We start from the raw sequence: 122,527 nt of genomic DNA on the forward strand, positions 1-122,527 counted from the left end.
ACACATACACACACACACACTCACACACACACACACACACACACACACACACACACACACACACACATACACACACACACACACACTGGATTGAGAGAGGACTTGGCTCATGTCAATGTGTGAGAAAGCTAGACGTGGTCAGGCGTGTAAGAGAGCTGGGCTGATATAAGATGGTGTGTGTGTGTGTGTGTGTGTGTGTGTGTGTGTGTGTGTGTGTGTGTGTGTGTATGTGTGTGTGTGTGTGTGTGTGTGTGTGTTGTAGATGACGATGTACTGCTGTCTTCTCACTTCCCAAGTTCCTATACCCATAATGTCACAGCAAAACACCTGCCATATGACACAAGGGAAAACCACTGTGCAGTGGTAGAGAGGTGAAGGCAGCTCCATCTGTTGCCTTCATCTATAGCAGTCGCTCTGTGTGTTCACGAGCATGTGTGTGTCTGTGTGTGTGTGTCTGTGAAATATAGATGTACACAAACACTATCATCCACCATTCAATTGTAATTTATATTTAAATTTCAATATTTACCTTTTCAGGCAGAAGGCAGCCCACCAGAAGATAGAGGAGAGTGAGGAGGACAAGAACTAAGAGATGCTATCGTCACTCTTCACTGTGCTCAGAAACTTCACCGAGAGGTAAGGGAAACACTCTAGGCCATCTTTGTGATCTGCTCAACTGTGTGGGGGTGGATGACAGTCTGCACTGTGGGATTCACTGGATTTGAAATGTTCCAAAGTATCCAGAACACAACCTTTAAGGTAAACAGCTTAGAAAGTTGTGGGTGGTGTTCAGTAGGCCAACTTCCCCACCACACCACATGGTGGAGTACTTTCTAGGTCCACCAATGGCAACAACATCGCTCTCCGGGCTAGATTCAGTCAGATCAAGCGTTATACTGCCATAGTTGAGACCTGCATAGCTGATGTTTTGGCGGTGTCGGAGGTGGAACTGTGTTGGAGCTGTCAAATCAGCAGCTGCTCTTGTGATCATTGTCCTATAAGCCACACCCGTCCCAGTCACGTTATAAGTTCAGAACAAGAAAGTGCAGGCTATATGGAAATAATGACGGTCAAATTGAAAATCAAGGCTTCAGACGATTTATCTCAGTGCCACTCCGTGCAGCCAATGGCAATGTCAGCTTAAGTATCATGCCGGGAGCCATTGTGGATTTGACCATTTTAACGCAGTTCTACCATCAAAACATCAGCTGTGCGAATTTCTGCTAAAGCAGATCTGATTGAACCGGGCCCTAAATTGCCTCCATTCATCATGGACTAGGCAAGGCTACTTCAGGGAGGGAGGGAGAGAGGGAGGGAGGAAGCGAATGAGGGAGGAAGGGAGGGAGGGAGGTAGAGAGGGAGAGAGTGAGAGAGAGACAGAGAGAGAGAGAGATGAAAATGATAAGGCCAGTACTTCTCTGTGCTGAGGCAGAGGTCATAAAATGCTAATGGCTGCTGTACCTGCTGACTGAGCACACAACTCCCTAGACCCAGACCCAGACCCAGACCTAGACCAAGACAAAGACAGGACTAAGGCTGTTGAGGAGGAGGAAGGAAGAATGTAGTTGTTGTGGGCAGGTGTAAGCGGCACTGACGATGGCACTGATGCCAGTCTGTTCTGGATCATTGGGTGATGGGATGTGAGTATATCTCACCACCTTAGGGAAACAGGAGAAGCACACCAGACAGATGTGGTGATGATACTGTTGGCTAACCCACCACAGGGAAAGGGTCATATCCAGAGATATCCTGATTTGACTCGAAAATATACAGATATCACATGGTCATTTCCTTTGTTCCAATATCGACTCATTCAATATCCGATTTTGGAGGTCAAACACAGGTTACTGAGTTATTTTAGATTATTTGTGTTAATGACAAACCCCTGCTATTTGATGAGTATCTGATGTCTGGTCATTTCTGCTGTCATTAGGTGCCCTATGAGCTTAACCAATGATGGTGTAAAGGTCCCTTTCTCCCTGATTGTGATATGTGTGATATATGAGCCGCTTCATGTCTGACAGGAAACATTATCATCAATGTTTGTAGCGTGAGATCCAAGGGAACTGGTACCAACTGCAGCGCCCTGTCCCTGCACCCCCAGCCGTGTGGAGGGGGGGGATTGTGGATGAGAGGAGCCAGGGGAGAGGGCTGCCTGATGGGATAGGCACGTGGGGTGTTTGGGGGGAGAGGGGCCTAGTTAGAAGGGGACAGGGGGGGTTGTGTTTTAATTTTCAACACTACATAAAGAGAGACCTAAGACAACAACATAGCAAGGCAGCAACACATGACAACACAGCATGGTGGCAACACAACATGGTAGCAGCACAAAACATGGTACAAACATTATTGGGCACAGACACAATGGGCAAGAAGGTAGAGACAATAATACATCACACAAAGCAGCCACAACTGTCAGTAAGAGAGTCCATGATTGAGTCTTTGAATGAAGAGATTGAGATAAAACTGTCCAGTTTGAGTGCAGGTGTGTAATCAGTGTGCTGGGGGTGTGATGGGGGATGGTTGCAGTAATTAGGAGGAAATGTGACTGGCTGCACTGGGCTCCCGCTCAGCACCAGCTGTAAGTCAGAGATTGTCCTCTCTATCTCTATTTCTTATCTCTCTTTTACTCTCTCCTCTCTTTCTTTCCTTCTCTATCTCTCTCTCTCGATTTCGCCTTCTCTCTCTCCTTCTGCGTCTTTCGGTCTCACTCCTTTGTCCTCTGCCTTTCATCCTCTACTCACCAGGGAACTGAAACCGTAAGGTTTTATTTTTATATCTGTCTAGACTGTCATTGATTGAGGTAGTAATGTCTTGTAAAGTTATGTTGGGTTTACATGTCGGGTAATGGGATGAGTGTGTCTGTGTATAGGTACTAACACTGGCGCTTCGCTTTGGTCCGCCTCTGGTTTAGTGTTCCTCTGAACTAGGCTCATATCGCAGTTGATGCTTAGATGCTTGGACACACACACACACACACACACACACACACACACACACACACACACACACACACACACACACACACACACACACACACACACACGTCCTGCCCCATCCCTCCACATACACACTCTCCCTAGCAGATGCTTAACAGTTTTGATCTGATAAAGGACAGTCCATATCTCTATTGAAGGAGACAGTTTACGTTGACTGACTTGCACAGACAACAGGACGCCTGGGGAGCCCTGGCTCTGGCCATCTGCTCCTGGCACACAGCACACTGTCACACTGTTTACAGTTTTTTTCAATTGCTAACATGCATTGGTCAAAACTGAAGTCACATTATCAGTCAGCAAAACAGAAGTGTATTGTGGAGCAAACTGTGAATAATTTTTCATTGCTTTCACACAAAATACATTCAATGACCACATTCTCCCAAATCCATTAACTCTTTTCTCATTCATACTCCACCACCTGCAAAACTATATATTTGCAGCACATGTTTTCAAATGCTAACACACTGTTTCCAAAACTGTTAAAACACATTCAAAACAGAATGATGGCAAATGTTGTGCATTTCTGCAGTAACCAGATTGAAACATATAGAAAATACAGTACAGTACAGTATGTTCACATTTTTACATGTACTGACATTTTGAAATATATTGATTTTTTGTGTGTTTTTCAGTAGGATCCAAAGGTTGCCTCCCACAGGAGGGAGAGGCAGAATATTGTCAGATGTGCAGGAAATTGTCATTGTTGACATGGTAATTGGCAACAATGCAATAAAACTGCTGGAAATTTTGAACAGAGTGCGGGCAGACAATATCACTATTGGGAATGTGAATTCGGTCAGCACAATGACAATTGCCAGAGAAACATAAAATAAGAGTCCTAGAGAAACATAAAATAAGGATGAAGCAGTTGTACACTGCACGCTTTGAGAGAAACTGTGAACATATGAAAGAACTCTGGTATCAATATGTCCAGGTAAGTTGTCTGTTCAATGACCAAACAGGGTACATACACAGCTATGCATAATGTAAAGTAGTGTAAAACTGTGGATTTACTGTATTTTAGAGAGTAATGGAGATGGAAGCCAGGCAAACTGCACATACCGTGCATTCATCTTTGTGGATGAAGCTGGATTCAACCTAGCAAAAACACGCCGCAGGGGAAGAAATGTGATTGGATAGAGAGCAACCGTAGATGTCCCAGGCCAGAGAGGAGCTAACATCCCAATGTGTGCAGCACTGTCCAATGATGGTTTGCTGTTACACAAACCGCTCATTGGCCCCTACAATACAGAGAGGTTCATTTATTTTCTGCATGACCTGCATAATCGACTTGTGCCAGCGGAGGAGAGAGGGGCCAGAAACTCCCCTACCTTCGTTGTTGTGTGGGATAATGTGGCATTCCACCACGCTGCTGCAGTCACAGACTGGTTTACTGCTCATCCCAGGATGTCAGTACTATTCCTGCCTCCATACACCCCCTTCCTAAACCCCATAGAGGAGTTTTTCTCTGCGTGAAGGTTAATGACCACCATCCACATGACCAGATGTCCTTACTGGATGCCATGAACGCGGGGTGTGGAGACACTTCTCCTGAAGACTGCCAGGGTGTGGAGACACTTCTCCTGAAGACTGCCAGGGTTGGATTAGACATTCCAGGAGATACTTTCCAAGATGCATCGCCAGAGAAGACATAATATGTGATGTTGATGAGAACTTGTGGCCAAATGCAGGAGAGAGGGAGAACTAGAACCCTCACAGTACTCTACAGTATGAATGTTTATACTCCACATGTTGATGAGAACTAGAACCCTCCCAGTACTCTACAGTATGAGTGATTATACTATACATGTTGATGAGAATGAGAACCCTCACAGTACTGTACAGTATGAGTGATTATATTACACATGTTGATGAGAACTAGAACCCTCACAGTACTGTACAGTACGAGTGTTATACTATACATGTTGATGAGAACTAGAACCCTCACAGTACTGCACAGTATGAATGATTATTACTATACATGTTGATGAGAATTAGAACCCTCACAGTACTGTACAGTATGGGTGATTATACTATACACGTTGATGTTAAGGGAATTTTTATCAATGATGACTAATTATGTATACATTTCAATCAGGACTGACTAATCCGAATACTGTTATGTTACTATACATGTACTAATCAGAATACTAAATGTTACTGTATATGTATGAGTTTTCATTCTTGATCCCAGTACTGAAAATAATGTGTGTGTGTGAACGTGGGCAAAAGTTGGAACAATGACGGTCTGTTCCTTGGTACAAATGAATGAACTATCCCCAGACTGTCTAGAATGCTTATCTACACTGACTGACCTTGGCTCTAGGCGAAAGAGGGAAGGCTTGAGAACTATAGGGCCTTTCTACCAGTGTCAAGAAGAGACGGAACATTTAGAAAACGCTGACGTCATTTTCAGTTTATAATCTGTGGTAAAATGTGTATGAACTGAGTACTCTCTTGAATAAAGGCTGTTACTTGACTTTTAAGATCGGGCTCTGTCCATTCCTATAAAATAAGGGTCATACAAATTCTTATGAATTGACAGAGTGTTTAATTTTGATTGGGAATTAAAACAGAGGAATTAAATTCCTTCAACAGTTGATGAGAACTAGAACCCTCACAGTACTGTACAGTATGAGTGTTATACTATACATGTTGATGAGAACTAGAACCCTCACAGTACTGCACAGTATGAGTGTTATACTATACATGTTGATGAGAACTAGAACCCTCACAGTACTGTACAGTATGAGTGATTATACTATACATGTTGATGAGAACTAGAACCCTCACAGTACTGCAGAGTGTGAATGATTATACTACACATGTTGATGAGAACTAGAACTCTTACAGTACTGTACAGTATGAGTGTTATACTATACATGTTGATGAGAACTAGAACCCTCACAGTACTGTACAGTATGAGTGATTATACTATACGTGCTGATGAGAACTAGAACTCTTACAGTACTGTACAGTATGAGTGTTATACTATACATGTTGATGAGAACTAGAACCCTCACAGTACTGTACAGTATGAGTGATTATACTACACATGTTGATGAGAACTAGAACCCTCACAGTACTGTACAGTATGAATGTTTATACACCACATGTTGGTGAGAACTAGAACCCTCACAGTACTGTACAGTATGAGTGTTATACTATACATGTAATGAGAACTAGAACCCTCACAGTACTGTACAGTATGAGTGATTATACTATACATGTTGATGAGAACTAGAACCCTCCCAGTACTGTACAGTATGAGTGATTATACTATACATGTTGATGAGAACTAGAACCCTCACAGTACTGCACAGTATGAGTGATTATATTATACATGTTGATGAGAACTAGAACCCTCACAGTACTGTACAGTATGAGTGATTATACTATACATGTTGATGAGAACTAGAACCCTCACAGTACTGTACAGTATGAGTGTTATACTATACATGTTGATGAGAACTAGAACCCTCACAGTACTGTACAGTATGAGTGTTATACTATACATGTAATGAGAACTAGAACCCTCACAGTACTGTACAGTATGAGTGATTATACTATACGTGTTGATGAGAACTAGAACTCTTACAGTACTGTACAGTATGAGTGTTATACTATACATGTTGATGAGAACTAGAACCCTCACAGTACTGTACAGTATGAGTGATTATACTATACGTGTTGATGAGAACTAGAACTCTTACAGTACTGTACAGTATGAGTGTTATACTATACATGTTGATGAGAACTAGAACCCTCACAGTACTGTACACTATGAGTGATTATACTACACATGTTGATGAGAACTAGAACCCTCACAGTACTGTACAGTATGAATGTTTATACACCACATGTTGGTGAGAACTAGAACCCTCACAGTACTGTACAGTATGAGTGTTATACTATACATGTTGATGAGAACTAGAACCCTCACAGTACTGTACAGTATGAGTGTTATACTACACATGTTGTTGATGTTTTTTGTTGTTGTAATTATTATTGCAGCCCTGGAATTTCAGGAATTAAATTTTTGTTTCAACTTTTTATTTTTGACAAGTAAATTACTAAATGCAAAGATATAGAAAAAATAAAGGCTATTGAAGCAAATTGCTGCAGTTCTGATTCATTCTTGTTACATATACTTCAGTACAGTCAATAAAGTGAAAAGGTGTTATTCTTAATCTATAATGAAATACTGATTTATGTGAAAAATCATTCAAACTTCAAAGAGAAAAGTTAATAATTTATGTAACGCTCCCTGTTGTTAGTGTTTTTTAGGTCAGTGTGTTATGAGTGACACTGTAAGCTTGTGAGTGAGAATTGTTGCCAGTGTTATGGTCGAACAAGCTTATTTTGAGACATGCATGAAGTGTTTTGGTGGTTTGAGTGAGTTTTGGAGGTGAGAATAACTGTTTGGCCAATATGCATGTTAGTAATGCAGACTGTGTGAAGAGTTTTGAAAAAGTGGCTTCAGTAATTGTCCGATACTTGTTAGCAATTGAAAAAAAACTGTTACACACTGTTACGCTGGAGCCCAGAGGCAGCAGCCGACGTGGATGGGTTGAGATGGACTCTGGTCCTTTTACCTAATGGGGGAGGAGGGGAGGGGAGAGAAGAGAAGAGCAGTTAATTGATGTTAGGGAGAGAGCTCACCCTTCTGTCCCACTAGAGCAGGGATCATCAACTACATTCAGCCGCGGGACGGTTTTTCTTCAGCTGATATTCAGGGGGCCGGAACATAATCACAAATCATTTGTAGACTGCAAATTGACCACAAGAAGCCAAAACAGATACAATATTTGACTACATTATAATTTCAAAACTTGTTTACATTTGTATACCTTCACATGTTTCTATTATGTGTGGGAATACTTTGGAACAGATTTCCCCCCCAAAAATAACTCTGCTGTTGCTGGTGTTTTTACAGTCTTTTATGTCCAACAGTTATTGAAGTTTTTTTTTTGCCACAAAAACTGCCAAATAAAATCACCAAACTGATGAGTTGGGGAACCCTGCAATAGAGCATCAGTCATATGCTGCTGGACAGGTTAAACATCCTTTCATTGTAGTTTGACAAGGTTTTGGAGGTGTTTGTGGAGAAGACAGTAAATCAAAGCAAATCAAATCCAATTTTATTTGTCACATACACATGGTTAGCAGATGTTAATGCGAGTGTAGCGAAATGCTTGTGCTTCTAGTTCCGACAATGCAGTAATAACCAACAAGTTATCTAACTAACAATTCCAAAACTACTGTCTTGTACACAGTGTAAGGGGATAAAGAATATGTACATAAAGATATATGGATGAGTGATGGTACAGAGCAGCATAGGCAAGATACAGTAGATGGTATCGAGTACAGTATATACATATGAGATGAGTATGTAAACAAAGTGGCATAGTTAAAGTGGCTAGTGATACATGTATTACATAAGGATGCAGTAGATGATATAGAGTACAGTATATACGTATGCATATGAGATTAATAATGTAGGGTAAGTAACATTATATAAGGTAGCATTGTTTAAAGTGGCTAATGATATATTTACATCATTTTCCATCAATTCCCATTATTAAAGTGGCTGGAGTTGAGTCAGTGTGTTGGCAGCAGCCACTCAATGTTAGTGGTGGCTGTTTAACAGTCTGATGGCCTTGAGATAGAAGCTGTTTTTCAGTCTCTCGGTCCCAGCTTTGATGCACCTGTACTGACCTCGCCTTCTGGATGATAGCGGGGTGAACAGGCAGTGGCTCGGGTGGCTGTTGTCCTTGATGATCTTTATGGCCTTCCTGTAACATCGGGTGGTGTAGGTGTCCTAGAGGGCAGGTAGTTTGCCCCCGGTGATGCGTTGTGCAGACCTCACTACCCTCTGGAGAGCCTTACGGTTGTGGGCGGAGCAGTTGCCGTACCAGGCGGTGATACAGCCCGCCAGGATGCTCTCGATTGTGCATCTGTAGAAGTTTGTGAGTGCTTTTGGTGACAAGCCGAATTTCTTCAGCCTCCTGAGGTTGAAGAGGCGCTGCTGCGCCTTCTTCACGATGCTGTCTGTGTGAGTGGACCAATTCAGTTTGTCTGTGATGTGTATGCCGAGGAACTTAAAACTTACTACCCTCTCCACTACTGTTCCACCGATGTGGATAGGGGGGTGTTCCCTCTGCTGTTTCCTGAAGTCCACAATCATCTCCTTAGTTTTGTTGACGTTGAGTGTGAGGTTATTTTCCTGACACCACACTCCGAGGGCCCTCACCTCCTCCCTGTAGGCCGTCTCGTCGTTGTTGGTAATCAAGCCTACCACTGTTGTGTCGTCCGCAAACTTGACGATTGAGTTGGAGGCGTGCGTGGCCACGCAGTCGTGGGTGAACAGGGAGTACAGGAGAGGGCTCAGAACGCACCCTTGTGGGGCCCCAGTGTTGAGGATCAGCGGGGAGGAGATGTTGTTGCCTACCCTCACCACCTGGGGGCGGCCCGTCAGGAAGTCCAGTACCCAGTTGCACAGGGCGGGGTCGAGACCCAGGGTCTCGAGCTTGATGACGAGCTTGGAGGGTACTATGGTGTTGAATGCCGAGCTGTAGTCGATGAACAGCATTCTCACATAGGTATTCCTCTTGTCCAGATGGGTTAGGGCAGTGTGCAGTGTGGTTGAGATTGCATCGTCTGTGGACCTATTTGGGCGGTAAGCAAATTGGAGTGGGTCTAGGGTGTCAGGTAGGGTGGAGGTGATATGGTCCTTGACTAGTCTCTCAAAGCACTTCATGATGACGGATGTGAGTGCTACGGGGCGGTAGTCGTTTAGCTCAGTTACCTTAGCTTTCTTGGGAACAGGAACAATGGTGGCCCTCTTGAAGCATGTGGGAACAGCAGACTGGTATAGGGATTGATTGAATATGTCCGTAAACACACCGGCCAGCTGGTCTGCGCATGCTCTGAGGGCGCGGCTGGGGATGCCGTCTGGGCCTGCAGCCTTGCGAGGGTTAACACGTTTAAATGTCTTACTCACCTCGGCTGCAGTGAAGGAGAGACCGCATGTTTTCGTTGCAGGCCGTGTCAGTGGCACTGTATTGTCCTCAAAGCGGGCAAAAAAGTTATTTAGTCTGCCTGGGAGCAAGACATCCTGGTCCGTGACTGGGCTGGATTTCTTCCTGTAGTCCGTGATTGACTGTAGACCCTGCCACATGCCTCTTGTGTCTGAGCCGTTGAATTGAGATTCTACTTTGTCTCTGTACTGGCGCTTAGCTTGTTTGATAGCCTTGCGGAGGGAATAGCTGCACTGTTTGTATTCGGTCATGTTACCAGTCACCTTGCGCTGATTAGCAGTGGTTCGCGCTTTCAGTTTCACGCGAATGCTGCCATCAATCCACGGTTTCTGGTTAGGGAATGTTTTAATCGTTGCTATGGGAACGACATCTTCAACGCACGTTCTAATGAACTCGCACACCGAATCAGCGTATTCGTCAATGTTGTTATCTGACGCAATACGAAATATATCCCAGTCCACATGATGGAAGCAGTCTTGGAGTGTGGAATCAGCTTGGTCGGACCAGCGTTGGACAGACCTCAGCGTGGGAGCTTCTTGTTTTAGTTTCTGTCTGTAGGCAGGGATCAGCAAAATGGAGTCGTGGTCAGCTTTTCCGAAAGGAGGGCGGGGCAGGGCCTTATATGCGTCGCGGAAGTTAGAATAACAATGATCCAAGGTTTTTCCAGCCCTGGTTGCGCAATCGATATGTTGATACAATTTAGGGAGTATTGTTTTCAGATTAGCCTTGTTAAAATCCCCAGCTACAATGAATGCAGCCTCAGGATGTGTGGATTCCAGTTTGCAAAGAGTCAAATAAAGTTAGTTCAGAGCCATTGATGTGTCTGCTTGGGGGGGAATATATACGGCTGTGATTATAATCGAAGAGAATTCTCTTGGTAGATAATGCGGTCGACATTTGATTGTGAGGAATTCTAAATCAGGTGAACAGAAGGATTTGAGTTCCTGTATGTTTCTGTGATCACACCACGTCTCGTTAGCCATAAGGCATACGCCCCCGCCCCTCTTCTTACCAGAAAGATGTTTGTTTCTGTCGGTGCGATGCGTGGAGAAACCCGCTGGCTGCACCGCCTCCGATAGCGTCTCTCCAGTGAGAGTGAGCCATGTTTCCGTGAAGCAAAGAACGTTACAGTCTCTGATGTCCCTCTGGAATGCTACCCTTGCTCGGATTTCATCAACCTTGTTGTCAAGAGACTGGACATTGGCGAGAAGAATGCTAGGGAGTGGTGCACGATGTGCCCGTCTCCGGAGTCTGACCAGAAGACCGCCTCGTTTCCCTCTTTTACGGAGTCGTTTTTTGGGGTCGCCGGCTGGGATCCATTCCGTTGTCCTGGTTGAAAGGCAGAACACAGGATCCGCTTCGCGAAAATCATATTCTTGGTTGTACTGATGGTGAGTTGACGTTGCTCTTATGTTCAGTAGTTCTTCTCGACTGTATGTAATGAAACCTAAGATGATCTGGGGTACTAATGTAAGAAATAACAAGTAAAAAAACAAAAAACTGCATAGTTTCCTAGGAACACGAAGCGAGGCGGCCATCGCTGTCGGCGCCATGGCAACAACCGTATTGTGTGTGTGTGTGAGTGTGAGTGTGTGTGTGTGTGTGTGTGTGTGTGTGTGTGTGTGTGTGTGTGTGTGTGTGTGTGTGTGTGTGTGTGTGCTTGCATGTAGAGAATGTGTCTACATGTGTATTTTATGAATGTTGTCCCATGATCTACACACACATATTGTGGTCTGACATAATGGTTTTGATTCATCATAGATGCTCATTCAGTCATGTCGTCAGTCATGTCGTACATGTCAGATCCCCCTTCAAACAACAAATAGTTGAAGACTTGCTACCTGGATAGAGAAGGACTCAACTTCAGTCCCAGAATAGGGTAGACCTGTGTGTTAGTTTAAAGGATTTAGCATATGTTACGCTAATCCAATGCATTATAACCACCAGAATGCCAATTCATTGGTTTTACTGTATGGCTAGTATTTTTACAGAAGGATCTCTCTCTCTCTCTCTCAGATAAACACTCATTCCCAAGAACATTATTAGAATTGTAATCCATAATAACAAATGGTGTCTCTGCGGGTTAGCATTTAGCCAACCCACTCCCTTGCCAAGAGAATCACATAAAATCCAATAAGTATTTGCACTGAGGCACTGAGACGTGGACAATACACATTACTGGACCCGCATCAGATGTCAACACAAACACAGACAAGGAAGAGAACGCAAACAAAGCAAACAAAAGGAGAGTGGATGGAAAATTAAACTCTTTAGAGGACAGAACAGAGAGTGAGTCAGCAGCACGTCGGACAGATGTTCCCCTCAGATTAATATTCTCACTCCCAGTGTGTGTGTGTGTTTTCCTACCACGGACTCGCTATGCTGTCTGATTTCATGCCTCCTGAGCAACGAGAATGGAAAGACCCCTCTCCTGCAGTCATGGCACTGTCACAAGATTTTAATAAATGATACTAACAAACGGGAATATCAGTCTCTCACCGGATGACGCGATGCATGCGGCAGCAACTGGGGCTAAATTTAGCTCCACTCCCTCCCTCTTGCACGGCGAACAACAGCGATCACACTGTTTACGACCGGCGCCAATTTTTTAACTACGGAAGTCTTTAGTTCTATAATGTCTCTTCCGGGCTTCAATTCACCCCTCCTGGCTTTGCTGTTGTTATGTACCCTAATCAGCACGTGTCCAATGGAAAACAGCATTGAGACAGAACTTTTTTTCAGACATCCACCAACCGCCCATTCACTGTGGTCTTAATTGATCACAAATTTGATAGCAGACAATTAATAATTGAGCAGTGTTTGCTAATTAAGTCTTGGAGTGGGCTAGTGGAATACTCTATCCTGTTTCCTAAGGCACATGTAAATTGACACACCTGAGAAATAAGTGATGGGCGTGCTTGATTTCGATCTGCCTCAGATAGAGTAATTTCCTCTCCTGAAAAATGCTTGATCAGATTTCAGGCTGGCGTGTGTGTACTTGCAAGCCTGTGTGTGTGTGTGTGCGTGTGCGTGTGCGTGCGTGCGTGCGCGTGTGTGAATACAAAAATACAAACACACAAATAGACTGTGACCTCCAACTTCATACTCTAGCTCAGACTGATCTCTCACTATTGTCTTGTGAGTGACTCTTCAGGCCTTTCAGAGTGTTACGGTCTACTGGATGAGAACTTCTATTATCTGTAAAAGGAAACTCATTAATGTAACACATCCCAGGACTCTAAAATAAAGCCTTATCATATCCAGACCCATTTTCAAAGCCTAATCCCTGGTCCCTTGCCTTATTCTTACCCCTTTTCAGAACCCATATTCTGGATAGTTCTCATGCTAGTGGTCTGCATCTCAAATGGCACCCTATTCCATATACAGCAGTGCACTACTTTTGACCAGAGACGTAATAGGGAATATGACCCTTTGGGACACAGCCAAATCTATTTTGTCGATTGCTTTCTTGCTCTGTTTAATTCTGTTTTGTCTCACTATGGGTCTCCCATCCTCCCATCCGACTGCACTCGACACCTCTAAGCTTTTTCTTCCTGGGCAGTATTCATGTGGAACGCCTACTTTAGTCAGGGCAGACCAACCACCACACACACAACATGCACACAGAGACACATGCACTTGCTTGCAAGCACGCCCACACACACACACACACACACCGGCATGGTACACACCTCCCTATTTCTCTCAGCGGGAGATTTTCGACAAAAACACAACCTGTCTGTCCCACTAATCAGAGTAGAGGTGTGATTGATGGACAGTGAGCAGAGTGCCTCTTGTAGTGCTTTGGGCCTGCAGGTAGGCTGGCTGGCTGCTCATCGCTCTGCCTCCCTTGGCTCCATGCCAGCCCCCCTGGCACTGCTTGTATGCTGCAGGCTGCAGAGACACTGACCACTGGGAGACATACAGGGGAAGGGGGCGGGGCGGGCAGGTGATCATGCAAGGGAGCGTTTAGGTAGTTGGACGGTAGGAATGTGACAATTGTCCTACTGGAGGAGAAGGAGGTGGAGGGGGGGGGGGGTATGCTCATGTTTGATAGCCATTTCTACAAGGGCATTTGGAAGAGGATGTGGATAACTTACAACTGTTTTTGTCACAGTAAAACAGAGGGAGGACAGAGGAAGAGGGATGGAAATCCTCATGTCGTGCCATGTGGAATAAATAGACAGGACACCAGTGATACAACGTCCATCCATGCCTGGGCATAAGGATCTGTCTCTGGTTCCAAAGGTTGCTTGTTCAAAGTTGTTTCTGATATTTTTGTTTTAAGCCTAAACCTTAACCCATACCTTAACCATTTGGAGTTAATGCCTAAACGTGACCTTGGAATGATACAGAGAACTCACCAAACACTTAGAAATTGGACATTTGGTACAACTTTGAATTTTGACGTTTGAGAAACATGGGAGAACGTCTAATTCTGACGTGAGACTGCTTGTTGATGCAACCTGCTAACATTGTAATAAATATATGACTCAACTCTCTCAGAAACCTCTGTAAATGGGTCAACATTCAAGGTTTCTTAAGCAAGCCCAGTGAATCACTCTATATCCTATCAGCAAAAGATACCAGGTACACGTGTACCTGCACGCACACACACACACACACACACATGACACACGCACACGCATAAGCACACAAATCACATACATACATACACATAGTCACACACACACACCACCCGGGTATACTGGATATTACATTCATCTCCAAGGATGGGGCAGCAGCAGAGCAAACATGTACTGATGAAGAAATAGCATATTCATTCCTGATTGGTTGAATCATAATAACTGGAGATCGGCTCTACTCCATCCTAGCTGCGTTTCCTCACCTATGTAACCGATAGCTATTTTATTCTTTCCAGAATGTTAACCTCCGATATGCCATAGCAATTATGCACGTTCATGTCAAATTTCAGACATGTTTATTACCATGTGTTTTTGCAGTGCATTCAAAGACTACAGCCTAATTTGCTGTGTCTCAAATGCCACCCTATTCCCATAGAGCACTATGCACCCTGGTAAAAGTAGGGCACTATTACTATATAGGGAATAGGGTGCCATTTGGGACATACCCCATGACTGCCTACAATATTTTAGTGAGCTTGGTTAACATTTAATGGGAGCATTCCGTTTTCTCTTCATAATCCTTATTGCTACATGGTCGGCAGCATAATGAAACCACGGGCTGCTCTTGGAAATTAGGTGGTTAGAAAGATAATAATTGATATGGGGAGTCAAAGCAACCTGGTATTCCATTTGGTTTCCATGTTGATTCTAAACCTTAATTAAGTTTTCCGTGGCTGTCTAGCATACTTTCTCCTCTGCTTGGAAACTGATCGCTGAATGATTAGTTGATGAGATTCTGAACTGCAGACTGAGCCCTGTTATGAACATAAGGCTTAAATGCCTCAAAGGACTTCTCATATATAACATCCACGCACATGTTTAAAGTCAAAGAAGTGAGAAATTGACAGAAAATGCTTGTGTTGGTGTTTTATACCTCTGAATCATGGTAGCACACCATTGTGGGTTTGTGTTGTTGTAAAGAAAGGAGAGGGGGAAACTGTGCAGTGAAGATGAACACACTACTTGTGTATGTATGTATGTATGTATGTATGTATGTGTGTTTGTGTGTGTCCATGCATGCATGTACAGTGCTTTCAGAAAGTATTTATACCCCTTGACTTATTCCACAGTCATCTTGGGTATGTCTGTATCAGTTTTACACATCTGGATTTGGGGATTTCCTCCGATTCTTCCTTGCAGATCTCCTGAAGCTCTGTTAAATTAGATGGGGAGCGGCTCTGTTAAATTAGATGGGGAGTCTTTCCACATACTTTCTATGGGATTCAAGTCTAGACTTTGGTTGGGCCACTCAAGGTCTTTCACATTTTTGTTCTGAAGCCATTCCAGCATTACTTTGGTTGTATGCTTGAGTCATTTCCACTCTAAGGTTGTTTGCACTCTGAAGCAGATTCTCATCAAGGATTTTCCTGAATTTGGCTCCATTCATTGCTCCCTCTATTCTCACCCGCCTCCCAGTCCCTGCCACTGAAAAGCATCCCCATAGCATGATGCTGCCACCACCATGCTTCACGCTAGGGATGGTGTTCGACAGGTGATGATCGTGCCTGGTTTTCTCCAGACATAGCACTTTGCATTCAGGCCAAAGAGTTATGATCTCAGAGTCTTTCACATGCCTTTTTGCAAACTCCAGGCATGCTGTCATGTGCCTTTTTCTCAGGATTTCTGTAGTCTGGTAACTCTCCCATAAAGCCCAGATAGGTCAAGTTCTGTAGATGTTCTCCCATCACAACCAAGGAACTCTGTAGTTATGTCAGAGTGGTCGTTGTGTTCTTGGTCACCTCCCTGATCGAAGGTCCTTCTTGCCCGGGTGCTCAGTTTGGTCGGGCAGCCAGCTCCAGGCAGAGTCTGGGTAGTTCCATATTTTTTACATTTCCCAATGATGAGAACCACTATGCTCTTGGAAACTTACAACACTCCAGCAACAGCTTTATACCATTCCCCAGATATACAGTGGTTTGCGAAAGTATTCACACCTTGGTATTTTTCCTATTTTGTTGCCTTACAACCTAGAATTAAAATATTTTCGTGAGGGTTTGTATCATTTGATTTACACAACATTCCTACCACTTTGAAGTTGCAAAATAAAAAAGTCAATACTTTCTAGAGTCACGTTTTGCAGCAATTACAGCTGCAAGTCTCTTGGGGTATGTCTCCATAAGCTTGGCACATCTAGCCATTGGGATTGTTGCCCATTATTCAAGGCAAAACTGCTCCAGCTCCTTCAAGTTGGATAGGTTCCGCTGGTGTACAGCAATCTTTAAGTCATACCACAGAATCTCAATTGGATTGAGGTCTGGGCTTTGACTAGGCCATACCAAGACACTTAAATGTTTCCCCTTAAAACGTGTTGCTCAAGTGTTGCTTTAGCAGTATGCTTAGGATCCTTGTCCTGCTGGAAGGTGAACCTCCGTCTTAGTCTCAAATCTCTGGAAGACTGAATCAGGTTTCCCTCAAGAATTTCCCTGTATTTAGCGCCATCTATCATTCCTTCAATTCTGACCAGTTTCCCAGTCCCTGCCGATGAAAAACATCCCCACAGCATGATGCTGCCACCACCATGCTTCACTGTGGGGTTGGTGTTCTCGGGCTGATGAGAGGTGTTGGGTTTGCGCCAGACATAGCGTTTTCCTCGATGGCAAAAAAGCTCAGTTTTAGTGTCATCTGACCTTTGTACCTTTTTCCATGTGTTTTGGTAGTCTCCCACATGCCTTTTGGCGAACACCAAACGTGTTTGCTTATTTGTTTCTTTAAGCAATGTCTTTTTTTCTGGCCACCCTTATGTAAAGCCCAGCTCTGTGGAGTATACAGCTTAATGTGGTCCTATGGACAGATTCTCCAATCTCCGCTGTGGAGCTTTTTAGCTCCTTCAAGGTTATCTTTGGTCTCTTTGTTGCCTCTCTGATTAATGCCCTCCTTGCCTGGTCTGTGAATTTTGGTGCGCGGCCCTCTCTTGGCAGGTTTGTTGTGTTGCCATATTTTTTATAGCCCAACCCTGATCTGTACTTCTTCACAACTTTGTCCCTGACCTGTTTAGAGAGCTCCTTGGTCTTCATAGTGCCGCTTGCTTAGTGGTGTCGCAGACTCTGGGGCCTTTCAGAACAGGTGTATATATTGAGATCATGTGACAGATCATGTGACACTTAGATTGCACACAGGTGGGCTTTATTTAACTAATTCTGTGACTTCTGAAGGTAATTGGTTGCACCAGATCTTATTTAGGGGCTTCATAGCAAAGGGGGTGAATACATATGCACGCACCACTTTTCCATTTTCGATTTTTTCGATTTAAAAAAAAACAGGTTATTTTTTTCATTTCACTTCACCAACTTGGACTATTTTGTGTGTGTCCATTACATGAAATTAAAATTAAAATCCATTTAAATTACATGTTGTAATGCAACAAAATAGGAAAAACGCCAAAGGGAATACTTTTGCAAGGCACGGTATGCCTCATCACAATTCACAAATCTCGAAGGTCTACGGATAGTTCCTTGGACTTCATGGTATAGTTTTTGATTTTCCATACACTATCCACTGTGGGACCTTATATAGACAGGTGGGTTTCTTTCTAAATCATGTCCAGATCATTGAATGGACTCCAATCAAGTTGTAGTGACGTTTCAAGGATGATCAATTGAAAATGGATGCACCTGAGCTAAATTTGGAGTGTCATGGCAAACGGGTGTCAATACTTATGTAGATGTATTTTATTTTAATTGAACCTTTATTTAACTAGGCAAGTCAATTAAGAACAAAATCTTATTTACAATGACGGCCTACCAAGAGGTGGAAGGCCTTCTGTCCGGACAGGAGCTGGGATTAAAAATGAAATATAGGACAAAACACACGTCACAACAAGAGAGACACCACAACACTACATAAAGAGAGACAAAAAGATAGAGACAACAATACATCACGCGAATCAGCTACAAGTATCAGTAAGTGTCCATGGTCGTTTTTGAATGTAGAGATGGAGATTAAACTGTCCAGTTTGACTGGTTTTTGCTTGTTCCCATCGCTAGCTGCAGCAAACTGAAAAGAGGAGTGACACATGGATGTGTGTTTTTTTTGGGGGGGGGGGGTCTTTAACAGATTGTAACTGGCAGAATTAGAGAATGAGGGTTGCAGTAGGTATCTCAGATAGGGGGAAGTGAGGCCTAAGAGGATTTTATAAATAAGCATCAACCAGTGGGTCTTGCGCCAGGTGTACATAGACGGCCGGTTTACAGAGGAGAATAGAGTGCAGTGATGTGTCCTATAAGGAGTATTGGTGGCAAATCTGATGGCCGAATGGTAAAGAACATCTAGCCGCTCGAGAGCACCCTTACCTGCCGATCTATAAATTACGTCTCCATAATTTAGCACGGGTAGGATGGTCATCTGAATCAGGGTTAGTTTGGCAGCTGGGGTGAAAGAGGAGCGATTACGACAGAGGAAACCGCTTCTAGATTTAACCTTAGCCTGCAGCTTTGATATGTGCTGAGAGAAGGACAGCGTACTGTATGAGTACTTGTATGAAGTACTTGTATGAGGTGACAACTTCAAGCTCTAAACCCTCAGAGGTACTAACCACACCGGTGGGGCAGGAGGGGGGCATTTAACTCGAAATCCAAGGAGGGGTCAGCTGAGTATAAGACTGTATCACCTGCATATAAATGAATGAGAGAGCATCCTACTGCCTGAGCTATGTTGTTGATGTAAATTGAGAAGACAGGTGACAGGCAGTGGCTGAGACAGCAGATGTTCTGACTTTACATTGCGCTCTTTGAGAGAGGTAGTTAGCAAACCAGGGCAAAAACCCCTCAGAGACACCAATACTCCTTAGCCGACCCAAAAGAATGGAATGGTCTACCGTATCAAAAGCTTTCGCCAAGTCAATAAAAATAGCAGCACAACATTGCTTAGAGTCAAGGGCAGTGGTGATATAATTTAGGACCTTTTAAGGTTGTTGCAGTGACACATCCACATCTGATGAGATATTTCTGAATTTCAATTTCAATAAATTTGCAAAAATGTTTAAAAATGTTTTCACTTTGTCATTATGGGCTATTGTGTGTAGATGGGTGAGAAAAAAATATTGAATCCATTTTGAATTCAGATTGCGACACAAGAAAATGTGGAATAAGGGGTATGAATACTTTCTGAAGATACTGTATGTCCGCATCAGTGTGCATACAGTGATGTCTAGGATTAAGTAGACTTAAAGTTTCCTCCTTCCGTTTCAATGGCATCCTAGGAGGATTAAAGGGGACAGGCGATAATCAGTGTCGAACAGAGAGAGTCTCAAATGAGCGTGGTAGCCTAGTGTTCTGTTGTACTAGTCCTGACTTGGCTTGACTCTGGGCTCAGACTGAGCTTGGTCTCAGCATGAACAGCCACCAGCCGGAAGCACAAGCTGTCACCAGCCACTACCGTAATGAAACCTCCTTCCTTTACCATCCCCTATACCAGCTACCAAAACCCCAACCCCCCACCCCTCTGACAGTCACTGTACGGTACATACTGTACCTCTCATTCACTTTACTACTATTTACCCACCAACACTCCACAGTTCCTAATGTAACGCCACCATTGACAGTATCACCCCCTGCCACCTACTGTATACCCACCGCCAACACTCCCCGCCTTCCAACCTCCTGTCCCACTGCCTCTCCAGACAGGCCATTGGATGAATGTCAAATATTGACCTGAGCTTGTGAAATCAAGTTGATCCTCCCACTCATCCCAAACCTTTATGTACAATAGTGACAACAGTGTCAGCAAAGGCCTCTCACCCAGACCCTCACTAACCTCTCCATTTGATTATAATAATAATAATTATCATCTCTGCTAATCACATCCTCTGCTCATTATTCTACGTAAACAGGTGACTAGATGCAGAGGACCAATCATGTGAATGTGCAGGTATAGCTGCAGAAAGAGGGGAGCGTGATTAGACTGATTAATGATGTCATTAGCCATAATTGCGGCCGGAATCAATGAGCTCCCATGTGCCGTTTATGTAATGCTGAAATGCACTGTTCCCTGCCACCGTGCGTAAATTTGGGCGTGCATGATAGGTGTGAAATCGATAGAATGGCCATAAAATGCTAAAGTCCATCTTTCGGTGAAGCTCCGATTTCGTGCGTCATTGAACTCTGCGTAGAATCGTTTTTCTCTCCCCCATTTGCATATTTCTCAGAGAAAGGTGGCAGTCATTGGAATGTCAGTAATATCCATAACGGTCTTGTCTGCCGTGTAATCTTCCATCCAGGGTGCGTACACACACACACACACACACACACACACACACACACACACACACACCATTGTGAAACTCCTATTAGTAAAGTATTCTTCTTGTCCTTTGATGAGGGGATAAAAGCCAGATCACATCAACTGGAGAGATGTGATGGAAATAGTCAACTTAATACACTCCTGTTAGTCCAAGCAGTCGCAAATCCTTTTTTAACAAGCACGGCCACACACATACACACAAATAGGCGCACAAGCACTCATGCGCACACACAAATACGAGTGTAAACCCACACACACATACGCAGACAGACACACACACACTTTTACAATTGTCTATTTATTGCTGTTTTCCTATCCTTCAATTACTCTCTTTTTCCACAAACAACCATCTTCTGCCTACAAAACAGTAACCAAATCAAACCATGTGAAACCATCGACATATTGCATCTCTTCTAACTGAGGAAAGCTAAATATCATTTAAAAGACCCAGTACAGTCAAAAACATGATTTACCTGGGTTTTATATCTATTTTCACACTATGAGGTTGGAATAATACTGTGAAGTTGTGAAAAGTATAACGATGCCATTTTAGTGTAAGAGCAGTTTGAAAAGACCGTCTGAAATTTCAGCTTGTTTTGTTGGGATGGAGTTTTGGCCAGACAGGCAGTAAATTATTTAGTAGACCAGTAAGAAAGAGAGTTCCACCCTCTCTGCCAACAACAGCTAGTTTTCACTCAGACCAAACCCAAACAGCCCTAGCTATTCTTGCTTGAGAAATTGCTCTTCGCTAAGAAGCCATTTTTGTTTTATTTTTGACCAATTGAATTGAAATCAATCACACTAAATTACTTGTTACCCAGAAATGATTTGATTTTGAGATACAAATCTCTGCATTGGATCATTTAAATGTATAGTATTACTGTAGATGCCATTGCCATGAGCAACCACTCACCACCCAGTAAGAAATGTTCTTAGCTGTGGGTGACGTAACCTTCCCTTTACAGTAGCATGTGTTGTGTGTGTCCTCTGGTCCCAGGGGTGAAGGGTCAAACCCCCAGTACTCCTAATGTCCCATAAATATTTCTGTCTGTGTCACAACCACTCAGACTCATTTTGAAACCACTGTAGTCTGTCTCTCCTTTGATTATTCTCTCTCACACCCTGCCTTTAGCATCTTTCTCTCTCTAGATATATACATGTCTGCCTGCCTCTTCTCTCTCTGCCTCTTCCCTCCCTCTTTCTCTCACTCTACCTCTCTCTCTCCTTTTTGCATGTACACATATTTTTCCAACCGCTACTCCAATCGTGCGTTACTGTTATGTACCCAGCCAGATTTGAAAATAGCTCATCTGTGACAGGGCTTTGACAGTGAGAGCACTCTCTGGCTGGTTTGTTCTCATTTCCACACTGAAAGGCTTTGCTCCTACTGGCACACTCTGATGTGGTTCTGTGTTGATGATGGCGATGAGATGATTTGAGTGGTTGCTTTAATCTTTGCCGTTCCTTCTATATTTAAAAAAAAGAAAAGACCTGATGGAATTGTTCCCTTTAAATGGCTTTGGGATTAGGAGGGAGGGAGGGAGGGAGGGAGGGAGGGAGGGAGGGAGGGAGGGAGGGAGGGAGGGAGGGAGGAAGGGAGGGAGGGAGGGAGGAAGGGAGGGAGGGAGGGAGGGAGGGAGGGAGGGAGGGAGGGAGGGAGGGAGGGAGGGAGGGAGGGAGGGAGGGAGGGAGGGAGGGAGGGAGGGAGGGACTCTTAGAAAAGAGAGTGCTATCTAGAACTTAAAAGGGTTCTTAGGCTGTCCCCATGTGTAATTTTGAGTTCCATGTAGAACCCTTTCTACAGAGGGAAAGGGTATATACACACACACACACACAACCCTTTCTACAGAGGGTTCTACATGGAACCCAAAAGTGTTCTACCTGGAACTTAAAAGGGTTCTTATACGGGGAAAGAACCCTTTTGGAATGCTTTTTTCTAAGAGTGTAGTGTCAGTTGTGTTGGGTATGTATGAGTGGCCAGTGGGCAAAATTCTAAAAGGCCTATGTGAACAGCTCAATGTTCACACACACCCTGACTGTCTGTCTGACTGATTGTCAGCCTCTGGGTGACCACTGTCACTCACAGTCTAACACACAGATAAACATACATACATACATACACACACACACACACACACACACACACACACACACACACACACACACACACACACACACACACACACACACACACACACACACACACACACTCACAGCTGTCACTCACAACACTCGCTGACTGATTCGAATGCGAGGGACAGCGCTAACCGCTAGCCAATGCAGTCTAACGATCTGACCACTCTACCACTCTGTCTGTCTGTGAAGAGGACAACACGTCTGGTCTGACTGACAGACACCCACGGCTAATGGCAGAGGGGAAACAAAGCCTGTGAACAACAGGAAGTAGCTGTATTTGAATACAAACAGCTATACTTACGAACAGGTAAGGCCTGTGTCATGAATACTAACACCTGTCTGACTGAGAGAAAGGTGTTTGAGAGACGTGTTTGTTTGGAGAGAAACATGACTGGAGAGAGCAGTAGGGATTGTGATCGAGTGGTAGTAGTCATAGGGACTGACAGGGCATTTATAGCCCTAAATCACAAATGTTTATTTGGCATGGTGGAAGCGGTGTAGCAGTGTTGAACAGTGTGCGTGTGTGTATGTGTCTGTGTTTGTGTGCTTGCGTGCATGCCTGACTGTGTGTGTGTGTGTTCGGCCACACTGGTGCAGGTGAAATAGAAGGGAGATGGAGGGCTACGTTAACTTGTAGAATACAATAACGTCTCTGTCTACTGCTGTTTGGACCAATTGTCTTTGGTAATAAAGGTTGAAGGAAAATTACTATTCCTGCAGAGTAGATGGGATGGGAGTGTGTGTGGGTTGAGGTGTGTGCTTGAGTGGAAGGCGAGACGAGGTGACTAGGGAGCCTTTTGTGTAGGTGTGTGTGTGAGAGAGAGAGAGAGAGAGAGAGAGAGAGAGAGAGAGAGAGAGAGAGAGAGAGAGAGAGAGACTTCCAGTATGACTTACCCAGAGGGGAACAGCAAGGTCACTTCACACTGCTTGTCCTCTATGCAGCATGGGGACTAGGGAGATTGCCCCTCAGGCTACAGTACAGTTGAACATACGGCTGTGATGGTGATGAATTTGGGGACTCACAATTAATCTTACTAGATTTACCTTGGTTTGACTGTGGCTTAGATTTATGACTATGGTGACACTGTGATGAACTGTAGCAGCCTATGTAGAACATCCATTTACAATACAACATTTGGCAATATAATTTATGTCACAACTTACAAGTATTTTTATGTGGAGAATGTGACTCATTTACAGTACACCCACTACTCTAACACATACACAACAAAACAAGCTACAGCCTGGCAGGACCCTGGGCCCTGCTCTCTACATGACATTCAACCCTCCAACACTCTCACACGCAAACATATACACACACAGGCACACACATCCACACCTCCCTCTGCAGACTAATGGTCCTATTACCCTGAAAGGTCGGTTAAATCTCCTAGCACAAGGAGGAGAGGGGGGGCGTGTTGCAGTGGCCATCGGGTAAAGAGAGCAACATTCCATATCACTCTGAGTGACTGAGGCACCAATTGGTATTCATGAAGAATCCTTAAGATGTTGTTTTCTCAGAATTCCCCCACTGATCATTTCAGCACGGTAATGTGTGTGTGTGTGTGTGTGTGTGTGTGTGTGTGTGTGTGTGTGTGTGTGTGTGTGTGTGTGTGTGTGTGTGTGTGTGTGTGTGTGTGTGTGTGTGTGTGTTGGGGGTAAAAATAGGGCAGAGGCTTTTTTATACATCAAAACAGGGGTAAAATTGCAGTCATTGTGACAAATTGACACCATAGCTCCACAGGGCTATTATTGGTCTTTATAAAGTGAATGATATAAGAACAGTAGGCAAAGACAGGAGGGAAGGTTCGCTTGTTATTAGGATTCATACATGTATGAAAAATCAAGTTGCTACGTGACCACAAATGACATAGGCCGCGTTCCTCAGTTAAGGCCGAGGCGACGCAAAAACAAACGGTGGCTTGCCACGTCATCGACCGTGTCATCGACTGACAAAAAGCTATAACAGCTGATACTTAAAATACCTATCCAGGCGTTGTTAGATCTTTCAGGTGTCAGCAACATCTAAGCCATGGAAGGCAGACTTAGCTTCCTCTGCTATCTACATTGAGTGAGATCAAGCAGTGAGATATTGAATGACATGGATAGGCTACTCTGATATTCTAGGCTTCTCTGAGCTCTGTCACAGAGCAGTTTCCATCAGAGCTATTAAAGTAGATGTGTCCTGTTGCCTTGGCATCAGGTCTAGATCAAACCCTGTTGTGATATAGGGCATATCCTGGTCAACAAACAGATACATTGGTCTGTCTGACCTTGTGCTGCCTGCTGTGGTTCAGGAGCTGACAACTGTACTGACACCAGTGGATTACTTAAACCATCCTTTGTTCAACCTTTTTTAAAAGGGGAAAACACCCTTGAGGTTAAACACCTCTTTTGAGAGTGTGACCTTGTCTTAACAATGTTGCATGTGAAATAAGATTAGAACTGTAAAGCAATCTAATATTGTTAGTTTATGGTAAGTAAGGAGCAAGACATAATTCAGCCTCCTACCAATAGCCTAATAAAATACAGAGGCTTTATTTTGTGCCCATGATGAAAATGTAGAGAAGGGTTATTTGTCTCTTATCTTCAGCAGCTCTTTTCCTTTTGTTAAGGGGAATCTATTGTGTGTGTATGTTTGTGTGTGCCTGCGTGTCTTTGCTTGTGTGTTTTATTTATATATATAGATATATATAGATATGCTGGGAGAGGCTATGCTCCCGCTCCTCTTCAAGCGGACTTTCATTTTGCTGCTGGCTGCGCGCTGTTAATGACCGTAGTATACACACTCGCCCTATGAAGTCACGGTAGCGTCACGGTAGCGCTGGAATTTCTCCTCTCCTCGGTCCGGGGATGTGCATCTGGACAGGACTGTGTCCTCGCGACGGCGACGCGCCGCATTCCTCCGCTCCTCTCCTACGGAGGACATAAAACCCCAGACTCCGGTAGCTTATCTTGGACGGGATGGCCGGTGCTAAGTGCCTTCTGAAGACGCCGAGGTATGTGTACGGAGCGTGTTAATTAATACCGCGACTGTTGCGAGAGTTTAAACCAATTGCAGATTATCCTTCAATTGAATGGTCCCGTATTGACTGTAAATACATTTTAGCCTATCTAACCTTTTTTTCGTTGCAATGCAATTGGTTGTTTATGTGTAAATTGCAAAACTGCAATAATGTAGCCTAAATACGGTAACAATGTTTTGAATTGTATTTTTTGGTACAGTAGCTTGTATCAGCACACCCTGCACAGAGTAGTAGCCTGTATCAGCACAGCCTGCACAGAGCAGTAGCCTGTATCAGCACAGCCTGCACAGAGCAGTAGCCTGTATCAGCACAGCCTGCACAGAGCAGTAGTTTAAACAAGTGCTGTGCTCCAGCTCTCGAGCTGTCGACTCAGAGGACATTAGGAAAAATATACAACTGAAGCAGGAAAACACAAGATCGATAATAATCTAGCCAATAAATGGAATTACATTTTTCCAAAGATTATGCATTTCATCTGTCTACGTATTTTAAGTATCAATGGATTTTAATAGCCTAGACTACTAAATATGTGTTATGATTAATTGAATTATGAAAAAATTGTGCAAACACTGTGTCGTGCAGCTAACCAAAAATGCCCACTTTGCCACGCATATGGAGACATAGCCTAACCATCTTGGTTCACTTCAATGGGCAATACAGAGTAGCCTAAAGACAAACAAATGTCAATCAATGCATAACCTAATACTTCATGCATTAATTTGATTGGTTTGCCAGGGGCAGACTTGGACAAGAATTCAGCCTTGGCATTTTATCCACACCAGCCCACATCACTGAGCATGGAGCCAACTCACCCCCCTTCTCTGGTGTCACTCTGCTTCTTCTTGTTCTCTGTCTGTCGGTCTGTCTGTCAGCTTAAGCCACAATGCCTATAGGCTTTCATTATAAAAGCCAAGCTAACGACTTGGCAATGTTGTAAATTAGTGCCTGTCATATGCACTGGCGATTTTAGCATGTAAATCGTGGTGGGGCAAAAAAAATAATGTGGGATGCATGCCAGCAAAGCCACTACACAACACTAAACAATACATTCATTGCGCTATACCACTGCTACACCTGGCTATCAGCGGAGCCTTGTCTGGCAGCGAAACAGTTCATTCAGCCTCATTTACTACCTTTAAAAAAACATAGCTGATATGGCTGACTTGCTTAAACAAATGTGGTTTCTACTGACAATTGAGATGTACAAACTATGGCATAAGGGGACGACAAGCGGATAAGAGGCAATCCGTAATTTTGATTAAGACAATAATGAGCGAGCTAGGACGGACTAGTCAATATAACTATTTGTTCAGCACTTTTGAAATGTACAGTGACAGAATTCAGAACATGGGCAGTTCTTACAGTGTTCTCCCTGTACACCAAGTCAGGATAAATAAAGGGGGCATATAAGCAGACAATGAGAGCTCTTACAATAATCGATGATTACATTTCTCAAAAACAGGTTATAGGCCACATGTGCACCACCAAGTCAGAACAGTTGGCGAAATTAAGAGGTGAAAATAGACCAAATTATTAGGGTGAGGCACATGGGCTACTAACAGCTTACTGCACAACATACACTTAGTATTACTTTCTTAGCTACAGTATACATATCACATCATTTATGCAGCAGCATACAAGACATGTTTGGACTCACCTTGTTGTGCTGTGCTCACTTGAACAGGAAGGTGGCGCGGCGTTCCTTCGTGGGCAAATTTTGTCATCAAACTTTTGACATCAAAGTCTGGCATTCTCTGGATTTATGGTGCTTTCAAGACAACTGGGAACTCGAAAATAAAAGCTTGAATCATGATGACATCAGTGATCTTCAGGTCGTAGCTCTAGAAAGAGACCCGAGTTCCCATATTTACATTCTGATTTACATTCTGAACATATTTTTCCAGTCGGAGCTTGTTTTTCCAGAGTTTCCAGTTGTCTTGAACTCACTAAAGTCAGATTCGGCAGTTCGGAGTTAACAGTTGTTTTGCGTGCAGCACAAGTCATTCTTCATTGACAGCATGGCCAATTTTAAATGTTTATCATTTTAAGCTTGGAAAAGAGACCCTTAAATCTTAGACTTGGGACACCCACAGCCACTCCACTGAATAGCAGGCTAATGATTGCTTTGCAATGCTTGCAGTTAGCCAATGATTCCTTCCAAACCACTCATTGTTGAATTTGCTATTTCCAACTTGTTGTGTAATGTTTATATCCAATGGTCGATGAGCACCAATATGTTTTAGCTATAATTTCTCTTCATTATTTCTCTTCATATGACAAGGATTAAAAATGATTTGCCAGTAGATTGTCGACTTGATTCATGATGATGACTGCTAGCTAAGATAGAAAGTATGATGTTGACATGATCAGTCCAATCAATGCTACTGTAGATGTAACGTGATTTGACGTCATTTTATCTGTGGACAATGACCTTGAGCCTTCTTGGATGGGCACTTCTAATTGAACTCTATGGCAGCACCCAAGGGGATAGAATTTTAGAGATCTAACCTTAGACTTGGTGATGATGTGGTGTCCCCATGAGTGACAGAACACTGAGCCAATCATGGCACAACGCTCCGTATTTTCTGCTGGCTTGCCCCACCACCATAGAAAGCACTGAGCTAGGCTGAAACTCCTGCATTTTGGAGCTGCCTTACTCAAGAAAACAAAAAAGAGACCATGTTTGTATGAAGCTTTATTAATTAATTGATACATATATATATATTGTCATTATTTGCAAACTGATATATGACAGGTATTAATGATAAAATAACATGCAAAACAGGCAAGCCTATTTTTTTATTTTATTTTTGCAAAAAATGCTGGGCTCAAAACAGGTGGCCCAAACCTGAATGACGGGTCGCCACTGGTCATATGTGTTCCCCTGAATCAACACCTACCCTAATTGTTAATTACTTTTACAGTGCTCCAGACTAACGTCATTCATTGTCAGGGATCGGCCCCTTCAATTTTCGCCTAAAATGACATACCCAAATCGAACTGCCTGTAGCTCAGGCCCTGAAGCTAGGATATGCATATTCTTGTTACCATTTGAAAGGAAACACTTTGAAGTTTGTGGAAATGTGAAAGGAATGTAGGAGAACATAACACAATAGATCTGGTAAAAGATAATACAAAAAACCAACCATTTTTTTGTATTTTTTTTGGTACCTTCATCTTTGAAAAAAAGGCCATAATGTATTATTCCAGCCCAAGTGCAATTTAGATTTTGGCCACTAGTTGGCAGCAGTGTATGTGCAAAGTTTCAGACTGATCCAATGAACCATTGCATTTCTGTTCAAGATGTTGTATAAAGACTGTCCAAATGTGCCTAATTTGTTTATATATAACTTTTCATGTTCAAAACTGTGCACTCTCCTCAAGCAATAGCATGGTATTCTTTCACTGTAATAGCTAATGTAAATTGGACAGTGCAGTTAGATTAACAATAATTTAAGCTTTCTGACAATATCAGATATGTCTATGTCCTGGGAAATGTTCTTGTTGCTTACAACCTCATGCTAATCAGATTAGCCTACATTAGTTTAACCATCCCGCAAGGGACCCACCAATCCTGAAGAAGTTGAATAAAATAAAATACAATTGTTAGCACAGGTGCTCCCAACTTAAAAAATATTAGGAGTGCAACATACCCATGAGACCTATAGGCCTATACCCTCACAATGGCAGGTGCGCAGTTAGTGCGCACCCCGCTAAATATCTCAAAGCCATATCAGATATCTTGGTTGTAAAATAATTGCTATTGAGCTGAATATTGAGAGTTAAGAAATAAAACATTTAACAATAGCTACAGAAAGCTTAGAGTCTTCTCTCTTCGACAGGGAGGGGACAAAGCTTCCAAAGCTGTTTTTCCCGCAATTGCATTTTTAAAAGTTTTATGATCAGAACACTTTTTTCTCTCGAGCGCATTTGTGTGCATGGGGGAGAGGAAAGTGTCTCGCTCATCACAGCAACATGCCCCAGCGAGGGCACGGGGCAGGACAGACACTCATTACAGGAATCATGAAGATAATGCACATTACTGTTGGTAGGGTTGTGGAGTAACAGATTAACTATAATCCATTATGTGACCAGCAAAAATATTGTAATCAGATTACAGATACTTTAGAAAAACTAGACGATTACTTTCAAATAAAGATGTTTATGGAAGAAAATCTACTCTGTTCTCAATGACATTCAAATCAGCATTGAAAAAAGGCGCAAGTTTAAGTTTGTTCCACCTGAGCGAGTCTGACCACAAGTCAGAGACCACTATGATGACACACATTGATTTATCCTGCAATAGATGTCGTTCAATTGGTAACATACATTTTTGTCTTCTTCTAATCCCTCTCAAGGGGAAGGTAATCTAAAAGTAACTGAATATAATCAGATTACTTTACTGAGTTTGAGTAATCCAAAAGTTATATTATTGATTACAATTTTGTATAGGTAACTAGTAACTATAACGGATTACATTTAGAAAGTAACCTAACCTACCCTACGCTGACTGTTGGACCAAATCATGGTTTTAGCCGCCAAACAAATAGATTGTTTTCAGTAAGGTGACAATGTAGAATGTGCTCTCTGTTTTTTAACCATCCATGATCTTGGCTGTCTAACTGATGACAGAGTCGTAGCAGATCTCTTTGCTAATAACGCGTTTGACTTTGAAGTTTGCGTGAGTTTGAGTTTGCGTGACCTCATCTCAGCCTATCAGAAAAAAAAGCCTTTGGAAAGTATTCAGTCAGACCCCTTGACTTTTTCCACCTTTTGTTTACAGCCTTATTCTAAAACGGATTAAATCAAATCAATTTCCTCAGCAATCTACACACAATACCCCAAAATAACAAAGCGAAAACAGGTTTTTAGACATTTTTGCAAATGTATACCCTATTTACACAAGTATTCAACCATTTGCTATGAGACTAAATTGAGCTCAGGTGCATCCTGTTTCCATTGATCATCCTTGAGATGTTTCTACAACTTGATTGGAGTCCAACTGTGGTACATTCAATTGATTGTACATGATTTGGAAAGGCACACACCATTGTATATAAGGTCCCACAGTTGACAGTGCATGTCAGAGCAAAAACTAAGCCATGAGGTTGAAGGAATTGTCCGAAGAGCTCCGAGACAGAATTCTGTCGAGGCACAGATCTGGGGAAGGGTACCAAACCATTTCTGCAGCATTGAAGGTCCCTAATAACTCAGTGGCCTCCATTGTTCTTAAATGTAAGACGTTTGGAACCACCAAGAATTTTCCAAGAGCGGGGGAGAAGGGCCTTGGTCAGGGAGGTGAGCAAGAACCAGATGGTCACTCTGACAGAGTTCCTCTGTGGAGATAGGAGAACCTTCCAGAAGGACAACCATCTCGGTAGCAATCCACCAATTAGGGGTTTATGGTAGAGTTGTGAGACGGTAGCCAGTCATCAGTAAAAGGCACATGATAGCCCGCTTGGAGTTTGCCAAAAGGCACCTAAAGAATCTCAAATCAAGATTGAACTCTGTTCTGAATTAACCTTTATTTTTAACTAGGCAAGTCAGTTAAGAACAAATTCTTTGGCTGGCCTACACCAGCCAAATCCGGACGACACTGGGCCAATTGTGCGCTTCCCTATGGAACTTCCGATTAGAACCAGGGTGTCTATAGTGATGCCTCAAGCACTGAGATGCAGTGCCTTAGACCGCTGCGCCACTCAGGAGCCCCTGAATGCCAAGCGTCACGTCTGGAGGAGACCTGGCACCATCCCTATGATGAAGCATGGTGGTGGCAGCATCATGTTGTGGGGATGTTTTCAGCGTTAGGGACTGGGAGACGAATCAGGATTGAGGCAAAGATGAACGGAGCAAAGTCCAGAGAGATCCTTGATGAAAAACTGCTTCAGAGCGCTCAGGACCTTAGACTGGGGTGAAGGTTCACCTTCCAACAGGACAACGACTCTAAGCACACAGCCAAGACAACGCAGGAGTGGCTTCGGAACAAGTCTCTGAATGTCCTTGAGTGGCCCAACCAGAGCCCGGATTTCCATCTCTAGAGAGACCTGAAAATAGCTGTCCACAACATACCCCATCCAACCTGACAGAGCTTGAGAAGATCTGCTGAGAAGAATGCTTGTAGTGTCATACCCAAGAAGACTCGAGGCTATAATCAATGCCAAAGGTACTTCAACAAAGTACTGAGTAAAGGGTCTGAATACTTGTCTAAATGTGATATTTCAGGTTTTTATTTTTAATACATTTGCAAAAATGTCTAAAAACCTGGTTTTGCTTTGTCATCATGTTGTATTGTGTGTAGATTGATGAGGGGGGAAAAAACAATTTTATCAATTTTAGAAAAAGGCTGTAACGTAACAAAATGTGGAAATGGTCAAGGGGTCTGAATACTTTCTGAAGGCACTGTACTACAACTTCATATAACGTGTAAAGTAGTCTCAGCGTTGTGTATCAGGTCCTGAAGCTCGGTTGTTGGTGAGTCGAGGGCTCTGCAGGATGGCCTACTGTTTGAAGACAGTAGGTCACTTGGGTCTCTACAGACTCTACAGTCACTACAGACTCTGGTTCAATTCCAGGCTGAATCACAACCAGCTGTGATTGGGAGTCCCATAGGGAAGCTCACAATTGGCCCAGCGTTGTCTGAGTTAGGGTTTGAAAATAAGAATTTGTGCTTAATTGACTTGCCTAGTTACATAAATAAATTCAGGAATTTGCGTCACCAAACATCAGTCCAAAATCTTGCTCAATCTACAGACAAGACACACTAAAACAATAAAATCTCAGCTACCAGATTTCTAAGACATGGTCCTGTCGCCTTTGAAGGGTAATAGCTCTGGCAATGACCACGCTGAGACATGGTCATGCTTTGGAAAAAACAATGCATCAACAAGTCATTCAAACGTCCTCACACATGCATGCTATGAAGGTGACATAGTCCATTTCATTCAAACCATACCTGGTATGTCCAGAAACTGTGAAACACAGAGTATGTCAGAGGAGTTCTGTGAGTCATGGACGATTTTTTGACAGTAGGTTGAGGTCCGCTTCATCTTGTCTTTTACAGTTGCTTCATCAGATGTGTGTATCATCAGCACGATGGCCTTTCGACACTGCCCTTCTTCCCTCAGCCAGTCTTTGTCCGTGAAGGGGTCTCTGTCAGCAGCTGGTCCACCTCCAACCAAACACACAACACTGGTATAAACAGTCCAACCAAACCCCATTACACTGAATTGTGAGAAAACCCCATAAAAAACAAGTCTCACTCCCTTGTGAACACACATTCACATGCTTACACCCTGGCATCCCTGCACCCGAGCGAGCACAAACCATACACACACAAATAAAAGACAAGCTAATTTGTCACTGGTGCATGTTAGAATCTGGAAGAAAAGTTTAACAGTTGCAGGGACTGTGTAATGTTTAATGTTCCTCAGTCACCTTCACATACACAAAGCCGAATAAATGTAATCTTCAATTACAAGAGACCGAGGAGGAGCATGTGAACAACATCAGTGCTATGTTAGACAGCTTTACAACTTGAAACGTTATGCTGTGTTTATCATTTGAACATTTAGTGATGTTGTAGTGACAGTATCGGCAGAATGTGCCTTCAAGACAGCAAAAAAAACATTTACATCACTTCCCCTTGGCCCTATAACCCTATCAATGTGTGCAGATCCATAAGGTGAAAGCTCCACGACTACACTGCTTACATCTATCCACACCCTTCAACCCTGCAAACATCAAAGGGTTAGGGCTAAGGGGAAGTGATAGGGAGTGAATTGGTACCCAGATTTATTTTCACATAGTCCGTCTTGCTTTTGGGGTCGGCTAGCTACGGGAACAAGGAAACTATTCCTCTTGCATATGCCTCCTTCATGTCGTTGTTCTGAACCCCTCCAAAAAGAAAACATACTAAATTGGCAATAATACATGAATGCAAAACATTGATCTTAATGCGTAAAAAAAACGTCATGGTTTACCCATGATCCTCTGTCATATTTGCAACCAATATCTTGATCATATCACGCTTGCTGCGGTCAGCCAAGCTTTTTGTCCGAGCATACTCATTCAAGATCCTTTCACCTCCAGCTTTGCTCTGGAAAATGTCCTCAATCATCTAACAAAAAGCACAGCATACGCAGACCCTAGTACACCAGGATTCTTTATCAAAATATGTTTTATTGATTCCTCACCTCCTTCTGAAATCCCATTTGATAATAAGACCTAATGTTCCTCTCCTAATTCATTGTTCTGTAGTTGGTTTTGAGAACGATGAGAAGAGGATATGAGGAGCCAAGGATTGACAAATTGAGAAAGAGCTCAGTGGTAGCCAGCCATCCTCCTGGAGAGCTACTGTGCAAGCGTTGGTTTCAGCCCTGCTCCATCACCTGGCTATGTCACTAAACTGCACATTAGGATCCATCAAGATTATTTAAGTCGATTAGAGCAGGACTGGAAAAATCCTACATTCACTAAGTAAATCTCCGGGAGTAAACCAACCCAACATCACAAAGATGGAACCTCAGGAAGATCAATAACGTTTTTAGTTATTAAAAGACAATCCTAGAAAATAATGAAAGGCTTACTTTGGCTGGACTATCTTCCTCTGCTTTGCTTTTTCTGTTAGGATTTTGTGTCAGGGTGTCACGTCCTGACCTTAGTTCCTTTTTGATGTCTCTATTTTAGTTTGGTCAGGGCGTGAGTTGGGGTGGGCATTCTATGTGTTGTTCTATGTTTTTGTATTTCTGTGTTTGGCCTGGTATGATTCCCAATCAGAGGCAGCTGTTTATCGTTGTCTCTGATTGAGAACCATACTTAGACAGCCTGTTTTCCCACTATGATTGGTGGGTAGTTGTTTTCTGTCTTTGTTTTAGTTACCAGATGGAACTGTTTCGGTTGTTATTTTTGTTACTTTGTATTTTAGTGTTCAATGCTATTAAATAATATGACGAACACTTACCACGCTGCATATTGGTCCGATCCTTCATACTCCTCCTCAGAAGAGGAGGAAAACTGTTACACAGGGTAAAAGAGTCGTCAGGGTCTAATGAACCACCAACATCCACAGAGCAGCTTGCAGAAGAGTTAACAGAATCTGCCCGTTATATGAATAAATGAAAGCTCGGTTCTCAACAATGCTACAGGGATAATACAACCAAATTGCATATCTGATTCTTTACATTTTGGTTGTTAGTCATACTCTAAACCCCATTTAGCATGCTTTAAATGTCAGGCGCAAATAATCTGCTATGAAATCATTAACCTACAATTATATATGGGATGTTGAGATAAGACATACAATTAATGGGTTCTGATGTGATCTGTGACATGCCACAGAATGCGTGATGTGTGACTCCATCCCTCAAAAGCTTGGACCCCTGGCAAACTCCCCCTCCCAAACGTCTGGCATTTAAACGTCTCAGCGGTGCCCCCTCCTTTACTGTACCATCACTGCAAACACCACAAATCCGTCTGGATCCGGGTGCCAGACCTGGGCCAGCAGGATTAGATCTGGCCTGCCGGACTCCGGGCAGATGTTGGCCACATGTTTGTGCTAGCTGGGATTGTATGAACGAATACATTGATCATATCTCTGTACTATAGAGAAATAACTCGCCATCAGAACTTGTTTCATTGGGTAAACACATGTTTAGCACACTGAGGTCTGGTCTCTGAAGAAGATACTCGAAACACTTCAACTACTTTAGACCCAGATTCATCATGAACTTTTAAGTCCCTGGTAGGCAGGATACGTTTCTTGACTAATTGAAAGACATTAAACAACATTTGGATCGCTGTTAGGGTTTCTGTAAACAATTGCAATTGTGGCAATCACTCACCTCCTTCCAAAAAGTCATTGAAAGTCAATGGCTCTTGTGAAAAAATGAACTTCTTCTCATCTTTGTATTTCACTTGTACAGCCAGCAGCCTAGTCAGCACTACCCTAACACTGCCTATATAAACACAACTACGTTCAACTTCAATACATTCTAATAAAAATGAGCCTAATGAACAACGCAGGACACAATATTGATATTCACACTAATGGTTGCATGCACTACATTTGCATATCGCGTATGGATTTCAGCATATGAGATTGCGATAAACATCTAGCTAATTTTGCAATGGTTACATAAAATCCCTTCAACCGAACAACATATTCATTGCTTTCTCCTTGCTTTATTGTGCTGCACTTATTAACTATATATTTAGTAACACACACGAGGCAAGCACCACATTTGACTCTACAGTAGATACCGTAGATAGTACACACAAGGCACACATGCCTAGAAAAAGTATCGACAGCTGACAGTTAACAACATCATAGCTACCCAGGCACACATCCATTACTAACCCTTTAAAATGTGTCATTGCGTTTTTGTACCTCAGGACATTCATTTCCAATGGAACGCTGCGTGTGCCTTGCAGCATTGCGTTGCAGAGGCCGTTGCTGTACGTTCTGTGTGGTGCATATGTTGGATTTATCGAACGAATGCATCAAGTTGTATGCGTTTTACTTGACAGAAAGTAGCAAAATGTGAATGTCGAATTTTTGTTGCACACATATCCAGTCAAAAGAATGTGGAGTTACATAATAAAAACAGTTTGACTGTAGAATTTCTTTACATTTTTTATTCATTTATTTGCCATGTAGCATACGTATTATTTATTCGATGACATATACAAATGAATTGTGAGAGTCTATAACATAATTTCCCGACCAAAATGCATAGTCTTGAAGCGATATGCTATAATAAATAGCTATGATAGCAGAGAGTGGGCTCTTTCAACAATGAGACCAACATTGCGAAAGGTGGTCTTGATCGCGCTGTTGGGCCGGGACCAGCCCCGACGAAAACGCAGGTCTGTGTGGGTCCAGAGATGGTTGAAGTCGTGAAAGCAAGCAGGGGAGTTCCACTGTCTCATTCAAGAGCTTTGACTGTTTAAGATAGGAATTCCGAAGTCACTTTTGTCTGGACCGAAGCCAGTTCGATCACCTGCTCCAGATGGTTGGAGACAGGATCGCCCGGATGGATAACAACTACCGGGAGCCCATCAGCCCAGTTGAACGCCTGGCGATTTGTCTCCGGTAAGCTAAATTCTAATACATTTTTAAAGGCTTTGATAGCGTAATTGATTGATATTAGATATATTTTATGTGCAACCTAGCTAGCTATAAAGGGCTCTCTAGTTAATAGCCCACATGTGACATCAGATGTACTTCTACAGAATGTTCATTAGGACTATAACTTTTGCCAAAGTTGGTTAAAAATATTTTTTTAATGATGCAATGTTACCAAATTAAAAGAAAGTTGAGGTGCCTTCTGCCCTGATGAAGGTAGACTGGTCTTCTTCAGGACCCCTTGTTGTACAAAACAGTTACCATCATTGATTAGATTATTCTTGGAATCATGTACACTCTTAGAAAAAAGGGTTCCAAAAGTGTCGTTCTGCTTTCCCCATAGGATAACCCTTTTTGGTTCCAGGTATAACCCTTTGGGGAAATGATTATACATGGAACCCAATAGGGTTCTACTTGGAACCAAAAGAGTTCTACCTGGAACCAAAAAGGGTTCTTCAAAGGGTTCGCCTATAGGGACATCCGGAGAACCCTTTTAGGTTCTAGATACCTTCTAGGTACCTTTCTTTAGAGTAGAGTTGGCCTGGGCTACAGTTTATTGATATAGTCACAGACTGAATTGTACAGTTTCAAGGCATTGTTAATGATGGTTGATGAGTATTACAATATAATTAGTAGAGCATAATAAACAGTAATGAGGTAGCTATATGAGTAGATAGAATATGTTGGTGGAATTCAAGTTACACACAATTGTGATAATTATTTTGAATTATATTTCTGCTTCTTGGCGACAGGGGACTCCCATGGGACTATCGGAGTTGGACGGTCCACGGTGGCAGGCATTGTCCCCTCTGTGGCACAAGCCATTTGGGACTGTCTGGTTGGTGAATACATGCCTGTCCCCAAGGAGGAAGCCTGGAGGGCCATTGCTGCCGAGTTCATGGAGAGGTGGAATTTCCCCAACTGTCTTGGCTCCATTGACGGGAATAGTAGTAATCCAGGCTCCACCGTGCTCGGGTTCGCAATTCTACAACTACAAGGGTACATATTCAGTTGTACTCTTGGCTGTTGTAGACGCCATCTACTGTTTCCGTGTTGTCGAATTTGGTGCTTATGGCAAGGGAAGTGATGGCGGGATCATCCGGGACTCTGCCTTCGGGCCAGGCACTTTTTTTTTAAAAATGTATTTTTATTTAACCTTTATTTAACCAGGTAGGCTAGTTGAGAACAAGTTTTCATTTACAACTGTAACCTGGCCAAGAATAAAGCAAAGCAGTTCGACACGTACAACAACACAGAGTTACACATGGAATAAACAAACAATAAATAATAAAATAATAAAAAGTCTATATACAGTGTGTGCAAGTGAGGTAAGATAATGGAGGTAAGGCAGTAAATAGGCCATGGTGGCAAAGTAATTCTGAAATACCGATGGTGGGTAGTACATGGGGCTTTGGTGACAACAGGGATGGCACTGTGATAGACTGCATCCAATTTGCTGAATAGAGTGTTGGAGGCTATTTTGTAAATGACATCGCCGAAGTCGAGGATCGGTAGGATGGTCAGTTTTACGAGGGTATGTTTGGCAGCAAGTCAGAACCGTCCAGAGTAGTGATGCTGGACAGGCGGGCAGGTGCGGGCAGCAAACAGTTGAAGAGCATGCATTTAGTTTTACTTGCATTTAAGATCAGTTGGAGATTCCAACACCTGCATCACTCCCTGGGGCTGGGACCCGTTCCCCACGTTTTCGTCGGTGACGAGGCCTTCCCTTTGATACCCAACCTTATGAGGCCCTACGTTGGACGCCAGCTGCCATTGCCAAAGCCTGTAAATCAAATCAAATCGAATCAAATCAAATCCAATTTTATTTGTCACATACACATGGTTAGCAGATATTAATGCGAATGTAGCGAAATGCTTGTGCTTCTAGTTCCGACAATGCAGTAATAACCAACAAGTAATCTAACTAACAATTCCAAAACTACTGTCTTATACACAGTGTAAGGGGATAAAGAATATGTACATAAGGATATATGAATGAGTGATGGTACAGGGCAGCATAGGCAAGATACAGTAGATGGTATCGAGTACAGTATATACATATGAGATGAGTATGTAAATAAAGTGGCATAGTTAAAGTGGCTAGTGATACATGTATTACATAAGGATGCAGTCGATGATATAGAGTACAGTATATACGTATGCATATGAGATGAATAATGTAGGGTAAGTAACATTATATAAGGTAGCATTGTTTAAAGTGGCTAGTGATATATTTACATCATTTCCCATCAATTCCCATTATTAAAGTGGCTGGAGTTGAGTCAGTGTCAATGTCAGTGTGTTGACAGCAGCCACTCAATGTTAGTGGTGGCTGTTTAACAGTCTGATGGCCTTGAGATAGAAGCTGTTTTTCAGTCTCTCGGTCCCAGCTTTGATGCACCTGTACTGACCTCGCCTTCTGGATGATAGCGGGGTGAACAGGCAGTGGTTCGGGTGGTTGATGTCCTTGATGATCTTTATGGCCTTCCTGTAACATCGGGTGGTGTAGGTGTCCTGGAGGGCAGGTAGTTTGCCCCCGGTGATGCGTTGTGCAGACCTCACTACCCTCTGGAGAGCCTTACGGTTGAGGGCGGAGCAGTTGTCGTACCAGGCGGTGATACAGCCCGCCAGGATGCTCTCGATTGTGCATCTGTAGAAGTTTGTGAGTGCTTTTGGTGACAAGTCGAATTTCTTCAGCCTCCTGAGGTTGAAGAGGCGCTGCTGCGCCTTCTTCACGATGCTGTCTGTGTGAGTGGACCAATTCAGTTTGTCTGTGATGTGTATGCCGAGGAACTTAAAACTTGCTACCCTCTCCACTACTGTTCCATCGATGTGGATAGGGGGGTGTTCCCTCTGCTGTTTCCTGAAGTCCACAATCATCTCCTTAGTTTTGTTGACGTTGAGTGTGAGGTTATTTTCCTGACACCACACTCCGAGGGCCCTCACCTCCTCCCTGTAGGCCGTCTCGTCGTTGTTGGTAATCAAGCCTACCACTGTTGTGTCGTCCGCAAACTTGATGATTGAGTTGGAGGCGTGCGTGGCCACGCAGTCGTGGGTGAACAGGGAGTACAGGAGAGGGCTCAGAACGCACCCTTGTGGGGCCCCAGTGTTGAGGATCAGCGGGGAGGAGATGTTGTTGCCTACCCTCACCACCTGGGGGCGGCCCGTCAGGAAGTCCAGTACCCAGTTGCACAGGGCGGGGTCGAGACCCAGGGTCTCGAGCTTGATGACGAGCTTGGAGGGTACTATGGTGTTGAATGCCGAGCTGTAGTCGATGAACAGCATTCTCACATAGGTATTCCTCTTGTCCAGATGGGTTAGGGCAGTGTGCAGTGTGGTTGAGATTGCATCGTCTGTGGACCTATTTGGGCGGTAAGCAAATTGGAGTGGGTCTAGGGTGTCAGGTAGGGTGGAGGTGATATGGTCCTTGACTAGTCTCTCAAAGCACTTCATGATGACGGAAGTGAGTGCTACGGGGCGGTAGTCGTTTAGCTCAGTTACCTTAGCTTTCTTGGGAACAGGAACAATGGTGGCCCTCTTGAAGCAGACTGGTATAGGGATTGATTGAATATGTCCGTAAACACACCGGCCAGCTGGTCTGCGCATGCTCTGAGGGCGCGGCTGGGGATGCCGTCTGGGCCTGCAGCATTGCGAGGGTTAACACGTTTAAATGTCTTACTCACCTCGGCTGCAGTGAAGGAGAGACCGCATGTTTTCGTTGCAGGCCGTGTCAGTGGCACTGTATTGTCCTCAAAGCGGGCAAAAAAGTTATTTAGTCTGCCTGGGAGCAAGACATCCTGGTCCGTGACTGGGCTGGATTTCTTCTTGTAGTCCGTGATTGACTGTAGACCCTGCCACATGCCTCTTGTGTCTGAGCCGTTGAATTGAGATTCTACTTTGTCTCTGTACTGACGCTTAGCTTGTTTGATAGCCTTGCGGAGGGAATAGCTGCACTGTTTGTATTCGGTCATGTTACCAGACACCTTGCCCTGATTAAAAGCAGTGGTTCGCGCTTTCAGTTTCACGCGAATGCTGCCATCAATCCACGGTTTCTGGTTAGGGAATGTTTTAATCGTTGCTATGGGAACGACATCTTCAACGCACGTTCTAATGAACTCACACACCGAATCAGCGTATTCGTCAATATTGTTATCTGACGCAATACGAAACATATCCCAGTCCACGTGATGGAAGCAGTCTTGGAGTGTGGAGTCAGCTTGGTCGGACCAGCGTTGGACAGACCTCAGCGTGGGAGCCTCTTGTTTTAGTTTCTGTCTGTAGGCAGGGATCAACAAAATGGAGTCGTGGTCAGCTTTTCCGAAAGGGGGGGCGGGGCAGGGCATTATATGCGTCGCGGAAGTTAGAGTAACAATGATCCAAGGTTTTACCACCCCTGGTTGCGCAATCGATATGCTGATAAAAGTTAGGGAGTCTTGTTTTCAGATTAGCCTTGTTAAAATCCCCAGCTACAATGAATGCAGCCTCCGGATAAATGTTTTCCAGTTTGCAAAGAGTTAAATAAAGTTCGTTCAGAGCCATCGATGTGTCTGCTTGGGGGGGATATATACGGCTGTGATTATAATCAAAGAGAATTCTCTTGGTAGATAATGCGGTCTACATTTGATTGTGAGGAATTCTAAATCAGGTGAACAGAAGGATTTGAGTTCCTGTATGTTTCTGTGATCACACCACGTCTCGTTAGCCATAAGGCATACGCCCCCGCCCCTCTTCTTACCAGAAAGATGTGTGTTTCTGTCGGTGCGATGCGTGGAGAAACCCGCTGGCTGCACCGCCTCCGATAGCGTCTCTCCAGTGAGCCATGTTTCCGTGAAGCAAAGAACGTTACAGTCTCTGATGTCCCTCTGGAATGCTACCCTTGCTCGGATTTCATCAACCTTGTTGTCAAGAGACTGGACATTGGCAAGAAGAATGCTAGGGAGTGGTGCACGGTGTGCCCGTCTCCGGAGTCTGACCAGAAGACCGCCTCGTTTCCCTCTTTTTCTGAGTCGTTTTTTTGGGTCGCTGCATGGAGTCCATTCCGTTGTCCTGTTTGTAAGGCAGAACACAGGATCCGCGTCGCGAAAAACATATTCTTGGTCGTACTGATGGTGAGTTGACGCTGATCTTATATTCAGTAGTTCTTCTCGACTGTATGTAATGAAACCTAAGATGACCTGGGGTACTAATGTAAGAAATAACACATAAAAAAACAAAAAACTGCATAGTTTCCTAGGAACGCGAAGCGAGGCGGCCATCTCTGTCGGCGCCGGATCTAAGGATCTTTAACAAAAGCAAGGTTCGTTGTTGAATGCGCCTGTGGGATTCTGGCAGAGAATGTATTGTAGAGTGCTTGGTCTCAGCCCCTCAAATGTTGATGCCTGCGTGAAAGCCACATGTGTTCTCCACAACTACCTGTGGAGGTCATTCCAGGAGTCTCTCCAGATGGAGATTGGCACGCCAAATGGTTACCTACCTGATGTCACCAGGGAAGGTGCCAACAACGCCCCCAGACAGGCACTCCAGGTGAGGGAGAAGCTGACTACCTACTTCTCATCGCCAGGAGGTGATGCAGCATGCCGTGGAGTGAATCAACTCTTTTAAGAGCCCCATAACACAAAGGTTATTTTAAGAACCATCCACCGTTGTCCATGAATTGCATTTTTTCACAGATTACTTTATGTCTCATTGTCTCTGTTCATTTGGAATTTATATTTAAGTGACATTTAGGAGTAAAGACCACACCTTAAACCCCTTCCCTCTCCCATTAACGTCAGTATTATACACACCTGGCATGGTACCAGGTGAGCAGGAGCACTAATTAAGGTTATACGACATACAGTTAGTATGATAACAAAGGGAAAGGGTAACCTAGGGTCCATACAACTACAGTGCCTTGCGAAAGTATTCGGCCCCCTTGAACTTTGTGACCTTTTGCCACATTTCAGGCTTCAAACATGAAGATATAAAACTGTATTTTTTTGTGAAGAATCAACAACAAGTGGGACGCAATCATGAAGAGGAACGACATTTATTGGATATTTCAAACTTTTTTAACAAATCAAAAACTGAAAAATTGGGCGTGCAAAATTATTCAGCCCCTTTACTTTCAGTGCAGCAAACTCTCTCCAGAAGTTCAGTGAGGATCTCTGAATGATCCAATGATGACCTAAATGACTAATGATGATAAATACAATCCACCTAGGTGTAATCAAGTCTCCGTATAAATGCACCTGCACTGTGATAGTCTCAGAGGTCCGTTAAAAGCACAGAGAGCATCATGAAGAACAAGGAACACACCAGGCAGGTCCGAGATACTGTTGTGAAGAAGTTTAAAGCCGGATTTGGATACAAAAATATTTCCCAAGCTTTAAACATCCCAAGGAGCACTGTGCAAGCAATAATATTGAAATGGAATGAGTATCAGACCACTGCAAATCTACCAAGACCTGGCCGTCCCTCTAAACTTTCAGCTCATACAAGGAGAAGACTGATCAGAGATGCAACCAAGAGGCCCATGATCACTCTGGATGAACTGCAGAGATCTACAGCTGAGGTGGGAGACTCTGTCCATAGGACAACAATCAGTCGTATATTGCACAAATCTGACCTTTATGGAAGAGTGGCAAGAAGAAAGCCATTTCTTAAAGATATCCATAAAAAGTGTCGTTTAAAGTTTGCCACAAGCCACCTGGGAGACACACCAAATATGTGGAAGAAGGTGCTCTGGTCAGATGAAACCAAAATGTGACTTTTTGGCAACAATGCAAAACGTTATGTTTGGCGTAAAAGCAACACAGCTGAACACACCATCCCCACTGTCAAACATGGTGGTGGCAGCATCATGGTTTGGGCCTGCTTTTCTTCAGCAGGGACAGGGAAGATGGTTAAAATTGATGGGAAGATGGATGGAGCCAAATACAGGACCATTCTGGAAGAAAACCTGATGGAGTCTGCAAAAGACCTGAGACTGGGACGGAGATTTGTCTTCCAACAAGACAATGATCCAAAACATAAAGCAAAATCTACAATGGAATGGTTCAAAAATAAACATATCCAGGTGTTAGAATGGCCAAGTCAAAGTCCAGACCTGAATCCAATCGAGAATCTGTGGAAAGAACTGAAAACTGCTGTTCACAAATGCTCTCCATCCAACCTCACTGAGCTCGAGCTGTTTTGCAAGGAGGAATGGGAAAAAATGTCAGTCTCTCGATGTGCAAAACTGATAGAGACATACCCCAAGCGACTTACAGCTGTAATCGCAGCAAAAGGTGGCGCTACAAAGTATTAACTTAAGGGGGCTGAATAATTTTGCACGCCCAATTTTTCAGTTGTTGATTTGTTAAAAAAGTTTGAAATATCCAATAAATGTCGTTCCACTTCATGATTATGTCCCACTTGTTGTTGATTCTTCACAAAAAAATACAGTTTTATATCTTTATGTTTGAAGCCTGAAATGTGGCAAAAGGTCGCAAAGTTCAAGGGGGCCGAATACTTTCGCAAGGCACTGTAGTACAGTTTACCACCATCTTCACTAGTCTGACAAAATGCTGGTGGAATTGTTTTATTTTCAACTTTTCTGTCTTAAATCTGCAAAGGCGTAGGTAAGAAATAAGCAGATTAAGTCTAAATGAGATATTAATAAAGAAATTAAAGACTATGAAGACCTTAGAATTTAAGTATTCAAGTACAGGAAAGAACATGACAGGTATGTGTGTTGTAAAAATTTGACAAAAAATAAAACACCTGTTGAAAGAGGTGTGTGTGTGTCCTTTCATGTATGTGCGTGTAAAAATACTAAAATTTATGTGAAGCCTGTAATCTGTAAGAGAACAACAAGAGCACACATTTTTTGGCACAACTGCAGACAGATACAGGGACTACTGATAAAGCCTAGACTTAGTAGGGGAACTTCAGACATGGCCATAAAGGGAGAGAGGGCAGGGCACTGGAGATCTGAGGTACAGAGAGGAGTGGAGGAGGTGTGTGTTTGTGTGTGTGTGTGTGTGTGACTCTGTCTCTGAAAAAAATAATGGAATGTGTAGCCATAACACAGCTAAATTAACAAATGGCCCCTGGACGTCAAGGACACGGCAGGTAGCCTGGACGTGATTGACGCAGGGTGGCAGGTAGCCTAGTGGTCAAAGTGTTGGGCCAGTAACTGAAAGGTTGCTGGATCGAATCCCTGAGCTGACAAGGTAAAAACGAGGCAGTTAACCCCCTGTTATGCTGTCATTGTAAATAAGAATTTGTCCTAAACTGACTTGCCTAGTTAAATTAAAAATATATGTACGTATATTCACCTTTAGTCTTTTAAGAGACCAACAATTCTCCGGTGTGTGAGTTTCAATTCTGTAAAAACACAAATAATGAATGCTATCCTAAGACTTTAGAAACAAATTACTTTATGAATTGACTGAATTTAAACAGAACTGATATGTGTAAAAGGAAAGGTACAATGAGGGAGGTCAAAATAACAACCAGACAACTCCTCCTCTTCCTGTCCTTCCTGTGAGCTGGTCAGCTAAATTGACTCCATCTCTAGAAGGGAAGAGAAAAACAACACATACAAGCATTACATAATATAACACCATAAAAAGTGAGATTTATGTTAACTAAATAATGCTTGTAGAGTGTAGTTAGTTGCATAAATATTGGAACAGTGTGGTAAAGTTAGTAAATCTTGCTGTTTACTCATGGAATTTGCATTTCAGATTAAAAGATGAATATGACAAATATTTAGACAGCAAACTGTTGTTTTAGGATATTTTCTAACCCAGAACCAGCAGCTATATATTTGCCTCATATTAATCCTTTGATCTGAAATACCAATTAGCCTACATGAGTATACTGTAAAAATGACCTACTTTACTTCACTGTCTCAATACTTATGACACTAACTGTGTTGTGGAGAAGAAAAATGTACCATTGAACTCGGCTTTGAAAAGCAGCTGATACATTTTAAACTTGACTGCTGCTTTGCTGAGGCAGCCTCCTCAGGGTTGGCACCAGGCTCATGGCAAAGAGGGTCTCTTCATCCTCCTTCCTGTGAGCATCAGGTTGGGCTGCTGTGAGGTTCATAATGAGGTTCATTAAAATCGTGTGTTTCATAATAATCTCAGGTGGTCCTAGATCCAGAGGTGCTTCCTCCGTTTCCTCATCTTCCATGGCTGCACCGGTAGTGGTCATACTCGTAGATGATGTAGACGTTGTAGAGGGTCTCTCTGCACCTGTGGAGGCTATGATCGCACTTGTAGATGATGTAGAGGGTCTTGATGCACCGGTGGTGCCCACACTTGTGGATGATGTAGTAGAAGGCTGTAAAATTGCCACTCGTTGCCCTAGGCACAATAAATGGTTCCAGAAAAGAAAGAATGTGGCCGAAGCGCCAAGGTTGCTGGCCTGAAATTGCTGACCCAGACCTCTTCTTCTCTTTCTCTGCCCTTCTCTCTCTCTGATACCTGTCCCTGGGTCGTCTCCACTTCCTCCTACAGTCTTCTTATACATAGACATGAACATGATAGGCCAAACCAATACCATAACTATAGTTCTTAGATACTGCAGCTATCATGAACATGTCACCTACTGTACACACAGTGTTATCTGACCAAATTATCAGCGGTAGTATCTACCATCATTTCTATTACTATTTATCTCACATACACACTCACAGTCTTTCAAATATGATTATTTGGCCAAGTTATCAGGGGTAGTAACTAACATTATTTATATTGCTATTTCTCTTTCACACACACACACACACACACACACACACACACACACACACACACACACACACACACACACACACACACACACACACACACACACACACACACACACACACACACACACACATACCCATTGGCTAGGTTAGCAAGCTAGCTAGTTAGGTTAGCTAGCTAGCTAAGTAGCCACATCTAGCACAAGCTCACTACTAAACTGACCTGGCAATCCAACTATCGTGGACACTTGTCTCCAAGCAGCATTTTTTTTAAATACCTGAATTCAGTCAGTATAGTTGCGTAGCTGCGCAGAATGCTATGCAGCATTGATGCAATGACGCAGTCGGTGACTTCGAAGCGTTAACATTAGCTATTAGCTAGCTAGCTAGGTAACGTTAGCTAACTGCTGTAGATAAGTTACCCTGTTAGTGTTAGCCAACTGTTAGCTAATGTTAGCTAATTGCCACGGTAACATTACAAAACATTTGGTGTCGAATTAACACAAGTTTATTGGTTTATTCAACTGTGGTAATACAAAAAAATAGCCGCTTCAAGTACCTACCTTTTGTACTGTATGTCCATTCTGTCAAACTGAGCTAAAATCATTAGCTAGATAGTTAGCTAACAGTAGCTACGCTTTTAGAATGGCGCCAAGCCTAGTTTGGTTAAGAAAAACTGGCTATACTATACCGATCGACTGCTAGGTAATAATTCATATTTGGCTTAATATCTGGAACTAGCTAATGATACATGATAAGAAGGATACGCTAAATGGTTGACATAGGCCACTTTTGAATTTAAAACAATATTACTTACCTGAATGCAAAGACATTCTGTCAGTGTCAGCATGAGGAAGAAAATATAAATGGTGGCAAAATCTAAATTTAACTGCTAATCTGTGAGCAGGATCTCATTGACTCTCGCAATATTTATAAAACACTATATTCGAATTAACTCTGTGTTTTACCTCGACTCTAGTGGTCACAATCAGTCACTTAATTCCCAAAATAGTTAAAGCTGCTCTTTTCGAGTCAAATAATAGTAACTCTGCTGTAATGACTTTATTATTTGCTGTGCAGCAAACTTCCCCTCAAAAGAGGGGACTTACCTACCTTGGGAAAAATACAATGTAGGCACACATAAATTCTGATTGATACTGCTATAAGTAGGCTAATTTCTTTAACGAGTCAGACGCGAAGGATATACTACTTTCTCGGGAATGGGCCCAAATCCCCATCATTTGCGCGAAGAAAAGACGGAGAAAAAGGGGGCGGTGGTCGGGTTGCCTTCTGAGAATTCATAGGCGAGTGAGTAAACCCCCTCTACCATCAGTCCATTTAGCCAACGTGCAATCATTGGATAACAAAATGGATTACCTCTGATCAAGGATATCCAACCAACGGGACATTAAAAACTGTAATATCTTATGTTTCACCGAGTCGTGGCTGAACTACGACATGGATAACATACAGCTGGTGGGTTTTTCAGTCCATCAGCAAGATAGAACAGCTGCCTCTGGTAAGACAAGGGGTGGCAGTCTGTGTCTATTTGTAAATAACAGCTGATCCAAATAATCTAATGTTAAGGAAGTCTCAAGGTTTTGCTCACCTGAAGTAGAGTATCTCATGATAATCTGTAGACCACACTATTTACCAAGAGAGTTTTCATCTATATTTTTCATAGCTGTCTACCACCACAAACCAATGCTGGCACACAACGAGCTGTATAGGGCCATAAGCAAATAGGAAAATCTTCATCCGGAGGCGGTGCTCCTAGTGACCGGGGACTTTAATGGAGGGAAACTTAAATCCATTTTACCTCATTTCTACCAGCATGTTAAATGTGCAACCAGAGGAGAAAAAAACTCTAGACCACATTTACTCCACACACAGAGACGCGTACAAACTTCTCCCTCGCCCTCCATTTGGCAAATCTGACCATAACTCTATCCTGCTTACAAGCGAAAACTAAAGCAGGAAGTACCAGTGACTCGCTCAATAAGGAAGTGGTCAGAGGACGCAGATGCTAAGCTACAGGACTGTTGTGTTAGCACAGACTGGACTATATTCCGGGATTCTTCCAATGGCATTGAGGAGTACAATACATCAGTGACTGGCTCCATCAAAAACGTCATCGATGACGTCGTACCCACAGTGACCATACGTACGTACCCAAAACCAGAAGCCATAGATTACAGGCAACATCTGCACTGAGCTAAAGGGTAGAGCTGCCGCTTTCAAGGAGCGGGACTCTAACCCGGACTCTTATTAAAAAATGCCCTCAGATGAACCATCAAACAGGCAAAGCATCAATACAGAACTAAGATTGAATCGTACTACACCGGCTCCAATGCTCATCGGATGTGGCAGGGTTTGCAAACTATTACGGACTACAAAGGGAAGCACAGCCGCGAGCTGCCCAGTGACACATGGCTACCAGACGACCTAAATAACTTGGCACAGGGCCAGACGGATTACCAGGACTTGTACTCCAATCATGCGCTGACCAAATGTCAGTGTCTTCACTGACATTTTCAACCTGTCCCTGACCGAGTCTGTAATACCAAAATGTTTCAAGCAGACCACCATAGACACTGTGCCAAAGAACACCAAAGTAACCTGCCTAAATACAGGATTAAGATCGAATCCTACTACACTGGCTCTGATGCTCGTTAGATGTGGCAGGGCTTGAAAACTATTATGGACTACGAAGGGAAATCCAAACGCAAGCTGCCCAGTGACGCGAGCCTACCAGACGAGCAAAATGCCTTTTAGGCTCGCTTCGAGGCAAGCAACACTGAAGCATGCACGAGATCACCAGCTGTTCTGGATGACTGTGTGATAACGCATTGGTAGCCGATGTGAGCAAGACCTTTACACAGGTCAACATTTACAAAGCCACGGGGCCAGATGGATTACTAGGACGTGTACTCAAAGCATGCGAGGGCCAACTGGCAGGTGTCTTTACTGACATTTTCAACCTCTCCCTGACTGAGTCTGTAATACCTATGTTTCAAGCAGACCACCATAGTTCCTGTGCCCAAGGAAGCGAAGGTAACCTGCCTAAATGATTATCGCCCCGTAGCACTCAAGTCTGTAGCCATGAAGTGCTTTGAAAGGCTGGTCATGGCTCACATCAACACCATTATCCCATAAACCCTAGACCCACTCCAATTTGCATACCGCCGCAACAGATCCACAGATGATGCAAAATCTATTGCCCTCCACACTTCCCTTTCCCACCTGGACAAAAGGAACTCTTATGTGAGAATGCTATTCATTGACTTCAGCTCAGCGTTCAACACCATAGTACCCTATCACTAAGCTATCACTAAGCTAAGGACCCAGGGACTAAACACCTCCCTCTGCAACTGTATCCTGGACTTCCTGACGGGCCACCCCCAGGTGGTAAGGGTAGGCAACAACACGTTTACCACACTGATCCTCAACTGTGGGACCCCTCATCGGTGTGTAGTCCCCCCTCTTAGTCCGCTCCTGTACTCTCTGTTCACCACGACTGCGTGGCCAAGCATGACTCCAACACCATCACTGACGACACAACAGTGATCTGATCACCGACAACGATGAGACAGCCTATAGGAAGGAGGTCAGATAACTGGCAGTGTGGTGCCAGGACAACAACCTCTCCCTCAATGTGAGCAACAAAAAAGAGCTGATCGTGGTCTACAGTAAAAGGTGGGCCGAACAGGTCCCCATTAACATCAATGGGGCTGTAGTGGAGCGAGTCGAGAGTTTAAAGTTCCTTGGTGTCCACATCACCAACAATCTATCATGGTCCAAACACACCAAGATAGTCGAGAAGAGGGCACGACAAAACCTTTTCCCCCTCAGAAGACTGAAAAGATTTGGCATGGGTCCCCAGATCCTCAAAAAGTTGGCGTGGTCAGAGGAAAGCCCATAAAAACCATAGACCCACTCCAATTTGCATACCGCCGCAACAGATCCCCAGATGATCCAATATCTATTGCCCTCCACACTTCCCTTTCCCACCTGGACAAAAGGAACACCTACATGAGAATGCTATTCATTGACTACAGCTCGGCGTTCAACACAGTACCCTCAAAGCTATCACTAAGCTAAGGACCCAGGGACTAAACACCTCCCTCTGCAACTGTATCCTGGACTGCCTGACGGGAGACCCCCAGGTGGTAAGGGTAGGCAACAACACAACTGCCACACTGATCCTCAACTCTGGGGCCCTTCAGGGGTGTGTGCTCAGTCCCCTCCTGTACTCCCTTTTCACCCATGACTGCGTGGCCAAGCATGACTCCAACACCATCATTAAGTTTGCTGACGACACAAAAGTGGTAGGCCTGATCACTGACATTGATGAGACTGCCTATAGGGAGGAGGTCAGAGACTTGTCAGTGTGGTGGCAGGATAACAACCTCTCCCTCAACGTGATCAAAACAAAGGAGATTGATTGTTGATTACAGAAAAAGGAGGACCGGGCACGCCCCCATTCTCATCAGTGGGGCTGTAGTGGAGCAGGTTGAGAGCTTCAAGTTCCTTGGTGTCCACATCACCAACAAACTATCATGGTCCAAACACACCAAGACAGTCGTAGAGAGGGCACGACAACGCCTATTCCGCCTCAGGAGACTGAAAAGATTTGTCATGGGTCCTCAGATCCTCAAAAAGTTCTATAGCTGCACCATCGAGAACATCCTGGTTGCATCACCGCCTGGTATGGAAACTGCTCGGCCTCTGAAAGCAAGGCAATGCAGAGGGTAGTGCATACGGCCCAGTATATCACTGGGGCAAAGCTTCCTGCCATCCAGGACCCACCCAGGACCTTCTTGCCACCCAGGTCTCAGAAGAAGGCCCAAAAAAATACCAAGGACTCCAGCCACTCTAGTCATAGACTGTTCTCTCTGCTACCGCACGGCAAGCAATAACGGAGCGCCAAGTTTAGGTCAAAAAGACTTCTTAACAGCTTCTACCCCCAAGCCATATTGAACTGTTGATCAAAAGGCTACTAAGACTATTTACATTGTCCCCACCACCCATTTATACGCTGCTACTCTCTATTTATTATCCATGCATAGTCCCTTTACCTCTACCTACATGTACATATGACCGCTGCCCCCGCACATTGACTCTGTACCGCAAACCCCTGTATATAGCATTGCTACTGTTATTTTCTTGTTGTTCCTTAATTATTTGATATTTCTATATTTTTTGTTGGTTAAGGACTTGTAAGTAAACATTTCACTGTAAGGTCAACACCTGTTGTATTCGGCGCATGTGACAAATAAAATTTGATTTGATTTGAATCCCTAAATTAAACCAGTTCCAAAATGAAATACTTTTAATTTACCATGAAAGTGATGATCACAGAGCCAGCTGTCTCTCTGGTCTTCATATACCTCCCTCCTTTTTATGTGCCAGTTTTATCCAAATTAATACAAACTTCTGATAAAAAATCTGGCGCTTTTAAACTTACAAATCACAGATAAAATGATTTAATGAGGAAAATCATTTATTTCCTCCTTTCAATCCTATATTGGTTGTAAACATACCAATGATCAACATACATTGTCTCAAGCACCTCAAGACAAATGTGATGGCTGAGTTTACCTTTGTTTTTAGTAAAGGTTCACAGTTTTTGTGTTCCTCTCATGCAATTCTCTAATGGCTGGTCCTGTACAGCAGTGGGCATGCCAGGGATGCCAGGGATCATGTCCCCAGGCGAAGTTGTTCACCAATGGGCTAATAGGCTCTCTGAAGCCCAAACAGAGGCCTTGCCCTGGGGTTGTGTACAGTAGGCCCTGACACAGACACACTTTGTTCTCCTCCTGCAGTAACTTCCAGTCATCAGCCATGTTCGAGAGCTCTGAGTCGGCAGCCGCCGAGGGAGTCAACACAGACAGCACCCTGGGATCCCCCATCACCGCCTGCAAGAAGGTAAATACAGGGGGACGATGTGTGTGCACAGTATGTCCGGTAAATATTAATGTGTGTGTGTGTGTGTCCCTCTCCCTGGTGAGGGAGAGTTTGTGCCATTGCGACAGAGAGTAATGATGGAGGACCAGGTGTTTCAGGTCATCTAGTTGGATTCATCATCTCACTGTGCCAAGGAGACAATGAGAGAAATGGCAAAAAACACTGGTCTCGGGGAGATTACATTGAGTTTCAACTTCTTCTGTTCTGCTCCCCCTCCTTCCTCTTGAATAAGGAGCATTGTCAGTCGATATAGCTGCTTGTTCAGTCACTTCATTAGTAGACGGGTTGTCACGTTAAATGACTTCCACTGAGCCTCGTCGCTTTGCCGCTAACATACAAAAACAATATTACATCACAGGAGGTTGGTAATGGCTGGAGCGGAATGGCATCAAATACATCGAACACAGGGTTTGATGCCATTCCATTGGTTCCTTTCCACCCGTTATATTGAGCCATTCACCACTCAGCAGCCTCCACTGTCTTACATGTAGTATTGGTAATAGGAGTGTCCACACAATGACACAAAACTGTATGGCTTCCAAGTGTGTATTTATCAAGACAAGATATCAACCCTAACTCTAGGTCAGGTCCCCTGACTTGACAAAGACCTAGCAGTCTAAATATTGCCTTAATAAAATACATGTGGGAGAATAATATTATTTTAACTGGTGAACATTTACTGAGATCAAGCTCCTGCTCAAGCTCCTGTATGAAGCTGGGTTATGTTCATTGGTGCACATCGACGCAAAACATTTTGTAACGGAAGAAAAGGGCAATTATTGGACAAGTTCAAATAGCACATTTCTGTTTTGGGCGGTTATCTCCCATTTTGTGCCTCATGAACACAACCCTGCCCTCACTCCAAGCTCTGCCAAATTGTGATGTCATGACCATGAGGCCGTCTGAGTGTGAGTCATCTCTACCTGGCGATGGCCCAGAGCAGATGGACAACACCAGAGGGAGATAGTGCAGGACAGGGGCACAGGGGGCATGATGGCATGAGCCTAAAAATACACTATGGAAATGATTATGATCTCTATTGTTTTGTAACCTGACTACCCATCCACATCGCTCTGGCCAAACGCCACACCCACTAGCGTTTCTTTTCCTGGATTTGCTTTCCTCCCTGCTTTCAGGGAGGTTGGGTTAAATGTAGAAGACACATTTGGGTTGAATACATTCAGTTGTGCAACTGACTAGCTATTCCCTTTCCCTTATTATATAATTCCCTTCAACCTCATGGCTTGGTTTTTGCTCTGACTTGCGCTGTCAACTGTGGGACCTTCTATAGACAGGTGTGTGACTTTCCAAATTGTGTGCAATCAATTGTAGACTCCAATCAAGTTGTAGAAACACCTCAAGGATGATCAATGGAAACAGGATGCACCTAAGCTCAATTTCAAGTTTCATTGCAAAGGGTCTGAATACTTATGTAAATAAGGTATTTCTGTTTTTTATTTTTAATATATATGCTAAATGTTTTGTCATTATGGGGTATTGTGTGTAGATTGATGAGGGATTTAAAACAAATCTATTTTAGAATACGGGTGTAACGTAACAAAATGTTGAAAAAAATCAAGGGGTCTGAATACTTTCCGAATGCACTGTACGTGTCCCTCTGACAAGGTACTCTTGACTCTTGAGTGTCATTGAAAGTCGCAGGTCAACAGGACTTGACACTTAACGCATAGCGTCCTTTGAAACAGCTCGCGGGGGAAGAGTAAAAACACAGTAAATATGTGGAGAGTAAATAGGCTAACTGACAGGCTATTGATCCCTCTTACAGAGGAAGGTCCCACAGAGCACCTCCTGAACAAAGGGCCTGTAGAGATCTTTATAGCCAGAGGGTAAATACTAAGGTTGTCAGCTGAAGGTGAATGGGGTCTCGTGTGTGTGTGTTTGTGTGTGTGTGTGTGTGTGTGTGTGTGTGTGTGTGTGTGTGTGTGTGCGTGCGTGCGTGTATTTGTATGTTATACATTCTGAGAAGGAGTTCAGTCATGTGTCTGTGTGTAAGAGTGTGAGTTATCTGTGTCTTCCAGGTGCTGTGCAGTAGCAGTGTGCTGGACTCATCAGAGTACTGGCTGAGGAATGAGAAGGCTCTGTGCAGGCTGGGCCTTCTGGAGGATGACGCTGAGGGGAGATATAACACGGTGAGCAGTGTGTGCCTATTTGATTTATAACTATATGACCACCAAATCTATGACAATTTATAGAACTTTGTAGAACAGGAATTCTCCCTTGGGTACTCGACTGGTAAGCCTTGGTGTTCTTACTAGAAAACAAAGGTATCACTCCGTGTGTCTGTCCTTTCCCTCAGTCTCATTCTGAGCTCTGAGTCAATTAAAAAGCGTTTTCATCTTCCCATTGTGTGTGCAAATGATACAGTGCCGTTTTCACACAATGTGTCCAGACTGGATGAGGAGCAGGGGTTAGGTGTGTGTGTGTGTGTGTGTGTGTGTGTGCACCCTCTTCTGTTAACCAGTATTATCACAGTAATAGGCCTGTGGCCATATCAGCTTAGTTAATTACAGACTCTGAGCCAGGAGTGAACAGGGTCTGTGTTAGTGAGTGTGTGGAATGCAGATTTAATACATTTGGCTGGATATGGTATTTCTGGTTTTGGTTGGGGAGCGGGGGAAAGGTTGGTTTATTAGTGTGTTCATTTGGATCATTTATGGAATCCTCTAACATGGTCACTTTAATCAGTGTGATTGTTACAATGTGATTGTCATTGATTACACACACAGCGGCAGCAGAGGTATTCAAATTAAGCTCGGAGGTCGTGTTTACGACAGGTTCAAGTTTATTGTCCCTGAAGGGAAATTGTCTTGACATTGATATGTCATCCTGGTTGTTTCACAAAGTGTGATATCTTTATTATCCACTCATTTCATATGATGGAGACAATATGGCCACACACGAACTGGTTGATTATGTGACAATTACAGTGACGTCTATTCCTGAATGTGTGTGTGGAAGGCTCAGGAAGTAGAAGGGACTATGCACTCAGGAGCTCAAAGTGCAAAGATAAAAATCTTGTAAGCTCTCTTTTCACTCCTTACCAAATCTAGGTCTTGTCACTTTTGATCACTCTCTCATGTTTTAAGGCAGGGCCTGAGCTCACAGTGAGATGTTACCGAGTTGCGATAGTCACAGTGAATTTCATCTGAACACATTGACAGAGGGTAAGCAATTTGGAACCGAAGTCTTCTACACTGTTAGTTCTGCTCTGCTAGTTACAGTGAAGTTACGGAGATATGTTTCCAATCCTATTTTACATTTTTGTAGAGATGAGATCTATATCATTGTTCATCTCAGACCCCAGAACCAAATGTTGCATGCACTAATAATCTGTCACCAAACACCAAAACTATTCCCAGTTTCACTCTCTCTCTCTGCACACTGCCACACTAACACTGCCACACCCACACCCACACACACACACACACACACACACACTGCTGCAGCTATGTAGATAATTGAATTCTATTCAATGAGATATGGGGAGCTGAAAATGACAATTTAAGCTGTATCTCACGGCTGATGGCTAGGACAGAGTTAGTTACAGTGATGAGATAAGATATTCCCAATTCATATCATTCCTCACTGCTCTAATTGCCTGCTTGGTCCCACAGCAACTGTGTGTCTGCCAGTCGGCTTGCTTGTGTGCCTGCCTGTCTGCCTGCTTGTGTGCCTGCCTGTCTGCCTGCTTGTGTGCCTGCCTGTCTGCCTGCTTGTGTGCCTGCCTGTCTGCCTGCTTGTGTGTCTGCCTGTCTGCCTGCTTGTGTGCCTGCCTGTCTGCCTGCTTGTGTGCCTGGGTCTAGGATTGGGTATGACTGGAAATGGGACATCGTTACCAGTTAGTTATATTATGTAATATTATTCCAGAGTTGGAGGCTGAATGGAGAGCTGAACAGGTGTAGACTCTATACACATTAGTGCTGTGAATATTCAATGAGCTCTACAACTCTAATATTCCAGAACTAAAATCTTGTGTAATTTGGTCAGCTAATTGAGTTTCTTCGGTTTACGCACAATCTGTCCACGAGAGATTACCACAACCAAGACCAGCATACAGACAGTGCATATGAATAATGGAAGTGCCTGTAATGTATCTTGGCTGGTGCTATTGCTTGGAGGTCAGGGGTCAGGAGCCACAGAAGGGTACCAAGGTTGTGTTCCAAATGGCACCGAATTCCCTATTTAGTGCACTACTGTAGTGCATCATTTAGAGAACAGGGTGCCATATGAGACACAGCCAGAGACAGAGCATCCAAGTGGCTCACAATCACAACATGGCCTGACTGTGGCGGTCTTACATAACAAACACAGGGGAACACACAGAGGACACAGGAAGAATGACTGAGTGTGCTGAGTTAAGAGCATTGGGACATAGAGAGAAAGAGAGAGACAAAGGTTAGAGTTGAGAAGAAGGGTTTGAAGGTGGGAGAGATTGAGTGAGGGGGAGAGGATTTGTTGTTGAGTGAAGAGGAAGAGAGCTTAGAAGTGGGTGGAGGACTGTGTGCATGTGTGCTTGTGTGCACACGGGTGTGCGTAGCAGCCTATTGTACTACATACCCTGTGAATATTTGTAATCTTTATTGAAAATTAGTGAGACCGTTTTAAGGAGTTTCTGCTCCTGTGCTTGTGTGATCGAGCGTGTGTATTTGTGTTGTGTGTGTTTGTGTTGTGTGTGTCTGTGTTGTGTGTGTCTGTGTTGTGTGTGTGTGTGTGTGTGCGTGTGTGTGTGTGTGTGTGTGTGTGTGTGTGTGTGTGTGTGTGTGTGTGTGTGTGTGTGTGTGTGTGTGTGTGTGTCTGTGTGTGTGTCTGTGTTGTGTGTGTGTGTATTGCAATATATTGCACTATAGCCTGTGAATATTTGTAATCTTTATTGAAAATGAGTGAGACCGTTTTAAGGAGTTTCTGCTCCTGTGCTTGTGTGACCAAGCATGTGTGTTTGTGTTGTGTGTGTCTGTGTTGTGTGTGCCTGTGTTGTGTGTGTGTGTGTGTGTGTGTGTTGTGTGTGTCTGTGTTGTGCATGTGTGTGTTGTGTGTGTGTGTCTGTCTTGTGTGTGTGTGTGTGTTGTGTGTGTGTTGTGTGTGTTTGTGTTGTGTGTGTCTGTGTTGTGTGTATTGTGAATGTCTGTACTGTGTGGATGTATGTTGTGTGTGTCTGCGTTGTGTGTGTCTGTGTTGTGTGTGTGTGTTGTGTGTGTCTGTGTTGTGTGTGTGTGTGTGTGTTGTGTGTGTGTGTTGTGTGTGTCTGTGTTATGTGTGTCTGTTTTCTGTGTGTCTGTGTTGTGTGTGTCTTTGTCGTGTGTGTGTATTGCAATATATTGCACTGTAGTCTGTGAACGTTAGTAATCTTTATGGAAAATAAGTGAGAGCGTGTTTCTACATTTGTGCGTGTGTGTGTGTGCGTGTTTGTGTGTGTTCCTGTCCTGACTGTATTTGTGTAACCAGTCCTGTAACCAGTCCAGGGCTCTAACTACACACACACACACACACACACACACACACACACACACACACACACACACACACAAACACCATCTGACTTTGTGCTTCTGTCACACCTCCACACAATCACTCACTCACTCTGTCATTTAGACACACACACAGGCATGCACGCACGCACATCTGACCTGCCCAAGGAACAACAACACATCTGACCCATTCTTTTCAGAGCTATGGCACGCCGTTAAAAACAGTGACATCACTGCTGCCATAGCACCATGGTCATTAGGCACTGTGACGATTGTCCTATGTCCTCTGTCACATAAGCTAAAGTCTTGTCGGATTATGTATGTCCAGACATTGATTATCACCCTTTTATTATGAGAAGCACATTTAACTCTGTTATTGATGTGTGGATATTTATCATGTGGAATATACAGTATATACACTAGTGTTCAAAAGTTTAGGGTCACTTAGAAATGTCCTTGTTTTTGAAAGAAAATCACATTTTTCTTGTGCATTATAATAACATCAAATTGATCAGAAATACAGTGTAGACATTGATAATGTTGTAAATTACTATTGTAGCTGGAAACGGCTGATTTGTAATGGAATATCTACATAGGCAACCATTACTCCTGTGTTCCAATGGCACATTGTGTTAGCTAATCCAAGTTTATAATTTTAAAAGGCTAATTGATCATTAGAAAACCATTTTGCAATTATGTTAGCACAGCTGAAAACTGTTGTTCTGATTAAAGAAGCAATAAAACTGACATTCTTTAGAATAGTTGAGTATCTGGAGCATCAGCACTTGTAGGTTTGATTCAAATCAAATCAAATTTTATTTGTCACATACACATGGTTAGCAGATGTTAATGCGAGTGTAGCGAAATGCTTGTGCTTCTAGTTCCGACAATGCAGTAATAACAAGTAATCTAACTAACAATTCCAAAACTACTGTCTTGTACACAGTGTAAGGGGATAAAGAATATGTACATAAGGATATATGAATGAGTGATGGTACAGAGCAGCATAGGCAAGATACAGTAGATGTAGATTACAGGCACAAAATGGCTAGAAACAAATAACTTTCTTCTGAATCTCATCAGTCTATTCTTGTTCTGAGAAATTAAGGCTAATCCATTCGAAAAATTGCCAAGAAACTGAAGATCCGTACAATGCTGTGTACTACTCCCTTCACAGAACAGCGCAAACTGGCTCTAACCAGAATAGAAAGAGGAGTGGGAGGCCCCGGTGCACAACTGAGCAAGAGGACAAGTACATTAGAGTGTCTAGTTTGAGAAATAGACGCCTCACAAGTCCTCAACTGGCAGCTTCATTAAATAGTACCTGCAAAACACCAGTCTCAACGTCAACGGTGAAGAGGCGACTCCGGGATGCTGGTCTTCTAGGCAGAGTTCCTCTGTCCAGTGTCTATGTTCTTTTGCCATTCTTCCAATCTTTTATTTTTATTGGCCAGTCTGAGATATGGCTTTTTCTTTGCAACTCTGCATGGAAGGCCATTCTCATGAAACCATTAAAATACCATGGCAGTAATGATTTTAAATATAAAACATGTAATTTAGTGATACAACAAAATATCGTAATAAAGATAATAGTGTTCTCTACCTTGCACAAACAGCTAATTTTTGGAGACTATTGCCACCCCCACCTAATGGTGATGGCTAAATGATTTTGTCCTTGGGAATTGCACTATATCTCCTTTTTTTTTTTTTACTGTTTCTCCCTCGCTCTTTCTCATTCTTCAACAGTCATCTCCTTACTTTTCTCTGCAATTGCTTTGACCGGCGTGGAAGACACAATAAGCCCAAATAATGTGTTAACCTTCACAGCACCTCAGCTCGCACGGGCTTGATAGAACCGCCTTTATAATAAGACAGCTTAATAGGTTACACCACTACCAGAGTGGGCTTTCTTGAAAAAAAAGTAGGGAAAAGGCTGAATGTGATATGTATGTAATAATGTAAACAGGGGTTGGTGTTGTTTCACTCCGGTGGACATTTTGACTCTCCTGATAAAGAGCGCCACTCCAATTTTCAAGCTGCTCCCGCCGTTTTGTTTCCTGTTTAATTCTGTCCCCTTTTCAGCTTTGGGGTGGTTAGCTCACTGATTCATCCTATAGGCTACTTTTTATAAAAGATCCATGAAATAGGCAGAAATTATGTAGAAAACATGGGTAAAGTGCGAGATTCATTTGTAAAAGAGGGAAATAAAAAAAAATCTAATCCACTCATTACAGAGACTAACATCCATGATGTCACAGAGTAACAAACTACAGATTCAGCCTGATTGGCAGACAGAACAGTTTTATCTCTAAGCTGATTGGGCCATTCGATCCAGTTCCAGTCGCTGCATCATTTACCTCTGTTTGTATTTCTCCTTCTGCTTCTCTTTTGATGTTAGTCCGAAGCGTACATGCCCTCTTCCCCCCGAGAAGACCCATTAACATGGAACATGGACACGAGTGCCACGGAAAAGAAAAGAGGAAGGGGAAAAAACATGGTGGGGAGCAGGGGAATAAGATGCTGAATATAGCCCACAGGCAAACCAGACAGTCATATTAGCCTAATTGACATGTCTGAGGAGAGATAAGAGGCCTACAAGATGGACCCCACAAGCGTTTGTTCTTTTACTTAAATGAGTCACATAGGGAAGTTAATCATAAAGAATAGCTCTTACAGAAACCATATGAATTGTGGGTAGCTAAGCTCTTTGAGCTTTGAGGGCTTTCAGCATGACGTACATCAGAGAGGGTATGTACGATGATCAAGGAGGTTATATCAACCGCTGGGATTTACAATGATTGGTATGTTGATTAATACAGGAAATTGTTTATTTCTCCTCTCTAGAAAATATATATAATATGTTCTCTGGCTGAAGCGTGGGGGCAAAATATTGGGTTTGGAGAGATGGACCTGGTATGTACAGTGGCAAGAAAAAGTATGTGAACCCTTTGGAATTACCTGGATTTTTGCATAAATTGGTCATAAAATTTGTTCTGATTTTCATCTGTCACAACAATAGACAAACACAGTCTGCTTAAACTAATAACGCAAACAATTATACGTTTGTATGTCTTTATTGAACACACCGTGTAAACATTCACAGTGCAGGGTGGGAAAAGTATGTGAAGCCTTGGTTTTAATAACTGGTTGATCCTACTTTTTATAACCTCAACCAAACGTTTTCTGTAGTTGTGTGTGCCTGTGTTTTGATCAACTTGGGAATTGATTTTTCCGTTGATGATAGCAAGCTGTCGAGGCTTTGAGGCTTGAAAGCAGCTCCAAACCATGATGCTCCCTTCACCAGACATTACAGTTGGGATGTTTTGATGGTGTGCTGTGCCTTTTATTTCTCCATACATAGTGTTGTGTGTTCCTTCCAAACATCTCAACTTTAGTTTCAACTGTCTACAGAATATTTTGCCAGTAGCGCTGTGGAACATCCAGATGCTCTTTTGCGAAGTTCAGATGTGCAGCAATGTTTTTTTTGGACAGCAGTGGCTTCTTCCGTATTGTCCTCCCATGAACACAATTCTTGTTTAGTGTTGTAGGCTCGTCAACAGAGATGTTAGCATGTTCCAGAGATGTCTTTATGTCTTTAGCTGACACTCTAAGATTCTTAACTTCATTGAGCATTCTGCGCTGTTCTCTTGCAGTACGGCAACTCCTAGGGAGAGTAGCAACAGTGCTAAACTTCCTCCATTTATAGACAATTTGTCTTACCGTGGACTGATGAACATCAAGGCTTTTAGAGATACTTGTATAACCCTTTCCAGAATTTATGCAAGTCAACAACTCTTAATCTTGGGTCTTCCAAGATCTGTTTTGTTCGAGGCATGGTTCACATCAGGCAATGCTTCTTGTGAATAGCAAACTCAAATTTTGTGAGTGTTTTTATAGGGCAGGGCAGCTCTAACCAACATCTCGTCTCAATGATTGTACTCCAGGTTAGCTGACCCCTGACACCAATTAGCTTTTGGAGAAGTCATTAGCCTAGGAGTTCACATACTTTTCCCAACCTATATTGTGAATGTTTAAATCATGTATTCGATATAGACAATAAAAATACAATACTTTGTGTGTTATTAGCTTAAGTAGACTGTGTTTGTCTATTGTTGTGACTTAGATGAAGATCAGATCATATTTTATGACCAATTTATGCAGAAGTTCAGGTAATTCCAAAGGGTCCACATGCTCTTTCTTTGCCACTGTAAGTTCATCTGGCTTTGAACAGATAGAGAGAACTGGATAGATAGGAACTGGTTATATAGTGTGTTACAGCTGGCAGGGGGGGGGGGGGGGGGGGGGGGGGCACTATCTGTGTTTATTGGTAAGTGACCAACCAAGGGCTATGCCTCACTCCCCTTTTCTAATTAACTCAATTATTGATTAAAACTTCCCCAAAGCATTTGTAGCTGTACTTTTACATACTTTCTCTACACAACCCAGCCGCACTGGCACGACAGGGTCACACTTATGAACATCGAAGAGATTGACGGGGCGGCCAATCTTCTATGCGTGAACAAACGTAGCACTTTGCTGTTCTATAGTCCGGGTCAGCAAGTGAAATAGCACACCTATGCAACTATGAAGGCTTTGGAAAACCCACCCCAGAATGAACAATGGCAAAGCAATCAGTGAAATTATTCTGAATTCCAAATTGCACCTTATTCCCTTTGTAGTGCACTTCTTTTGACCAGGGCTAATAGGGGTCTGGTCAAAAGTAATGCACTATATAGGGAATAGGGTTTAATTTGGGACCAATTCAGTAAAATTATATTAGTCTGTATGTAGGGACTGTCGCTCGCTCCCTGGGTACTGACTGACTGGGTGCCAATTAGCCCTGTTGTGTCCTGCTTATTCGCGCGTTGCCATACCTCCAAAATCACGTCCTGCTAGAGGCTTGTAATGGCCAGTGAGGGCTAACACAGCATGAATGCTTCCTCTGTCAGACGAGTAATCATGCTTTTATCTGGGTAAAGTCAGGTCATTGGAATGGGGAGTAAGGTTGGCTACATCACAGTCAGTATTCTGGACTATTTGATGCTAACCTCTCAGGTCTTTTTTGTACCACTGTTCTGTTCTGAAGCTTTTTCCCTCTTATTGCAGATCTGCTTTGTGAATCTGGACCAGCAGAAGGTGGATCGTCACGACAACAGCTGCGTCAAGGTGTGCTGGGTCCCCTCTTCTCTTGTCATCTCTCTGTTACCCCCTACCCATGCTTTCCTCTCATATCCTCTCTTCCCTCTCCTCCCTCCTCATCTCATCTCCTTTACTCCCTCCTCCCCTTTCCTCCCCCTACCCATTAACCCCTCTGCTCCTTCTCTCATCCTCTATCCTCGCCTCTCCTTTCCCCTCCTCCCGTTCCCCCAGAGTCTTTCTTAACTATCATAAACACTGGCTCTGTTGCCATGGATTCAGGATAATTAGCCTGGGGGAGAGGGGTTGATTTGTTTAGGTAATTAGCAGGTTTGTTCTGATGATGACTGCCTGTGTGCCTGTCATTGTGACTGTGGGCGACGTCCCTCTCTCCTCTAGAAACTGGCCTCAATCTCTCCAGACCTTCCCAAGCTGGTCGACTCTCTGAGTGTGCGACAGCCCAAGGTGAACGAAATCCTGCTGCTCGGCGGTTTGGAGACTCCGGACCCCTCTCACCGTCACCAGTACCCCACCCACACACAGGTGAGCGCACGCACGCACGCACACACACACACACACACACACACACACACACACACACACACACACACACACACACACACACACTTCATGTCATTTTATATTAATGGTTTGTTGAGATCCCTCCATCCCAAATCCATCCACTGTCTGATCTGCTCTGAGTATTACACGAGCAGACAAGGTAGAACGCATCAATTATTGAACTCTTTACCGGGAGACCCATGGGGGCGGCGCACAATTGGCCCATCGTCATCCGGGTTAGGGGAGGGTTTGGCCGGCAGGGATGTTTCTGTCCCATCGCGCACTAGCGACTCCTGTGGCGGGCCAGGCGCAATGCATGCTGACACGGTCGCCAGGTGTACGCTGTTTCCTCCGACACATTGGTGCAGCTGGCTTCCGGGTTAAGCGGGCGTTGTGTCAAGAAGCAGTGCGGCTTGGCTGGGTTGTGTTTCGGAGGACGCACGGCTCTCAACCTATGCCTCTTCCGAGTCCGTACGGAAGTTGCAGCGATGGGAAAGGATTGTAACTACCAATTGGATATAACGAAATTGGCGTTATAATAAAAATATAAAATGTAAACATTTTAAAAATTTGTGTGTGCGTATTTGTACCTGTGTGTGTGTGTGTGTATTGTCTCCAGGGCAAGAGGGGTACAGATGTGTGCCTGGTCCAGTGTGCTGGGGGCCGGCGGCCCACCAGCATCATCTATGAGATCAACAAGTTCCTAATCGGGCTACAGTGGGGTCAGGAGAGGCAGGGGTCACAGGGGATGATGATGGCAGGGCAGAGGCTGGATGATGACACCAACCGCTCTTTTTCATCCATAGAGGAGGACTTCCTCACTGCCTCAGAACACCTGGGGGATGACAGCGAGGATGACGGCTTACGAAATGGTGATTTTCTCTCATCCTTTTGAATACCCTTGTACTATATTTGAGTTCATTGTATTTTACTGAAGTATGTGGTGAATATGAAAGTAGGGTAATGTAGTCCTATGTGGCTAAGTTTGAAGAGCATGAGGATAGCAAATACGAAAATTTCAATCTCAGTTACTGTTCTAGTTCACTTTTGACAAGTGTGTCTGCTAAATAGGATACACCATTTATTATTTACAAATATACTAATGTGAAGCACTCATTTTGGGAGGAAAAATCTGACATTTTTGTAAGGTTATACATTATTCAGTAGCCTACTCTCAAAACAGGTCAATGCATAGGTGCGTTCGGAAAGTGTTCAGATCCCCTTGACTTTTTCAACATTTTTTTATCGTTACAGCCTTATTCTAAAATTGATTTTTTTAAATTATAATTCTCACCAATCTACACACAATACCCCATAATGACAAAGTATCGTAACAAAATGTGGAAAAAGTCAAGGGGTCTGAATACTTTCCTAATCACAAATAGTCTACATGCTCCTTGAATACTATTCTTACCACTGAAGATGTCCCTCGTCTCGTTTCAAAAGAGAACGACAGGCATTCAGCTGTTGTTCTCTTGTTCTCTCGTGCCTGTCAGTCTTCATCTGTAAAAACACTTCTCTGTGGCTGGCTGGCTGTGTAGCTCCTTAGAGCATTTGTGCCTCGCATGGTGTGCCGTGCTGCTGAGGGCACATACAGTAGAATAGATCAATGCCTGTCATGATTGAGATTAATATACAGTATATGGCCCTGAGTTTGGCGGTGCTTTTCTGCACAGTGACAAGTCTCCCCTTATCTATAATATGAATCTCCTGTAAGCAGAGATGGGCAGGATTTCTGTTACATGTATTTGGAAGACTTATTTAAATTACTTATGAGTATTTTGTCATTTGAATTACACTGGGCTGAATTACACTACAATGTATTTTGTATTTTCAAAATACTGTAATTTATAACGGTTCACATTTTGTGGCCCCCGATTCACCCTGCATTGGTATCAGAAGTCTGAGAGCACTATAGTGTGATAAAAGCATCTGCTAAATGAACTAAATATAAATGTATATGTAAAAAGGAACAATTGCAAAGCATGCTGAGTGTTATTCTAATGAGCTCCGCCCCGAAACAATGAACAGCATGCTTTGCAGTTCATTTTGGTTTGTTCATTCACATATACATTTATATTTTGGTCATTAGCAGACACGCTTATCTAGGGTGACTTGCTCTACTAAGGTAGTTAAACAAAAAGATATCAGAGTCATTGCAAGTTAAAATGTTTTTCTAACCGATACCGAGAATTTTGTTGTTCTTCGGGCTGGCTACTTGCAAATGTACTGTATTTTAGTATTTTAATTAAAATTACAAAGCAGTATTTTGTTGTTTATTTTGATACATTGATCTTTATTGCATTTCGTATCTGTATTGTTCCCATCCCTGCCTGTATGAATGTAGAACCAACACTGTGTGAAGGGTCTCCTTTGAGTCAATGTACCAGTAATATTCATTATCAGATCAAGCCTCGGATAGGAGGTTGCTCTTTTTTACTTTGCATGGGGGTAAGTTAGCCTGTTCCCAGATCTGTTTGTGTTGTATTATAGCCTGTGTAGCCAACTCTTATGGTCATTGGTAAGACAGCACAAACATAACTGGGACCAGCTAGGGTTTGGTTGGTAGCTATAGTCATGTTTGAGTGGGTAAATGCTGCTCAGTGAAAGTGAAAGGTGTTATTGCTAGCTTGGTTAAACCAGAGCTGGGTTGTCATCGCTCTTGCTCTGGCACATTGGGAATTTGATGGAAGTACATTCTAACAGGTCTGGACATGCCTCTCTCTCTTTCTCCACTCAGAGCCAGAGTGCAGTGATGTGGCAGAGGACTTGTCAGATGTAGCACACAGCGACAGACCAGCGTGTCAGAGGGGACACCTGGGCCAGCATCAGTGGCAGGACAGAGAGGAGTCCGAGGTGACCATCGGCGCCCCCCCAGCCACCAAGAAACGAGGAGGAAGGGCACCGGCGAGAGCTAGCAGTCATCACACCAAAGAGTCGGCTGGCCACTATGCCACCAACCTGGCCGAGTCGGTACTGCAGGATGCCTTCATCAGCCTGTCTCAGGACGAACCATCCTTCGCTCCTGAGGCCGCTGTGAGCATGTCCCCCGGCAGCCACCCCCCCACCGGCCTCGCCTGGACAGGAGCAGAGGAGCCCTGTCGGGCACGCGCCTGCTCTTTCGAGCTCCCCAAGATCGTCATAGTGCAGAGCCCGGATAGCTGCGAGGGCCTGCCAGAGTGGCTGGGTACTCAAGCCTCTCACGCGGCTCTGGAGCATGGTGTTGGTGGTGATGGTGGTACTGCCAGGCAGGTACCGACGGAACTCGGACCAGAGACCCATGACCTCCTCCCTACTACCACTACCACTGGACGCCACCCCACCAAACCCCTGCAGCGGGCCCTGGCATGCGCTGCCAGTGTCATCGGCACCATCTCCAGCCCACAGGTAGCAGAGCAGCTGGCAATGGAGCCAACAGAGGGGGACATGGAGAGAGAGGGACAGAGGGGCCCTGAGGGCACTGACTACTCCTTCTCCTCAGCCATGTGCGGGATGGCCCAGGTGGCGGGGGCGGTGGCTGTGGTGGAGCTAGCTGAAGAGGTCGGGGAAGTGGTCTGCGAGTCAGAAGACGACTCCACCACCGAGGTCTACTCGGCCGCCTCCGTGGGGCTCCTATCTGCAGCGCAGACCTCCACAGCTATCACCCTCCACTGCAGTGTGGCCGAGGGGACCAGCATCGAGGCCTTCCGCACCAGCATTGCTGAAGTTCTTCACAAGGAGGCAGCAGGGGTGCTGGCTCAGCCCCAGGACTACAAGAGTGTGGCCCATCTACTGGAGTCCACCCACAACAGGATTGTGGATGGCATCACGTCTCCCAATAAGTCATGTCTGGACAAGATGGATGAGACGGAGGTGGACAATTTCATCAGCGAAGTGGCCGACGTCCTCTTCAAACACGCATTCGAGAAAGCGAGAAAGGAAAAAGAACTGGAAGGCCCGGGAAAAGACGTCACTGATATCCAGGGCTTTCTGCAGGAGAGCGTGAGCAATGTGCTCTTCGACATCCTTTGTCTCACTTCAAAGCGGATCGGTGACATTTCCAAATGTGATATAGGGTCGTTTGACAGACAAGAGGGTGATGTCGGCTTCAGGGACTACGAGGCGGCCGCCACCACCAAGGAAACATTAAGCCAATTACAGTGCTTCGTTGGCTCCAGCCAGCCCGATAATTGTGAAACCCAATGGGCAGATAAGACACCCGTCTACTCCGGGATGAAGGAGGTGAAATATGGACTGGAGGAGAGGGAGAGTGAACCTTATGAGTCTCACAGCTCGCCACATATCAGAGAGCAGCAGCAGCGCAGACAAGCTCCGACTAAAGTCTCGTCCTCTATTAAGGACTGCTATGACCTCCAGGGCCAGCAGGCCAGAGGAAACATCAGAGAAACTTTTCCAGAGAGCTTAGCCCACCAGGTCTCTTCATCACTGGGAACAGAGAAAAGATGGATAGCCAGTACAGACAGCAGACAGTCTTCTCTGACCCCTCAGTCCTCTTTTAACTCCTCCTCCACAGGGGCCTTGGTCTGCCTAAAGATGGACTCAGATTCCAGAACTACCCCCGTCAACTACTTCGCTGATGATCTGGCCACCACCGTGGTCTCCATGGCCACTGAGCTGGCCGCCATCTGCCTGGAGAACTCCAGCGGGAAGCAGCCGTGGTTCTGTGCCCTGAAGGGTGCAGCGGGCTACTACCCCGAGGGGAGCTACCTGCTGCCCTCCTGTTGCACGGCCCTCCGCAGAAAGGAGGGCCAGAATGGCGGTGTGGCATCCAAAAAGCACCGGCCACCACGCCTCAGTGAGATCAAGAGGAAAACTGAGGAACAGCCCGAGTTGATGGAGTGCCTGGTCAACCGCGTGGTGGATGAAACGGTCAACCTGGATGACATGCCCCAGACTCTTGATCCCTTCGCGCTCTTTGCCTCCGAGGTCACCGCCCGCATCATGAACTGCCCCGAGCTCAATGTGGTTGACACCTCCAAACCCGGCCAGCAGACCCGCAGCCGGCTGCAGTGTGAGCGGTGGAGCCGGGGCAAGGCCGCCAGCTATGAAAGCATCCCAGAGGAGGACGCAGGCCCTCCGGGTACCCCAAACACCCTAGGCCCAGGCAGCCGGCTGGGCCAGAACCTGAGCAGGGGAGGCTCCATCTCCAAGCAGTCCAGCTGCGAGAGCATCACTGACGAGTTCTCCCGCTTCATGGTGAACCAGATGGAGATGGAGGGCCGAGGTTTTGACCTGCTCCTGGACTACTACGCCGGGCAGAACGCCAGCAGCATCCTGGCAGCAGCCGTGCAGCAGGCGGCCACCAAGAAGAACGGCCACCTCAATGTGAGGACCACCTCCTGTCTGTCGAAGCAGTCCAGTACGGAGAGCATCACAGAGGAGTTCTACAGGTTCATGCTCAAAGACATGGACAAGGAGAGCAAAGACTACAGTATGGGCAGAACTAAAGAGTGGAGCAACAGCCTATTGCCTCCATCTCCCAGAACCCTCTTCTGTATCCGTCAGTCATCCGTGCCGGACAGACGTTTCTCAGACTCCAGGCTGACCGTCAACTCACCCATCAAGGCCAACTCCTTTGACGGCTTTGTCCGCAATGTGCATGGGGACACGCTTAATATCTACCCCACCAACTCAGTGCAGGTGTCTGCCACGGGCCTGTGCAAGTCTGACTCCTGTCTGTACCAGAGGGGACAGACGGACCAGATCACTGACATGCTGATCCACGAGACCTGGTCCAGCTCCATTGAGTCCCTGATGCGGAAGAACAAGATCATTGCGGACCCTGAGGACAGCATTGACCTTGTGGATGCAGAGTCCCAGACCCAAGTGCTGCAATATGCCAACCGCCTGGCCGCAGACATCGTGGAAACCGGGAAGTCTGTCCTGCAGGAAGGGGATTGGGCCGGAGGAGGTGGCATGGTGGGGCGACAACAACACATGCCCGTGGGGGAGAGGAGGAGAGGCTTCAAACATTCCCGCCCTGGCTGCACTCGGAGCAGAGCCAGTCAGGAGCAACCAGGAGGGGGCGGAGACAGCACATGTACAGCAGCCGGGCCCCCCATAAGGGGACCCAGGGAGGTCCCTGTACCGGTGATCCATATCGAGACAGATCAAAGGGATGATCCTGAGTCTGGGGACCCGGTGGAAAGAGCCGGACGTCACCCCTGGGACCCAACGCCCCCTGAGGGGACAGCCCAGTGGCGCGCTGAGAGGGCCTCGGTGAGGCGCAGCAGGTAAGTCCTCTCTCAGTTCACATTTCCCCTGTGAGTAAATCCCACCCTCAAACACACAAACAGGCTCTCACAGCTCTTCCCAGCAAAGGGGCATCATCACTGGGGTTGAGAGCATCACAAGGCTATCAAAGGCTGCAGACTCTCAAACTGCTTTTGATGAGAGAGAGAGAGAGAGAGAGAGAGCAAAGAGTTAAAGAAATATGAGCGCAGACAGACAGACAGAAAGAGAGAGGGAACAAAGAGTTGAAGAAAGATGAGAGAAGACAGACAGACAGACAGACAGACAGACAGACAGACAGACAGACAGACAGAGAGAGAAAGAGTGGACAAAGAGTTAAAGAAAGACGAGAGAAGACAGACAAAGTGAGAGAAAGCTCATGATGGAACAACGTTCACTTGCATGGTATTATTTTTTCATTTTCCGAAACACCTTGAATTGTGAATTCCTTGGATTATACAGACCCATAGCCAGGTTATGAGTCATGTTGCTGTGTTGGAGGCTACAGCTTTTATCTCGAGCTAACCTTAATCTTCAAGGTGGCATAGACATGCCTCTAGTCAGGATAAAACGCAGATTCTCATAAACATTCATACAAACACACACACACACACACACACACACACACACACACACACACACACACACACACACACACACACATATATATATATATATATATATATATATATATATATATATATATATATATATATACTCCCCCATATGTATTTGGATAGTGAAACAAAAATGTTTGGTCCCATATTCCATGCAGGCAATGACTACATCAAGCTTGTGACGTGTTGGATGCATTTGCAGTTTGTTTTGGATTAGGGCAATTCCACGCTAACAGAATGATGCTCAGATTAAAATGTTTGTCAAACAAAAATAAATGGTTTGTGCCATCATTCTGTTACCAAACTTTGCATCTGCACTGTTATTCAAGTAAATGTTTTTTGTAAAAATGTCTGTGGAAATTGTTAAAAGTTGTCGTTGTGCATAGAGTTTTATTGTTTGTTTAACTTTTCAATTATTGTTTTTTGTTTGGCATACATTTAAAGTGAAAAATCTCAGCATCATTCTGTTACCCTGGAATTATCCGTGTCGTGACGTGACTAGCATTAATGTGATGACTGTTATTCATTGAATAATTCCCTACTATGTTTAATTGTTATTAGATTAAATTAATTATGCAACAATGAACTAATTAGGAATTTCGAGGCACCAATTTGGGGCACCAAAAGTTGTTTAGCGAGTTAACATCTCTTGAATTAACTCAAGAATATAAAGATATCATAACAGTCACTAATTAATCATTTCCTCATATCAGTCTTATTCTGAATGTCACAGACTTCGTGAATCTTCACAAACCCAAGTCTTACTAATTATTCCATACCGCACAAACTATATGATAATATAGGATACACACACACACACACACACACACACACACACACACACACACACACACACACACACACGGTATAGGTTATTGATTATAAACTTAATACGATGAAAACAAGTCCCTAGCAGATTAACACAGTATGACACTTGTTACACAAGATGGAGAGTTAAAGAGAGAGAGAAAGCGAGAGAGAAAGAGAAGCAACACTTGGATACATTTGGGAACTACACTCACAATAACCATAATACCTTGTCCCGAACTGCCGCTCTTTTGGGTAAGAAGTAATGTATGTATATTTACGCGTTGAAGGTCTTCGTCGGGTATCTCTGTTGGGCCCAGGCTTTTGTGGAAAGAGTTCCGCTTTTGAGGAGGGTTGATTGGGCCTTCTCCTTTGGAGGGCCTTCTCCTTCGTTCTCAGGTGTATGTCTCTGATTGTCCACAAGAGGTCCTGAGTTGCCTTAGTTACTTGCACTAGTTCTTGAAGAGTGGTCTCCTGAGGACGGCTAATCAGCCGTGTCGGTGATCCCAGAGTGGTGATGAAAGCATTGTAGGCAATGATGATTTGAAGAGAATAACCGGATGGTCCTGCTTATTCACCTTCTTAGATACAGTACTTGAATTGTTAGAGGTTCCTTAGCATTGAATTGTTAGAGGTTCCTTTGTCTTTTGTAACCCAAAACGCGCTGTAACCCAAAACACAGACAAACCAAACTGTAAATACGTCCAATGAGTCAAGTTACAAGCTTGATTTAGTCATTGCTTGCAACGGATATGGAACCAAATACTAAACTTTTACTATTTTAAAGTGGAACTGACAGAGTTTAAACTAATTTGCAGATATGAAACAGATTAATATAATTCATCAATACATCAATACATTTCTTGGTAGTCCAAAAAAATCAGGTTGTAAATCACAGCTGGCCTGGTACATTGTTTGCTTTCTCCACCAATTTGGGATGCACTGTTTAAGTTTCAATGTCAATATAATCAAACTAGCAAGGGCAATGATCACAAGCCAGTAATAATGTGGCTAACAGGCTAACTAACGCACACGTGTCAAACACAAGGCCCGCGGGCCCTCTACTTCATGAAATTACTACCTGATGTGCTCGCATTGGTGAATTCAACTTCAATTGCTTCCGTGTGTCCCGTTTACAGCGTGCAGCGGAGGGAAAGTGAACAGACCACGTGCAACAGTCCTAGCTAGGCTACTAATATGTTGCTGTCTGGCTTCGGTTTTAAAAGCTTGACAATTAACCGCCAAATAACTAAACCTGCAACAAACCACCATGCAAAGGAGAAACATATATTACAACAACGTTAGAGCAGTAGTCTAGAGTGGCTACACTGCTACAATACATTTTGAGTGCACCACACAGCAATGATGCATTCAACCACACCGATGATCCATGCTGTGCAAAAATCAAAAAAACATGTTTTAAGTTTAAACGTTACAACAACTTATAGCTTTTTGTTATTTGGAGTTATTCAATACTATTGATTAAGGTTGCATCATATTATGCACATCTGCAAGCAAGGAAGCAAAGGCTGGGTAAATATGACTTATCTCTTCTTTTGTTTTAATGTTCAAATTCTATTTACATCATCCTATGTACATCAGTGGACATGATCATTTTTTTCAAATAAAACAATGGCCAGTTTGGTTCGCAGTTGCACGTAAAAGATAATAATTCCCACTTATAAGATGTACATAGGTCTGGCCCGCAAAATCGTTTTTTCATTATGGGCCGTGTGCTGATTGTGTTTGACACCCCTGGGCTAGCCTATCTATTTATTTGAAATAAAACAATGACTACGAGGTTAAAGTGCAGCCTGTCAGCTCTGATTTGATGATGTTTTCATCCATATCGGGTGAACGGTTTAAAAGCACTTTCTATACATAGTCCCCCCATTTTAGAGGAGCAAAAGTGTTGGACAAAGTTAGGACAAATCCACTTATGTGTATTAAAGTCGTAAAAAGTTACGTATTTGGTCCCATATTCATAGCATGCAATGACTACACCAAGCTTGTGACTCATTTGCTGTTTGTTTTTGGTGGGTTGTGTTTCAGATTGTTTTGTTCCCAATAGAAACTAATGGCAAATAATCTATTGTGTTATTTTGGAGTCACTTTTATTGTAAATAAAGATAGAATATGTTTCTAAACACTTCTACATGAATGTGGATCCTACCATGATTACAGATAATCCTTAATCAATTGTGAATGATGATAAGTGAGAAAGTTATAGACGCACAAATATCATACCCCCCAAAAAAATGCTAAAAATGTAATGGTGAGAGGTAAGAGGTAATGTCTTGGGGGTATGATATTTGTGCGTCTGTAATCCAAACGTATGGAGTATAGAGCCAAAAGAAGGAAAAATGCTTCACTGTCCCAATAAGTACAGAGGGCATCGTAAAATGTGACATTTTACTTGATCTCAAATTGTAAAAAGTATAGAGACACATTTTTTTTTAATTACTTCCCTGTCCAAATACAAATGGATGGAAGTGGAAATCACACATACAGTATAGTATGTATATAAGAGACACAGGCTACATACAACAGTGGCATCATATTGTCCTGTAATTTGGGTCTGACATTTCACTCAGAGGAAAATTGTGTAACAGGGACTCAGTAAGGTGAGAAGATTCACACAGACCTTCTTGGTAACGTGAGAGTGGCCTTTTGGGGGGAAGTGAAGTGTGAATATACACACTGCAGGGAGGCCTTGTACTGGAGGAGGTGGGCACCACAAGGAGGAGGTTACAGAAAACTTCCAAAGTACTTCAGGTCACTTTATTGGTGTTCCAGGAATTAGTTGCGCATTGTGAGCTCATCAGCTAAGCGACAAACATTTGCAGGCCACGTTGACATGCTGTAGATGACAACACAAGGTCTCACAAATAGATAGAGCAGATAAAATATAAAGTGAAGTGTTTAGAAAGGAAAATAAACAATGGGGTTTAAATACTTTGGAGGTAATTGACAAAACAAACATAGTATCATATACAGGTAACTGCCAAAATAAAGGAAACACCAATAGGGTGTTGGGCCATCACAAGCCAGAACAGATTCAGTGCACCTTGGCATATATTCTACAAGTGTCTGGAACTCTATTGGGGGGATGCAACACTATTCTTCCACGAGAAATTCCATAATTTGGTGTTTTGCTCCAGAATCTCCTAAAAGTGTTGCTTAATTGCTTAACTCATGAACCCAACCTATGTGGAAGCACCTGCTTTCAATATACTTTGTATCCCTAATTTACTCAAGTGTTTCCATTATTTTGGCAGTTACCTGTAGATTGGATTGACACATGCAATAAATGAAATGAAAAGGAAAATAGTTGGAAGAGATTTATATTTAAGCTGCTTACTGATTGCAGGGTTTGCTGGTTTTTCACTTAACAGTTAATAAACTCCAATTATGGAACAATTCATCTCCATCTGGGTCTTTCCCTGGTGAATACGTGAGGCTCATTGACATTGACAAACAACACCTTAACCCACTCTGGGAATCTGGCAGCTTTCAATCATCTAATCAGGATTTAAATCAGTTTCTCTGTTGCATTAAAAAACCAGCCAACACTGCAGCCTTTCATTTCATTTTTTATTCATGATTAATTTGGATAGGCACAAATACAAAACATCCTTTACACACTAAAGGACATGGGTTATCCACCCTCTATAAAAGGGGCACATATTTTAGAAATGCCAATACTTGGTGGTGGTGGGGGGTTGTATGTAATATGTATGTAATATGGATGTAATATGGATGTAATATGGATGTAATATGTGGTGAACAGGATTTCATGGTCGCAACACAAATGTAAAATGTATATAGTCAAAGTACATGATTCTAGAATCAATAAATGTACAATCTGTATCCCCTGAACAAGAATAGAACCAAATCAATAAATGTACAATCTGTATCCCCTGAACAAGAATAGAACCAAATCAATAAATGTACAATCTGTATCCCCTGAACAAGAATAGAACCAAATCTATAAATGTACAATCTGTATCCCCTGAACAAGAATAGAACCAAATCAATAAATGTACAATCAATATCCCCTGAACAAGAATAGAACCAAATCAATAAATGTACAATCTGTATCCCCTGAACAAGAATAGAACCAAATCAATAAATGTACAATCTGTATCCCCTGAACAAGAATAGAACCAAATCAATAAATGTACAATCTGTATCCCCTGAACAAGAATAGAACCAAATCAATAAATGTACAATCTGTATCCCCTGAACAAGAATAGAACCAAATCAATAAATGTACAATCTGTATCCCCTGAACAAGAATAGAACCAAATCAATAAATGTACAATCAATATCCCCTGAACAAGAATAGAACCAAATCAATAAATGTACAATCTGTATCCCCTGAACAAGAATAGAACCAAATCAATAAATGTACAATCTGTATCCCCTGAACAAGAATAGAACCAAATCAATAAATGTACAATCAATATCCCCTGAACAAGAATAGAACCAAATCAATAAATGTACAATCTGTATCCCCTGAACAAGAATAGAACCAAATCAATAAATGTACAATCTGTATCCCCTGAACAAGAATAGAACCAAATCAATAAATGTACAATCTGTATCCCCTGAACAAGAATAGAACCAAATCAATAAATGTACAATCTGTATCCCCTGAACAAGAATAGAACCAAATCAATAAATTTACAATCTGTATCCCCTGAACAAGAATAGAACCAAATCAATAAATGTACAATCTGTATCCCCTGAACAAGAATAGAACCAAATCAATAAATGTACAATCTGTATCCCCTGAACAAGAATAGAACCAAATCAATAAATGTACAATCAATATCCCCTGAACAAGAATAGAACCAAATCAATAAATGTACAATCTGTATCCCCTGAACAAGAATAGAACCAAATCAATAAATGTACAATCTGTATCCCCTGAACAAGAATAGAACCAAATCAATAAATGAGGGGAAAGATCACATCAGAGGGGTTGAGCTCCTCCCAGTCTCCCAGCCTATCACATCGTATGTACACTCTTAGAACAAAATGGCTAACTAGAACCATTAAAGGTTTACTTTATGAACCGCTTTATGAATCATTTTTCTAAGAGTGTATACAGTAGGTGACCCTGCTGTTTGCTTTCCCCAGCTGTGAGAGAGACAGGACCGCAGTGCCCTCTGCGGCCGCTGCAGTACCCACTGTAGGTGAGCAAAACAAGCGCTCTCTGAGTGCTAGCAGTGAGGACAGTTCAGGAAGCTGGTCCCAGATCGCCCCCGATGACGACCCCCACGAGGAGACCAGTAGTTTTATCCAGCTGAGCGAGGGGTCAGTAACCTTAGCAACCAACTGCTGCTCCGTCCCATCATGCACTGCTCCGAGCGCTCCTACCGCTACTACTGCCCTCGCCGTCCGTCGCCCTCTCATCAGCCCATTGCTGCTCACACTCACTCTTTGCTGTCCCGTGCCAGTCTTCGGCTCTTGCGGCTTCAGTGGAATAGCTGTATGCTCGGGGGCTTTCCTCTCACTGGTAGAGAGCTCACCTAGTGCACTGAGCCCCACTCCAGAGCCAGCGTGGTGTAGAGCTCTGGGGGCCTGCAGCCTGCGCTGCAGCCGCAGTAGCATAGGTATGGCGTCACACTGCTTCTCACACATTAAAGGCCCACAGAACATTAGCTTTATCATTCCCTGCTTCTGCGACTGTAGTGCCATTTCTCAGTTCCACTAGCTAGCCTCATACTGACACAGCCAAGCCAAAAACCTGAGGTAGTAAGTCTATTACTGCCATTCCTCTAAGCCAGGAGAAATGAGACCAGGGTATAGATAACAAAGAGTGGGGTGGATACGTTTCTAGGCTCCAGAGGACTAGGAGGAGGGCTGTGTGGCTGGTTGGCTTCAGCTTGGCAGTAGTGGTGATGAAATGTGTGCTGCTTGCCGCTTTTACCTGCCAGCATAGACAGCTGTGGCATAAACGAACACCTGGTGGCTATTGCCTTCCTGACCACATCATCCCCGATTAACTCCACGGTGACACTGCTGCCACTGGACATGGTCGCCCACTCCGCCCAACTGCTCAATCTTTCCACATCCCTCATCTCCACAAGGAAGGGCTCATTGCCAGTCAGGCTCTCTCTTCCAGCCCAGCCATCTTGATCAGCTGCAGCTGCGGTTTCTATGTTAATCACCAGCTAATGAACAACATTGCTCGCTTCACCGCAGCTCCTTATTGTTCCATTCACAAGTCACTGATCGTGTCGCCTTTCAAGAGACAGGATATGAGTTTTAGTTCTGTTTGGATTTGCAGGAACGGGAACAGCAGCACGTCTAGCCTGGGTCTGGCAGACTTGGAGGGCTTGTCTGACATCCCCAGTCAGAGCACAGTGAACAGGTAACTGATAACTCCTAATGACATGCAAACAACACTCCTACAACACAGTGCTGAGGCTTTGAACAAGGCCCTTTGAACAGGAGCATGTAGTCTCATAGGCTCCAGTCTGATTCTCTCTCTAGTCTCTACCCTGTTTATGAAGTGTGTACTTGTTCACTCCAACTCATGAAAAGATCAACCGATGTAGGAAATGTGGTGGATGCTACATCCGGCTACCTACCCCATGCACACACTAATTAACTGTTTTTAAATCCATGACAGGGAATAAGTTCACACTTACAGCTAGATGAACTAAGCGTTTGCACCTATTTTTTTATAAAGGAAATGAAACATTCAGGACAGAACAAAAAGGTAAGGAGAAAGGTCAATAGGAAGGTGCAAAATTATACATGTTTCTTTGTTTTTGGTCTATTATCAGTTATCCCTTACTGAAAAAAACAGATGCTTAGTAAATCTGGCCTAAGGGAAGAAAGTGAGAATCTGAACGCGACCTACTGTATTGTCTTAATGGTCATGCTCTCTGTTCTCAGTAAGGAGGCAGACAAGGGTCACCTAAGGGAGAGCAAGGAGAACGTAGACGGTGAGTAGCGTCACCCTGTCTGAGTCATACACACACACACACTACATCACACTGTCTCAGTTCCATGTCATTACTGTCTACATTATATGTCACAAAGGAAACTCAAAAACTCAACTCTCGCTGTCTCCCCTACTGTCTCATCTTTGTTCTCATTCGTCTTTGCGATAACCTCTATTCAACCTCTTCACTGTAAGATCTCTACACACGGAGTAGTTATCTATCTTTAGCTACTTGGTGTGACTAATTCCCCAGATACTGGAGCTTCAAATGTCGAAATGGTAAATATATCACTGCTTTATCTCTGCAGTGCTGCCACTTAATCATTTTAGGTCAATATAACAGTATAGTGTTGTGGAAGCTACTCTGAAAATACAGTTTACCAAGCTACGAAGTACTTCACACTGGAAGAAGTTAAGCTACCCTTAAGCAAAATATACAGTTGAAGTCGGAAGTTTACATACAGCTTAGCCAAAAACTCAGTTTTTAACAATTCAGGAATTTAATCTGAGTAAATATTCCCTGTTTTAGGTCAGTTAGGATCACCACTTTATTTTAAGAATATGAAATGTCAGAATAATAGTAGAGAGAACGATTTATTTCAGCTTTTATTTCTTTCATCACATTCCCAGTGGGTCAGAAGTTTACATACGCAAGGCCTCCCGGGTGGCGCAGTGGTTAAGGGTGCTGTACTGCAGCGCCAGCTCAGGAGAGCCCGTACGGGAGTTGTAGCGATGAGACAAGATAGTAGCTACTACTATTGGATACCACGAAATTGGGGAGAAAAAGGGGTAAAAAAAAAATGTTTTAAAAGAAGTTTACATACACTCAATTAGTATTTGGTAGCAAACTTCAAATAATATTTTTGCAGGAATCTCCTTGCGAATGATTTTGCCGAAGATTGTATCACCCCCGGGCTGGGCAACCTGAGCTTTTGCTATCTAATTGTTTAATTTGGGTCAAACTTTGGGTCAAACTTCCCATAATAAGTTGGGTGAATCCATTCCTGACAGAGCTGGTGTAACTGAATCAGGTTATGTGTGTGAGCCTCCTTGCTCACACACGCTTTTTCAGTTCTGCCCACACATTTTTTTATGGGATTGAGGTCAGGGCTTTGTGATGGCCACTCCAATACCTTGACTTTGTTGTCCTTAAGCCATTTCAACACAATTATGGAAGTCTGCTTGGGGTCATTGTCCATTTGGAAGACCCATTTGCAACCAAGCTTTAACTTCCTGACTGATGTCTTGAGATGTTGCTTCAATATATCCACATAATTTTCTTTCCTCATGATGCCATCTATTTTGTGAAGTGCACCAGTCCCTCCTGCAGCAAAACAGCCCCACAACATGATGCTGCCAACCCCGTGCTTCACGGTTGGGATGGTGTTCATCGGCTTGCAAGCCTCCCCCTTTTTCCTCCAAACACAACAATGGTCATTATGGCCAAATAGTTATATTTTTGATTCAACAGACCAAAGGACATTTCTCCAAAAAGTATGATCTTTGTCCCCATGTGCAGTTACAAACCGTAGTCTGGGTTTTTGATGCCGGTTTTGGAGCAGTGGCTTCTTTCTTGCTGTCGATATAGGGCTCATTTTACTGTTGATATAGATATTTTTGTACCTGTTTCCTCCAGCATCTTCACAAGATCCTTGCTGTTGTTCTGGGATTGATTTGCACTTTTCGCACCAAAGTACATTCATCTCTAGGAGACAGAATGCATCTCCTTCCTGAGGGGTATGACGGCTGCGTGGTCCCATGGTGTTTATACTTACGTACTATTGTTTGTACAGATGAATGTGGTACCTTCAGGTGTTTGGAAATTGCTCCCAAGGATGAATCAGACTTGTGGAGGCATACCATTTTTTTCTGAGGTCTTGGCTGATTTCTTTTGATTTTCTCATGTCAAGCAAAGAGGCACTGAGTTTGAAGGTAGGCCTTGAAATAAATCCACAGCTACACCTCCAATTTACTCAAAATATGTAAATTAGCCTAACAGAAGCTTCTAAAGCCATGACATCATTTTCTGGAATTTTCCAAGCTGTTTAAAGGCACAGTCAACTTAGTTTAACTTCTGACCCACTGGAATTGTGTTACAGTGAATTATAAGTGAAATAATCTGTCTGTAAACAATTGTTGGAAAAATTACTTGTGTCATGCACAAAGTAGATGTCCTAACAGACTTGCCAAAACTATAGTTTGTTAACAAGACATTTGTGGAGTGGTTGAAAAACAAGTTTTAATGACTCCAACCTAAGTGTATGTAAACTTCCGACTTCAACTGTAGCTTACTTAACGAAAGTTACTTGAAAAAGTAGTTCACTACATCCAAACTACATTGTGAAAAAATTCTATATCTGAAATGTCATTGACTACAAATTGCAAGAACAGATCCCTCTGGAGTTAGATGGTAACAGAATGTGTCATTTAGCCTATTAAAGACAAAGTGAGAATTAGCCACACAACAAGTATTTCAAGTGAGAATTAGGCAGGTCTGATGCCCGAAAAAGATTCTGTCTACTTCACCCATATTGTATTTTTGCAGGTGTGCAGTTCCAGTAGTTACATATGGCAAAAAACACTACCAAGATTTCATTTAGTTGAACTACCACCAAGCTACTGAAAAATGTAATTAAATAGTTTACCTAAATGTATTTCACTACTCCCCAACACTGATGGTATCAAGCCCTCCTTACCCAACCTATCTTGAACCTATTTGGTGCCAGATCCATCCAATGTGCCATCAGACCTCAACGTAGCTTTGGCATTGAAACTACAGGTCAGCTTGATGTACAAGTTAGCTTGATGTACAGAAAGTGGGCGTGATGTATTTCCTGTGTGTGTTGCAGAGGGCATCTCACTGCGGCCAGTAGTGGACAGTAGCAGCCACAGGGAGCTTCTAGTGGTCAACTGCGACTTGGATCCAGAGTGTGTGGACTCAGAGCTGCGCTTGGCCCTGCAGTGGATCGCTGCCTCCGAGCTGGGCCTGCATGCCGTCTACTTCAGGAAGTGTAAAGACAGGAGGACATCAAAGGTGGGTACAGCACAGTACATCCTGTTACACAGGATCTGATTATGCCCGTGTGTGTGTGTGTGTGTGTGTATGTGTGTGTGTGTGTGTGTGTGTGTGTGTGTGTGTGTGTGTGTGTGTGTGTCTGTGTGTCTGTGTGTCTGTGTGTGTGTGTGTGTGTGTGTGTGTGTGTGTGTGTGTGTGTGTGTGTGTGTGTGTGTGTGTGTGTGTGTGTGTGTGTGTGTTGTACTCTTATCTGCATGTCTGCAGTGCACAAGGAGTGTGATGTCTCAGTTCCAGAGGGTGTTGCAGCTGGTGTCTCAGAAGGCATGGAGGATCGGAGATCTCTTCAACGCTGTCATCCAGTTCTGTAAGCTCCACCAGGAAAAGGAGGACGGAGGCAGCTCTCTGTCCAGCCTGTTTGACTGGCTACTGGAGACCCACTAGGCTCTGCCAAAACCCCCCATCTACACAAACACACACACACACACCAGCTAATGTCTCCAACTGTGTACGCCCAATGCATCAAACCCAACCATCAAGCGTAGTGTTTCTCAGCGCATGTGTGAATCATGAAAAACCCCTAGCCTGGTAGCCAGATTTGTTTGTGCTTTAGTCAATTCCTCTTTCATTAATTGTGATGTAAGCCATGACAAGGAATGCTAAAAGATTTGGCTGACGCACAAACAGGTCAGACTTTCAGGCTAAAAATTCATCACACCTGTGATATTACACACCCTCTTATAGGACTGGCTATGGGACTGAGGACTTTCATTAGGGTGCAGTGAGCAGACATGTCTCCCTTTAATAAGATAAGCATGTTTCTCATTTTCTGATGTACGGTCCCTAGTTAGACGAAAACAAGGAAAACCCAGCATCAGTTTGGGATGTAGGCCTTATTTATTTAGTGCAAACAAATCAGCCATCTGAGATTTCTTGCCTGCAGAATTTGTATTCCTTTCGTTGTTATATATCCTATACATTACGTTTTCACAATCCGATGTGTTAATTTATAAATTATGTATTTATTACACATAAACACAAACAAGGCACCAATAAAACCCTGTACCCCATTCCCTCAACCCAACGAACTCAAAAAGACACCAGGTGATGTTTTAATGTACAGTAGCTATCTTGATGAGACTGTCAGGCAGCAGCCATCGTTGCAGTTTGGCTTTGCTGAGATCAACATAGGTGAGCAGTACTACGCTTGACAGTTGCCCAGAGCCTGTATTCACAAAGCATCTCAGGGCAGGAGTGCTGATCTAGGATGAGACCCCCCCCCCCCCCCCCATCCTGGTAATCATATTTATTATGATCTAAAATACAAAACTGATCCTATATCAGCCCTCCTAATCTGAAATGCTTTGTGAATACGGACCCAGATGACAGTTGTCGTTTACATTGGCCAACATTGTCTACTTCTATTGTAACTTTGTTACTGCTTAAGTTATCTGTCATTCTTCATGTTATCTATCGTTCTTAAGTAAGTTATCTGTAGTTCTTCATGTTCTTTGAGAATTGTTTATTTTGGATAGGTGTACATATTGTAGATTCTTGAACTGCTTCACCTTGGGGTAGAAAGACTGCTCTCCATCATTTCATTTTTACTACTTTCAGAAAGACAAAGAAGGTTTAATGTCTAATTTGTACGTGAATCTGGTTTGTCAGGTTTTATCTGCGTAGTGGTACTCTAGTGTTAAATCGTCGGCATTATAAAGCACACAATTCAACTCTGTTGCTGTAGAAATTGAATGTATCTTCATCTTTTGAGATCAATAAATTAATGTAATATGTGAGCATGAATAGTTTTTATTGAGGAAAAGATGGGTACAGAAAACATTCTTCCGTCCAGCCCATTCTCCAATCAACACACAAATAAACACTGATTATCAACACTGAACATGACAGAGGACCAAAGTGACCAGTCCAGGTCAAATCCTAACTGGTGAATGCAGGCTGAAAAGCTCTATAGGCCCTGCTCAAAAGTAGTGCACTTAATAGGGATTGGGTGCCATTTGGGACGCACACACTGCGCTAAACTGTCTGTCTACAGTGCTACATAGTAAAATGACAGTGGGACCATAGTAACTCACCAAAGCTATCCGGTCTACTGAATCTTACTCCACAGAAACTAGGTCACATACATTGGGTCAGTGATAACTTCCGGGGAAGGGCATCTTCAGACAAGGCCCTGTTGGAGTCATCTTCTTGTTGGGGGATGGACATCAGTAGTCAGACTGGAGTCACCTGTCCAGATGGCCTTCCCTTCCTCACACAATCTACTGACCGTAGGACGGGTCAGCGACAGGTGTTGTCCTTGCTGCCTGCAGCAGAGAGAAAACAGGGACAGGTGGTTGAAAAGGAGACAGAAGCTCACCTCATCCAGCTGTGGTCTGTTCATTTGAACTTTGATAAAGTGCTTGTGAGTGGATAAAAAATAATGCTTGTTTGGCTGTGAAGAGCTTGCAATGGCGTCTTTGCATTTGAACTAGGTATGATTATATAGAGGCCAGGGTTGGGCTCAATTCCATTTCAGGCTAATTTTGCTAACTCAATGCTGATTTGAAATGGAACTGACCCCAGCCCTGACAGAGGGTGCATATTACCTGTGATGGTGTCACCCTCGTAGTTGAAGGCGGAGGAGAAGATCTCGTCCGTGTGTCCCTCCATGACCTGAAGATAGACGCCAGACTGGACATCCCACAGGCGAGCCATCGTGTCAGCGCTGGCCGACAGAACTCTACTGGCTTGAGCGTTAAAACAGATCTGCAAGGGAGGAGAAGAGGAGGTTGAAATTGACAGCACATCAGCACTCTATTCTTAAAAGGTTATTAACTGTACATGGAGCAGGTATTTCCTATGGAGGAATGATTCTAATGGAACAGATACACAGACTTCAGAGAGATCGACAAGCACACACAGTGAGGTGAAGAAATGAACATGGGGCTGGGATGGTTAAATGATGCTGGCTCTGCATTGCCATAAAAGTAAAGTGTGTGAGAGAGAGAGAGATGAGGGGGATCAAAGAGGAGGAGCATGGAGGAGAGAACGAGAGCACAGAGGTGTACAATTTTGAGAAAAGAGGACACGAGGGAAGAGAGTGGTGAAAAGAGAGAGGAAAAAGAGAAGAGAAAGAAAGATGAGGCAGAAGAAGATGGAATAACTGAATGGTCATGAGTAGACCCACACGGATTCTGTTGAGATAATTACATTCCATATCAATTACTCTTTTACATTTGTTCCTGCATATTTAATCAACAAAACAATTCATTTATTTAGCAGTATTTGGTTCTATGAAATTCATTCTACAGATATTATTTTTAATTTAATGGCCCAGTGCAGAAAAAAAATGATATATATTTTCACACTATGACGTTTGAATAAACCCTGTGAAATTGTTAAAATGATGATAATGGCTTTTTAGTATAAGAGCTGTTTGAAAAAGACCGCCTGAAATTTCTGCCTGTTTTGGTGGGATGGAGATTTGGCCTGCCTGGTGACATCACCAGGTGGTTAATTAGTTAATAGACCAATAAGATAGTTCCAAACCTCTGCAAAAATCAGCTCGTTTTTCATTTGTTTTCCCCACTCAAATTATTGCTTGAGAAATTGCTCCTTGCTAACAATTGTTGACCATTTTAATTGAAAACAATCACAGTAAGGTACTTCATTGTTACCCAGAAATGATTTAATATTGAGATAAAAACGGTTGCATTGGACCTTTTAGAAAAATCTGGTCCCTCCCTCGTAATGAGAGGAAGAAAGAAACAACAAAGAGTGGGGGAGAGGGAGATGGAGGGACGACAGTGGAAGTTAGAATGGAATTAAAACAGCGACCGACAGAGAGAAATAGTGGGAGAGAGTGATGAAAAAAGAGATTGACAGAGCGGTTAGAAGGCGGAAGGAGGGGAGAGAGGTGTCCTGTTAGGGGGAGATGAGTGTCATAATCCTGTGAAATCATTCTCCTTCCAGCCTATTACCGAGGCTGGGCCCTGATGGCTTTCAGTAAACAGACACAAGACAGGCAGCCCAATGAGGCAGCTAGGGGGGAATTGCAACCTGAGTTTAGAGCGCCTAAATTGAGCATAATTCACTTTTTATGCACTTTTCTCTCTAAGCGTATTCTGACCTTGAATTTAAGCATGAGAATAACATGTTCTTCACCCCTTATTCGTTAGGGCTGGAGATCAAATAAAACAAATTTGGTGGAGGTTTCAGATGTGCCGTATTCTGACCTTGACTCCCTCATAATTCCACCACCTTTACGCGCAATGAAATGATGAATAAGGTCGTTCTTTAAGATATATTTTACTTCATGGTCGTTGGCGCCAAATGTTAAACCAGTCATATGGCAGCAAACTAAAGCACTTTGAAATAATGGCAGGTAGCCTAGTGGTGAAGAGTGTTGGGTCTGTAACCAAAAGGTTGCTGGTTCAATTCCTCTACACGACTAGGTGAAGAATCTGTTGATGTGTCCTTCAGCAAGGCATTATCACTAATTATTCTTGTAAGTCACTAAATGCACAGTATATTAACTTTTCCACAGTGAACTTTATGAAATGCTGGCCTTATAATTTGGGATGACATTTGGAGACCATATGATTTCCAGAATGTTCTAATTATATGCCTAGATGTTTCTCTGTATTTTTGACCATTTGTTTCATGTTAAATATTAGTCACTATCGGTAGCCACCGTCAGTTATACCCACATACACTGACTTTAGTGTTACTTTCCTTACATTTAGCATTTCTTTCGTCTGTCACGTTTGTATGGTTGTTCCTGAGCATCGCTAACAATAGTGGATTACGGTATATTAGGCCAAACGGATTACAAATTGTGCAATCATTTGGGACATTTGAATAATGATGGAACGCAGACCGTATGTAGCAGTTTAAACCTGGAGCCTGCTTCACAATGACTGGACTGATGAATAAGGATTATTAGGGTAGATCTAAAGATGTATTTATTTATTCACTAATATATTACGTGCATAAAGGCTCTCCAAAGCTGTTTTTGTATTATCCATAAATACTTTCCTAACCCTTAGTATACAAGTATTAATATAATATACAAGTATTTTTAAATCTACCAACTGGTGCTGAAAAGGAGATGAATATGAGTGTGTTTACAAGGCTTTCTTTCATCGTACCCTAGTATTCTGAACCTTCCCTCCATATGTTCTAGTGACTCTGTCAAGAAAATTGTAGTTAAAGGTACAAAGGGATGGATTTAGAGGAATGTACTGAACATTCTATTGAATGAAAACACGAGGAAAATGGTTGGCCAGCAAGTGGGAGGGTTTCCAGCAGTTTAATAAATGTTAACCACGCCTGCAAAGTCCATTACACATCTGCATAAGGTAAGTCTGAATACCAACTATTGAGAAGTGTGTAGGAAAGGTGTGTGTAGGAAAGGTGTGTGTAGGAAAGGTGTGTGTAGGAAAGGTGTGCGTAGGAAAGGTGTGTGTAGGAAAGGTGTGTGTAGGAAAGGTGTGTGTAGGAAAGGTGTGTGTAGGAAAGGCATACTTTTCCTACATCTAAATCAGACTGGCTGGCAGACTGGCAGACTGGCAGTGGCTGTGGCTACGAGCGACAAACATGTACACATACACACACAACATGCAGGCATGTGCGCACACACACACACACACACACACACACACACACACACTAACAAATATGCACATACACACACAAATGTACACTGGCAGAACTGTCAAATGGCAGATGGCCTGATAAAATCACACACACATTCAGGTTACAGCTGGGTCACCTACAACACAGGCCCAGGTCACATGTGGTTCTATACAGCCGTGGCTAACGCAGTTACACAGTGAGCAGGGGCAGACTGTGCCATGGTGATTGGTTAATAAAACAACCAAAGTGTGATATTAAAGCGCTCAAGGTATGACTCTATAGGAAACAGAGACAAGAGCAAATGAAAAGTGCCAATCAAATGAGACCACCAGGGGAAGGGGGAATCACAGGTAGACCAGGAGTCAGCCTGTATATAGAGCAGGTCAGATGGGCCCGGATGTTTCTGGAAAGCTCCGGCCTGAGGGACACACACCTTCAGGGTCACGTCTCTCTATGTCATCGTCGAGACGTGGTTGACCTAGAAACTGACACGAGAATCAGTAACAGGAGGTAGAAACATCCCCCCCGGCAAGAGGACCGCCGTCCTCATCCCTCCTGTCCAGTCCTGTACCCTTGTGAGTCTGACGGATGCTCCGAGGCAGACAAAGAGACAGAGCGAGAGAGAGAGAGGGGCCATTTTGGATCCCGTTTGAACCATTACCTGTCTCAGCGACTCACCTTGGGTATCTCTCCCTCGTGGCCCTCCAGTCTGGCAGCGCTGGACACTCTCGCTGTGCCTAAGTGTCAGGGGAAATCTTGATTTCTCAAAACATCCAGTGGTATTGCTTGAGCGAAGATGAAGTTTAACCTTAAAATAAAATGAACTCAGTTGGGCTGGCCTGGTTAGTCATACACCATAGTTGCCGGAACTGTGCTGGAAAGGACAATGTGAAAAATACATTTTCAAGACACCACAGATCTGGGTTGGCATGACAGTGTGGAATGGGGGTGTCTGGGTACAGTACGGATATAATTGTTCAGTGCCTGGGAGATTGTTGAATACAGGAACTTTGTATTGACAGTCATGGAAACAGCAGAGGTAGAGGTACCCCATAATTAAATAGAACACCATTAGTATGATATACGGTGTACTGTATCTCTGTGGTTGTACCGTCAGCCGAGGCAGTGGCTATGAGTTGACCGGTGTAGTCGAAACACACATCCAGCACCTCGTCTTCATGGCCTGCTAGTGTGGCCATTCACTTCCCACACGCTGCCTCCCACACCTGGGGAAGCAGAGACACACGCACACATTCCGGTACACAAACACACATCCAGCACCTCGTCTTCATGGCCTGCTAGTGTGGCCATTCACTTCCCACACGATGCCTCCCACACCTGGGGAAGCAGAGACACACGCACACATTCCGGTACACAAACACATACTGTAAGGACACAAACACACACGTGCACACACATAAGCACACACACACGCGCACATAGGCATTCACAAACACACACACACAGACACACGCACAAACACACACACTGGCAAAATGTCAAATGTTAATGCATCTATTTTTAAAAACCTTTAACAAAAACAACCAGCTTGGTTAGCGCTCTAACAACACAATGGTTGTGTTTTCCCTCTTCACAATCTCCTCTTCAAGAATGCAGCCATGTGAATAATTCACACGACTACCCAGAAAACGTGACTCATCTTGGAATAATGAAAGGATTTCAATTTCCTTTTAAAAAGATGCAGAGCTTAAGTGATAGGAGACTACTAGAGAAAGAGAGAGAAAGAGAGAGAGGATGTGAGCTAACCCTACTGCTTTTGTCCATGGAGCCGGTGATGAGAAGGGAGCAGTCCCAGTCAAACTGAACACTGCTTATCTCCCCTCTGTGACCTATCAGTGTGTGGACACGCCTGGTAGAATGACAGTAGGGCGGTAATGGTGGTTAGACAATGACACAAACACATGGATGGACACGCACACACACACACACACACACACACACCGATGGACACGCAAACACTGCCCTTTCCCACCTGGACAAAAGGAACACCTATGTGAGAATGCTGTTCATTGACTACAGCTTAGCGTTCAACGCCATAGCGCCCACAAAGCTCATCACTAAGCTAAGGACCCTGGGACTAAACACTTCCCTCTGCAACTGGTTCCTGGACTTCCTGACGGGCCACCCCAGGTGGTAAGGGTAGGTAACAACACATCTGCCCCCCTCAGGGGAGCGTGCTTAGTCCCCTCCTATACTGCCTGTTCACCCACGACTGCGTGGCCAAGCATAACTCCAACACCATTATTAAATTTGCTGATGACACAGCAGTGGTAGGCCTGATCACTGACAATGATTAGACAGCCTATAGGGAGGAGGTCAGAGACCTGGCAGTGTGGTGCCAGGATAACAACCTCTCTCTCATTTGTGAGCAAGACAAAGGAGATGATTGTGGACTACATTAACATCGACGGGACTGAAGTGGAGCGAGTCGAGAGTTTCAAGTTCCTTGGTGTCCACATCACCAACAAACTATCATGGTCCAAACACACCAAGACAGTTGTGAAGAGGGCATGACAACAACTATTCCCCCTCAGGAGACTGAAAAGATTTGGCATGGATCCCCAGATCCTCAAAAAGTTCTACAGCTGCACCATCGAGAGCATCCTGTCCGATTGCATTACCGCCTGGTACGGCAACTGCTCAGCATCTGACCGTAAGGTGCTACAGGGTAGTGCGTATGGCCCAGTACATCACTGGGGCCAAGCTTCCTGACATCCAGGACCTATATACTAGACGGTGTCAGAGGTGGACTCCAGTCACCCAAATCATAGACTGTTCTCTCTGCCTCTGCACGGCAAGCGGTACTGGAGCGGCAAGTCAAAAAGGCACCTTAACAGCTTCTAACCACAAGCCATAAGACTGCTGAGCAACTAAACTAATCAAATGGTCACCCAGACTATTTACATAACCCCCCCATGTGTTTACACTCCCTACTATTCACTGTTTATTATCTGTGCATGTACCACCGCACATTGAGTCGGTACCGGTAACCCCTGTATGTAGCCTCGTTATTGTTATGTAAATGTCTTGCGTTACCTTGTGATTGATTAGATTTTTTAAAACTTTTGTTTATTTAGTAAATATTTTATTAACTCTATTTCTTAAAACTGGATTGTTGGTTAAGGGCTTGTAAGTAAGCATTTCACACCTGTTGTATTCGGCGCATGTGACAAATACAATTTGATTTGATTTGATTGTAAGACACACATGGATGGACACGCAAACACACACATACACACAAATGCATGAATGGACACGCAAACACACACACACATGGATGGACACGTGAACACTCACACACATGGATGGACACGTGAACACACACACACATGGATGGACACGTGAACACTCACACACATGGATGGACATGTGAACACACACACACATGGATGGACACGTGAACACTCACACACATGGATGGACACGTGAACACACACAAGCACATGGATGGACACGCAAACACACACACACACAAACACACACACACACACACACACACACACACACATGGATGGACACGCAAACACACACACATGGGATGGACATGTGAACACTCATACACATGGATGGACACGTGAACACTCACACACATGGATGGACACGCAAACACACACACACACAAACACACACACACACACACACACACACACACACATGGATGGACACGCAAACACACACACACACACACACACACACACACACACACACACACACACACAAAAGCACATGGATGGACACGTAAACACACACACACACACACACATGGATGGACACATAAATACACACACACACATATGGATAGACTCGCAAACACACACACATTGATGGACGCGCAAAAACACACACACACACACACGGGCACTCACCTCCCAGATGGAACATCCCACAGAGAAACAGTGTGGTCAAAGGAGCCAGTGACTAGCTGGTCACCCACTGTGTTAAACGACAAGGAGATGATATCTGCTGAGTGGCCCTGAGAGAGGAAGGAGAGAGAAGGGGGGGGGGGGGAGAAGGAGGGAGGGAGAGGGAGGGGAAGAGAGAGGGAGAGAGAAACAGAGAGAGAGGGAACAAACAAAAAACATGAAAGAGAGAAGAGAATTTGATTCGTTACACTTGCAGAGTTCACAAAAGAACAGTCAAATAAACGAGGTATTCTTTCTCCTTTGAAAAAGCTAAATTGCACAATTTCATCCAATTCAGTTCGAGGAACACATTTTCCTTTTTGTGCTTGAGTCACCATATTCACCAGCATGACTAATGTAGGAATAATTGAAGTAGGAGATGTAGAGAAGAGGTAGAGAGGAGGCATAGAGAGGAGCACACAGAATCCCCTCTCTGGGACACATAGCCACACAGTTTGCCCACGTGCAGCAGGAAGCTGCATGTCCTGTAGTTGAGTATGTAGATAGATGGATTACCTAATGAATGCATTACAGTCACAGCTTCAGAGAGAGAGAGAGAGAGAGAGACAGAGAGAGAGAGAGACAGACAGAGAGAGAGAGAGAGAGAGACAGAGAGAGAGACGAGAGAGAGAGAGACAGAGAGAGAGACAGAGAGAGAGAGAGAGGAGAGAGAGAGAGAGAGAGAGAGAGAGAGAGAGAGAGAGAGAGAGAGAGAGAGAGAGAGACCATTTCTGTCAGTGTAGCCACCTCCTCTCCAGTCTGGACGTCCCATAGCTTGTCCGTAGTGTCCATGCTACCCATGGCCACCAAGGTTGGTTAAACGCCAAACATACCTGGTCGGCACCGAAAACTGTGTTAGCTGCCATTCACATAGAAAATCAGATTCAAAGCTCACTGCAATCCTATTTATACTGAAAGACAAGTCCAATCTCTCAGAAAGTCCCTCCTACTATTTCCACAGTGTGTCCTCGGAAGGTGTGAAAACATTTGCCCATCTCGGCTCTCCACATCCTGCAGGTCTTATCAAAGGACCCAGTGGAAATATTGGCCCTGGATTAAAGAGGAGAAATTAAGGTAAGATTTGAGATAGGAAAAATACTTTATTTTGACCACCAACAACTCTTTCCCAACGGAGGAACATAGGATAGGGATAAAGCTCTCTGGGACCTAAGAGTCTCAGTCGGAGTACTGATCTAGGATCAGTTTAGCCTTTTATATCATAATTAATCAGATTATATGGACAGGGGGGGACCTGATGCTAGATCAGCACTTCCACTCTGAGACGCTTTATGAACACAGGTCCTGGTGTTTTTATACCCGGGGTAGATTAACAGGAAGGTGGTTACCCCTAGGGGTTGTTGAAGGCAATGGCGTACACCACGTACCTGTGGCCCTCCAGTGTGTGCAGTCCCTCGCCTGACGCCGTGTCCCATATTTTACATGTCCTGTCACAGCCCCCAGTTATAAAACTTCAGTCACACAGTGTGACTGCAGCGCCTGCAAGGGAGAAGGGAGGAGGACATTTCTTTTTACTCTGAGGCGGTTTACTTGACTGCATTAATCCAATTTACATCTATACATTTGACAGTGTAATACCCATACATAATACGTCTGGCTTTGATGTGCTGAGGAAGAGTCCTGAATTCTACAATTCCCACCCCCTGCTGCCACCTAGGGTTTAAATTAGGAATTACAGGATGGCTGTACTGTTTACAGAATGCACTGGCAGTGTGGTCATACCAGTTAATGGCTGTCTATGGCTGCATCCCAATTCTTCACCGTTTTCCCAGTGTGCACTTGCACACAAGGGTGGATGATAATGTGGCAGGCAATGACATTATCATTAAGAAGAGAGCCTAATGAAAATAAATGGGTAGCTCAGAAAGATGGAAACTGTATTTGACCTTGGAGAGGTAGAACCTGCAGTTGTCCTGCTGACCCAGTTTCTCCTGCAGTCTGAGGATCAAGAGTTTGACTTGTTCGATGCGTGATACTTTGATCAGTGGCTCCGATTCCCTGATCTCTGATATTAACTCCTTGGTGTCTGTCCTGTCTGGATAGATATGTGTCAGAGTGATACATCACGGTCATTGAAAATAGGGGAATAGACGTCATACTGTATTGCAGGATCAGTGATGAAGCTGTGAAGAACTAGTGGGTGTGTTTTTCTACCTGTTTCACCATCATCATCATACAACACTAGCACTAATATAATAACTTGCATACATACAGAGCTGCCAACTCTAACGCATTGGCCGTGAGACACGCATTTGACCCTCTTCTTATATCTCATGCATTGAACATTACTTTTTACATTTCTCTAATTAGTCTATTGTATAGTCATCGCATTAACTTTTCAACTGTGCTCCAAATCGTTTTGAAATCGGAGCATCAGCGCCTACAATTTAACATCACGAGCAGATCATCTATCATTGCCCTGTCTAACCGCAGTACTGTGAACCACGTCACATTGAAGCGTATGATTGGTCTAGTTATGTGAGGGATCAAGGGGATTGGATGCATGTTTTAAAGAAACGCCCCTCAAGATTGGAGTGGAGCTGAATGGAGAAAGAGAACGTTCTCCGCTGAGTTTATAAAACTGTAAAAAGAGAAGCATGGTAGCACAGTTTTATGTAAACTGTTGTCAACAAGATGTGGTTGATGTTACTCCCGTCCATGAATCTATTGCAGAATGCAGCCTTTTGACAGTATGTACTAAAGTCGATCTAATCCATACTTGCATTTGTCCCCTCGTTTGGTATTTGGCATTTAGGCTGTGACAACAAAAAGACAGCAGACAGTCAGACACACAGTATGTTTTAGCAGGAAAGTTTGGTAGGGTGACCTTTTGTAACTTTAAAAATGATTTTGTCAAACAGATTGTGAACCCAAAAGGGCATATTTGATTCTAGAGTGGAAAAATAAATATACAAATAATTTGGTTAGGGTGTAGGAGCAGCTTTATGTCACCTTGTCTTCAGGATATTTTATTATCAGTGGAACAATTATCATTCTTAACAATGGGCTAAAATATAGGGTAATTACTGTGCATGTCAGCAAGAACACTACTGCTTCAAGGTGCATAGGTGCATCCAAGCTGGGACTGAGAGACTGACAAACAGCTTCTATCTCAAGGCTATCAGACTGTTAAATGGGCATCACTAGCCGGCTACCACCCGGTTACTCAACACTGCACCTTAGAGGCTGCTGCCCCATATACAAAGACATGGAATCACTGGTCACTTAAATAATAGAACACTAGTCACTTTAATAATGTTTACATACAGCTTTACTCATCTCATATGTATATACTGTACTCTATTCTACTGTATTTTAGTCAATGCCACTCCAACATTGCTCGTCCTAATATTTATATATTTCTTAATTCCATTATTTTACCTTTAGATTTGTGAGCATTGTTGTGAATTGTTAGATAATACTGCACTGGAGCTGAAGAACTGGAAAAGCCTCCCGCTTCACTTAAGTCTCATGTATTGGAGCATTTTGGCTTTCCTGTCAAATATGATGACCATTACGGTGTGTAGGCATTGTGCCACAAGACAATGCCACAAGACAATTGTGCCACAAGACGTATTATCATGGAATACATTGAGCATGGCCACACATTTAAAGCGTCATCACCCTGTGTGTCAGTGATGGGAGCCAACTCAGCCAAGAGACAACAACTTCTCACCGCGACATTTAAGCAGCCCTTCGCTGCAGAATCAGACCGGGCTAAAGCCATCACCAAATCTATTGGGATGTTTATCGCTGCAGACATGAGGCCATAGTCTGTAGTAGAAAACAAAGGGTTTAAAACTATGGTGAAAGTGCTTGAGCCACGCTATGAAATCCCCTGGCGCACCCACTTCAGTATGAAGATCGTGACTGATCTTTATGAACATTGTCGACGAATTATCCAAGGCATCCTCTGTTGCCCTCACCACATTCGGGTGGACCTCCAGGGCAACGGAAAGCTACGTGACTGTGACTGCTCACTACACCACAGAGATGTGGGAGAAGTCCGGTGCTACAGACACGACCCCTCTATAAGAGTCACACAGGCACATATCTGGCGCAAGTACTGCTAGGAGCAGTAGCAGAGTGGGAGCTAGAGAGGCCTAATAGCAATACCACCCCAGATAATGCCAAGAACCAAGTAAATGCAGCGATAGAAGCTGGACTGGGGCCACAGATAGCTTGCTTTGCACATGTGATCAATTTAGCATCTCAAAGGGGAATCTCAGTGAACCAGATGGGAGGATCAGGAAGGTGGTTTTCTTTTCTCCACCAAAGCACAACAGCTGCTCAGGTTAAGACCAAGCAAGAAATGCCACAGCTATCAAATCAAATCAAATCAAATGTATTTATATAGCCCTTCGTACATCAGCTGATATCTCAAAGTGCTGTACAGAAACCCAGCCTAAAACCCCAAACAGCAAGCAATGCAGGTGTAGAAGCACGGTGGCTAGGAAAAACTCCCTAGAAAGGCCAAAACCTAGGAAGAAACCTAGAGAGGAACCAGGCTATGTGGGGTGGCCAGTCCTCTTCTGGCTGTGCCGGGTGGAGATTATTACAGAACATGGTCAAGATGTTCAAATGTTCATAAATGACCAGCATGGTCGAATAATAATAAGGCAGAACAGTTGAAACTGAAGCAGCAGCACAGTCAGGTGGACTGGGGACAGCAAGGAGTCATCATGTCAGGTATTCCTGGGGCATGGTCCTAGCTTTAAATTCTATTTAAAAAAGAGGAGGATGTCTACCGACCCACAAACTCATACACCATGTCACAACTCTACTTATGACATGTTGGAGAGCTGTTTATTTAACTAGGCAAGTCAGTTAAGAACAAATTCTTATTTTCAATGACAGTCTAGTGGGTTAACTGCCTGTTCAGGAGCAGAACGACAAATTTGTACCTTGTCAGCTCGGGGATTTGAACTTGCAACCTTCCGGTTACTCGTCCAACGCTCTAACCACTAGGCTACCCAGCCTAGCTACCTTAAGCAGCAGGCAGCTGTATACTCTGCACTGACAGACAAGACCCTGGAAAAACATTAAGACATCGTCACCTTGTCTGATGATGAAGTGAAAGTGGCAGAGGAGGTCCTCCAGGTGCTCAAACCCCTCAAAACGGTTACAACCCTATTGAGCACTGAAGCAGCACCCTCTGTGTCCATGATCCTACCTCTGAAAACAAGGATTCTACAATCCATGGCACCAAGTGAGGAAGACAGGACCATCACTAGAGATGTCAAGGCTGCCATTAGAGAGGACCTGAACCCCAGATACCCTCCTAATGTACAGGACTACCTTCATAAATCTACTGCACAGGTTCAAGTCCCTGTCTCACCTAGACCCTGCCCTACACGGAGGACATACAGTGATCTCACCACTGAGATTGTGGCCACTGTAGAGGTAAAAAATAAGAAATCAAAAATAAGAGTGAATTACTTACATAATAAATATTCTGCAGTCTAATCTTAGAATCATCCATTTTTGATTTGGAATAAAAAAGAATGGCTTTTATTAAATATTATTGCCACAATTATAGTTCTATGAAATATGAAAATAAATCATTAGTTAGTTTATTAATAGATCAAGTCATTTTTTTCTGCAAGGTCAAGCCACAGAGCCGACAAGAGCAGACTCAGAGGCATCTCCTCCACAACATAATTTGGCCATGAAGGAGCTTTTCGGGGAGACCTTTGTGAGCAAGAACACAGACAAGACGTTTGCCAACACCATCAAAGAGGATGTGGAATCCTACAAGGCAGCAAGCAGCATTCCAGTGGATGGTGATCCACTAACATGGTGGAAAAACAATGAGTGTAAATACCCTCACATTGCCATAACGGAAAGATGCTACCTGGCTGTGCCTGGCACTTCAGTACGAAGTGAGAGGGTGTTCTCCATGGCAGGGGACATAGTGACTGCAAAGAGGTCGACCCTCTCCCCAGACAACGTAGACATCCTCCTCTTTTTTAAATAGAATTTAAAGTTAGAAGCTCAGGTCTGCTTTGCTTTCTTTCTTTTTTTATACGGACATAGGCTATTTTTTCATTCACTGTTGTTCAAAGGAAGAAGGTATCATGCCTCATATTGCACTTTAATTTAACAATTGATTATTGAATATTTTTAGATATTATTTAAACATTGAACAGTTCCTTGCTTTAAGTGGTCTTTAAGTAATAAATGGAAAGCAAAATTATATTTGTCTCCCTTCTTTTTTGTTGTTGCTGATCCTAAAATAATCAGATCCGTTGAACCACTAACTTAAACATATACAGTTGGCCTTGCTGTTATGATTTTAGTTGTCCTTGATTTTCTTTGTTTTTTTGCATTGTTTTTTTCTGTTTCTTTCACTCATGAGTTCATTTTCTTGGTTGTTGGTGCATGGGAGTGGGGAATGGGGGTGGGGAATGGAATTCATCGTATTTTTTATTATTTTATTTCTTTCCTTTCTTTTTTCTTGGGGAGGGTGACAGTGGGAGGGGTCTCGGATGGTTGAGGGACAGCTATGGGGAACTGTGGGGGGGTCATGTTTTTTTGGGCCTTGTGGGAGATCTGTCGACGTGCCCTTGAGCAGGGCGTTGACCCTGGATGCTTCTGTGTGTCGCTCTGAATGAGAGTCTGTTGGATGACTGGTATGATGTAGTTGTTGAGCGGCTTCACTGCAAGTATATTGTATGTTTTTGGATATTCAATTAAAATTAAAATAAAAACATGTTTTTTAAACAGCCTCCCGGAGGCGTTGGAGAATCTGTCATGAAGCACATGTTCTTGAGTGGAACGGGAGAAGATGAGGATATCATCTAGGTAGAACATCATTGACCAGAGCCTGGAACACAGCAGGGGCGTTGGTAAGGCCAAATGGCATGAACAGATACTCGTAGTGACCACTGGCCATGTTGAAGGCGGTCTTCCACTCGTCCCCTTCCCGTATCTGCACCAGGTGGTAGGCGTTCCGTAGATCCAGCTTGGAAAACACGATGGCCCCCTGGAGCGGCTCGAAGGCCGAGGAGATGAGTGGTAGTGAGTAGCGGATCTTAATCGTTATGTCATTGAGACCCCGGTAGTCGATCCACGGGCGCAGGTCCACGGGCGCAGGTCTTGTCCTTCTTCTCCACAAAGAAGAATCCTGCGCGGACGGGAGAAGAAGAAGGATGGATGAATCCTGCAGCAAGGGAGTCCCCAATGTAGGTCTCCATCGCCTTGGTCTCTGGTCCCGACAGAGAGTACAGTCAACCTCGGGGCGGAGTCATGCTAGGGAGAAGGTCAATCCTGCAGTCATAAGGTCGGTGCGGCGGGAAGCAAAGTGGCACGGGTCTTGCTGAACACCTCCCGGAGGTCCTGGTACTCAGAGCCCCAAGGAAGACGTCCCGGGGCAGGTTGTGCTGACTTTAGGCAATGGGCGTGGCAGCCCATCACCCATCAGACTATTCTTTATTTAATCTTGTCTTTACATATACTCAGGTTGGGGGAGTAACGGATTACATGTTACATGTAAGGGATTACAAAAAACGGTAACTGTAATCCGTTACGTTACCAGCAGAAATATTATAATCAGATTACCGATACTTTTGAAAAACTAGATGATTACTTCGAGGATTACTTCTAAATTCATAAAGGATGTTTGCGAAAAAAAATCTTTGACACTTCTCTGTTTTCTCAATGACATTCAAATCAGCATTGAAAAAAGGCGCAAATGTAAGTTTGTTTCACCTGAGCGAGACTGACCACAAGTCAGAGACCACTATGATGACACACCAAATGTGTTTGATGGATCGCAGGAAAAGAGCAGGAATATGCTTTTGTAGGCTACAGTCCAAGCTATCTACCAATGGTGTGACTGCTGTTGTCAGGGGTTCACCTAGGGGTCATGATAGTGGCTGTACCAAATGTTTGATTTATTATAATAATTGATTATGCTTATGTTGTATTAATAGAAGGGGAGGGGTTATAAGACCCCGCCCTCCTTACATTTATAGGGTCCTAGACTACAGATTAACAATATATATATATTAATTATAGAGGTTTGGTATTGTTCCACAGTTGTTTTCTAGTCTCTCTGCCTCTTATAAAGAGACCCCTCTGAGAACTGTGTGACTGAGAACTTTGCATAGGAGTGTAGGAAATAAGAGACTAGTCAGACATTCCACAATAAATCAACTTTGGGGAGTGGACATTTATTAATAATGATTAGTAATGACGTATGCAGTGACATCACAAGGCCTGGACTTCAGGGTTAATAAAATAACTTGGGACCTTTTATATTTTGCAGAACTTACTCAGAAACATGCGTTATGTTCCTGTTGTCAACTTCTGTCTGCAATTGCATTAATAAAGGCTTTTGAATGATTTAATTAAAGATATTGTCATAATGCTAATTTCACCAATGAGTCAATGATTGACAAGGAACGAGGAAACGAACCCCAACACTGTCAACCTCCAACGATTATCCAACTTGAATAAACGCTTGGAGGTAAGAATGACAGTAGTGTTGTAGTCTATGGCGATACAGATATCACTTATTATTGATATCTACATAATGTTAGCGTGTTGATGTGAATAACACTGCTACTCTCTCATTTAGCTATTTGCTCCTTACAGATTGTGGTTGTTGTGAATGTCTGTTCACAAATCTAAATGTGTATTTGAACCCATCAATGGTTGAATTAAAGAAGTTTAAGCTGCCTATCAATCATTGTTTTTGAAACCAGTGGACAGCCAGTGAAAAATATGCTCTTGCAACAGCTGCATAGTGCAGATCCCAGCCTGTGGAATAAAAGTGGGGCTTTTATTGCTCAATCTAATTCATTCTGATAAAATAAATAAATCCATAGGTCTAATGAACACATGCTCAAACTTACACACTTTTGATAGACTTAAAGGGGCAATCTGTAGTTGCTACATCTATTTTTTGGACCTATACATTACACATACAGTACCAGTCAAAAGTTTGGACACACCTACTCATTCAAGGGTTGCTTTTATTTTTTACTATTTTCTACATTGTATAATAATATTAGTGAAGACATCAAAACTATGAAATGACACATAAGGAATCACGTAGTAGCCAACAAATCAAAATATATTTTAGATTTTAGATTCTTCAAAGTAGCCACCCTTTGCCTTGATGAAAGCTATGCACACTCTTGGCAAAGAATGCCATTCCATGAGCGCATAATTTATTTTTCAACTCGAATCAATGAGCCCAGTCAGTCCTCCATGACAACACAATCATAAACCAGACAGTTGTGCTGGCTAATAAATCTAATCTATACTTGGCTAATCTATACTTCCATATTTCCAAGTCCTATTCTTGAAGATCAAGGGGTATAACATTTATTGGAATGACTGGAATTCCGATAGACTTTGGTTTTTAATGTAAAGATATAATTTAATTGTATTATTAATTATATGTAGTAGAAAGTGATGGGTTAGAAGAATCCTACATAACCAACCCATATAGTAAAATTTAACATCCATATATGGCCACCTACAGTGGGGCAAAAAAGTATTTAGTCAGCCACCAATTGTGCACGTTCTCCCACTTAAAAAGATGAGAGAGGCCTGTAATTTTCATCATAGGTACACTTCAACTATGACAGACAAAATGAGAAAAAAAAATCAAGAAAATCACATTGTAGGATGTTTAATGAATTTATTTGCAAATTATGGTTGAAAATAAGTATTTGGTCAATAACAAAAGTTTATCTCAATACTTTGTTATATACCCTTTGTTGGCAATGACAGAGGTCAAACGTTTTCTGTAAGTCTTCACAAGGTTTTCACACACTGTTGCTGGTATTTTGGCCCATTCCTCCATGCAGATCTCCTCTAGAGCAGTGATGTTTTGGGGCTGTTGCTGGGCAACACGGACTTTCAACTACCTCCAAAGATTTTCTATGGGGTTGAGATCTGGAGACTGGCTAGGCCACTCCAGGACCTTGAAATGCTTCTTACGAAGCCACTCCTTCGTTGCCCGGGCGGTGTGTTTGGGACCATTGTCGTGCCGAAAGACCCAGCCACGTTTCATCTTCAATGCCCTTGCTGATGGAAGGAGGTTTTCACTCAAAATCTCACGATACATGGCCCCATTCATTCTTTCCTTTATCTTGTCCAGGTCGCAATTGTAAATGAGAACTTGTTCTCAACTTGCCTACCTGGTTAAATAAAGGTGAAATAAATAAAATAAAAACTGCATAGCCTATAGAAATGTTGCGCAACATGAGCTCATGAAGTGTGATTAGATTTTCGATAACATTTGCATTGATGAAATGGTGATTACAGGGACAATAGAGTGCTGAGTACCAGACAGTTAGCAAGTTTGGTAGGCTACTAATGACCGTCAGCAGCATCAGAGATTGGAGAAGCCTATTACCATGACTAAACGGTCACATGGAATTTGGCTGCCGTCATGACTCGTGACTGCCGGTGTGGCGGCAATACGATCACCGTAACAGCCCTAGTGGTAACACTCCCCGGCAAGTGTTGCATACAACTTTCTACCTGAGAACAGGGATCAATCCGTGCTTCCAAACTTCCCACTGTTTCTATCTCATCTTCATCGCTGAATGAATGAAGTGTCAAACCACCTAAAAAATGTCATCCCCCCCCAAAGTCGTCAAAGTTTGAGTGTTCAAGCAATGTTCAAAGCATCCTGTATACAGCTGGCCAGTGTTTTTTATTTTTTTATTTGGTCATAGGCCTAAGCTATGTCAAAATACGTAGAATTGCAGGAAATGAGCCATGAAACAGTACAATTTTCCTGATGGAAGACCCCCAGTCCCCCCTCTAGGAGTTGTGCCAGAGGGCAATGAAATTCACATAGCAAATATCACTCCAAGCTTTCTTCAAAAGTTGACAGCCCTGTACATATCATGATCACTAAAACAGCATCTCATTCATAAACATGAATTGTACTATTGTCTACTCACACTGGAGACAAATCCAACTAATCAATGAATTTAGTCTTCAGAGCTCCTCCTTTTTCATATTCCAGGATGATACCTGTGAACAAAAGGCATCAATTCAATATTCGAAACCAGACCAATTGTGAGATACAAGTTGCTTTAGGCCTACTTGTAACTTCAACTTGTGCGCCATGCATTAAATTGCTGTTACAGCTAACTGGTCTGGCTAGCACAGAGACCTAAGGTTATGGCTCTGGGCTAGCCTAGCCAGTTAGCTCTAGGTCAGAACAGCACTACTGTTAAAGTGTCTGTGTTAGTATCTTAATTATCAAGTATTTTAGCATCATCAACAGCATATTCATTACCTGGTGGATAATATCTGAGAAAGAATCGTTTGAGTTTAATTTCACTCCTCCGGCAGAATCCCTTGTAAACAAAGCGTTGTTACGGCGACAGACTAGCTGGAGCTCGGCCAGGATGCATGTGGACTGAAACACACAACTCACCCACAACTAACCTGTTCAAAAAAGACAGAACTTGTTCCATAACTGTGCACAAAACGTCTACATAAAGTCAACAATAGAGACTAGTAAAACTCATGATAACTGAGGCTGACGTAAGCTTTCATTTTACCATCAGTGGGACTATTTCCCAATAGCTCAAAGTCTCCCTCATATAAACTTGCATTCTCAGTTATGCATATGTAGTTCATAGACAGACTAAATTCATAAATTTCCCCGACAAGGACTTGGCCAAGTGATCTACTGCTGCCTACTGTCAACAGATCCCATTTGTACACAGGACTCAGACCCAGAGGTAGTGCGTGTGAGGGGGACATAAGGGGTAGCCTACCAGCATGGGTTCCTGGGCCAAGCTGAAGTCCACTGGCTGGGTGTTTCCCACAGCCGTTTTGTCGCTCTATGGGTTCTTCGCCAACTGCAGACCAGCTGAGCCCTTCCTAACACCCTACCTTATTGGACCATACAAGAACATCTCAGAGGAAGTGGTAAAGTAACCAGCAGCAGAGAGCTGTATGCTACACATGAACAGTTTTGAATGGATTTGTTAACAAGTTTGTGATAAGAAAGTAAATGATGCACACTATAAAAATGAAAATGAAATACACTACATTACCAAAGGTATGTGGACACCTACTCATCAAACATCTCATTCCAAAATCATGGGTATTAATATGAAGTTGTTCCCCCATTTGCTGCTATAACAGCCTCCACTCTTCTAGATGTTGGAACATTGCTGCAGGGACTTGCTTCCATTCAGCCACAAGAGCATTAGTGAGGTTGTGCACTGATGATGGGCGATTAGGCCTGGCTCGCAATCGGAATTCCAATTCATCCCAAATGTGTTTGATGAGGTCGAGGTCATTGCTCTGTGCAGGCCAGTCAAGTTCTTCCACACCGATCTCGACAAACCATTTATGTATGGACCTCACTTTGTGCATTATTCTTCCTCCACCAAACTTTACAGTTGGCACTATGCATTCAGGCAGGTAGCGTTTTCCTGGTAACCTCCAAACCTAAATGTGTCCGTCGGACTGCCAGATGGTGAAGTCCAATGGCGCCAAGCTTTACACCACTCCAGCCGATGCTTGGCATTGTGCACGGGGATCTTAGGCTGCTCTGACATGGAAACCCATTTCATGAAGCTCCCGACTAACAGTTATCGTGCTGACGTTGCTTCTAGAGGCCGTTCGGAACTCAGTAGTAAGTGTTGCAACCTGAGGACAGACGATCTTTATGCGCTACACGCTTCAGCGCCCGGCGTTCCCATTCTGTGTGCCTGCGTGGCCTACCACCTCACGGAGGAGCCGCTGCTGCTCCGAAACATTTCACAATAACAGCACTTACAGGTGACCGGGGCAGCTCTAGCAGGGCAGAAATTTGACGAACTGACTTGTTGGAAAGGTGACATCCTATTATGATAGTGCCACGTTGAAAGTCACTAATTTGGGTGTCCACATGTAGGTGTCCACATACTTTTGTATATACTGTGTATCCTCAGGTTACTGTATACAGTGGGCTATGTAGTTTTTTTGCTTCACATAGACGACCGGTGGGACTATTCAGTATCCCTGTGCATATTGAATAGATCTAGTGATAAATGAATAACTCCTCTCCCTGTGCCTCCTCAGGTGACCAACTACCTGTTCCCCATCTGGACGTACTCCTACCTCGTCGTCCTCTTCCCCGTCTTCCTGCTGACAGACTTCCTGAGGTACAAGCCGGTGATCGTGGTCCAGGGCCTCTTCCTGGTCACCAACTATGTCCTGCTCTGCTTCGCCCCCGGCCTGACCGCCATGACCTTCCTGCAGTTCAACTATGCCGTGGTGACCTCCACGGAGGTGGCCTACTTCTCCTACATCTACAGTGTGATCCCTCCGGAGAGGTACCAGCGGGCCACCGGCTACCTCCGCAGTGCCATGCTGACAGGCTCCACCCTAGGGGCCACCATAGGCCAGATGCTGGTCTCCCTGGCAGGGCTGGACTACTTCTACCTCAATGCTATCTCCCTGGGGATTCTCAGCATTGCGTTCCTCATCTCCATCTGGCTACCCATGCCCCAGCAGGGGATGTTCTTCAGGGGGGAGAAGGCTGCCCTGGGCCTGAGAACCAAGGGCCAGGTGGAGGAGGAAGCGAGTGCAGTGGAGGAGGTCCAGGATGCAGAAGAGGCCGTAGAGGATGGTGCTGGGTCGGGTAGGACCCAGGGTGCTGGGAGTAGTACTGGCTGGTGTAGCCTGCATAATGTGGTCTATGCTGGCAGGCTGCTCTGGAGCAGCTTCAGAGAGTCCTACTCCTCTAGGAAGCTGGTCTACTGGTCTCTGTGGTGGGCTCTAGCCACAGCCGGCTACGGCCAGGTGTTCAACTACATCCAGCTGATGTGGGACCACATAGAGCCTTCCAGCACCTCCTCTGTCTACAATGGAGGGGTCGAGGCCATCTGCGCAGTAGTAGGTAAGACAATCTCAGAACTGTGTGTGTGCGTGTGTGTGTGTGTGTGTGTGTGTGTGTGTGTGTGTGTGTGTGTGTGTGTGTGTGTGTTCAGTGGAGTAGCTGTGCCTTGGGGTTTTTCAGGTAAAATGTTGCAATGCTAATATTTATTTTATTACTCAATAAAAATATACTAATAAAATTCCAGAACGCAGCTGAATATTGGTCTCACAATTAAATGGGTAATGTGTTTCGATGGGCTTAAGGCAAAGTAGTTCCATGGTCATCTTCGCTTTGGTCCAAGTTGGGCTCTGCACGCAGAGAAGAGTAATTGCTTCAATTAAGGTGATAACTTGGGTAACGATTTCTCTGATTATTGCTGATAGCTCGGGTTTGAGAGATAGTGACGTATCGGAACAAGTCAATCTGACTCTCTCAGTAGATCAAGGGCCTCATTGTCAAAATCCTGAAGTATCCCTTTAATTAAATCAAACCCCTGTCCTCTATCCTATGTGTTCAGGGATAGAGACATTATACTGTCTTGATAAATTATGGTAGGAACACTTCTCCCCCTAGGAATACGATGAGGGTCCTGTTCCAATTCGAAGCATCCATCCTTGCTTGGGGTAATGACTGATCTGATATGACTGGATCGTTCTCTTATAATCTCCACCCGGCACAGCCAGAAGACGAGTAGCCACCCCTAGAGCCTGGTTCCTCTCTAGGTTTCTTCCTAGGTTCCGGCCTTTTTGGGAGTTTTTCCCAGCCACCATGCTTCTACATCTGCATTGCTTGGTCTTTGGGGGTTTGAGGCTGGGTTTATGTATAAGCACTTTGTAACAATTGCTGATGTAAAAAGTGCTTTGTAAACGCATTTGATTGATTGATTGATTGATTGATGAAAGCCATGTACTGAATCCTATGCTTTAATCCAGCCAACAGCGTTGGATCAGTGATTGCTTCAAGGAAGGGAGGAAGGATGCAGTTTACAAGTATTTAAACAGTTTAAAAGTATTTACTCAGGATGTAAAAAGGAAATCATCCACTGTTATCCCATCCCTGTCCTATAGGTGCAGCCGCAGCCTTCTGTGTGGGTCATGTAAAGGTGACCTGGGATGTCTGGGGGGAGCTGTCACTGGGGGTGTTCTCTGCGGTGGGGGCAGGGGCAGTGTTTCTGATTGGGCTCACCAGCAACATTTGGGCAAGCTATGCTGGCTACGTCATCTTCAAGGCCTCCTACATGCTGCTGATTACCATCACTACGTAAGTGAATACTCTGTAGGCCATACTTCAATGAACTCTGCTATATTTATTTCATATACCTTCCATGCATGTCCCATAGACATTCATCAGAAATGCATAATGAAAATATTCAGTACATAGTGTTATCTGTTTTGTCATTCCAGATTCCAGATTGCATCCAACCTTTCCATGGCATGCTTTGCTCTAACGTTCGGAGTCAACACTTTTGTCGCCCTCTTGCTGCAGACCATTCTCACAGCCATCGTTGTTGATGAAACTGCACTGGGGTTAGACATTATCACACAGGTATGGTTGCACAATGCAGAGCTAGACAGGCCATTGTCCCATCCTTTAACTGATCACTGCACAAGTTATCAAAAGTGAAGAGAGGTTGACACCTGGTGGCAAATTATTACTGCATTGTTACTGTTCTTGGCCCCTCTAATAAAACCAAAGTTTAATTTCCCTTTCTCCAGTTCATCATCTATGGCAGCTACTATGCCGCAATATCTGTGCTTTTCCTGATCAGAGGGATGTACACAGCCTGTGCACACCACTGCCGCCCTAAACAGGCAATGGACCAGGAGCAGAAAGAAGATCCCAAAGTGGAGATGCCCTCCTCAGACCAGTTCTGTTCTGACCACAGGCAGTCATCTATCAGAGACTGAGGGGGGCAAGGCGTCTTCAGGGGTTCACCCTAAAATGTAATGGCATGGTGTTACATACTTGTATTTATAATAAAAATAAAACAAAATGTTGCGTATGCATTGTTTTGTCCCAACTTCTCTTTAAGTCATTCAAAAGAGAAGGGATTTCAATTGATAGTGCAAATTTAACATGGCCATGCTTATCTAATGTTTTAGTTATTGCATACATTTATTGAGCAGGTTGTTGATTGACAGACTGAGCTCAGTGATTACACAAACAAACCAAGGTGACTTCCGTATGGGGACTAGACTCCGGCTGGATTAAGGGTAGTGTGGGTCATGTAAAGGTGACCTGCAGACTAACCTGAGCAGGTAAAGCAATAAACCTGATTTTTGTATAAAGTATAAAAATGTGTGTGGGTGATAATAGTGGCTATCGCTGTTTGTGGATCTGTGAGGATGGAGGCTGTGAAGCGGTGGAGGGCAGGATAGGGCTAGCCCACCACTCTGCTGTGCATCTATGGGTTCTGCGGTACTGTGAAACCTCTTGTACCCTTCATCTACCCTTACCTGACTGGTCCAAACAAAAACCTGATGGTGGAACAGGTACAGTAGGCTTCAGGACAAACATTTCAATGCATTGTATTCATGCTCTTATACTATCTTTAATATAACCATGTTATTGACCACTGTATTACTTACCAGCCTGATAAAGAAAAGGTCAATCAAAGGAGAAAATGCTCACACTTGCCCACACATTTTTTGATGGCAGCAACTGAGGTCAGGAAGTAATCTGGACCAGGGTTTGAACTTGTGAACTTGTGGCTGTCAGCCCAACACCTTAGCCTTTACGGCAAGAGATCTGAACCTTTTGATGAGGTCGCGGCATCGCTCACTAGATGTTGGATTAAGGTCGCTACAATCAATCAATTAATTTTCTATCTGAATGTTGCAACCTCCCAAACAGACAGCAGTGTTGCACTCTAACCCAGGTGACCAACGAGATCTACCCTGTGTGGACCTACTCCTACCTAGCTGTGATGGTGCCAGTCTTCCTGCTCACCGATTGGTAGCGCTACAAGCCCGTAGTGGTGTTTCAGTGCATCAACTTCTTCCTAACCTGGGCGATGATGCTATTGGTGCAGGTGGTGGCAGCCTTTAAGGCGATGCAGTTCTTCCATGGCGTGAAGTCGGCCTGTGAGGTGGCCTACTTCTCATACATCTACAGCATAGTGGACATGAAACACTACAGCAAGGCTACATCCTTCTGCCGTAGTGTACAGCTGCCAGGCTACACAGTGGGCTCTGTGCTGGGACAGCTGCTGGTCTGTTTCAGCCTCATGTCTTACAAGAATAACATCTTGGTACTTAATCTGGTGATGATCTCCATTGCCCTGGTGACTTCCCTCTTCCTGCCCATGCCACAGAGAAGCATGTTCTTCCATCAGAGTCTAAGTGAACCACCACAGACCCCAGAAGGAGGGGACAGGTGTGCAGGTGATGTGTCCAGTGAGGGGCCAGTGAGGGCTAGGAGCTGCAGCCAAGTTTTCCTGCTGCTGTTGGAGAGACTTTCTCCAGTGCTACTCCACCAGGGCACTGCTGTACTGGTCAGTGTGGTGGGTACTGGCTACCTGTGGCTACAATGAGGCAATGTTGTGGGAGCACATACAGCCATCCCAGAAAGTTACAACCTACAACGGTGGGGTGGAAGCTGTGTCCTGCCGGTTTGGTGAGTATTGAAGCACCAACTATTGGAGTACACATGACAATTGGGTATTTGTAGATGTTTGTCTGGCATTAATAATCAATCATCATCAACAGTCAATCTGCAGTCACACTACTAATATGTACTTAATGGTAAGTTTATCACATCATGTGTGTGACATACAGGTGCAGCGACGGCCAATGGAATGTGTTTCATCCAAGTGGACTGGGCCTAGTGGGGAGAGTTGTTCCTGGGCTCTTTCTCTGGCCTGGGGGCCTTATCATATTTGCAATGTGAGTTTGTGAATTACTGCTATTAGAAAAATGTAGGTGGCAAACTTGGATGATTATTAGGACATCTACAGCACTGGGTGTCACAGGAAGGCCAAGAAGATTATGAAGGACCTCAGCCACAGCTTGATCACCCACTACCATCCAGAAGGTGAGGTCAGTGGAGGTGGATCAAAGTTGGGACCAAGAGACTGAAGAACAGCTTCTATCTCAATGCCACCAGCCTGCCTCCGCTCAGTACCCTGCCCTGAACTTTAGTCACTGTCACTAGCCCACTACCAACCCTGCACCTTAGAGGGTGCTGCCCTATGTACATAGCCATGGGACATTGGTTACTTTAATACTGTTTTTTTATGTATATACTGTATTCTAGTCAAGGCCTACCCTATTAACTATTGCTGTAAATATAGTATTCTATCCTAAGTATTCTACAGAAATACTACATAGTATATACATATTATGTCCATAATGTCTATATATCCCATCATCTATATTTATATTTATACTACGGACTCTGACATTGGAGCTAGGAACACAAGAATTTCACTATACCCGCAATACCATATGCTAAATAAACTCAGCAAAAAAAGAAACGGCCCTTTTTCAGGATCCTCTCTTTTAAAGATAATTCGAAAAAATCCAAATAACTTCACAGAAAAGGGTTGTAAAGGGTTTAAACACAAAAGGGTTGTAAAGGTTTTAAACACTTTCCCATGCTTGTTCAATGAACCATAAACAATTCATGAACATGCATCTGTGGAACGGTCGCTAAGACACTAACAGCTTACAGACCTTAGGCAATTAAGGTCACAGTTATGAAAACTTAGGGCACCAAAGAGGCCTTTCTACTGACTCTGAAAAACAACAAAAGAAAGATGCCCAGTGTCCCTGCTCATCTGTGTGAACGTGCCTTAGGCATGCTGCAAGGAGGCATGAGGACTGCAGATGTGGCCAGGGCAATAAATTGCAATGTCTGTACTGTGAGACGCCTAAGACAGCGCTACAGGGAGACAGGACGGACAGCTGATCATCCTCACAGTGGCAGACCACGTGTAACAACACCCGCACAGGATCAGTACATCCGAACATCACACCTGCGGGACAGGTACAGGATGGCAACAACAACTGCCCGAGTTACACCAGGAACGCACAATCCCTCCATCAGGGCTCAGACGGTCCGCAATAGGCTGAGAGAGGCTGGACTGTGGGCTTGTAGGCCTGTTGTAAGGCAGGTCTTCACCAGACATCACCGGCAGCAAAGTCGCCTATGGGCACAAACTCACCGTCTCTGGACCAGACAGGACTGGCAAAAAGTGCTCTTCACTGACAAGTCGCGGTTTTGTCTCACCAGGGGTGATGGTCGGATTCGCGTTTATCATCAAAGGATTGAGCGTTACACCGAGGCCTGTACTCTGGAGCAGGATCAATTTGGAGGTGTAGAATCCGTCATGGTCTGGGGTGGTGTGAAATATCCGGGAACTTGCAGGTGCCTTGGTGGAAGAGTAGTGTAACATCTCACAGCAAGAACTGGCAAATCTGGTGCAGTCCATGAGGTGAGATGCAATGCAGTACTTAATGCAGCTGGTGGCCACAACAGATACTGACTGTTACTTTTGATTTTGAGTGTTAAGTGTGCTGAAAATAAACACAGTTGACAGTGAGAGGACGTTTCGTTTGTTGCTGACTTTGTGTATGCGACCAATAAAATTTTATTTGATGACATAGATTTTTGTGGTTGAAATAACATGAAAACGACATTGATTCAAGAAGTTTTGTCCAGTGGGTACATGTTGCATAAGCATGATTTAGCCTACTCCAACTACTCTGTAATTAAACAAAAAAAGAGGTGTACAGCTGATATGCAGGTATGATTTATTAATTTCATTTATTTATGAACTCATGTCTCAGTTCTAGAAGGAATGTGTGTCAGTGGACCAGAAGTAGTGCCCTTTGAGAAAGTTGTTGATTGACAGATGGAGCTCAGCGATTACACAAACAACCTGAGGTTAGTATGCTACTACTACAGTATTGTAGTAGGGAGCCGATAACCCTGGACAGATAACACAGCTAAATCTGTCTCATCTGGACAGGTACAGCAGGAAAACCTCAGCAGGTGAAAGTTTTGAAGTTGTGTGGTGACAATCTCTGTGGATCTGTGAGAATGGAGGCTGTAAAGCAGTGGAGGACAGGATGGGGCTATGCCACCACTCTGTTGTGTATCTATGGGTTCTTCAGTACTGTGAAACCCTTAGAACCTTTTCTCATACCTTACCTGACAGGTTCAGACAAAAACCTGACAGTGGAACAGGTAAGCTACTACAGTACTGAAATATCAATATAATGCCATTCCCGCACTCTTGAGATTTTGAACAGCACTATATCTATGAGGACACAAGGGAACAAAGTAACACGGGGTCAGTTGTAACAGTATGATAATTGAATGTTACCCACTGTGTTAATGCTTGGTTAGTGTCTCTACAAGCCTAAGAAGTTAGTTTAAATCCATCAATTTTTTTTTTTTTATTGACAAAAATTAGATCCTAAAATAATATCCTCTCTCCGTTTGTATAGTTGATGACAATAATTATTGTTCTATTTTCTCACAAGATTTAGATAATTACAGGCTAGTGGGGAGTTAGTTGTAACGCAGTACTTAAAACCTTACATGGTATTTAGACACATTCACACAATGATATAAAATGTGGCTTCTTTACATCAATTTTAGCAGTACAACTAAAAGAATACCTTAAAGAAATAAGGTCAAATTCATACGTTTGTATGCTAATATAAATAGCCTACAGTGCCTTGAAAAATGATTTGCCCCCTTTTGTCAGGTGCGTGAATGAGGACCCAAAAGCGAATTAACAAACAGAGTTTCTTTAATGATGAACACACGTGGGCTCAGATGGACAGGTAGATTCCGACAGGACAGGACAAGGTTGCAGCAAACACGATGATAGTCTGGTTCAGGCATGAGACACACAAACAAGAATCCGACAAAGACAGGAGCAGAAACAGAGAGAGATATAGGGACCTAATCAGAGGGAAAAAGGGAACAGGTGGGAAAAGGGGTGAATGAGGTAGTCAGAGAAGACAAGGAACAGCTGGGGGAAAGAGGGACAGAAACGGTAACCTAGTACGACCAGCAGAGGGAGACAGGGTGAAAGGAAAGGACAGAAAGACACAACATGACAATACATGACAGTACCCCCCCACTCACCGAGCGCCTCCTGGCGCACTCGAGGAGGAAACCTGGCGGCAACGGAGGAAATCCTCGATCAGCGCACGGTCCAGCACGTCCCGAGAGGGAACCCAACTCCTCTCCTCAGGACCGTACCCCTCCCAATCTACGAGGTACTGGTGACCACGGCCCCGAGGACGCATGTCCAAAATCCTACGGACCCTGTAGATGGGTGCGCCCTCGACAAGGATGGGGGGGGGGGGGAAGACTAGCGGGGGCGCGAAGAACGGGCTTAATACAGGAGACATGGAAGACCGGGTGGACGCGACGAAGGTATCGCGGAAGAAGAAGTCGAACTGCGACAGGATTAATGACCCGAGAAATACGGAACGGACCAATGAACCGCGGGGTCAACTTGCGAGAAGCCGTCTTAAGGGGAAGGTTCTGAGTGGAGAGCCAAACTCTCTGACCGCGACAATATCTAGGACTCTTAGTTCTACGCTTATTAGCAGCCCTCACAGTCTGCGTCCTATAACGGCAAAGTGCAGACCTGACCCTCTTCCAGGTGCGCTCGCAGCGTTGGACAAAAGCCTGAGCGGAGGGGACGCTGGACTCGGCGAACTGAGATGAGAACAGCGGAGGCTGGTACCCGAGGCTACTCTGAAAAGGAGATAGCCCGGTCGCAGACGAAGGAAGCGAGTTGTGGGCGTATTCTGCCCAGGGGAGCTGTTCTGACCAAGACGCAAGGTTGCGAAAAGAAAGACTGCGTAAGATGCGACCAATAGTCTGATTGGCCCGTTCTGCTTGACCGTTAGACTGGGGGTGAAAGCCGGAAGAGAGACTGACGGAAGCCCCAATCAAACGGCAAAACTCCCTCCAAAATTGAGACGTGAATTGCGGACCTCTGTCCGAAACGACGTCTGACGGAAGGCCATGAATTCTGAAAACATTCTCGATGATGATTTGTGCCGTCTCTTTAGCAGAAGGAAGCTTAGCAAGGGGAATGAAATGAGCCGCCTTAGAGAACCTATCGACAACCGTAAGAATAACAGTCTTCCCCGCTGACGAAGGCAGTCCGGTAGTCCGGTGACAAAATCTAAGGCGATGTGAGACCACGGTCGAGAGGGAATGGGAAGCGGCCTGAGACGGCCGGCAGGAGGGGAGTTACCGGACTTAGTCTGCGCGCAGACCGAACAAGCAGCCACGAAACGACACGTGTCATGCTCCCGGGTGGGCCACCAAAAACGCTGGCGAATGGAAGCAAGCGTACCCCGAACGCCAGGGTGGCCGGCTAACTTGGCAGAGTGAGCCCACTGAAGAACGGCCAGACGAGTAGGAACGGGAACGAAAAGAAGGTTCCTAGGACAAGCGCGCGGCGACGGAGTGTGAGTGAGCGCTTGCTTTACCTGCCTCTCAATTCCCCAGACAGTCAACCCGACAACACGCCCCTCAGGGAGAATCCCCTCGGGGTCAGTGGAGGCTACTGAAGAACTGAAGAGACGAGATAAAGCATCAGGCTTGGTGTTCTTAGAGCCCGGACGATAAGAAATCACGAACTCGAAACGAGCGAAAAACAGCGCCCAACGCGCCTGACGCGCATTAAGTCGTTTGGCAGAACGGATGTACTCAAGGTTCCTATGGTCAGTCCAAACGACAAAAGGAACGGTCGCCCCCTCCAACCACTGTCGCCATTCGCCTAGGGCTAACCGGATGGCGAGCAGTTCGCGGTTTCCCACATCATAGTTACGTTCCGACGGCGACAGGCGATGAGAAAAATACGCGCATGGGTGGACCTTGTCGTCAGAGAGGGAGCGCTGAGAAAGAATGGCTCCCACGCCCACCTCTGACGCGTCAACCTCGACAACGAACTGTCTAGAGACGTCAGGTGTAACAAGGATAGGAGCGGATGTAAAACGATTCTTGAGGAGATCAAAAGCTCCCTGGGCGGAAACGGACCACTTAAAGCACGTCTTGACAGAAGTAAGGGCTGTGAGAGGAGCTGCCACCTGACCGAAATTACGGATGAAACGACGATAGAAGTTCGCGAAGCCGAGAAAGCGCTGCAGCTCGACGCGTGACTTAGGGGCGGGCCAATCAATGACAGCTTGGACCTTAGCGGGATCCATCTTAATGCCTTCAGCGGAAATAACAGAACCGAGAAATGTGACGGAGGAGGCATGAAAAGTGCACTTCTCAGCCTTCACAAAAAGACAATTCTCTAAAAGGCGCTGGAGGACACGTCGAACGTGCTGAACATGAATCTGGAGTGACGGTGAAAAAATCAGGATATCGTCAAGGTAAACGAAAACAAAGATGTTCAGCATGTCTCTCAGGACATCATTGACTAATGCCTGAAAGACAGCTGGAGCGTTAGCGAGGCCGAAAGGAAGAACCCGGTATTCAAAGTGCCCTAACGGAGTGTTAAACGCCGTCTTCCACTCGTCCCCCTCCCTGATGCGCACGAGATGGTAAGCGTTACGAAGGTCCAACTTAGTGAAAAACCTGGCTCCCTGCAGGATCTCGAAGGCTGAAGACATAAGAGGAAGCGGATAACGATTCTTCACTGCTATGTCATTCAGCCCTCGATAATCTATGCAGGGGCGCAGAGACCCGTCCTTCTTCTTGACAAAAAAAAACCCCGCTCCGGCGGGAGAGGAGGAGGGGACTATGGTACCGGCGTCAAGAGCTACAGACAAATAATCCTCGAGAGCCTTACGTTCGGGAGCCGACAGAGAGTATAGTCTACCCCGGGGGGGAGTGGTTCCCGGAAGGAGATCAATACTACAATCATACGACCGGTGTGGAGGAAGAGAGGTGGCCCTGGACCGACTGAACACCGTGCGCAGATCGTGATATTCCTCCGGCACCCCTGTCAAATCACCAGGCTCCTCCTGTGAAGAAGAGACAGAGGAAACAGGAGGGATAGCAGACATTAAACATTTCACATGACAAGAGACGTTCCAGGAGAGGATAGAATTACTAGACCAATTAATGGAAGGATTATGACAAACTAGCCAGGGATGGCCCAAAACAACAGGTGTAAAAGGTGAACGAAAAATTTAAAAAGAAATGGTTTCGCTATGATTACCAGAAACAGTGAGGGTTAAAGGTAGCGTCTCACGCTGAATCCTGGGGAGAGGACTACCATCCAGGGCGAACAAGGCCGTGGACTCCCTTAACTGTCTGAGAGGAATGTCATGTTCCCGAGCCCAGGTCTCGTCCATAAAACAGCCCTCCGCCCCAGAGTCTATTAAGGCACTGCAGGAAGCTGACGAACCGGTCCAGCGTAGATGGACCGACAAGGTAGTGCAGGATCTTGAAGGAGAGACAGGAGTAGTAGCGCTCACCAGTAGCCCTCCGCTTACTGATGAGCTCTGGCTTTTACTGGACATGAAGTGACAAAATGACCAACAGAACCGCAATAGAGACAGAGGCGGTTGGTGATTCTCCGTTCCCTCTCCTTAGTCGAGATGCGGATACCTCCCAGCTGCATAGGCTCAGCTCCCGAGCCGGCAGAGGAAGATGGTAGTGATGCGGAGAGGGGGGCAACGGAGAACGCGAGCTCCTTTCCACGAGCTCGGTGACGAAGATCAACCCGTCGCTCAATGCGAATAGCGAGTTCAATCAAGGAATCCACGCTGGAAGGAACCTCCCGGGAGAGAATCTCATCCTTTACCTCTGCGCGGAGACCCTCCAGAAGACGAGCGAGCAAAGCCGGCTCGTTCCAGCCACTGGAGGCAGCAAGAGTGCGAAACTCAATAGAGTAGTCTGTTATGGATCGATTGCCTTGACATAGGGAAGACAGGGCCCTGGAAGCCTCCTCCCCAAAAACAGATCGATCAAAAACCCGTATCATCTCCTCCTTAAAGTCCTGATACTGGTTAGTACACTCAGCCCTTGCCTCCCAGATTGCCGTGCCCCACTCACGAGCCCGTCCAGTAAGGAGAGATATGACGTAGGCGACACGAGCAGTGCTCCTGGCGTAAGTGTTGGGCTGGAGAGAAAACACAATATCACACTGGGTGAGGAACGAGCGGCATTCAGTGGGCTCCCCAGAGTAACACGGCGGGTTATTGATTCTGGGCTCCGGAGATTCGAAAGCCCTGGAAGTGGCCGGTGGATCGAGGCGGAGATGGTGAACCTGTTCTGTGAGGTTGGAGACTTGGGTGGCCAGGGTCTCAACGGCATGTCGAGCAGCAGACAATTCCTGCTCGTGTCTGCCTAGCATCGCTCCCTGGATCTCGACGGCTGAGTGGAGAGGATCCGAAGTCGCTGGGTCCATTCTTGGTCGGATTCTTCTGTCAGGTGCGTGAATGAGGACCCAAAAGCGAATTAACAAACAGAGTTTCTTTAATGATGAACACACGTGGGCTCAGATGGACAGGTAGATTCCGACAGGACAGGACAAGGTTGCAGCAAACACGATGATAGTCTGGTTCAGGCATGAGACACACAAACAAGAATCCGACAAAGACAGGAGCAGAAACAGAGAGAGATATAGGGACCTAATCAGAGGGAAAAAGGGAACAGGTGGGAAAAGGGGTGAATGAGGTAGTCAGAGAAGACAAGGAACAGCTGGGGGAAAGAGGGACAGAAACGGTAACCTAGTACGACCAGCAGAGGGAGACAGGGTGAAAGGAAAGGACAGAAAGACACAACATGACAATACATGACACCTTTCTGATTGTCTCTATTTTTACATATTTTTTATACTGAATGTTAACAGATCTTTAACCAAAACCTAATATTTGATAAAGGGAACTTGAATTTACAAATAACGAAAAATATATACTTATTTTATTTATTTAATTAACAAAAGTTATGTAACACCCAATTCCCCTGTGTGAAAAGGCAATTTCTGAAAAGGCAAAATAACTGGTTATTCCACCTTTAGCTGCAATGACTGCAACCAAATGCTTCCTGTAGTTGTTGATCAGTCTCCCACATCGCTGTGGAGGAATTTTGGCCCACTCTTGCATGCAGAACTGCTTTAACTCAGCGACATTTCTGGGTTTTCAAGCATGAACTGCTCGTTTCAAGTCCTGCCACAGCATCTCAATTTGGATTAGGTCTGAACTTTGACTAGGCCATTCCAAAACTTCAAATTCGCTGCTTTTTCATGTAGACTTGATTGTGTTTTGGATCATTGTCTTGCTGCATGAACCAGCTGTGCTTCAGCTTCAGCTCAGAGACGGATGGCCTGACGTTCTCCTGTAGAATACACAATTCATGGTTCCATCTATTAAGGGAAGTCGTCCAGGTCCTGAGGCAGCAAAGCATCCCCAAACCATCACACAACATCCACCATGCTTGACCGTTGGTATAAGTTTCTTACTGTGGAATGCAGTGTTTGGTTTTCGCCAGACATAAATGGGACCCATCTCATCCAAAACTTTGACACAAATTTGACAAAAAGCACCTGGATAATCATCAAGACTCTTGGAAGAATGTTCTATGGACAGATGAGTTAAAAGTATAACTTTTTGCACAGCATGGATCCCATTATGCCATGCGAAAACCAAACACTGCATTTCACTGTAAGAACCTTAAACCAACAGTCAAGCATGGTGCTGGTAGTGTGATGGTTTTTACTATTATTTGTATTTATTATTAAAACATACTACCTGCAGTGAAGCAGCTCAATATTTACATTACATTCTGTCATATAACCGTCTCCTGTCCAGAGCGACCCATAGGAGCAACCAGGGTCAAGAGCCCCGCCCAAGGGCACGCCGATATATCTCCCACCAAGTCAAAATGGGCCCCTGAAATAAAATAAGTATGCAACTGTTGTTTTACTTGTTCACTCAGGTTCTCTTTATCCAATATTATGTTTTGGTTGAAGATCTGATGACGTTCAGTATCAAAAATATGCAAAAATAGAGAAAATTAGAGAGAGTGCAAATACTTTTTCACAGCACTGTATATTAAATGTTGGTCAAATAAGGGTTTTTGGTCAACATGAAATTCCTAAAAGATCAAATGGAAATATTTGTCAATTGAATTTATTTTCATCCAAATATCAGTTTCAAATCATCAATAACAAAAATTTCAATTACCAGTATTTTTTTTACTATGGAAGACAGTGTTACATTAACGCCACAGCCTATTGCATATAATCAAACTAGGTCAATTGTAACATTTCACTTCGGACACTTTTGGTTGAATCGTAAAGGACTGGTAGTTCCAAGAAACTTGTTTAATTGTAGCTGAGATACAGTTGAAGTCCGAAGTTAACATACACCTTAGCCAAATACATTTAAACTCAGTTTTTTACAATTCCTGACATTTAATTCTAGTAAAAATTCCCTGTCTTAGGTCAGTTAGGATCACCACTTTATTTTAAGAATGTGAAATGTCAGAATAATAGTAGAAATAATGATTTATTTCAGCTTTTATTTCTTTCATCACATTCCCAGTGGGTCAGAAGTTTACATACACTCAATTACTATTTGGTAGCATTGCCTTTAAATTGTTTAACTTGGGTCAAAACATTTCGGGTAGACTTCCACAAGCTTCCCACAATAAGTTGGGTGAATTTTGGCCCATTCCTCCTGACAGAGCTGGTGTAACTGAGTCAGGTTTGTAGGCCTCCTTGCTCGCACACACTTTTTCAGTTCTGCCCACAAATGTTCTATAGGATTGAGGTCCGGGCTTTGTGATGGCCACTCCAATACCTTGACTTTCTTGTCCTTAAGCCATTTTGCCACAATTTTGGAAGTATGCTTGGGGTCATTGTCCATTTGGAAGACCCATTTGCAACCAAGCTTTAACTTCCTGACTGATGTCTTGAGATGTTGCTTCAACATATCCACATCATTTTCGAACCTCGTGATGCCATCTATTTTGCGAAGTGCACCAGTCCCTCCTGCAGCAAAGCATCCCCACAACATGAAGCTGCCACCCCCATGCTTCACGGTTGGGATGGTGTTCTTTGGCTTGCAAGCCTCCCCCTTTTTCCTCCAAGCATAACGATGGTCATTACGGCCAAACAGTTCTATTTTTGTTTCATCAGACCAGAGGACATTTCTCCAAAAAGTACGATCTTTGTCCCAATGTGCAGTTGCAAACCGTAGTCTGGCTTTTTAATGGCGGTTTTGGAGCAGTGGCTTCTTCCTTGCTGAGCAGCCTTTCAGGTTATGTCGATATAGGACTTGTTATACTGTGGATATTGATATTTTGTACCAGTTTCCTCCAGCATCTTCACAAGGTCATTTGCTGTTGTTCTGGGATTGATTTGCACTTTTTGCACCAAAGTACGTTCATCTCTAGGAGACAGAACGCGTCTCCTTCTTGAGCGGTATGACGGCTGCGTGGTCCCATGGTGTTTATACTTGTGTACAACATCCTGGTATGTACCCTGGTGTTGATCTTCATCGCCCTGGGGCCTTCCCTCTTCCTGCCCATGCCACAGTGAAAGCATGTTCTTCCAATAGAGTCAGGAGAGGCATACAACTGGAAATGTTGTAGAAATGGACGCCCAAGAACTACCAGAGGCCCTAGGAAGAGGGGACATGTGTGCAGGTGAGGGGCCAGTGAGAGCTAGGAGCTGCAGCCAGGTTCTTATCCAGCTGTGGAGAGACTTCCTCAAGTGATACTCTTCCAGGGAGCGGCTGTACTGGTCAGTGTGGTGGGCACTGGCCACCTGTAGCTATAACCAGACAATCAACTATGTACAGGCACTGTGGCAGCACATAGAGCCATCCCAGAACTTCACAGTCTACAATGGAGGGGTGGAAGCTGTGACAAACCTATTTGGTGAGTAGCGAACAACACTATAGATCTGTTATGATGCGTTGTGTGCTCAGTTCAAGTTGGGTCTGACTGAGACCCGTGTCCTGTGCCAGGCCAGAATCGCCCCGGGATGGACCACCCAGGGAGGCACGTTAGTTAACATAATGACCACTGCACCAGTGTTTAATGGTGATGTAGCCAGCGGTAAATAACATGTCGACCAGTGCACCGGAGATTGTATCGAGGTGCCTGCGGATCTGATGTGCTTCCCACTGGACAGCTGTATCACGGTGTTGCCAGCTCTAGCTAGTAACGTGGCCCATTTTTGCCCTTCCCTGTATTATATTTCAAGTAGGATAGCAGTTTACACAATAAATAACTCATATTGGTAGTCATCTAGATGTCACCGTGTTGCAGTCTACTCAATGGGGTGAGCATGAACGGCAAAACCACCTGGACACAGTATCTTTCGCTCCCATTTGCCAAGCACTGCAGTCCCGCAACAGGGTGGGAAATAGCTACTATAGTGTAGCTAATGTCAGGGGGTGACAGTCACAGCAAGCACATGCATGCAACACATTCAAGCAACAGTACACTCAGCAGTTTTATTAACTGAAAGTGTACAATTATGTTTTGTGTAAAACTAACAGTGAAATGCGACCCCGACTCACCCGCTCAGGCTTCAAAACCAAGCTCTTGTAGTAGTTCTGCTACTAAGTGAAATCCGACTCGGTAGACCCGTAGAATGAGGAAGTAGCCAGGAGCCAATAGAAAGAGAAGCATCCAGGAGCCAATAGAAAGAGGGGCTGGCTTTCCCTGGTCAGTCCAAGAGAAGCATCCTGGAGCCAATTGAACGGGGGTTGGTTTTCCCTGCGCGGTCTTTCCCTGGACGTGGGTCGCAGTTGGATCATTTTGCTCAGTTCGTCATCAGAAACCTTGCTTACCTAGCAATGGATACAAACACATGCAACTTCACATGTAATCAGATTGTTCTATATCGTGGAGCGCTGTCCCACAGGCTTCACTCCTATTGGTTTACCCTGCTGCCTAGGCGGTGCAGCCTGATAACAAAATGATGCATGCACTAAAGCCAATGGGAGACCAGCTGGCCCTATATAATGGAGCGCCCCTCCATCAGCCTCCCTTTTTCTTCAGCGAGACTGAAGATTTCCTTGAAGAGAAGCACTGCTGTTGATGTAGAAGACACTCAACGTTGTCGGCTACTGCAGACCCCCATGACCTATGTCATGTGTGCTTGGTTGGGAAGTTGAGAGTGCTTATGGTGAATTTGAGTGTGGTGACGGGACCGCAGTGTTTGAGGAGATAAATGACGCTGAGGGTCTCTCCATGCATTCATCTGTTCCTCCTGCCTCTGCGCTCTGAATTCCCGTGGCTCATTGAGGGGGCCGCAAAGCATCTCGAGATACCATATGCACATGATGCAGAATGGTCCATGGAGAGAGCAAAGATACAGGCTCTTTTTACCCTGGCCATGCCTTCTCTGGACAACTATGCAGAGGGTTCCTGAAACTAAACCACTGATGGAGAGACTCCCTACCCAGGCCTACTTTCCATTAACTAGAGTGGCAGGGCGGCAGAAGGCCATTATCAACGGCATCTCATGACTTGAGAAAGCTGTGGCGGCCTACCTGGTCCCGAGCTACACACTTCTCTAAACTCCTCGGCTCAGCTCTGGCTCGGATGGCAACGAGGAAAACGTCTATCTCCGAGGCTGAGGTGGAAGAAGTGTCACTACTGTCTGGTGCCAACCTCCACCTCACACGCCACTGGGCTTCAACAAGCTACACCCATATGACATTGTCACAAAAGAGCCTATCTTCCATGCCAGTCGGACTAACTCTCATTCCACTCTTTCTTTCCAGAGGTGTCACAGCCCCAACAGGGGTGTGGCTGTTGAGTAGGACAGTGTTTGTGCTGTGCCACACAACTGAGCGGCGTTCTCATCAGCCTCCAATTATGTTGGGGCTGGGGGCCAGCGATTTTTGTTCTGTACGCCCAGCGAGATCTGACACTGGGGTTATGGACGTAACCGTCATGTAGATGCCTCCGATCCCCTTTCGGGAGAGGCCCTCCTTGGGCTGTGCTACTGTTATATGGTCGGCATTCAGCAGCGGTCAGGACCATAGGGGAATACAGACGTTTTCTTCCGAATACTTCTCAGCTTCGCACTGTCACGCTTTCACCACATTATTGGGAGTACTCTGCCCACCTGGCTAGTTGGAAGTTGAGGCATACCCCTCCACCCTTTGCAGTGATCGTGGAAACGGTGAAGGCATCTCCAGAGAATGTTGCAGTTGACACATTTCACACACCTGGGTTTCGCTGTCAACAGTGGATTGTTCATCTGGGTCTCCAGTTTTACACTCCGAACATGACGGCACGGATTTCGGATCCTCGAAAATCTGTGATTCTGTTGGCCCTCAGTCGGTATCATCCGACACACGGTGACGGCGCACTTGGTACTGTCCCTTCTAGGGCTCAGGCCGTCTGCCCACACTGCGGTCCCACTGGGGTCCTGCACATGCGCAGGCTACAGGGGTGGTTCACCCAGCTACAACTAGAACCTGTGCGTCA

The 122,527-nt window shown here is 44.2% G+C and overlaps 2 protein-coding genes, 1 long non-coding RNA gene and 1 pseudogene across 6 annotated transcripts; 3 read left to right on the forward strand and 1 right to left on the reverse strand.

Moving 5' to 3' along the window:
* Window positions 1-536: 536 nt before the first annotated feature.
* Window positions 537-83,502, forward strand: LOC110507624 (A-kinase anchor protein SPHKAP). Of its 4 annotated transcripts, none has more exons than XM_036964926.2 (12): window positions 538-636; window positions 52,753-52,855; window positions 54,934-55,044; window positions 63,487-63,546; window positions 63,916-64,059; window positions 64,697-64,949; window positions 66,818-70,310; window positions 76,878-77,054; window positions 78,031-78,114; window positions 78,645-78,694; window positions 81,543-81,727; window positions 81,998-83,502. In XM_036964926.2, the coding sequence occupies exons 1-12, from the start codon at window positions 593-595 to the stop codon at window positions 82,148-82,150; spliced, it is 4,857 nt and encodes a 1,618-aa protein (XP_036820821.2). In that variant the 5' UTR covers window positions 538-592; the 3' UTR covers window positions 82,151-83,502. The 4 variants fall into 4 exon arrangements, with proteins under 4 accessions (XP_036820822.2, XP_036820821.2, XP_021443400.2 ...); XM_021587725.3 differs by lacking the exon at window positions 538-636 and adding an exon at window positions 25,763-26,057; XM_036964927.2 differs by lacking the exon at window positions 76,878-77,054 and having other exon boundaries at window positions 537-636.
* Window positions 83,503-92,207: 8,705 nt separating this feature from the next.
* On the reverse strand, window positions 92,208-102,811 carry LOC118936442 (uncharacterized). The gene is made up of 4 exons (XR_005039978.2): window positions 102,554-102,811; window positions 102,213-102,285; window positions 92,652-92,763; window positions 92,208-92,316 (listed from the first exon to the last, which is right to left on the reverse strand). It is a non-coding gene; the product is annotated as an uncharacterized LOC118936442 (long non-coding RNA).
* Window positions 102,812-102,849: 38 nt separating this feature from the next.
* LOC110507182 (thiamine transporter 2-like) lies at window positions 102,850-107,129 on the forward strand. The gene is made up of 5 exons (XM_021587080.3): window positions 102,850-103,194; window positions 104,338-105,157; window positions 106,204-106,396; window positions 106,540-106,681; window positions 106,852-107,129. Exons 1-5 carry the CDS (start codon window positions 103,045-103,047, stop codon window positions 107,041-107,043), a joined length of 1,497 nt encoding a protein of 498 aa, XP_021442755.2. The 5' UTR covers window positions 102,850-103,044; the 3' UTR covers window positions 107,044-107,129.
* A 352-nt stretch (window positions 107,130-107,481) lies between these two features.
* On the forward strand, window positions 107,482-108,668 carry LOC110507081 (thiamine transporter 2-like; annotated as a pseudogene).
* The last annotated feature ends 13,859 nt before the right edge of the window (window positions 108,669-122,527 follow it).

The sequence above is a fragment of the Oncorhynchus mykiss genome, chromosome 27, assembly GCF_057628025.1.
Source record: "Oncorhynchus mykiss isolate SJ-2025 chromosome 27, ASM5762802v1, whole genome shotgun sequence".
Taxonomy (NCBI): Eukaryota; Metazoa; Chordata; class Actinopteri; order Salmoniformes; family Salmonidae; genus Oncorhynchus; species Oncorhynchus mykiss.

What these genes read in the sequence shown, in the direction of transcription:
- LOC110507624 (XM_036964926.2), top strand. Translation starts at nt 593, where the DNA reads ATGCTATCGTCACTCTTCACTGTGCTCAGAAACTTCACCGAGAG. An exon ending in GCCTCGGTGAGGCGCAGCAG is followed by an intron (nt 70,311 to 76,877) that starts GTAAGTCCTCTC and finishes TGCTTTCCCCAG; the next exon opens with CTGTGAGAGAGACAGGACCG. An exon ending in GAGCAAGGAGAACGTAGACG is followed by an intron (nt 78,695 to 81,542) that starts GTGAGTAGCGTC and finishes TGTGTGTTGCAG; the next exon opens with AGGGCATCTCACTGCGGCCA.
- LOC110507182 (XM_021587080.3), top strand. Translation starts at nt 103,045, where the DNA reads ATGGGTTCCTGGGCCAAGCTGAAGTCCACTGGCTGGGTGTTTCCCACA. An exon ending in AGAACATCTCAGAGGAAGTG is followed by an intron (nt 103,195 to 104,337) that starts GTAAAGTAACCA and finishes GTGCCTCCTCAG; the next exon opens with GTGACCAACTACCTGTTCCC. An exon ending in GGTTAGACATTATCACACAG is followed by an intron (nt 106,682 to 106,851) that starts GTATGGTTGCAC and finishes CCCTTTCTCCAG; the next exon opens with TTCATCATCTATGGCAGCTA.